Raw genomic sequence first — 144179 nt, forward strand, 5'->3', positions numbered from 1 at the left:
TTCTGACTTATAGTATTGCAAAAAAATGAATTTGGGATAAACAAATGAATTTGGGATAACTTTTAAACTGTTTGACCAATTGCTTTGAAATTTAAAACATAATTTAAGCACAAGAAGTCTTAGCATTTCGTGTAATAGGAAGGTTCTAACTTAATTTTTACATAAGTTATGAACATTTATAAAATTTCAAAATGTATGACTTATTTTGCAATTTTCTAAGCAACAAATAAGGATAGACATATTCAGCGAACGCCATATTGAAGTTTTTTATATGATTTATGAGTTTCTTATTCTTAAATTTGTTTAGAATGCTTCAATTTTTAGTAATAGATAGAGTTGCACAAGTTTGACTTGAATGTTTGAACTTGACTTGAGTTTGACTTAATTTCAAGTCAAACTCAAGTCAATCCTTCCGACAAATAATTCAAGTCAAGTCAAACTGGTCAATCGTACAGGTTTGAAAATTCAAACTGTTTGTCAAACTAGTTTGAAAAAGTTTGAAAAATAATTTATTTCGTAGAGATATACTTTTTTGTTGAGATAGACATGTTAGTTGCCAATTAAGATAAGACATTTAATAATACAATGAGTTCCATATAAAAGTAACTTGATATAGGAAGCGATTATAGTCAAAACAGATAAAAATTATATTATATAACTTTCTTAAAAATGATTGCTGTATGCTTAGAACTGCTTGCAAGTTTCGTTTTATCGATATCACTGTTTTATATTTTTATTTGAGTGTTATTACTAGATTAAAACAAAGAATTCGTTGAATGGTTTTTTATCATAACAAGTGTAATTTAGTCTACTTTAACAAAAATTTATAAAGGAATAACAAAATATAATATTTTTAATAGAGTAGGTTTAATGCAGTTTTTGCGACTTTTCAATTTCGTTTTAAAGAATTAGTTCACTATTTGTCATTTTATAACGCTGTTCTTTATTTCTACATATTATGCACTTTGCAATTTTCATTGTTTTGAAATCACCTGCCGCAACATCAAATAAATCAGTATATTTATTTTTCTTAATTATTAATACTGCTTCGACTACAGATTGTTTCTCTTAATTTTTGCAATGGGAATACCTTCAAAATTAGACTCAATTTGTTCTGGTACTTATTCTGAGCCGAAAAATATCCAGGTTCAAATATTATCTCACAAAGCACACACTTCAAAACGAACGTAATAAACAAGCCAAACATAGACTCTAAATATGAACTACAAACTAATTTGCGGAGTAGGCGGATATCTACGTGGGAGATAGGGAAATTCCCCCCCCCCCCCTCAAGAAGGTCCAAAATTTTTTTGACAAATTTCAATAAACATAGAAATGTATTAGCTGATATAATATTTAAACCACAGACAGACAAATAAAACCCAATAAACCCGCTATTTAGGATAATTAAGAAAACTTAATGCATCTACATTAATTAATTTAAAATTTAAACCCAAACATAACATTATTTGTAGCCTGTATACGAAAAGAATGTGAAATCAATAACCCTATGGTCAGTTTTGAATTTTAAAAATACTTTTGTATTGTCGTGTTTTCCAGGGAATTGCAGGTTGGTACCAGATGTTGTTTTGATGAGATAAATGCCTCTGTTAATAAAAGAAAGTCATAAAAACTTTAAATGATTATTTTGAATTGTCCATTGATCAAGCAAATAGTATTTTTTTGCAACTATTAATGTCATAGGACTAACATGCCCCCTGTCAAAATATTCAATGTGTTTTAAATGTATTTATTTTTTTCGAATCCTGAGAAAACTAATAAATATTTTTGAAAAATTTAACAGCAGCATGAAAGATTACATCATTTCTGAGGGCCGAAAATCCCTGAAAACTTCTATAATGTAAAGTTACAGAGTGAAAATAAAAGGGAAAATTTAGGGTGATTTTTAATTGAAATATTTCATTCAAAAGAAACTTAGATATTATTTATTCTAAGGGACTTTCGGCCCTCGGTAATAACGTAATCTTTCATTCTGCGTTTAAAATTTTCAAAAATACAGGATTGGAAAAAAATGCATATCTACATTTAAAACACACTGAAAATTTTGACAGGCGACATTTTGCACCATTCCCCTTAACGAGAACTCGTAGTAACAAAGTGCTTTATTCCTGTTCGAAAGTCAAACTATCTGTGTAGATTAATTTCTTCATATTACAAGTTGTAAGACTCCCGTTTAGTAATTCCTAAGTTCTTTATACATATCTTGAATGTACTAATCTGGTTACTGGTAAGTTTTTTTTAAGTGAAACTGTTTATTAAATATAATATATTAGATTATAAACCTGGTACATTCCAGGTCAAATCACTCAGAAAAAATATTTTGGATCTCAGATTTGTCTGAAACTTAGTGTATAGCTTCTGCTTAATTCTTCTTTTTTTCTCTCTCAAAATACCATTTTAAGTGATTTTACAGTGATTTGGTATTTATTTAAACAAATATGCATTTTTTATCGTAAAATATCAATAGAAAAATAATGTTTTAATAGTAGGGACTCAAAAATTCATTATAACAAGTTATTTTAATTAAAAACAAGTTTTTGATCAAAATTTTGACGGCACAAAAAAATTATAATAGAAGAAATTATAGGAAATCATATTTTCAACAATTTCAGGCCTTACTCTTTTTGTCGAAAAGTTAAAAATGGCGGAGATATTGAACAAAAACGGTTCTCGTTTAAAATCAAGATGGCGGCTAACGTAACAGCGGAATTCATTCGCGATTTTAAATTTACACTACTATCGACCCCCTAAAGATTAGAAAAATAGAATCTTGCTTGGGTAGCTCGGCATGCAAGATCACATGCTAACCCGACTAGACTATATATAATTTTGACTCTGATTTTATTGCATGTAACTTTTCTTGTATTGTAAAACTATAGGTTTGTTCCAACACGACCGAGAACCGTCAGGAAACGGTAACGATCCTGCGCAGTAAAGAAAATCCGTTCCAACAAAAATATGATCGTCATCGGATCGTCCTTCCCACTGTTCCAACAAGAATTGTGATCTTTCGGTGACGGTTTCGTGATGATCATTTCAGTAATCGGGCAAATGCATAATGTGCTGGTTGGACTGACTTGAGCACTAGGATTTAATTCTTTAAATTTTTTGAGCCTTTGATCGACTAAAAGCACACAAGCTGTCACCAACAAAAATGACAAATATATGATTACCGTCATGGGACGATAACTGGGCGATACAATTACGAACATGCGCACAACAAACGGTACAAGCAGTTTCGTGACGGTTTTTGGGCCGTCCAAAAGTTCATGTTGGAACAAACCTTATATAAATTCTTCGAACCATTTAAAGTCCTGTGTTTTGGCTATGTGTCAGCAAATTTGCAGCCTTTTCAGCCAAACCGAAGAACTTATATTTTGGGAATGGAGGAACATGTAAAAAGCAGTATTTTAACGTTTTCTACACTAAAATTTGATCAAAAACTTGTTTTAAATAAAATAACTTGTTATAATGCCTAATATTCACATTTTTGATTACGATAAAAAATGCAAATTTGTTTAAATAAACACCAAATCACTGAAAAATCGCTTAAAATGATAGTTTGAGAAAAAAAGAAGAAGAAGAAAACGGTTCGACCATCAATGTCTTATTTTTACCTCCCAATGCAAATTTCTAGATCCGCCATTGGCGGAGTAGCAGAGAGAATTGGAAATAAACACGTTGCCCAATATGATATTCAAACTTCAAACTGTTTGAAGAAGTTTGATTTCAAGTCAAACCTAAAGATATCGAAATCAAGTCAAGTCAAACTTTTTTACAAAAAAAGTTTGGTTTTCAAGTCAAGTCAAGTTTGCTGAATAAAATCAAACTAGTTTGACTTGATGCATCTCTAGTAATAGACGAAAAAAGCGAAAATTTACCGTTTTTTGATTTTCATTTATTTATAACTATGTAAATCATCAAAATCGGCTGCAGGAAACATATAGGTTATTAATATAGATGTCCATACTACTCAAAAAATTCGGTTTTGGCCTTGAGGGGGATGTGTCACGAGAAAAATCTTATTTCTCTGGACTATAAGGTGGGAAACTGTGTAATGTAATGTTAATTCATTTCCACCTCTACTGGTTTCATCTCTCTTTACTTCGCAATGTATTATGTTTTTCATCCTTTGCGTTATTCTACCGGTTATTAGCGCTCTCGTCACTGTATTACTAAAGAAAACAGTTTCAGAACCTTTATAAAAGTAGTATCGCAGTTTTCTCATATGATCAACTATACAAAGTGAAAAAACATGTTTGAAATTTTCCGCATCTTTGTTAAACCAATCTTCTTAACTGTAAATAAATCTGATGGAAAATGAAGATATTCTTTTAATAAAGTTTATTTATTCTAATTGTCGGTATCAATCAACTTGGTATCTGAATTAAAAATTCTCCAAGTATACGTCTCTGTTTATTTGCCGGATAGAGAGCTCGGTTTTTTTCACGTTTGTGATTGAGAATTTTAACGGGACCATAATTCAGAATGCTCCTGTAAATATTTGGAACGCTTGAAAGTAATCGCCGCTAACATAAATATTTTTATTTTATTTATTTCCCATCCATTAACAGTTAAGTAGAGATGAATTTGTGAGATACATAAAAACCCGAGGATCCTAACAGCACTGCGTTAAAAATACACCTCATTTTCGACAGGATTGTTTCTGCAACAGTTTGTGACAGTTTGCAGCGGAAGTAGTAATGTTGGCATACGCTTTGGTTACATTATATTTTTTGAAAAAATTGAACAAATCAACCTCTACAGTGTTGAAAGTTGAAACCAACCTGAAACCAGTCAATAATATTTGTTGGGGATATTGGGATATATACTTAGTTCTTGTCGATGCCTTTTAGACCAGTAAACTAGTAAAAATATTTGTTGATGTTGAAAGGTACTCATATTTTTTTGCAGCATTGCTTGAAAATAACTCATATAACAATAAAATATAAAGGAAAAGATTCCTCTCATTGGCTGTATACCATAATAAAAACTTACTAATGAAGTAAAAACCTCACATGTAGGTAGGTGGTATATAATTTATTAAAAAATTTTTTCTAAAAATGATCCAAGATGGATAAAATCACAAACGTTTTCGGACCAATCAGTCCATCATCAGGTGGTAGAAACTTCAGATCCAAAGTAGTTGGAACTAGCTACATATTTAGGTCAAAAGACCTTAATGTAATAATAATTATGCCATTTAGGCTACAAAAATGTCGACAATAAGTCGATGTCACAAGAAATTAAATTGCAACGGTATTACAAAGTGGTCTTCATCTTGGCCTTGTCAGTTTACAAAGTGTCAGTTTGAGGCCAAGATGAAGACCACTTTGTAATACCGTTGCAATTTAATTTCTTGTGACATCGACTTATTGTCGACATTTTTGTAGCCTAAATGGCATAATTATTATTACATTAAGGTATTTTGACCTAAATATGTAGCTAGTTCCAACTACTTTGGATCTGAAGTTTCTACCACCTGATGATGGACTAATTGGTCCGAAAACGTTTGTGATTTTATCCATCTTGGATCATTTTTAGAAAAAATTTTTTAATAAATTATATACCACCTACCTACATGTGAGGTTTTTACTTCATTAGTAAGTTCATATAACAATATTTGAGTTATCCTCCCACTCAAAAAGGTCCGGAACATTGTTTAAATAATCAAAATGTCAAAAAATGAACGACAAAGTCGATTTTTTTCTTCGTTTTATGATTGTAACTTTAAAAATATTCATTTCCGAGAAAAGTTGCACTTACATAAAAGTTGGGTAATTCAATTTCCTACAATATAGGGTTGGTTAAAAATTTTAAAAATTGTCACCCTTGTTGCAAAATAGCAATACTTGCGAAAAAAAAACATAAAAAATAAGTATTTGCATTTTACGTCTTTCAACCATTTATGCTATACTTCGGACCTTCATATTTTACCCAGAAAGACTTTCTGATATAGTAAAACAATACTGTAAATTTCATTAAGGGGGTATTAGTACGCTATGGTCAAAATAGGTGGCCAATTTTTAAACTAACGTTTAACAGTTCTTTGAATAGATGGCAGCACGTACATATATTTTATTATTAAATTTAGTGCTCTGAACGATACCGCATTGATGCCATGTATTGCAACTTAGGCTCGGCACATCTCGATCTTAATCGTACTTTGTATTTACAGACGACAGTTGTTAATCCTTTCTTTACCTGTCTAGGGTAAATTCTCATTAATAGATACTAAACGTTCATTCATTTGGATATAGTTTATTATTTAATATTGTATTATACGGCAATTCGTAATTCTTTACCTGCTCAAAAGGATTTATTTCAAACTAAAGAAATTTGCAATTATTTGAAATACAAGTAAGTGCCTATCTAAATGACCAAAAAAGATGTTGTTCTGAAGCTATTTTCTTGTGGCATTTTTACAATTTTAACTATTTAGAATGGGAAATAAGCCACAATATTATTAAAAAATGATTTTTATTAACGTTTCGACGCCCAAATCGGGTGCCGTTGTCAAAATACAAAATACTATTAATATAAACAAAAATGTTGTTGCTTAGTAAAAAAATTCTTCTAATAATTTATTTAATTTGACTCATTTATATCGGCAATTCAGATACATCAAATCAACCCCAACTCAAGAATATCCGTCACAAAAAATCATAGCATGTGATCTGTCTTTAAAAAGACAACCACATGCAACGGTGACATTAAAATTCTCGCGTTAGAGATCTCATAGTAAATCACGAGGGAAAACCAGGAAAAACCTCGTGATACTATCCCGACATCGTAAGTATTTGGTCTTACATTTAATTTACTCTCAAAATTAATACCAAATTCTGACTTTACTATAATTTTGTTTAAATTATAAATAATATCAATAATACATGGGTATATAAGTAATACTAAAATATAAAATATGTACTAACTCGACTATTGACTTACTAATTGTGGTATTTTCTTTCTATTGACTTCCTCTTTCAGTATGGGTATCCACATCCTACTGCATTCCACCGAGGAATTTGCGACACAATTGGTTTCGTTTAGCATAATTAGAGCCGCTTCTTTGATTTTTCTCTTTTTACTGTCTGTTTCTTTCAGGACTATACTTGAATCTCTCCACTGAACTCTATGTTCATTATCCCATGCGTGTTGACATATTTGAGATCTATCAAATTCTCTATTTTTAATATAAGATTGATGTTCACTTATTCTAACGTTTAATGGTCTTGATGTTTCACCTATATAAAACTGTTCGCATTCACAAGGTATTTTATAAATACAATTCTTTGTCCTTTCTTGTTCATTGTTAGGTTTAGTTTTAGATAGAATAGATCTCAATGTGTTGGTTGTTTTGAATGTTGTTGAAATGTTGAATTTATTTCCTATTGTTTTAAGTTTCTCGGATAGTCCTTTTATGTATGGTATTGATATTTTCCTCGTAATAAAAATACGTTAATAAAAATCATTTTTTAATAATATTGTGGCTTATTTCCCATTCTAAATAGTTAAAATTTAAGACCAAAAAAGAATTATGCTAATTCTCAGAATGAAGATCGAGTATAAAATTAGTATTTTTAATAAATGTAAAATACGTAAGTCAATTGAAAAACAGAGTCACTACAATAACTTTTTTCATATTGAATGTTTTTTCAACAGGGAAAGTTTTTTCCTCGGAAAATTTCACATTTTCATTTCATTTCTCATTTCAACATGCGAGGCAGAATAATAATTAGCCTAATGAACCACTTACTTAAAACATTTTTAAAAGTAATATACTGCAGAATACCTATATAAAAAATGCGAAGAACAAGTATCACGGACAAAGATTTGATTCCGCAATGCCTTGCCCTTAGGCACCCGAGAGGCTCTATTGACTGTCTAAGTGCTATATATTTGTTTTATCGACTACAAAAAGGCATTTGATAGAGTACAACATGATAAGCTGCACATACTCATAAATTATCTTGGAGGAAACTGGATTAGATGATAGATCTAAACAACATTAGATATGCCGACGACGCAGTAGTTTTTGCAGATAGCCTAGATGATTTGCAAAGAATAATGTCGCGCATATAAGACATAAGTAGTGAACATGGAATTTCAATACGAAAAAAAAAAGAAAGTAATGGTAGTCATTAAGAGCGAAATATATTACATACACGGCTTTTGGTTAACCAACAACCAATTGACAGAGTGGACAGCTACACATACCTTGGTACATACATAAACAGTCAATGAGACCACTCTAGTGAAATAAAACAACGCATAGGAAAAGCGAGATCAGCGTTCATAATGATGAAGTCTCGTTTCAGAAGTCACATTTACCACTTGTTAACAAAATTTCTATTATCAGATCCTATGTATTTTCTAGATTATTATACTGAGTAGAAGCCTGGACTCTTTCCGAAACTTCTTTAAGAAAACTCAAGGCATTCAAGATGTGGTATTACAGTCGCATTTGCAGTGAGAAGAAGAATATCTCATTTTAAATTCTTCTTCTTCTTATTCATGTGCCTCGTCCGTTGCGGACATTGGCACGTTAGTCCAAACCATTGGCGTAAGTTTTGAAGCCTTGAGTGTCTTCTTCTTCTGGGTCCACGTTTGCTCTCTATTTTACTCTGTATTGTCAGTGGCAGTATACGATATTTATCATGTCTCATAATATGATCGAGGTATTCAGGTTTCCGTTTCTATTGTGAAACAGATTTCTCATTTTTGTTTTCTCCTCAGCGCAATACCTCTACGTTGGTAGTGTGAGTCGTCCAGGACATTTTGAGGATAAGTCGGTACACCCACATTTCGAATACCTCTAGCCTTTTCGATAATGTTTCCGTTATTGTCCAGGTCTCTGCTCCATACAACAAGACTGGAAATACATAGCATTTTAGCAGCCGTATTTTTAGTGGGACAGATATGTCGCAATGATTGAATATATTTCTCATGTTAAATGTAGCTCTGGCCTTTTCAATTCTACATCGTATTTCGGTTGTTTGATCCCATTTCTAGTTGACGACTGTTCCAAGGTATACATATACTTCTACGTGTTGAATTGGTTTTTTATTTTCAATTGTCTGGCAGGTTTTTGAGTTTTGCTCACCAGTGTCCATTTTTGTTTTATTTATGTTGATGGTTAAAATCTCTTTTTTCACTCGCTCTTTGTAGGTACCCGGGTATGAGAGGCCTGTCGATACTGCTAGCAACCACAACTGTATCGTCTGCATATCGGTTTATCTAATTATTACTCCAGTAAATTTCAATATTTTTTTTCACTTACGGAAATATTTGACATAAATTAATCAATTATTATACAATATTGTTTTGTCTACAATTTTTTTATTAGGATAATGCCTCAACAAATACTAATGGCCATTGGCATGTGTAATGTGTGTAAAAATGTCGACGTCATCGTCTTTACAAAGAGACGCTAATTGAATCCGAACAATTCATTATTTGCGGCCCTATAAAAATTAAATTTGCCAGAAAGTGAATAAAACTGAAATTGTTTTTAGATCCGCCCCACATAACATACTAGAGCTTACTTATGTTATTTATGTATTATGTCAAAACTAGTATAATCCCCCAGTAAACACTTTGAGTCATTTTGAACCTCGTTTAACTTTCAACCATTCGTATGTCACGGTTTCAAGCATAAAAAATGTATATTTGTATTGTTAAGACACTGTGACGTTATACAATCATGATTGAAAGTGAAAGTCAAACAAGGTCCAAAATGCGTACTGGGAGGGGGTGGGGCCACTTTTTTAAACAAAACCGCGTGATTCATCGTATTTCCGTGGTTACAAAACTCGTTTTCAATTGTTTGTAGATTTTCTTAAAATCCGGCAAACGCGCATCTGTCTCCATTTAATACATCACTGCTGCCATCTACTAAATGACACGTGAACTCATCTTCTCATCTATTAAGTGACAGCGGAACTAATTTATCACTAGAAAAATGCCAACTTATTGCTGTAATTTCAACAAAATCCCCAGATTGCAGCTTTTAACTAAAATTTTTACTTTTAGGTACAGTTAATTTAAAAATTGTGGCAGTATGGACAATGAAATTTTGTTTAAAATAAAGCTTTTTGCATAGTTAATCGTTTCTGGTAGTTATTTTCCACCCAAGTTCAAAAATTATTATGCAAAACGAATTTTTATAGCAAGTTACTAAGTAAGTTATGACATGGACTCCTTTATGTACAGTTATAAAAAATATACTGCTTTCTTTGGAAATTTTAACTAGATACTATTAAAATAGAAAGTCTACAGTTCACGTACATACCCCTAAGTTGAAGATTGGTTTTGAAATAGTGACGGTAACTGTACCTAAAAACTATATAAATTTTAACATTGTGTCATACCACCTTAAGATCGGTTTATTAGATTTTGCAAAATAAATTTTGAAATCCAGGTTTCGCAAAAAAAAATTCATTTTTTCAAAATGTTGCACGACTGAAAATAAAGGAGATAGAAAGTTGAAATTTTTTTACATATAGACGAATACTGTACCTTTCATTTGCAATTTGTAAAATTAAAATCGGTTAACTGCCACCGCGTTAGGAATTTTTTTAAATAAACATTTATTCCTACGTGCAGGACAGCGGATACAAATGCTCTGATTGGGCATTCCAATGACCTTTGATAATGATTGATAAATTTTAATTTTTAGTACATTTCGATATAAATAAATAAATTTGTTTATTGCTAAATACAAACACATACTCTGTCCTTTGAAATAATACTTTTTTTAGCAAAAACTTTGTTTGTTCATATATTTTAACTTAGAGAATAAAAGTTTATTATTTTTAAAGATATGCAATTGTTTAAACAATATTTCACAAACAATAATCAAATTAGTTTGATTTTTGTGGAATTAAAATATTAAAATAGAACAAAATATAGAGAAGGCCGTCCGCACATGAGTCGATCGAAAACAGGTCTCGAGGTTCGCGCGTCTTGCTCGTCTTGTACGAACCCTGCGGCACAAGCGATTGCTCTCCGCACACTAGTCGATTCAGTTTGCTCACATCTTTTTTATTTATTTACCCAAACGACTATTTAGATCTGTAAAAAGTACGGTATTGTTACATTTTTAGTATCATTTGTACACAATGAGCATTATACAATTGAGGGTTCTATTTCCCCAACGAATTTTATAATAAACACCTAGAAACAAAAGTTCAATGTTTTCAGAATTTTATATTACAAACAATATATTTCCACAAAGTTAGTAGGTAGTACTACAATCAATGAACATAACATGCACCGATCTTTAAATAAAAGTAAAATTTCATTCAGCGCAAAAAAACAACAAAAAACGAAGGAAACAAATAAAATAAACTACCTATTATGACTAAAAACGTGCGTCTCACTCGAACTTTCTCGTGCAGTACGAATCGCAAGAGACGAGAGTCGTACAAGACGAGGATATTTTGCAATCGTAAACGCCTCGTGTACGGAGCCCAATGCCACAACGAAGGAACTTGAGTGGCAGGGAGAAATCTACGCGATTTGAATCGAGCCGAGTGCTTCGAGCGTCGCTCCATGTGCGGACGGGCTTAGAAAATAATATATTAGATAATAGTCCTGTCGCCAGGGGGGGTATAACGGCCTCCTTAATTCAGATGGACTTACCTAAGTTTTTTTTTTATATATTTTGACCCGTAGAATACGAATTTTTTGGGTAACAGTTGATCCGGATGTCGATAAGATTGTTATAGACAAAGAACTTGAGGAATTACATAACAGCGATTTCTCGCAAAACAAAACATATTTTTGTATTTTTTGGTCATTTTAAGCAAAAAATATTTCTACAAGTTTTTTCGTAGAGTGCATAGTTTTCGAGATAACCGCGGTTGAACTTTCAAAAAATCGAAAAATTGTAATTTTTGAACCCTAATAACTTTTGATTAAAAAATAAAGTAGCAATTCTGCTTAGAGCATTTGAAAGTTTAAGTCAAATTATATCGGTTTTGATTATTTGCATTGCTAAAAATTAATTTTTTTATTGTTAAACTAATCTATAAACACATAGTGTTTCCCGTGCCTAATACATACGTTTTAACGCATGCTACGTAGAAATTGCCTCGCTTGCACTTGTAGCTACTCTACCTACTCGTTCGATTTTAAATGAGAAATCATAGAAAACATCACTCACATACTAGGTGTTTATAGCTTTTTTTAACAATAAAATAATAAATTTTTAGCAATGCAGATAATCAAAACCGATATAATTTGACTTAAACTTTCAAATGCGGTAAGCAGAATTGCTACTTTATTCTTTAATCAAAAGTTATTAGGGTTCAAAAATGACAATTTTTCGATTTTTTGAAAGTTCAACCGCGGTTATCTCGAAAACTATGCATTCTACGAAAAAACTTGTAGGAATATTTTTTGCTTAAAATGACCCAAAAAATACAAAAATATGTTTTGTTTTGCGAGAAATCGCTGTTATGTAATTCCTCAAGTTCTTTGTCTATAACAATCTTATCGACATCCGGATCAACTGTTACCCAAAAAATTCGTATTCTGCGGGTCAAAATATATAAAAAAAAACTTGGGTAAGTCCATCTGAATTAAGGAGGCCGTTGTACCCCCCCTGGCGACAGGACTATTAAGATTGGAAGAAATTTTGGTGGAAATCAACTTGTGTGAATCGAACACCGCTGTCCTGCGCGTAGCACCAAAAATTAATGTTTATTTAAAAAAATTCCTGACGCCGTGGTAGTTAACCGATTTTAATTTTGCAAATTGCAGATGAAAGTTATATTATTCTTCTATATGTGAAAAATATTTCAGCTTGCTATCTGCTTTATTTTCAGTCCTGCAATATTTTGAAAAAATGAATCTCTTTTGCGAAAGCTGGATTGCAAAATTTATTTTGGAAAATCTATCAAATCGATCTTAATGAAATTTACAGTATTGTTTAACTATATCATAAAGTTTTTCTGTCTAAAATATGAAGGTCCTAAGTGGAGCATAAATGGTTGAAAAACGTAAAATGCGAATACTTGTTTTTTATATTTTTTTCGCCATTATTGCTATTTTGCTACAAGGGTGACAATTTTTAAAATTTTTAACCAATCCTATGTTGTAGGAAATTTGGAAATTTAATTACGCAACTTTTATGTTAGTGCAATTTTTCTCGGAAGTGAATATTTTTAAAGTTATAATCAAAAAACGAAGAAAAAATCGATTTTTTCCTTCATATTTTGACATTTTGATTATTTAAACAATGTTCCGGACGTTTGTAAGTGGGAGGATAACTTAATTATTATTATTTGAGTTAATTCCAAGCAATTTCTACAAAAAAGTATGAGTCACCTCTCAACGTCTATCTCAAAACAGATGCGCCTTTGACTATCTTGCATCTAGATAGAATGTTCAATAACTCAGTGTTTGCCACTACTACCTACTTGTCATGTCAAATTATAACTCCGCGGTTTTTCGACTTCCAGTCGCCACTTTGTCCGGTTGTTCCATAGATCCTCTTCTATGTTCCTTTCTCTTAGCTCTTTGTCTATTCTTTTGTTTCAACTTTTTTCGGTCTACCTCGTTTTCTCTTTCCTTCTGGTTGCCATTTTGGTATTTCCTTTGGTATTCGTTGTTCATTTATCCTTTGCATATGTCCAAATCAGATAAGGTGTTCTATCGACTATCAAACCAACCGACTAACCGTTGACCTTTTGTGTAGTCAACTTTCTTGTGATGAAGTCAGGAGTAGCAAGGAGTACGGGTCTTAATTTTAGAAACAGAGGAGGTGAAACAAATGCTGTAACTTCTTCCAGAGCGAGTCGAAACGGATCTTCACAGCTCAATTTCTAACAGGAAATGGATAAAACAGCAAGAGTAGGACTAGATATAGATCTCGGTTTTTTGAAGTTATACTTGTTTAGGCGCGATTGAGAGTAAAATTTCATAGTACTGCGCGCATGCGCACACAGATAGTATGGCGTTTAGTTGCTGAATCTTTCAAGTTATGTATAAATATATCAGTGCAAGAAAAGGTGTGAAAAGAATATATTAGTGTTTTTAGTAAATATATTTATTATAATTTTTGTGTCTTTGGATTTGTCTTCCTCAGGAGTAAGATGAGTATTATTAAAACATTTTATTGTATATTTATTATACTTCACCTTGTCTGTTTGTTACCATGCATTGTCATTAGCTACGTCCGAACCGATACAGACACAGTCCTCGTAGCGTATTTGGTATAGCATTCGGCTGGAGATCGAGAGGTCTTGAGTTCGAATCCGGAGCAATCCTATACTTTTTTTTATTTTTTTGAAAGCGGTAAGCACAAAATTAGTTTGGCGTTTAAAAAAAATTAAAACAAACTGTTTAAAGTATATTTATTTTTAAGAAATCATATAATAGAAGTATAACTTCTTACGTGCGTACAAAGTACACACACATTCTTTTTTTTTTTCACTTGTGTGCTTGAGCATTTTAACGGGTCCATAATTCAGAATAGTCCTGTAAATATTTGGAACGCTTGAAAGTAATCGCCGCTAACATAAATATTTTTATTTTATTTATTTCCCATCCATTAACAGTTAAGTAGAGATGAATTTGTGAGATACATAAAAACCCGAGGATGGTAATAGGCGAGAGGCAGCAACCCCTAAAATTACTTTATACCGACCACGAAAATCAACTTCAAGGTGAATGACCAATTTTGGTGATTCCTTATGTTTTCGAGGTCGCTGAATCTGAATATGAAGTTTAGTTTTATCTAGAGTTGGTGGAACATGTTCAAAAATCAAATTTTATGCAAAAATGCGAAAAATCAAATTTGATGATTTTTCAATTTTACCTCGCTGTATTTTTGGTCGCTGTAAATATTTCCTTTTGAAAATTTGACTGAATCATCCTTGAGGTATTTACATAACAACGATCTTTTTCCAATAGAATTAGACATATTAAAAGAAGAGTTGTTAATTTTTAAACATTTTGTCATCAGATTCCGTTAGTTTCATGTTTACTTAAAAAAGTTGAGTGACAAACTCTTTAGTTTATAATTTTAACCAACACAGCAATAAAATATGATTCATGTGGAAATTTTCTGGAAAACTTTAAGTCAAAATATGCAATAGGAAAAAAGTTATTTGACTTTATAGACGAGTGGCACACCCCAAGAAATGCTTATTTCTCGAGATACTGTGTCGTGTGATGACCACGGTGTGGTGAATGGCTAATTTTGGTCATACTGTATGTTTTTCGTGGTGCCGAATACGAAAATTAGGTTTATTTTGAATTTTACATGGGGGAACAGTGGCAAAATTGCAATTTTGTCCTAGAAATAAAAAAAATTAAATCATATTTTTCTGCATTTAATTCGCTTCAACTATCCGTTCCATTTTAATATTTTTTTTCTGAAATTTTTATAGTATATATTATTTCTTGCCTTTCTGAAGATAATGGTACCTGTTTCAATCTTTCTGTCTTATTGTAATGAAAGTTATGAATTGTTTAAAGTAAAAGGTGCAGATTCCTGCATTGCAAAGTTTAATCGCAAAAGTTGAGTGACAAAATTTGAAATTTAGGTTTTTAATCAAGTTTAGGTTAAAATGTAGGGTACAAAGAATAAAATGCTATAGGAAAAAAAATGGCGCAACTTTTAATTTGAAGAACAACGTGATTTCGTTTTTTTTTATTTTTAAGGTAAAATTGCGATTTTGACCATGTTCCCCCATCTAAAATTCAAAATAAACCTCAATATCGTTTTCAGCACCATCAAAAACATAAAGTAAGAACAAAATTAGGTATTCACCATCTCGAGAAATAAGCGTTTTTTGCGTGAGTGCCACTCGTCTATAACGTCACATAACTTTTTTCCTATAGCATATTTTGACTTGAAATTTTCAACAAAACTTCTTCATGAATTATATTATATTGCTGTGACGATCAAAATGATAAACTAAAAAGTTTGTCACTCAACTTTTTTAAGTAAACATGAAACTACAAAATCTGACGACAAAATGTTTAAAAATTAACAACTCCTGTTTTAACGTGTTTCAACATTTTGGACAAAGCCCGTTGTTATCTAAATACTTTAGAGAAAATTCCACACCTGTAATTTTGAACCAATCAAAATACGTTATTTTGACAGATCACCATGGGAACGGAGGTATTTTATCGGAAATTTTTTGCTCGTGGGGTACCCAACATCGAATTATAGTGGAAATTTTTTGACGTTTACAATAACAGAATATTTTTGACAGACTGGTTTTTATTTGTTTACATAATTTAGTTTTGATTCATTTTCTATCACTTGTAGTTACTCAAAACTTATGTAAAATTGAAGAATATACTATTTTCTATCTTGAAATGGTATTTCCATGCAACTACAATGAGTAGAAATTACGAATTTGAAAGCCTAAATAATTGCTGACAAAGCTATGGCGCGCTATTAATCTGTTCATGCAGCTTTGGATTTTCAAATGCAAATTTGGTGTGGAATTTTCTTACCGAATACCACGCGAAGTCAAATTAATATCCGGAAATTTTTTTTTGATCATGAATATTTTTAGAAAATTTCCGGAAATAATTTGACCTCTAGTGGTATTACTAGTGATAACACAGTAAAATTTTCAAAAGGAAATATTCATCGCTACCAAAGATATAGCGAGGTAAATATGAAAAATCATCAAAATTGATTTTTCGCATTTTTGTGATAAACTGACTAATTCTAAGCAATTTTTGTTCTATAGCGTTTTTCAACTAAGTTAACACTTTTCGAGTTATTTGTGAGTGAATATGTTCATTTTTCAACAAAACAAAAACACGTTTTTAAACGGTTTTTCGCAAATAACTCAAAAAGTAACTATTTTATGGAAAAAATATTCTTAGCATAAAATTTGATTTTTGAACATGTTCCACCAATACTAGATAAAAATAAACTTCATATTCGAATTCAACGACCTCGAAAGTATAAAGACTGACCAAAATTTGCCATTCAGCTATCATGGTCGCTTTTTCGATTTCTAAGCCTCAAATTAGGGGTGTGCCGCTCGCCCATAACAACACGGCGTTAAAAATACACCTCATTTTCCCAGGATTGTTTCTGCAACAGTTTGTGACAGTTTGCAGTGGAAGTTGTAATAGTTTTATCCGCTTATTGAGGATGAATGTCAAAATTTTATAAGCTGAGCACAAGCGGATTATAACGCGATAATTTTTACACTTACATTCGTCCCTTTTTTTGTAGATTTGTACGGAATCTTTTGTTAAACAAGTTCAGCAAGCTGCGTGGAATAACTCACCTGAACTGATCCATAGATTTAACCCTATAGTCTTTTTATTTTTCTAGTAATAATTGCCCTCAAAATTATGTGGAATTAATTTTGACTTTTCAAGTTGTTCTACTTCTACTCTAATTTCCAAAATAGTGGTTACTTCAAACGCTTTTTATGTTTTAATCTTGTCTAAATGCCAATAGCCCAAATGTTTAATAACCCAAAAGTAGATGCGTAATGAAACATAATGATAAATATACTCTAATAATCTTGGTGTTAGTCGGTTAGTCCATTCTTTAAAAGAATGTAAAACCTCTAAATTTTAAAGAACCTCTTGGATTGACATGGGCATACACATATTATTAGACATAGCTAACATGTCAAAGAAAAAAGTGATATTGTGCCGATGTGTGATTTTGCCCTGGGGGGGGGGGTGAGTTTCACCCCTTCTCTGGGGTGAAAAAATATACGTTCAAAATAAGTCCAGAAATGAAAAAACTGACTAATTCTAAGCAATTTTTGTTCTATAGCGTTTTTCAACTAAGTTAACACTTTTCGAGTTATTTGTGAGTGCATATGTTCATTTTTCAACAAAACAAAAATACGTTTTTAAACGGTTTTTTGTAAATAACTCAAAAATTAAGTATTAGTATGGAAAAAAATATTCTTAGCAAAAATATAGACTTTACAAAAGTGAAAACAATAGTGTATGTATGAGGTCTGTAGACCTAGAAAAAGCAGAGTTGTAGCTAATGAAAAATAGATTTATATTCGTTAAATTCCAAATTGAATATTTCAACGTGAAATAATAAAATAATTAAGCATTTTTTGGGAAAACTCATTACAACTTTTATAAAGTGTTTAAAAAAATCTTTATTTTTGTTTTTTTTTTTAGTTTTTAGCATCCAAAGTAAGCAAGTTACGTTCAAAATAAAGTTAGGCCCTTTTTCTTTTGGTAAAAAAATCGTAAAAATCACCCCTTAATTGGCGATGAATTAAAATGAAATTAATCGTTACCGCTTAACAAGTTGCTTTACTTATGTATTGTTTATATGATATGTAAGTTTCGTCGGTTCAAAGTGCTTAATTTTGAAAGGGCTGTAGTTGAAAGGGCTTGAACGAGTCACTAATCACGAGTGTGTGCAAATTTTGAACAGCCATATCTTAATTAATTTTTATATTACTGAAAAACAAAAAATCAAAAATATTCAGAAAAGCAAAACCTACATTTTTTTATTCTTTGAGATTTTTTTAAACACTTTAAAAAAGATGTAATGAGTTTTCCCCAAAAAGTGCTTCACATTTTGGTTATTTCTTGTTGAAATATTCCATTTGGAATTTGACGAATATGAACCTATTTTCCATTAGCTACAACTTTGCTTCTACTAAGTCTAGAGACCCCATATATAGACCATTGTTCTCACTTTTTTATAAGATATATTTATGCTAAGAAAGTTTTTTTCGATAAAATACTTACTTCTTGAGTTATTTGCGAAAACCCATCTGACAACGTGTTTTTTTTTGTTGAAAAATGAACATTTTCACTCACAAAAAAACTCAAAAAGTATTGCCTTAGTGAAAAAACGGTATAGAACAAAAGTTAGAATTAGTGAGTTTATCCACTTCCGAACTTATTTTGACCGTATATTTTTTCACTCCCGAGAAGGGGTGAAAGTCACCCCCAGGGTACAAGCGCACCTCGGCACAATATCAATTTTTTTCTTTGACATTTTAACTACGTGTATGCCAAATTTCATGTCAGTCCAAGCAGTTCTTTAAAATTTGGAGCAAAACAAAAACCGTGAGTAAATGGACTATGTATATTCTAGTGATTTATGATCTGTGCCAGTGTATAAATGTATGTTGATATTACCCGTTGTTTTTCCCAATACTGCGTGTATAAAAAAAAGGGCCGGTAAGTCGCTTTCATGAACAAAAACCACACGAATTCATCCCCCGCGATCCCAGCACTTTACAAACGAATAAACTGACCAAAAAATACGAAAAAAGAGACGCAACTTTCATATATCATAGCAGCTTTATTATTGTGAGGCTTTGTGGCAGTCGGATAGCTCTAAAACGTAATTTTGATGGGCCTTTATGCTACCAAATGATAGGAAATTGGAAACGATTGTAACATCATAGGAGGCGGAGGCGAATGGAGTATGACGTGGCATAATCGACACACAACTTTTAGAAGGAAGTGAGCTTTTCGGATATGAAGTTGTTAACGATGAGAACTTATATTTATTTAGATTATGTAACGCTGCAGGAAAGCGAGAAGGTCGTTTAGGGTACGAAGTTTAGGGTGAGTACGTGTAAAATAAACATTATGGCGAATTTAGTTTTTCAAATAGGTTAAACCTTTACATATGAAGAGTAGAGATATACAGGGTGTCCCGAAAAGATTAGTCATAAAAATTATACCACAGATTCTGGGGTCAAAAATAGGTTGATTGAGCCTCACTTATTTACCTATATACAATAGTGCACACGAAAAAAGTTACAGCCCTTTGAAGTTACAAAATGAAAATCATTTTTTTATATATCGAAAACTCTTAGAGATTTTTCATTGAAAATGGATATGTGGCATTATTATGCCAGCAGCATCTTAAATAAAAATTAAAGCAAAATTTGTGTACCCCATAACAATTTATGGGGGTTTTCTTCTCTTAAACCCCCCTAAACTTTTGTGTACGTTCCAATTTAATTATTAGTGTGGCACCATTAGTTAAACACACTGTTTTTAAAACATTTTTGCCTCTTAGGACTTTTTCGATAAGCCAGTGTTTATCGAGATATTTTGAATATTTATCGAATCCACCACATATTTGTATATAGACAAGGCGAAAACGGCGGGTTCGTTGGAAAAAATACTCCCATGAGATTTTTTTGCATAATCACATTCACGAGACACCCCAGAATAAGGTTCAAGAAGTCGCCCACGCGAAAAAAGTCCAATTTTTTTTAACAATGTTTTTTCTCAAATTTTAAAAATCAATATTTTCGGCCCGGAGAAATTGTTTTCAGATTTTTCGGACCATGCCGGACAGAAAAGGTCTCTTATAATTTTTCTCTAAAGTTGATCGTGTTCGAGTTATAAGCAATTTACAATTTGAAAAACGCGAAAATGGCCATTTTTAAGACTTAATAACTCAGTTAAAAATGATTATTAGGAAAGTCAGAAAGTGACTAAATCAAACTTAAATCCCCCCTTCATGATCTTAAAGAAATTTGTGTCATTAATTTATTACTAAAACTCGGATTTATAGGCAACAAAAATTTAAGAAAAAGGCGCCTATATAGGCAAAGATTTCTATTAAAAAAGGCAGGAATATTAACATTTAGGCAAAATATAGGCAATAAAGGAATATAACTTATTATTTATTATTTATTGTTCAAAGTGAAATAACGTAATATTAACTTAAGGCAGGTATATTTACACAGTAGTATAAATAATCTAGTAACTAAATAACTGTTAATTAATAATTAAACATTGTAACCACTTAAAATTTTATCATTAATAGAAACAACTAAATGTTTTTCAATATTTTCGGTCTTAAAACTATGTCTTCGATCACTTAAAATTAATTTGTACATTGAAAACGAACGTTCGACATCGACAGATGTAATAGGAGCATATTTCAGAGCGGATAATAAATCTGGCATAATTTGTAATTCCTCGGAAAATGTCCCATTCAAAACTTTAGCAACATTAGATAAAAGCGAAAAACCTTCATTCTTGTCGAAAACATATTTCATTTTTTTTTTTTAAATTAATTGACCGTTACTTCCAGGTGCCGATTTAATTTTCGTCTTTAAATTATCTATTAATTTTACTGACTCACATAAATTTATCTCTTGTTTTTCTAATAAGGTAATTGTGGTAACTATTAATTTATAATTGTCATTGATATAAGCGAGTTCCTGTTTCAATTTGGGATTTTTTAATATCTTTTTTGCTTCTCGAATGGCTTCGGTAATATCATCATCAAATTCTGACATAACTAATTCTATTTCATTGCAGTGTTCAAAGTAAGAAAAAACTGCTTCGAGCCAGTTTCTCCACCTTGTAATTACTGGTTTAGGTGGCAAAGGGACACCGGGAAGTCTTTCTTTATATATTTGCACCCTCAGCGGAGCTTTTACAAAAACTTTTTTCATAAAATTTTTAAAATTATTTACCAACGGAAACAGATTTCTTATTTCTTCAGCAATTCTATTTACCCCGTGGGCTACACAAGTGCAATGAATTAAATTAGGATAAAAAATCTTTAAATTAACAGCAGCTTTTAACATATATGCCGCAGCATCTGAAAGCATTAAAACTATTTTATTCACTGGTATAGGGTTGGGTAAAAAGAGGTTTGTTAAACTACCTTGTATAAATCGACTTATTGTTAAATTGTTTGTTTTTTCCAATTCTTTAACGGCAACTAAATAAGGTTTTCTCGCAAAGTTTTCGTTCAAAATTCCAATCATTAAATTAGCTATATACCTGCCGCATACATATGTCGTTTCATTCACGATAATATACAAAAAATTGCCCTCTAACTCCCGCTTAATTTTTGAAATACATTCCACATAATATTTTTCCACAGTATGTTTTCTCAATGTACTTTCGTCCGGTAAGGATTTATTAAGATATTTTTCGAAAAAGCATTTAAAACTAGGGTTATTAACTTTATATAGAGGAATGTTGGATGCAATCATCATCTGCCATAAGTCAAATTTAAATGCGTCTTCCTCCTTTTTTTTTAACTGCTTAAACAATCCCGCAGAGATATTTGGGCTAACTTAGAGGAATTAAATTTTTCCAAATTACGTTTATGAAGTGGGGTTCCACAATGCTGGTCAATAAAGTACTTTTTTCTACTTGAAATCTGAGAATTTAAAAAAAATAATTAGAATTCTAAAACCGCTTTAGAATTTAGTTATGTCGTGGGACGAGAAAAAAAGAGAGAAAAAATAAAACTTACCGATTTGCCGCATGGTTTAACAAAATGCTCCATCTCCTTCTAGAGAAAGTTCCGAATAAGGTGCGATCCATAGCCTTAATTTAGATGTCATCTTTTCACACAAATGTCTAAAACGTTTTAAAACGTGTTCTTTGCTTTTCGGTATACGCAACAAAACTAAACTAGGATATAGCAATTTGTGACTAAACTCTGATACAGTAACCGACTGTACAACTGATAATAAACTAATAAAGCTTAGGGCTTAGGGCTTTCCAAATAGTTAACCCTCAAGTCTCGATCAGGTACATTTTCCTAGAAATCTGTTATATAAACAAACCATTGATATTTTATTATTGACCCAAAATTTTATTATAGAATGGTTTAGTAATAGAATAATATCATGGGTAGTACCATGAAATTTTAAAAAAGGCACAAATAGGCGGAATTTACGAAAAAAGGCAAAAAGTGCAAAAAACAAATATAATAGGCAAAATAGGCAAAAAAAGGCATTTTGCCTACAATCCGAGCTTTATTTATTACTAAGCTGTTATTTTTAATTATTAATAATGAGTGGTAAGATCGTATTGACGCGGCTGTAAATGTGAGTGCGAGTGAGATACGCCATTGAACTGCCTGAATGGCATCTCTTTCGCACTCATCATGGACGGCCGCCTAATACGTGCATGGCGCTCATTATTTTTACTTAAAAATAACCGCTTAGTAATCAAATAATGACAAAAAATTTTTCGTGATTTTGTAGGGGGGGCTTTCAACTTTGATTTAGTTACTTTCTGACTTTCATAGTAACAACTTTTAACCGAGTTAATAAGCTTGAAAATCGCCATTTTTCGTTTTTTTAAATTTTAAAATGCTTTTACCTCGAAAACGAATAACTTTAGAGAAAAATTATAAGAAACCTTTTTTATCCAGAATGGCCCAAAAAACCTAATAAAAATTTGTTCTGGCCAAAAATATTGATTTTTGCAATTTGATTAAAAAAATTGTTAAAAAAAATTTGGACCACTTTTCGCGTGGGCGACTTCTGGAATCTTATTCTGGAATGTCTCACGAATGTGATTATGCAAAAAAATCTCATGGGAATATTTTCTCTAAAGAACTCGCCGTTTTCGCCTTGTCTAATATGGTTAAGTACGATTATAGAGACCTGTTAATAATCTGACAATGTATTTATAATTTACATTTTTAGGTATATTTTGAAAAAGAAGCCAATTCTCGATAAAAGGTGACTTATCGAAAAAAGACTAGAAGGCAAAAAAGTTTTAAAAACACTGTGTTTAACTAATGGTACCACAATAATAATTTAATTGGAACGTACACAAATATTTGGGGGGTTTAAAGGAACAAAACTCCCATAAAATTTTTATGTAAATATATTAAATAAGAAGCCGCATCTGCATAAAAACTAGCTTATCGAAAAAATACTAAGAGGCAAAAAAAATTTTAAAAACGTTGTGTTTAACTAATGGTACCACAATAATGAATATATTGGAACTTCAAAAGTTTGGGGGGGGGGGGGGTTTAAGGGATCAAAACCCCCATAAAATTATTATGGGGTGGACAAATCTCACTATAATTTTGTTTTAAGATGATCCTGCCATAAGAATGATACATGTCCATTGTCAATAAAGAATCCTTAATAGTTTTCGATATATTGAAAAAAATCGATTTTCATTTTGTAACTTCAAAGGGCTGTAACTTTTTACTGAGCACATTTGTACTAAGGTAAGTTAGGTTCAATCGAACTATTTTTGACTCCAGAATGTGTGGTATAATTTATGACCAATCTTTTCGGAACACCTTGTATAACGAGCCAAGTGACAAAAATACACAAACGAGAAAAATGACTTTTTATCAGGAAACGGCGGCGGACGCTATCTGTTGAATTTATTTAAAGCTGTTTCCAATGCAACTATCACTTGGCCCATAATACATGTTAACGGCATTGTTGCATAGACCATTATAATGAAAAAAACAGAAATATTGATTTTTTGTCACTTGGCCCGTTATATATATCCACCCTTCATATATTTTTATAAAAACCTTATAAATAGGGACTTCCCAATGTTGACAGTTGGTAACGGCCATATTGTTGAAGGTACATGTGTCAAATTGCCTGTCATGTAGGTATGTTTTACTATTAGTAAATCAATAACATATCGAGGATAGATCATTTATTTTTTAAAATAATGTACATATAAAATAGGAGTTTGGTGTTAATATTGAGAGTAAACTAAATGTAAGACCAAATCGAGGGGTTCGAGCGAAAACCCGATAAATACCAAAATGATGAAATCCGGTATTTTTATTTCTGCTGTAGTAAATATGTCTCCTAACACTGGTAAATGTTATTATTTAATATTTACATTTTTAAGCACAATAACTACTAAAAACCAAACCTGGTAAAAACCGTTAACTCTTATTTTTAAATAACACCAAACCGATATATACCTTTACTGATAAAAATACTTTGTTGTAAACATATTATATGAAAATCCAGTAGAATCATTTATTTTCTTATTCCTATGTAAAGTAACTAATTTTATTAGAAATACTTTCTAAGTTAAAAACTGATAATTAATTTTATCGAAGATGAAGATTACAAAATTGCTCATTTTGACAAAATATATCACGCGAAGATCCAATATAAAATTTTAGACTATGATAGTTTATTAAATTTCAGCACACTTTTTTCCTGCGAAAACCCAATAAAAGATGGCGTAAATTGGAAATTGAATATTCTGAAAACAAAAAACGGCGGTAAGAATGGGGCCCATATTTATAATTAAAAACAAACTCAGAGCTTCCAAGGTACCACAGCAAATCAATTGTAGTAAATTTAAATTTAAGTGTAGGTACTGAAAAGTTGTCTAAAGACTATTGAAACAAACTCTGTAGAAATTACTGGACTGTGTGGTAATTATACTGTAGTAGTAGTCTAGTCTAGAAAAAAATTTATTTTGTACAATATAATTGTCAAACTAATTAGGACTAGACTTGTCCCTAAAACTTCCCAAAGAAAGGAACCAACATTTCGTAAGAAATGTTTCTTTCCACTAGCTTACCATGAATGAATTCCACTGTGTCAAAAGTTTTTTACAAAATCGCTGTGTATATTCTAAGATGATATAATGAATGCTGTAGCTAACAGTGATTCTACTGGATGATATTCTAAAGAAGACAATCGTGGAAAACGGTAACCAGTTAATAAACCAGAATTAAAAAAAAACTCCTACTCTACGCCCTAAAAGGCAAAAACAAATTTCATCCCAAAAAGCAACCATAGACTTACCAACTCCGGGCAATTTACCAAAGTTATATAAAAGTACCTTTCCAATAAGTGAAGCAAAGAAAACGGATTTGATAAAGATGTGCCAAGAAAATATTTTTCCAGAAGAGAATTTAATGATGGGAGAAGAAGCGGAAGAAGACATTTTACCTTTAAATTTTCTAAAAAGAATGTGGATTAATTTCTTTTGTTGGAATAATATACAGTTAACTTTTATTTTATTATTAAAAAATTAAAAACAAAAACCAATAAAATCAAATATTATACTCATTCAGCGAGGTAAAACACGATAAATATCACGTTTTATTTTTTTTTTGTAAATACTTTTTTATAAATTAAAGTTAAAATAAATTATTCTAACTCAATATTGAATTCTCTACCATTTGGCTATATACAACTTCCTATGACGAATTTAAATCTTCTTCAAACTTCCTAAAATCTTTAATCGCGATTATCTCAAAACAATGGTTTTGTTAGTTATCGGGTTTTCGCTCGAACCCCTCAAAATACTACCCCTGTGGGAATAGTATCATAAGGTTTTTTTCTGTTTTTTTTTTCATCATGACTTACCATGAGATCATTAACGGGAGAACTTAACTGCCATCATTACATCTTTTCAAAGACAAATCACACGCTATATTTTTCCTGACGGGTATTCTTCAAGTTGATTTCATGTAATCGAATGAACCTTAATAGTAGACCAAGGTGCGGGAGCACGCCAAATACTATAGGCTGTAATACATACAACTCTTGACATTTCCCATTAATTTTGAGGAAGCAAAAAAATAGCGCCATCTAGCGGTATGAGTAGGATAACCAGAGCAATCTAACCTTACATTTATAAAACTGCTTTATTATTGTTTTTGTATAAGTGTTTGAACTATTTTTATTTTAATTTAATTTAGCAAAATTAGCTCGTTATTCAAAAATTTATAAAATTAAATTTGAATGTTTACGTCAAATTTTAGCTTTCAAAACGTAGTTTAACTCAGGCCGACAGTGGCGCTAGTGGCAACGTGCTTCCAGATTTCTGTGGGAGTTGTATCTATTACAGTCAATAGTATTTGAGCACGCCAAATAGAATTCTATTTTGCTGACGTCACAAAATAGAATTTCATAATGGGAGAATCGACGACGGTTGCTACGCAACGTGACGTCACTAAAATAGAATTCTATTTGGCGTGCTCCCACAGCTGGGCATTTAGTAGCTACTATGGTTTATTTTTTAACCAAGAAGAGTAAACTAAAAAGACAGACTCACACCCAAGAAAGTCGCTAGAAATATCACCAAATACATCTTCTTTTTTGGTTGATCATGTCGGCCGTCAACGGTAATCCATTAATATTTTTATATTAATACGTTGCTAAAGAGCTCTAAAAACTACTGCTTTTTATATAAAAGCAGACTAGAAATCTAAAAATTAAAGGAATAACACAGAAAACCGCTGGAAACCTCCCTAGGGAGGAAAAGTACAACTTTGCTCCCTACAATCAGGTCCGGAAAAGTATACTTTCGGTAGAGGTAGGTGGAAATAGCTATTTGTATAACAAGGGAGGAAAGTGCTACTTTTCTTCCCGAGAATGAAGTTTACTGCCCGACTCTTAGTGGAGGGCAGTAATCATTCAAGGGAAGAAAAGGCACTTTACTCCCATGTTATACATATGGTTTTTCCACCTTCCTCAAATAACAAGTAATTTTTTCATTTTTAAATAATTTATTTATGTAACTAACTGACAAAATTTATTAGAGCCCTAAAACTAACAAGTAGGTACAGTATAACTGTCAACTGTCAAATATAAGTCAAATTATTAATGTAAACATTGTTAAATCAAAATAACAATTTACTGTTTTTACCATTCTGCAAAATACAGGGTGCTCTATAAATAAACGTTAAAATGTATAGATATTTACGTAATAGATAATAGAATATTGTAAAGGGCGTCAATAAGTTATTTCATCAATGACATACCATGACCTCACTTTTACTATTCCTCCCTAGGGGAAAAGTACGACTTTGCTCCCTACAATCAGCAGTGGCGACGCGTGAGTTTTTCTAAAGTGTTACCAAAACCAGATGTAAAAAAATCTTATTTAAAAAAAATATTTTGAACCGTCCAAATATAAGTTTTTGTTTTCAATCGTGTGGGATAAAATTAAACAAATCACTATTCCCAAATTATAATGTATGTAATTATGTATATGTAACAGGTATTCTCCTTTTCATGAACATTTTTCAGTGCGTCACAAATTATAGAAAAAAAGGTAAGTCCGTGATAATACACATTTATGACATTTATTCTAACGTGACATTTTAGTTAAATCTGACAGTTGTCAAATTTTATTTTCAATTTGGAATAAAACCAAATCAATTGTGTCTATTGCATTTATAAAATGGTATTTTCTTTCATTTGTATAGTCTTATAAATTGTACAGATTATATTGATAATATTATTATTTTATTTAATAAATAATTCTTTTTTGATTATGGCGCCATCTATCGACAACTAGAATAATCACCGAACTAGAATAATTACCAAAGTATTCAAAGACGTGCCTTTTTTTCTGTCACATACAATTTAATGCGTTAGAGAGAAATCGAAAAACTGTGACGCACTGAAAGATGATCATGAGAAAAAGAATATAACATATGCAATAGCATCTCTTAAAGATCACAAAGCACCAGGAAATGATGGTATAAATGGAGAATTGATAAAAAAAGGAGGAAAAGTTTTACATCAAAAATTGTATGACATTATTCTCAGAGTATGGCAACAGCAGAAAATGCCTAGAGAATGGAATGGAAGCGTTATAATAATACATAAGAAGGGAAATAAAGAGCAATTCCGAAACTACAGAGGCATATCGCTTATTAGTACAGCGTATAAGATTCTATCAATTATCTTACTAAAGAGACTCACTCCGTATTCGGAAGATATTCTAGGCGACTACCAATGCGGCTTTCGAAGTGGAAGGTCAACAATAGATCAAATATTAACAGAAAAAATTAATAGATGGAGTGAATACATAAGAGAATTGTTTGAGGACAACAGAAATAACATTGACAAGGTAAATGGTGAAACGGGACCTGAAATCCTAAAATGTGAAATAGAAATGGCACTTAGAAATTCCAAAACTGGAAAGGCAAATGGACCGGATGAGGTTCCTACTGAATTACTAAAGCTCTTGAATGATGAATCAATAGGTATAATATTGCACTTATTTAACACAGTATACAATACTGGTATTATACCTCAAGAGTGGCTGCTGTCTACATTCGTTACACTGCCAAAGAAATCCAATGCAAAAGAATGTTCAGAACATCGAACAATATCTTTAATGAGCCATCTACTAAAGATATTTCTAAAAATCATCCACAACCGAGTTTATCAAAAGTTGGAGTCAGATATTAGTAATACACAGATGGGGTTCAGAAAAGGACTAGGTACTCGAGAAGCTCTCTTCGGTTTGAATGTTCTTACACAAAGATGCCTAGACGTTAATCAAGAAGTAAATGCATGTTTTATCGATTTTGAAAAAGCGTTTGACAGAGTACGCCACGATAGGCTAAGAGACATTCTTGAAAGAAAAGACATAGATAATAAAGATCTGCGAATAATTCTCAACTTATATTGGAATCAGAAAGCTAACATCAAAATAGAAAACGAGATATCAAAAGCAATAGAAATACGTAGAGGAGTAAGACAGGGATGGATTTTGTCACCACTGCTATTTAATGTATTTAGTGAAAGCATCTGTCAGGAAGCCCTTTTGCAAGCAAATGAAGGAATCGTAATCAATGGAGAGGTTGTAAATAATATTCGATACGCAGACGACACTGTACTAGTTGCAAGAACACTAGAAGAATTACAACGATTACTTACAAACATAAATATTGCTTGCAACAATTATGGCATAAACATTAATATAAAAAAAACCAAGTATATGGTCTTCAGTAAAATCATGACACAACCAGCACATATTAGTATAAACGGCATTCAAATTGAAAAAGTATCAAGTTATAAATACTTGGGAACTTTAATAAACGAAACTGGAGACCAAAACAATGAAATAAAAAGACGTATCGAAATTGCCAGGGCCACCTTCATAAAGATGAGAAAATTCTTCTGCAACAGAGATATAAGCATCCCTCTACGATTAAGAATGCTAAGTGGCTACGTATTTAACACGCTATTATACGGTGTAGAGGCCTGGACTCTCAAACAGAACAACATAAAAAATATTGAAAGTTTCGTGATGTGGTGCTACCGTCGAATGCTGAAGATAAGTTGGGTTGAAAGAATCACAAATCTTGAAGTAATACGAAGGATAGGAAGAGACCCAGAAATTTTATTAACGATAAAACGAAGAAAACTCGAGTATTTGGGTCACCTGATGAGAGGTCATAAATACGCATTACTTCAAAATATAATGCAAGGAAAAATAGAAGGAAAACGGAATCCAGGCCGTAGAAGAATGTCGTGGATGCGGAATTTGAGAGAGTGGTTTGGCTGCACCACTAATGAACTTTTTAGGTCAGCTGTAAACAAAGTCAGGGTAGCCTTGATGATTTCCAATCTCCGATAGGAGTGGCACAAGAAGAAGAAGAAGATCAAATATTTACCATCCGACAAATATTAGAAAAAAACTGGGAATTCAACTGAGATGTACACCAAATCTTCGTAGATTTCCAGCAAGCATATGACTCGATAAAAAGAAGCAGACTATGGCTAGCAATGCTAGAAATGGGAATACCAAGAAAATTAGTGCAGCTCATTCAAATGTGCGTGGCAGACTCATATGCACAGGTAAAGATAGGAAACAGAACATCGATGCCATTTAGTATAACATCAGGGCTTAGACAAGGAGACCCTTTATCACCATTGCTATTCAATTTGGCTTTAGAATACGCAATAAGTAAAATATCGTCTGAACTAACAGGGGGATTCGCAAATCGAGGATCAAAACTATTGTTGGCCTTTGCCGATGATCTAGATGCAGTCGCTCATTCTACAAGAGACGTAAGAGAGGTGTTTTCACAGCTCGAGGAGGAAACAGGTAACCTGGGCCTTCGAATAAATGAAGAGAAGACGAAATATATGCTGGTGACCAAAAATCCAAGACCAAGAGTTAGGCAGAACGTAACTATTAATGACCACAACTTTGAAGTAGTAAAAGAGTTTAAATATCTGGGAGCAGTAATCACAGAGGACAATCACATAGAAAAAGAGGTCTCAGCAAGAATAGCTGCGGGAAATAGAGCATTATACTCCCTATCATCATTATTAAGATCTAAGCTGCTGAAAAGACAATCTAAATTAAGACTGTACATGTCAATTATTCGCCCAGTTGTTACATATGGGAGTGAAACATGGACTCTACATCAGCGAGAAATAAATAAATTGCTGATATTTGAAAGGAAAGTCCTCAGAATGATATTTGGTCCTCAAAGAGATGAATTGACAGGAGAGTGGAGAAGGCGCCGCAATGCTGAATTGGTGACTCTATATGGTACTGAAAACATCGTCAGACATATAAAAGCTAATCGGATAAGATGGGCAGGTCATGTAGTAAGATCAGAGGAAGACAGAGTGCTAAAGACAGTGTTTTTCGAGAGACCAGACGGTAGAAGATCAGTGGGCCGTCCCAGAAAAAGATGGAAGGATGATGTTGAAACCGATCTATCTAGGATTGGGGTACAACAATGGCAAATCGAAGCGCAAGATCGCAGACGATGGAGGGCCATAGTGGATGCGGCGAAGACTCACCCCGAGTTGTAAACCCTGTCAAGAAGAAGAAGAAGAACAGGTATAACAATAAATAATAAACAAACTAAACATATTATTCTACCATAAAATTAACATAAAAAAATGAACAAGTAGGAAAAAGAACAGATTTTGAAAACTATTTTTTATATTTTAATTCCTTCATTTTTTTCTTTAAAATAATATATAAAAAAATCAGGTACTGAACCAACGTTACCAATCTTCAAAATGGTGACACTACTGATATGCACAGCGTGCCCACGAGCCGTCTCTAGACCCGTCGCTCCTTCAAAATTTTCAGAGCTAGTCCCGACCGATAGCGAGGTTTCTCCTGCGTACCGTTTACCAGTGCCAGTATTGGTAAAAGCATAATAATATATGATAACGTGCCATGGATTCACATATCTCGCCAATATTTTCGTGCGTCTAGTTGGCTATTTACTGAATTAGGTACCTACTATTAACAAGTATTTCTGTTGGTAAAAAATATAAATGGAATTATTTCGTAGTAGTCATAAAATATTTATTTGTAAGATTTGTAACTGTTACCTTACCAATGGTAACAGTGGTTACATGGACGCTTCGCCACTGACAATCAGGTCAGGAAAGTATACTTTCGGTAGAAGTAGGTGGAAATAGCTATTTGTATCACAAGGGAGGAAAGTGTAACTTTTCCTCCCGAGAATGAAGTTTACTGCCCGACGCGTAGCGGAGGGCAGTAATCATTCAAGGGAGGAAAAGACACTTTACTCCCATGTTATACATATGGTTTTTCCACCTTCCTCAAATAACAAGTAATTTTTTCATTTTTACTTAATTTATTTATGTAACTAACCAACAAAATTTATTAGAACTAAAACTAACAAGTATGTACAATATAACTGTCAACTGTCAAATATAAGTCAAATTATTATTAATGTAAACAATGTTAAATCAAAATAACAATTTACTGTTTTTTACCATTCTGCAAAATACAGGGTGTTTTATAAATAAACGTTAAAATGTATAGATACTTCGTAATAGAAAATAGATATTGTACAGGGCGTCAATAAGTTATATTTCATGAATGAAATATCATGACGTCACTTTTACTTTTCCTCCCTAGGGAGGAAAAGTACAACTTTGCTCCCTACAATCAGGTCTGGAAAAGTATACTTTCGGTAGAGGTAGGTGGAAAAAATATTTTTTGGGAATATTTTAATATTTCCTATAATCAGTAACATTTCGCATCACCGGCAACACCGCCTTCTTCTTCGTCTTCAGTCTTCATCCCACCTGGCCGATCTTCGTCCACCAGAGCAACTCCGAACTCGCAACTCCAGTTTACCCCGTTGCTTTGCGTTCTACGTCGACTTCCCGACCTCTACTTGCCGCTCCGCTCCGCACGAACATTTCCTATAAACCAGTGCGGGGGTGGAAGCAAGACGGAACATCTATTGACGGAATAGCGGAAGCGTACGGTGCTCTCCGAACTCCCCCGAACCTCTTCGGGCCCTATATTTTACATGCTTTTGTGATTTTCTCGAGCAGTCCGTCAGAGAACGCAAAGTTGGTTGGTTCGGTTTAGCTGCGCCGGGAACGTTAGCCAAAGACTACTGCGATAATTTTTCTGTGTTCTAGTGCCTTATGATTTTTTTGCTTTGGATTATTTAGTTGTGTTTATATTTTTATCGTTTTTATGCTTTATTTTTTGCGGTACGGGATTAAATCATGGGCCTTTTTCGTCGGCTACGATGGGTCGAGTTTTTGTTGGTATTGTGCCACTTTTAATAGAGGTAAGGATGAATGCAAAGGAAATGGGTGAATAAAATTTTTCAAGTGGTTGGGTTAGGGTTAAATGGATCGGGGTAGACCTTTTTTCCCACGTTTTAGCTGGGTTAATTCACTTATTTACCGTATTCAACTCTCTGACGTTTTTAAGTAGTTAAAAGTGATCTGATTTTAAATATTTAGAATTCAAATAGACTCAGACATTAATATTTATTTATTTTCTAACATTTGTGATGAAAATTGTATCTATACATTCTTTTATAATCTAAGTCTTGTAAGTATACAGTCGAACCCGCTTATATTAGAATACCGGTTGTAGGAATATCCCGCTTTAAGGAATAGAAATTTGAGGTCCCGAAACGTTTCTAATAGCAATAATTTCTAATTATCAATGATCGGTTATTAGAATATCCTGGTTATAGGAATACTTTTGTCTTTTGCTTGGCACGAAGTGTATTCCAGTAAGCGGGTTCGACTGTATTCCAAAATTGCTGGAACTATTTCCAGACGAAATTTTAGACGGTTTTACTATTTTTTATTCTGTGAAACATACTACTTAGTATTTAGAAGTCTGTGAAACTTACTAATTTAACTTTGTACTACAGTCGAACCCGCTTATTGGAATAGCCTTCGTGCCGAGCAAAAGTATTCCTTTAACTGGAATATTCTAATAACAGATCATTGGAATCTTGTATCTTAAAAGTATAAAAAAACAATAATATTACTCTAAATATTTACAGTAAAACGAGTAAAAACTAAATATTCAAAATAAAAATTAAAAACACAATATAGAGGGGGTTAAATTATGTTAATTTTTGTTCTACAGAATCGGCAGATCCTTTTATATTAGTACATTCTTTAAAGGTTTTTACTGTAAATTTTAAAGAACCGCTTGAATTTACCTAAAATTTGGTATACGCATAGCTAACATGTCAAAGAAAAAAAGTGATATTGTACAGATGTGTGCTTTTGCCCTGGGGGTGACTTTCACCCCCTCTTGGTGGTGAAAAAATATATGTCCAAAATAAGACCGGAAATGAATAAACTTACTAATTTTAAGTACAGTAGGAAAAATGAAAGAATACCCATGAACGAACATATATAAAACACGCTGTATTTTCCTGTCATCGTGTCACACAAAAAATTGGCCAGCGCAAGTACATGTAATTATTATTATTACAAGTACTTGCACTGGGCAATTTTCTTTGTGACACGGTGACAGGAAAATATAGCGTGTTTTATATGTTCGTTCATGGGTATTCTTTCATTTTTCCGACTGTAACTTTTGTTCTATAGAGGTTTTTCGCCAAGTCAACAGTTTTCGAGTTATTTGCGAGTGAATATGTTCATTTTTTAACAAAATAACCACGTTTTTAGACAGTTTTTCCCAAATAACTCAAAAAATAAGTATTATGTCGAAAAAAATATTCTTAGCAAAAACATAGTCTGTAAAAAAGTAAAAAAAATAATATGCCTATACGCTTGAGGTCTCTGGACCTCGTAGAACCAGAGTTATAGGCAATGAAAAATAGGTTCATATTCGCCGTGAAATATACAAAATATGAAGCACTTTTTGGGAAAAACCCGTTATAACTTTTTTAAAGCGTTTGAATAAGGCTTTATTTCTGTTTTTATAACCAGTTTTTAGCATCAAATGTAAGCAAGTTACGCTCAAAATAAAGTTGGTCCCTTTTGTTTGGCAAAAAAAAAATCAGGAAGATCACCTCCTAATTAACAACTTAAATGAAATTAATCGTTACCGCTTCACAAATTATTTTAATTATGTTATGTTTTATTATATCATCTGTAAGTTTCATCGATTCAAAGTGCTTATTTTTGAAAAAATTAGGTTTTCAAGTAAAATTTTTAATTTTGAAAAAAAAGTTTTTTCAAAATAATTTAAAAATTTTTAGAGATACAAAAATCTCAAAAAACAAAAAAGTCAGCATTGCCTTTCTGAATATCTTGTATTTTGTTGTTTTTCTGTAAGACAAAAATTGATTAGGATTTGGTGTTTCTAAATTTGCATTATCTTGCACTTGTGGTAGCCAGCTTATCTTCTTGACTCGTTTCTTCCCTAGTGTTGACATTATCAAATCGTAATGATTGTATTATACAAAATTCATTCTCGTCTTGCAGCGATGAAGACATCGAAGTCCCACGAATATTAATAAAAGCAGTAAAAGCTTTCTACAAGAATAACAAAGTAGCTATCAAAACGGGCAAGAGAATATGCAGTCCATTAAAGCCGACAAAGGGACTACTACAGTCTACAGGGCTGCTCTCCACATCCCCTACCTTGTTCAAAATATTTCTGGAAAAAAACGTGAAACCAGGGAAAAGAAAGTGCGAAGGAATAGGTATACCAGTAAGAAACACAAGATCGCACAAGACGAAGATGACCTCCGTTTTATGATGAGAAAACTCGAACAGGAATACACAAAGAACGGGATGGAAATAAACCTAATAGAAAACTCGACAACTGAATACCTGATAAAGGAGAATACAGAAATAAAACATCTGGAAATAGACGAAGGCAAACAAATCGATCAAAGGAACAACGGAAGAAGATATAAAAAAATAGACTAGGACAAACAATAGATTGAACCCGGTACTATGGGATAAGAACATCAGCATAAAAACAAAAAGAAGAATATATAACACCAGAAGTATCGTCATTTATGGGTATGAACTTCTCTTCTTGCAGTACCGTCTCCTATCGGAGGTTGGCTACCATCACAGCAATCTTAACTTTGTTGGCTGCAGCTCTGAACAACTGTATTGAACTGCACCCATACCACTCCCTTAAATTTCGCAACCAGGAAATCCTCCTACGTCCCACATTTCTCTTTCCCGAGATTTTTCCTTGGATTATGAGTCTTAGCAGAGAGTACTTTTCTCCTCTCATTATGTGGTTTAGATATTCCAGTTTTTTCGTTTGTATGGTTTTTATTCTTCGCATTCCTTCCTCATCTTCAGCAAAACATCTTGATTTGTTACTCTTTCTGCCCATGGTATTTTCCACATTCTCCTACAGCACCACATCTCGAATGCCTCATTGTTTTTGATGTTTATCTTTTTCAGTGTCCAAGCTTCCATGCTGTACAGGAGAACCAAGAAAACATAGCACCTTAACATTCTCGTTCTTAGTTTATATTTATGTCCCGGCATAGGAACTTTTTCCTTTTGACAAACGATTGTCTCGCTATCTCTATTCGCCTCTTGATTTCTCTTGTCTGGTCATTATATAGTATCAGTGAACCACACCCCTAAATATTTGTAGAACGTAACTCTTTCAACTGGCTGATTATTTATGGTTAAATTCACATTGGTGTATAGCTTCTTTGTTATGGCTCCAGTACACGTTGGGCCAACTAGTTGGCCAATGAGTTGGGCCAAGTAAGAACAGTGAATACATGGTGATTACACGTTGGTGGAGTTAAAAGTCTGCATTAACCTTTCTTAGTGGATAAACAAAAAACAAACTCTGATTATGGATATGGATGTGGAGACTGTAGCAGCTGCCGCAATTAATTTGTACAATGCGTTCAATGCTTATAGAAAAGTGTACCAAACAAGAGTGATTAAAAAACAATGACGCAAACGACGGTGCTTTTACACCGAAAAAGTATTCATATTAAAGCACAACCTTAAAATTAATACTTATAAACAGTATCAGTATTGTGAGAAGAGAAAACAAATATTTTAAACTCAACGACAACAACGTGTTCAGTGTTCATAACCAAACAGCTGTTTGGCAGATCGCGCAAGTCCCAAAAATCCTTTGATTTGTGCACCAAATACCGACAAGATTCGGTTTGTAGACCAACGCTGACCGCCAATCGCAAACTCATGCCAAGTGGTCCTGTACACGTTGGCCCAACGTGTACTAGCCCCATTACAATCACGAATTTAGTCTTTTTGATGTTCAGTTTTAGACCATACTTATTGGTATGAGTGTTTATGTTTTCCATCAAATACTGCAAATTTGCTAGGTTATCTGTTACTATTAGCGTGTCATCAGCGTATCGTATATTGTTAATTAACTCTCCGTTAATGTTCATACCAATGTTTTGCTCTAGGAGCGCTTCCTGACATATTGTTTCGCTATATATGTTGAATAGTAGTGAAGAAAGCACACAACCCTGACGCACACCTCGACGAATCTCAATTTCTTCGGTTAACTCATTATCAACCTTGATTTTTGCTGTTTGTCCTCAGTACAACCTGGATATGATGTTAATGTCGCGACTGTCGATGTTTTTGCTTCGTTGGTGTCTGACTTTATCGAAGGCCTTCTCAAAATCTATGAAAGCTACGTAGTGGTCTTGGTTTACATCCAAACATCTTTGCATTAACACACTCAGACCAAACAAAGCTTCCCGTGTTCCCAGTCAACTACTGAATCCAAACTGTGTGGCGCTTTTTTCCTCTTGTAATTTATTAAATATTCTTTTGTCAATTATTTTTAAAACTACTTTTAGGGTGTGGCTCATCAATGCTATAATTCTGTGGTCTGAACACTCTCTGGCGTTATTCGTCTTCGGGATTGTGACAAAAGTAGAGGAGAGCCATTTCTTTGGTATGATGCCTGTTCTATAAATTGTGTTCACCACTGTGTTCTATAATTGGTGTGAAAGAGGTTCACCATTATTTCAAGTGTGTCGTCGTCTATTCTATGAGTTTCAACAATTCTACAGGAATTTCATCTGGTCCTGCAGCTTTACTCCCTTTATAGTGTTCCTTATAGCATATTATATCTCGCATTTTAGGATTTCAGGCCCTGTTGTGTCGTCTGTAGGTTCTGCCACTGCTATTTCTGGTCTTTCGTCTGCAAAAAGTTCTTCAATGTAGTCTGTCCATCTTGCCAGTTTTTCATTTAAATCTGTAATTATTTTACGTTTTTTTGTCTTTTACGATGGATGCTTTCACTTTTTTACCTGTTATTTCCTTGATATCTTTATGCATGTTAAAGCTATCGTACTTTCTTTCATATTCTTCTATTTCCTTGCAGTTTTCCAGATCCCACTTCTCTTTGGCTTCTCTAATTTTTCTCTTAATCTCACGGTTCACTTCTTTGTATTTTGTCTTGTTGGTTTTATTTCTACGCTTTTCCTCCATGAGGTACAAAATTTCGTTGTACAAATGGGTATGAACATTAGACAATAAATAAGAAAAACAAAATAAGAACAACAGAGATGGAATGCCTAAGGAGAAGCTTCAGAGTAACAAGAAGAGATAGAATAAATACTAGCATAGAGATTAAGAAAAGAATGGGAATGAACTCAGGTATAATAAACTACATCGAACAGAAGAGATTAAGCTGTTACGGACATGTCTGAAGAGAAGACCAAAATCGTCGGATAAATAAAATAACATAGTAGAACCCGGTAGGAAAAATTAAGAGAGGCAGACCCCGATGATCTTTCAGAGATGAAGTGGACGAAGCAATGGAAAGAAGAAATCTGAAGGGAGGGTACTGGCAAAACAGAAAGAACGGTTGAGTGAAGGTATATAGTGGAAACTGTGGAAATCGATTATATACATTGCAGATGCAAATATTTCCGACTAATCAGTGTAACCTACATAGAGTTGTTAGCCTTTCTGTATATGTATAGTAAAATGCGATTCAAGATAATATAAAAAATCCCATAAAACAAAACAACTATTACGTAATTTGTGAAAAACAAGTAAGCAAATCAACATTGCGCAATCTTGAACAAGAAAAGTGTACAAATCGATTAAAATTAAAACATTACGAAAGCAACTGTTTCCGGGAAACATTTTTCAATCCATTTATGTAGCAATATACAAACAATAAGTATTTTTTGTTTTATTACTGAATAGTCAGGTAAATATAAGTTACTATTTGAAAAATGGATCTGAATCGTATAATATGGATGTCTATAATAATTATTCTCATAATATATGATTTTTTGCGTAGGTATATCGTCGTATCAAAGCAACAGTAGAATATGTAAAATAATGTAGTTTCGATAAAAACGCAATTGAAAATTTTACGAAACTTCAGTACTTAATAACTTTTTTATATTTGAATGGATTTACATGGAATTTTGTTTGAGTACCTAACTTTACAGACGTCACATAACAAGTTATATTAATTCACAAAAAAGTGAAAAATAATTGGGAAAAAGTTAGGTACTTGTCCTACTGTTGCCCCAAAAAAAATAATCTGGTTTTTAACGATATCCGTAAATTTTTGTTATATAAATTTATATTTCACTGAAGTTTTGTTTAAAGTACCTTCCAATACAAAAAACAAAACAATTTTGTTGTTCAAACATTTTATTACATAAATTATAACATGAACATACTTTTTTTCCAAAAATTTAAGAATTTGACAATAAAGATAATAAACAAAATAAAATGAAAAAATAATTATGAAAATTGCAATTAACTTGTTTATTCTAATTACATTTGTATAACTTACTCATCCTATGATACAACCAAAATTCGTCTGGCTGGAATACCTGCGTTGTCGAGACAGTTTCAAGTTCCCTTCTCAAAAACAGGAAACTCTGCTCGTGTAGGACAGATAACGATAAGGGTTAAAAATTCCCAAGTTATAAATAGTTAATTAGACTTGTACCTACAAGAGAGGGGTTCCTTATTTTAGGAATGAGTGAGTTACGATAAAACGTGATGAATATATTATTGCGTTTTCTGGAAAAACGTCCTATTAACGATTATAGTTTTTATGTATTAAAACGCTTTCTCATCTAATCGATGTGTTGTAAATATCTGTCTATGGTTTGTTTTTAAACCAGGAGGAGTAATTCAAATTTACCGCGCTGTAATGCTTGTTTGTAATTGGTCCAACCACAGGCAAGTTTACTCCACTGTTATAAAACTTTTACACTAATGACATTTATCAAATTTTGACACTTTTGACATTTCAGAGGTTAATTAAGTTATATTTATTTTTTGTGTTTTCTGCGTTATTCCTTTAATTTTTAGTCTGCTTTTATATAAAAAGCAGTTGTTTTTAGAACTCTTTAGCGACGCGACGTATTAATATAATATAATATTTATGGATTACTGTTGAGGGCCGACATGATCAACCAAAAAAGAAGTTGTATTTGGTGATTTTTCTAGTGACTTTCTTGGGTGTGAATCGGTCTTTTTAGTTTACTCCTCTTGGTTAAAAAATAAACCATAGCTATCTAAAAAGGCATGTTGGATATCATAGTATAATATTTTTACGATTATTTCATTCATAGAGATTCTGACCAATAGAAAGCTACAGAAATAAAAATTATAGCGATTATTTTTTAATGATTTTAACTTCCAATCGTATAGTAAGATATTTGATCACGTGTTTAATTCTGTCCAATCAGATTAAAATTATACTGAGAATTATCTACTGTAGAAAATTACCGATAGAATTTTTTTAAGTAGATTGTTTCTGTTTAATGGCAACCAGTTTCCTAGTTTTGACAACTGTCACATTTAAGAAAATATCCATAATATACGTATTAAAAAATAATGTTACGAATGTCACACGACAGTAAGAATAAATAAGAAAATAATGCTTCATTTTTTCTCAAATTTATTGTCATTGGGCAACAGCCACTCGAGCCCTGCGGGCTCTCGTGTCTATTGCCAGACAACAAATTTTCGAAAAACTGTCGCATTATTTTCAATTTATTCTCACTCTTAATGTTGTTCTGAAGCTATTTTCTTGTGGCATTTTTATAATCAATTACTTTTAATGGGAAATAAGCCACAATTTTACCAAAAAAATTATTTTATTAACGTTTCGATTTGGGCTTCGAAACGTTAATAAAATCATTTTTTTGGTAAAATTGTGGCTTATTTCCCATTATAAGTAATTGATTATTCTCAATCTCTTGTGATATTATACCCAATATAATTGATAATTTCCCGTCGTCAAGTATTACGTCAGATGCCCTTCGTTGCTACGAAAAAATGAACATTCAGTAACATTAATGACAATTATTCATGTTTTACAACTTATCAAAGGAACAGGTTTAGCAAATATTCAGGCGAAGATATCAATAAAATATTAGTTAAAATGACTTAAAAAAAAACAGTTTTATTCATGAAATAATCTTATCAAAATACACTCGAACTCTTAAAAATTATCGATTTGTTTTGCCCTCGTGACACTTTGACATAATTTCACTCCCCTTCGGGTCGTGAAATTAGAACTGTCAAAGCGTCACTCGGGATACAAATCGATAATTTTAGAGCTCTCGTGTAATTACTACTGATAATTATTAAATAAGCAACACCATTTTAATTCTTCTTCTTTCTTTATATAAGCGTGTATCTAGGTACCTATATACAGGGTGTAACAAAAATGCAGGTCATAAATTAAATCACATATTCTGTGACCAAAAATAGATCGATTTAACCTAACTTACCTTAGTACAAATGTGCACATAAAAAAAGTTACAGCCCTATAAAGTTATAAAATGAAAATCGATTTTTTCCGTGTATCAAAAACTCTTAGAGATTTTTTATTGAAAATGGACATGTGACATTACTATGGTAGGAACATCTTTAAAAAAAATTAACAGTGAAATGTGTACACCCCATAAAAAATTTATGGGGTTTTGTTCCCTTAAACCTCCCCAACCTTTTGTGTACGTTCCAATTGACTTATTATTGTGGTACCATTAGTTAAACACAATGTTTTTAAAACTATTTTGCCTCTTAGTACCTTTTCGATAAGCCAGTGTTTATCGAGTTATTTTGAATATTTATCGAATCCACCACATATTTATATGGTTAAGTATGATTATAGAGACCTGGGCCCAGAGCACGCCAAATAGAATTCTATTTTGCTGACGTCACAAAATAGAATTTCATAATGAGAGAATGCTAGGCAACGTGACGTCACTAAAATAGAATTCTATTTGGCGTGCTCCCTCACCTGTTAATAATCTGAAAATGTATTTATAATTTACATTTTTAGGTATATTTTGAAAAAGGTGGCATACCTAGGTGAAATACATCTTGATAAAAGGTGACTTATCAAAAAAAGACTAAAGGCTGTATGACACTATACATTTTCTTGTATCATTTCTAATATCGTTTCTGATATGTCAAAAAAATGCATAAGTGTCATACACAGATACAAGAAACGATATCAGAAACGATACAAGAATTTGAGTCAGACACAGATTCTTGTACAAGAACTGCGCCAATTTCTGCGCAAAGAGCAAAAACGTAAAACCTGCTGGTAAAACATCTAAAATGTCATAATTACTTACTCATAATGGCGGCTGAAATGAAAATGGGATCATGTATTGATGAATTTATTTGTGTTTTTGTAGGTATTATTTATAAATCTTTTATTGATACTTAATATACCGTTTGGTATGGACTACTGTTCTACTAATAATCATATATTTAGCTCCTAGTAAAGTTCAAACTATAAATTTAGGTTTCATGGTGCATAATTTTTTAATAGACGAAAATACAATAGTTCCAATTTGGACCAAACTGAAGATAATTCTAATGCAAATATTTTAGCACAAATATCAAAACAAAATAAAAACACAAATAATCAACCTCAAACAGTCAACGTAAAATTCTGGTTAACATTAAAATGTTAATTAAAAGTTTATAAATTTTATAAAATCTTTAAAATCAGCTGTAGCTGTAGATGCAGTACTACCATAACGTGACACAGGGTGACAGTGACAAACAAAATTTCGACCAATCACGTGCCGAATTTCATACAATTTTCGATACAAGAACTTGCATAGTGTCATACAGGGCACAAATGTACGTACAAGAAATGATACAAGAAAATGTATACAAGAAACGATATCAGAAACGATATTAGAAATGATACAAGAAAATGCATAGTGTCATACAGCCTTAAGAGAATAAGAATAAGAATAATAGTTTAATTGGAACGTACACAAACATTTGGGGGGTTTAAAGGAACAAAACTCCCATAAAATTTTTATGTAAATAGAGTAAAAAAGAAGCCGCATCTCGATAAAAACTGGCTTATCTAGAATATACTAAGCGGCAAAAAGTTTTTAAAACGTTGTGTTAAAACTAGTGGTACCACAATAATGAATTAATTGGAAACGTACACAAAAGTTTGGGGGGGGGGGGTTTAAGGAATCAAAACCTCCATAAAATTTTTATGGGGTGGACAAATCTCACTATAATTTTGTTATAAGATGATCCTGCCATAAGAATGACACATGTCCATTTTCAATAAAAAATCTTCAATAGTTTTCAATATATTAAAAAAAGAATGTGTGTGTACTTTGTACGCACGTAAGAAGTTATACTTCTACTACATATTATGTGATTTTTAAGACAATACCAAAAATTTTAAAAAATAAAAGAATAAAACGCACACAAACACATTGAAAAATGCCACAAAGAAAAAATGATTTCTGAACGATAATTGTTGGCAAAAATTTTAAATACGCATTTTCTGAAAAAATAATTATATAACAAATATACTTACAATCATAAAATGCATAAAAAAATAAAAAAATAAAAACTTGCATCGGGAATCGAACCCGTGAATTTCGGGGCGCTTTGATTCGTAATCGAAGCCTAGACTCACTCGTCCAATTCCACATTATTTGTCATGTGGAAAAATAGAGTAACTGAACGTTTTACTGTTTGACAGTTGTTTTGAATATAATTAAATTATGTAGTTTAAATTTTGTAGAAGAAAATATTAAAATATAACAAAACAGTAAGAAAACAATATATTAGATGAAGATTGGTACAACTTTTGTTGGTAATCAAATTAAGTATGTAAATCAAAGCATTACATACCTACTAGATAAATAAATCTACGCCAAAAAATCATAATTTAAAAATAAAAATCGGACCTAATTTGGGATTTCTCTCTAAAATCCCCATTCTTGAGAAGATAAATGTACAGTAGAGCGTCGATTATCCGAACGTCGATCAACCGAACGACCGCTTATTCGAACTATCGACTCACACGTCCCGCACTCGAATACCGAGCAAGCGTTAGTAATTGACGCTTAAAATATCTTCAATTTTCTTCAATATTGTATCCAAAAATAATTATGTTGTTGCAAAGACTGCACTTTTTTGTTTAGTTGCTAGTTGTCATTATCAAGATATAAATAAATATGTAGGTATATAAATATGTTTTAACATATAAAAATTCACCCTCATATCGCCGGTAAAGAAGTATAACTTAAAAAAAAAATCGATTTTCATTTTGTAATTTCAAAGGGCTGTAACTTTTTTTATGAGCACATTTGTACTAAGGTATAGTATTTTTACTACAAAAACGTTATTACGTAGGTCAAAATTTTTGACGTAAGAGAACTGTCAAAACATTAGAATGTGACTTTTCATTATTGCTATGTTTATTATAAATATGGCAATAATGAAAAGTCACATTCTAATGTTTTGACAGTTCTCTTACGTCAAAAATTTTGACCTACGTAATAACGTTTTTGTAGTAAAAATACTATAAGTACTATTGTACTTGTACTATTTTTGACTCCAGAACGTGTTGTATAATTTATGACCAATCTCTTCGGGACACCCTGTATAGTATAATTTCTGGTGTTTGTGGTTCCAACGTCATTTGTTGTTCCTTTATTAATTCCTTCATCTCCGCTCTTTGACTAAAACGCCATATTTCATTTTGTAAACCATAAAAATCATGCACCAGTTCTTATCACGCTCCACCAAACATATTTTTTATGCATTTAAATGAAATAATTATAATTAAAATTTGATTATCGCCCCCGCCCCCGACTCTTTATTTATTACTAAATTTTTATTACTTTTATTTTATTTAGTTTTAACTTATTTGGTCACATATTTTATTCACAATGATTTGTTATTATGTTTCTTCAGAAGTAGGTCTATGTCCCTTTGATCTCAGCACTGGGAATGATCCTTCAAGGACCCATACCTTAAACGTCGTATTACTGGAGACTCCGTGCCGCTATGTGTTATTGACGAGGGTCGAATTTTTGATGATAAATAAACCAAATTACATGTGAAATTCCCGTTTAGGTTAGTTTAAAACCCCTTTCAGTGAATTTTTTGTTAGTATTTTATTGCCAAACATTATTTACATTTTTCATAAGTTCGTGACTTTTTGAATTTCCCGCCTCTTAATTGATTCACTCCGCTGTAAATTTGAACAAGCTGAATCGTTTGGTTTTTAATTTGTGTTTGGAAGTCGCTGATAGCAGACTACCGCGCGTTTTAAGAAGAAAATGGAAAAAAGTGAATGTCCTGTGCTCATTAAGCATTCATTATTTTTTGCGGAAAAAACCATCACTCATTCCCTAATCTAATAACACCAAACATTCCATGTATGTTCCTAGAATGTATACACAGGATATTGAAAACATCCCTCCAATGTCCTCAAAAGCACAAGAATGTCCCAGGAAAGTCCTCTGTCAGCATTTTAAACATTCCTTGAATGTCTTGTTGGAACATTCCATGAATGTCTACGAATGTTCTTTGGACATTCACAGTATATTTTTTATACATTCCCTGGATATAGTCGTTGATGTGACATAATACCTCCGATTTGTTTTTCATGAGTTTTGTAAGAGAGATGAAAAAATTTTTTTTACAGTCACCTCCTATTTTCATATGATTTTTTGACATGTTTTGTAGTAAATTCAACTATCTATTTACTACAAAACATGTCAAAATTTACATGTGAAAACAGGAGATGACCCTAAAAATGGTTTTTCGTCTCCTACAAAATTCATGAAAAAGCAGATAGGAGGTATTGTCACATCACCGACGATGTACCAGAAGTATATGTGGCCATACCAAATAATACATCCTTGATAAATATAAACATTTTTATTGCACAGAATCTTGTTATATATTTTTTTCCATAATCATCACTACGATGATGATTCATTGTATTGAATTGTACATTACAATGACAATTTGGTCATAACTGACCAATGAGCAATTTTAATTTAACCTAAATTACTACTTTTCCTTAAAATGAAGAGCTTACCCCATAGCGTCTCTTATCTAATCTAACAAGATCTTGCACTGTTCTAACATACACAGGCACATAAGCACTATGCTCTGCTTTTCACTATCACCTATCACTCAAACTAGTTCCAAAGGCTTTGTCCTCTTCAATCTTATAGCTTGCCCAGTAGTATCGAGGAGCTGGATTTCCTCAATATTCTTGTAGGTACTTAAGTTGTTGCTCGTGACTTCCAACTTTAAAAACAAATCCAGATGTAAAATATTTATGTGCCTGAAAGCTTTTGTATGCTTTCATCGGCTGCTTAGAGTAGTAACTGTGAGACTCCACCAGATATGCATAAATATCTATAATAGCAATTTGGTGGAATGCACTTTACTGTAAAATCCAATTCTGACTGAATTGTATATGGATCTAAATCCCCAATTATTTTCAGCTTCAATAAATATCTAAAACAATAAAAGAAATAATGTTGTTCTGAAGCTATTTCCTTGTGGCATTTTTATCATTTTTTTGGTAAAATTGTGGCTTATTTCCCATTTAAAATAGTTGATTATTAAAAGAAATAATCTTATTGATTGCAAAATTCATCAATATTGATAAATATCAGGGAACAATGAACAGTAAATAAAAATTGTTTCCCCTACCTTTCTCCAACATCTGGAGTTTCCAATAATAATTTCCTTAAATAATCACTTTGCACTGTGGAAGTTTATAAAGTTCACAAAATACAGCAAGCGAAATCCAAATGAATCCAAAATAGACAAAATACGACGATAAACAATGAAAAATAGATATTACAAACATAACCTCTCTAACTTTTTGTATGCCAACCAGAAGTCACGTGGTTTGGATTGCCTAAATACATAGATACACGCGCGGCAAATTTGAAAATGAACGCAAATTGAATAGTAAATGGCCTCTCTTAAAATATTAGGCTATTGATTATATTCAAAATAAGATAGCTAAAAGGAACTACAACGTTAACGGGGTTTTATTATTTCATATGGTCAATGAAGATCTATATATGAAAAAACCGCGGAGTGCTACCATTTAAAGGGGTGCGTTTTTGAGAAATGGGTGAATTAGTCCCTGGGCACAGGTTACATTAGGGAGAGTTCTATGCACTTTTGGTACAAACATATCTACATAAAAATTGTTCCTGGTTAAATTCTCTATCTAAATATCGCTTTTTAAAGTCAATGATACTTTTTTTTTACAAAAATATATTCAAAAGAAAAAGCACAAAGAAACCCAAAAGAAAGAAATTTTGTTTTTTGTCCCATAACTTTTGTCCACGAGGATATAGGTATAGACATTGCTTTACAGAAAAAAAACCTACATATTTCTTCTCTAAAATGTTGTTTAGTAGAGGTAATTAGGATTTATAGTTTTCGAAATATGATTTTTCAAAGTTCGCCACTCACAGGAATTTCGGGCAATTTTTCTTGTTATTTCGCAAATATTGTTCTGTAACTTTTTTCTACGTAACTTTAGGTATATGCAATGGTACACGTAATAGGAATAGAAATCAATTACCTTTAAAATGGTCTACTGTATAACGTTGTACGACTTTTTTTAAAGAGATTATGGTTTTTCAAGATTTTATACTTTTAACGATTTTTTATAATATAGGTAATATAAAAATAAAATAATATTATTATATATTATATAATATTATATTATATATAGTATATTAAATAATATATTATATTATATATTATATAATACCTAATATAAATAAAATATTATTTTTTACATTTTTTACGATTATTTTTGAAATTTCTCATTATAACTTTTTTTTTCTTGTACATGAATATACTATATATTGCTCAATAAAGAGGGCTTACTTTATGTTCTTTAAAATGGTGTATCATCTATATTTAAATACATAATGGAAACCGAGTGATTCTTTGATATTTTTTTACCTGTATTATTTAAAATTATTTCTTTTACAAAAATTACATAAACATTAGTCTTAGAAAAATCACTTTAGTTAAAATTATTTAAACGTTTACATTTAAAAAATTTTCAAAATCAAAGTCCATCTCTTCGTTAGCATTAGCTTCAATATCTTCCTCTGACACCTCAGTTATCTTAGAATTCCCACAATTAGTACCCATGCACATGCACCCTTTGCAGAATATTGAACAACTAATTCCTATCTTCCTACAACCGCAGTTTTTTTGACAGTAAATATTGGAATTAATCCATATTTTGATTTGCCCGGCCGAGTCAAGTGGATCCAAAGTAGTACCTATAAAAAATAAGATTTAATCATAACACACAATCACATAAAAAAGTTATAATGAGGAATTTTAAAAAATAATCCTAAAATCAAAAATCGTTGCAAGTACTTATTACATTTTGAAAAAGCATATCTTATTCAAAACTAATCCTAGAATTTTTTGTAATACACCATTTTAAAGTAAACAGAATAAGCTTTCTTTTTTATTATATACCTAAATGTAGAAAAACAAGTTATAATGGGCAATTTAAAAAATAATCGTAAAAGTATAAAAACTCGTTAAAAGTATAAAGTCTTGAAAAAGATAACCTCTTTAAAAGAAGTCATACAACGTTATACAGTAGAACATTTTAAAGGTAATTGATTTCTATTTCTCTTACATGTACGTTAGGCATATGCCTAAAGTTACGTAGAAAAAAGTTACAGAACAATATTTGCGAAATAGCAAGGAAAATTGCCCAAAATTGCTGTGAGTGGCGAACTTTGAAAAATCATATTTCGAAAACTGTAAATCCTAATGACCTCTACCAAACATGAGTTTAAAGAGAAAATATGTAAGTTTTTTTTTCTGTGAAGCAATGTCTATACCTATATCCCCGTGGACAAAAGTTATGGGACAAAAAACAAAATTTCTTTCTCTTGGGTTTCTTTGTGCTTTTTCTTTTGAATATATTTTTGTAAAAAAAAGTATCTTTGACTTTAAAAAGTTATATTTAGATAGGAAATTTAACCAGGAACAATTTTTATGTAGACGTGTTTGTACCAAAAGTGCATAGAACTCACCCTAATGTAACCTGTGCCCAGGGACTAATTCACCCATTTCTCAAAAATACACCCCTTTAAATGGTAGCACTCCGCGGTTTTTTCATATATAGAGATTCATTGACCATGTGAAATAATAAAACCCCGTTAACGTTGTATGTCCTTTCTATGGTACATAATCAATAGCCTATATAGGGCATTGGTAGTATGTTCATAGAATGTCTTGTGGTAACATTCCACCAATAATTTAATCAGTTGTTCACCGAATGTTCCTTGAATGTCCAGGACATTAAAACATTAATAGAACTTTGATAGTACATTCCTGGAGTGTTTTGTGTTGCTAGGGTTGTAGAAGCCATAGGCATCTCACATGGCTCAGTGGTTTCAATTTTGTATGATTACTTGGGTATGAGGAAGCTTTCCGCAAGATGGGTGTCGCGTTTGCTCACAATGGACCAAAACGCAACCGTGTGACTTTTCCACAGGAATGTTTGGCGTTCTTCAGCCGCAATATAGACGAGTTTTTGCGCTGTTTTGTAACCGTGCACCAAACGTGGATCCACTACCACTACAACACACCAGAGATAAACAACAGTCAAAACACTGGGCTTCTCTCTGTGAATAGGCGCGAATGAAGGCAAAGGTGGGTTTATCAGAAAATAAAGTCATCGCCATGACTTTTTTGGGATGCACGCAGTATAATCCACATTGACTACCTTTCAATGACGAATAGTATACCAACTTATTGGATCGATTCAATGAGAAATTGAACAAAAAACGACCGCGTTTGGTCAAGAAAAAAGTTTTACACTGTACAATACACACGTCATGTGTAGCCCTCATCCGCCCAATTCTCCAGATTTAGCCACGAATGACTATTATTTCTTAGTCCCAAAAAGTCACGGACTTATTGACCCGCTCTCGTAGCTACAAACGTTTTACAGTGTACATAAATAGGAAATTAATGGACTAAAGAACAAATAGTTATTTAAGCGAAGACCGTAAAACCATCAACGATATGTTCGCTTCGGCTACTGTGTATATTATTAATATTCTAATGAATTGTACATAATTACTAATTAGCTACCTATTTTACATAGCTAATACTAGATAATACGCTCCTATTAATAAATCCTTCTAATAACACAATTCACCACAAAATAAAAAACTGTTATTTCACCTCTTGTCTAATAAATTTTAGTAAATGGAGACTTAATAGTAGAGACGATAGTAGATAGTAGCTAGTAGTACAGTAAAATTGGCAATAACAACGTGGATTTTATTTTTAAGTACTTATTTTTGGTTTTATTGTAGAAAACAGTTACCATAACCTGAGTGTACGAATTGATTGACTCCATCGTATACGAAAAACTATTAGATAACAAGAAAAGTTTCACAAAATTTTATAACCGTAGAAGAGTGACAAAAAAGAGTGAGCAAATTTAAATGTCTGGGAACGTGGCTTTTTGAAGACTGTGCATTGGACAGGGAAGTAAAAGATCGCATTGAGCAAGCTCGACAAGCTTTTGTAAATTCAGGAAGGTACTGACCTGTTCAGAGTTCGATCTTCCAACTGTTTTAAGGTTTACTAAGTGCTACGTATGGTCAGTGCTGCTGTAGGGCGTAGAGGGCTGGACTCTCAAAAGGAAGGATATAAACAGATTATAAGCCTTCTAAATGTGGCTTTATCGCCGTATCCTAAAGATACCATGGACGGCGAAATGTCACAAATGTAGATGTCCTCAACAAGAGAATCAATCAAGAACGCCAACTTTTATATCTGAAAACCAACGAAAAATACCAGTTTCTTCAACTTATAATCGAGGGTAAAATGAAAGGCAAGAGAGGAATAGGACGCAAGAAAATGTCCTGGCTGCTAAACATAAGGCAATGGACAGGGATTAACGACATACAATCTCTGGTACACATTGCAATAAACAGAAAGTTAATGGAAAATGTGGTCGCTAACATCCATTAGTGGATTTGCATCGGAAGAAGAAGAAGAAGAGTGACAGAGAAAATATCATTCTCGTTGCCTTTATCCTTAGGCAAGAGATGTAAATAGGGAAGCCGGGGCCGGCTTTCTGTTTTGTCTTCTTCTTTTTCTTCTTCTTAGCCTCTTATCGTCTAGTTTTTGGACATAAGCATCTCTTAACTCCTTCCATCGATCTTCATCTTGAGCAACATACAACTTCCAATTTGTTCCGGCGATTTTTTTGATATCATTTACCCATCTCATCTATGATCTTACTCTTGATCATCTATCTCTGTAGGGTCTCCAATGTTGTATTGTGGCTTTCAAACCTTTATGGTGGCTCCTGGCTTCTTTGCCACCTTAGATAATTAGGGGTTGGTTACCCCCGACCATAAGGGTTGATGTAGTAAATAACTCTCACAGTTAATACATTTATTTATACGTGGAGTATTTAACGGTAAGTAGCTGGTGGTATATTATTTGATTAATGTGATGTTACTCGCTGGAATCTCAGCTACTAATTCATTTATCTGTTCCCCGTGAAGGTATAATTAAAGGTCGATTGTTTTGTTTTATGTTTTGGTAAGCAAAAGTGAGAGTGATTCAAAATGCTGACTGCTAACAAACATACATTGATTATTATTGCAACTTGACCTTGTATCAAATACTAGCATGTATCGATGTGGTAATCTAGGTTAATCGTATTTATTAAAAACAAACATATTTGTTTTTACCACGGGCATTTAATTATTAAAGAGTTTGTCTTAAGAAGATGTTTACTGAGATGCTGTGTATCCCAACACACCTTTTTCTTCTTCAAAGTAAGTCATCAATCGAAGTAGCAAAGAAAACGACAATAAATATCGTTCCCATACCACCAGATTGACAACAGGTGGAATATTTTCTTTGGTTACAACCTCCCGAGATTTTCAAAAATTATAAATCATACAGGATGCCGAGAAAATTAAGATGAGAGAATTATGAATCTTGTTGGAACTTTTACCACGCTGAGCAGATGGGTTGTGAATTATTTAAAAATCTCTCATCTTAATTTCCTCGGCATTCTATATGATTTATAATTTTTGAAAATGGTTGTAACCAAAGAAAGTATTCCACCTGTTGTCAATCTGGTGGTATGGGAACGATATTTATTGTCGTTTTCTGTGCTACTTCGATTGATAACTTATTTTGTTTTTCGGTAGATGGCTCTAGTACATCCGTGACATTTCGTTCTTTGCAATTCGGAGGGCCGAAAGTATGATGCCTGGAGAAATCGGAGAAGAGGATTAGGGACTACTGGTGAGGAGGAAAAAACCTCCGAAACCGGTATAGATTCTTCCCGCACTCTCCGATTTAACCAGAGTATTATGCAGCTGCATAATACTGCAGAGTTATGAAACCTGTCGCAGGTGGATTAGCTCCACACTGCATGGCCGACAGGCACAGGCTTCACTATTTGGGGAAACCATGAGGGTCACTGCTACAAGGGGAACAGCGCAGGGGGGAGTAATATCCCCGCTGCTATGGAACCTAGTGGTAGACGAACTTCTGGTAGAACTGAATAACTTGGGATTCTACACCCAGGGTTATGCAGATGATATCTGTATTTTAATCCGGGGGAAGATTCCACACGTAGTTTCGGAGCTAACGCTCCGGGCTATAAAAGTGCTAAAGTCTGCTACTTAAGTATTGAGGTATTGAGGCTCAAGTATTGAACCGTTCTTAAGTATCCAACTGAGTTTTCCTAATTCTGCCGATGCTAGTCTTGCTATTCTAGTGTTTTGTCTTAAGTTTTAAATCTTTTTTCTCAATAGCTTGTCTCCACTGTTCCCGTTTTTTAAATCATTAGTATATATTAAGCACCGGGAAATGTTACCCCGTAGTATCCCTGTTATGTGATCCAACACTAATGCAAATAAATAAGAAATTAATCTGATCTTCATGAGTGACCTCCATGTCAGGTTATAGGTTGCATCTAATTGAGGAGCAACTTAGACTAAGGATAAACTTGGACTCCCTTCGGGATAAACTGAAACCTTCAACGGGATAAAAATGGTCTCTGTACAAGGGGGAGCCAGGATTCCCCATAGGGTAAATTTGGATCCTATTTAGATAAGAAAACAGAAGTCAAATAGGCGAAGAAAATAGGGGTCTCGAAAACACATTAGGCAGCACACATTGATTACGTCTGCACAACGGAAAATAAAATAGAATTGGGAAGGAGTGCCTTTTTATACACCAAAAAGTTTGTCTGGGCAGAATACTGTTTCCAAATTTGACTGAAAATATTAGAATTCTTGAGTGGTCATATCGGTATTCTGAATTATTTAGAATATTTCATCTGGTCATTTAACCTGGGCATCTGCTTTACTTTCTTTTTTTTTTTAGTGGAGGGATCATCTTTTAACGAGTACAACTTGATGTGTTATTCATCTTAAGTCAGCTAAGTTGGTGGTTTAGTTTTGTGTATGTACAATATTTTTGACGTAAGAAGAAATCTAATAACATTTGCCTCTTTTTTTGTTATTGTTAGTACAATGTAAATAGCTTACCGATAAGCGAAAAGATAAACATTACATTTCACTTCTTTTTCTCTAGGTGCGGTCTCCGCTTCGAAGGTTGACAATCATCAGAGCGATTTTTACTTTTGAGACCGCAGCTCGAAATAATTCGTTGTTACTACATCCAAACAATTCCTTAAGGTTCTTCAGCCATGAGTTACGTCTCCTTCGTATGGATCTTTTTCCCTGAATTTTTCCTTGCATAATGATCTCAAAAAAAATCAAGTGGTGGATGCTAAAACATGAGAAAGAAGGTCTATTCAGGGAAAGAATAGTAGAGAAAATATGTTGGAGCATGAAAGGAAGCCCTACTACAATTTGGAGAAAAATGGCCAGTAGTATTAGAGACACTGCTATTGAAATACTGGGGAAAACGCCAGGAAAAAAGTTTGAGGATAAAGAGACTTGGTGGTGGTCAAACGAAGTTCAAGGAAAAATAAAAGAGAAGGGAAAATTATATAAAAAGTGGCAAGAAACCAGATCCAACACAGATCTTCAAAACTATATGGTCGCGAAAAAGTAAGCGAAAGTAGCAGTAGCAAAAGCTAAAGCAGAAGCGTATTCAAACCTATACGATCAACTTGATACCAGGGAAGGCGAAATGAAGATATATAAAATAGCCAAACAGAGAGCAAAGAAAGCAAAAGATTTTAATCAGATTAAATGTATCCGAGATGAAAATCATAAAATACTAGTTCACGAAAAGGATGTCAAAAAGAGATGCAGAAAGTACTTTGACAGCTTATTAAATGAAGAATTTGACAGACAGCCTGTAGAGTCAATGGAGACAGTAGCAGCAATGGTCACCAAAATATCAAACGAGGAAGTGGCTCAAGCGCTTAAAAAAATAAAGAAAGGAAAAGCGGTAGGACCAGATGATATCCCTGGGGAAGTATGGAGAGCATTGGGAGAGACAGGAACAAGGTGGCTAGCAGGTTTATTTAATAGAATTATGGAAGTTGGACAAATGCCAGACGAATGGAGAAGCAGTATACTAGTACCTGTCTACAAAAACAAGGAAGATATACAGCAGTGTACAAACTACAGGGCTATAAAACTGCTTAGCCACACCATGAAAATATGGGAGAGAGTAACTGATAGACGGATACGTGAAGAGACCAACATATCCGAGAATCAATTTGGCTTTATGCAGGGCAGATCAACAATAGACGCAATTTTCATTATAAGGCAGTTGATGGAAAAATACAGGAGTAAAGAGACAAACGCTCATATGGTATTCATTGATCTTGAGAAAGCATATCATAGAGTTCCTCGAGAGCTTGTGTGGTGGGCACTCAATAAGAAAGGAGTCCCTGGTGCATATGTAAAGATTGTGAGGGATATGTATGAGGGAGTAACGACTAGTGTTAGGACAAGTGTGGGAGAGACTGATAAATTTCATGTGAAAGTAGGATTGCACCAAGGCTCGGTGCTTAGTCCATATTTATTCTCATTAGTTTTGGACCAGATAACAGCGAAACTACAGGGTAACATTCCATGGTGCTTAATGTATGCTGATGATGTAGTGTTAGTAGGAAATAGTGAAAGAGACTTGGAACAAAAACTGGAACAGTGGACACAAGCTCTGGAGGAAAAAGGTTTAAAACTTACTAGGACAAAGACATAGTATTTGGAATGTTCATTTAAAGCTGGAGTTACTACAAATAAAATGGTATCTTTGGATGATGAACTGATTGTAAAAAGCAATAGTTTTAAGTACCTGGGATCGGTATTACAGAGTAATGGAGAAATAGATGGAGATGCATGCAGTAGAATTAGGGCTGGATGGATGAAGTGGAAGGAAGCAAGTGGTGTAGTGTGTTGTGTGACAGAAATGTTCCAATGAAACTGAAAGGAAAATTCTATAAAACAGCCATAAGACCGGCTATGATGTACGAAACTGAATGTTGGGCAGTGAAAAGGAAAGAGGAACAACGAATTCATGTGGCGAAGATAAGAATGCTTAGATGGATAAGTGGAGTGACAAGAAAGGATAAAATTAAAAATGAGTATATTAGGGAAAGTCTAGGTGTGGCATCAATTGATGCCAAAATGAGAGAGCATAGGTTGAGATGGTTTGGTCATGTTCAACGTCAAGACGTTAATCATCCAATACGAAGAGTAGCTGAAGTGCAGATTCCTGGAAGGAGTAGGAGAGGAAGACCAAAGAAGACCTGGGGGGGGGGGGACGATTAGGCAGGACATGTTGGTAAAGGGGATTAATATTGATATGACCCAATGATAGATTTGTGTGGAGAAATGCAATTAGGGAAGCCGACTCCGCATAGGGATAAGGCAAAGATAATGATGATGAATGATCTGAAGTATTAGCTGTTTATCTCCTCTCATCACATGTCCCAAATATCTCAGTTGTCTTCTCTTAAGTAATTCTTAGAAGTATTTCCCTTTCCTTATGCATACATACTTCTCATTACCTCTACGTTGGTTATTCTATCTACCCATGAGATCTTCAGTATTCTTCGGTATATCCACATCTAGAATACCTCCAGTCTTCTCACGTCAATTTTCTTTAGTGTTCCATCCCATAGTATAATACCGATAGCACATAGCACCTCAACAGTCGTATTTTTAACTCAAAGTTTAAGTCCCGACAGCAGAGGAGCCTCTTCATTCTTGTTAATGTGCTTCTGGCCTGTTCGATTCTGATTCGTATTTCTGGAGAGCTGTCATTGCTTTCATTAATGGTTGTACCAAGTATTTGAATTCTCTTACTCTTTCAGTAGGATGATTCTGTACATATATCTCACGAATGTCCTGAGTTGTCATTGTTATTATCATATATTTCGTCTTGCTTATGTTGAGCGATAGTCGATAGTCCATATTCCTCACTCACCGCGGTCACTTTATTAAGCAGTATATGTAGGTCTTCATGAGATTCGGCCAAAAGAACTGTATCATCAGCCTATCTCAGGTTATTTATGATCATGCCCAGGCGCGGATACAGGGGGGGGGTCAACGGGTCCCTGGACCCCCCTGTTGTATTTAGTCTATAAGTATTTTTTTATTATTTATTAATTTTTTCTGTTAACTCTAAACTTTAAGCCATCACTACAACACTAAATTACACGACAACCATAAAATCTAACAAAACACCCTTCTCTGAAAAATAATCTGCAGGCGCATTTGTTTGGGTACCGGTGGAACCATAAACAACGGAAATATTTTTCTCAATTCAAAGAATAACAAAAATGATATTTTAAAATGAAAATACATTACACTGGGTATAAATCTTATCTCATGAAAAGTCACGTTTCAAATTTGCGATACAATAAAGATATAAAAATTTGTATTTTACTAGATAATTCATGCGTACCTTCGCATTGATGATAGAAAGGTTAATCTTTATGGTAAAGAACAACCAGTGATATTAATAGTCGTGAATTGTCTATCAATCCTTTTGATACCGTAGGTATCTGGGATTATAGTGTATTTTATCCTTAGGGTAAGTGTGAGTCGTATGGCTAAATCTGGAACATATAACGTATATTGCAACAGGTCTTCGACTAAATTTCGGGAGACTGCTCCTATTTTTTCGGTAGAAGTCATCAAATTTCGGGAGATTTCATTTTTTTGCTTCTTTTGCTATCACATTGCAAAAAAAAATGATACTTTAGGTACGAATATTCAAAAATAAACTACATTCATCATCATATAATGATTAATAATCACCATTCATCATAAAAATCATTCAAAGTTCAAAATCGGTATACCTTAAAAAATGTATTTTCTTGGCTTTCTAGGTATTATAGAGCAATTTTCTTCATTTTTTTTAATCCAAAGTAACTCGAGTAGAGCCGTCTAACTAACGCAATACTAAATATCAAGAAATTAATTAATTTATAATAAAATAAAACTACATATGTTTCCTGTTGTAGACTTTTTAAAAAAACTTACAATACCACACGTGTACCTATTAACCGTTCAAAATACAAATTTTCTTATTTGAAAGCTGTATAATTGTTTAAACAAGTTATCTCCAATTGTTTATGTATTTCAAATTAGAAACTATTAAGATCTAGTATATTTATTTGAAACATTTTTCTCTAAAATCTACAAGGAATGTTTTACAGGCAAAAATATGATTTTTTACACTTTATAGGTAATCGTTTAAAAACAAAACAATTTTGGATATTGAAGCAATTGAGAACGAGAAAAATTTTTAATGTTCTTTAGTTATGTTGAAATACTGTAAGTTAAAAAGGTGCAAAATAAATTTCTCCTGTTTTTAGATTTTAATATAAATACTATTTTTAGTTTGGAATTATCTTCTATATCAAAATAAGCCACAATCCTAAGGATAATCCTAATAAAAGGACAAAGGAATGGTCATAAAATTGATATCAGTAAATCAGTATCTGCTGGTTCGCACATTGTGTCACAAGCTATAGCTATAGTAAAAGAATTCTTGAAAATTGACTAAACTCTGTTGCCAAATCTATCCGCTAAAAAAAAATTTCTAATAATTTTGATTTTCGTTACAAAAAAAAATTAATTTAATTTGATTAATTTGAAAATTAAGAATTTTGATTTTTCAATAGAAAAAAGGGGAATTAGGTAGATCGATAGATTTGACAGGTATTCGGTAGATCTACTGAAAAATCGGTAGCTGTGGCATCACTTGAGGTAAGTCTGCCCCCCCCCCCTATTATGAATTTCTAGATCCGCGCCTAATCATGCCATTAATTCTAATACCTTCTAATATATTAAATAATATTGGTGAAAGTATACGCCCTTGTCGAACACCTCTTTGTATTTCTATTTCTTCTGATTTATGTCTTTTATTCTTCTATGATACATTTCACTACATCGAAAAAATTCACGATGAGATGCCCGATTCACCGCGCTATAAAAAACCGACCACTATATTATAGTGATGAACACAACAAAATTTAAAGCCTTTCATCAATGTTAAAACACAGATTTGAATAAATTATCCACCTAGCCATGTTTTGGAGCGATAACACGTGACGTTGGTGGTAATTGATGTTTAATAGGGGTGGTTATTACGCGAATTCGCTCAAAATTTACTACGGTGGAACGGTGGTACAGTTATGGTGGTAGAATTTTATCGGTCACAATGTTCGAGAAGGATGTTCATTAAAATTTACATAACAGTCAGATGAAGTTTTGCAACAAGAAAATAAATGTAGAGTCTGGGAAATTTAACTTGCTGATTGTCCGAGAAGAAAGTTTTAAGGGTCCTAATTAAAAATTTCAACTGGTAGACTGCTGAAATACAGATATTTACAGATTTTTATACAGTGGCATATATCCAGGCCCGCCGAGAGGGGGGTACAGCCGGTACATTTTACCGGGGCCCGGCGATGTAAGAAGCCCGGCTTCGACCAGACCACAGACAAAATTTTTCGTTTTTTTTTGCTCCTCACTTTATGTGTATCATGCGTTTAGTTAATTCTCAGCTATATTTAATATGACCTTTACCTCTATTTTGAAATATAGGGCCTAGTATTGAGGCGACTGAAAATTATTTTGAGCCCGACGCAATATTTCGCTGTGAAATATTTAATATTGTCATAGATTATAATAAACAACTTAACCAGAAGATTCAATGCAGCAATTGAAATAACAGTATAAAGAAAAAAAATTGATATATTGCGCTAGTTTATAAAGAAGACGATAGAGCGATATACAAGGAGAATATTTGTGAATGTCAACTTTATCCAATAGATTTACTTAATAAAATTAAACATCCCAAATTGGAATCATTATTTCCTAACGTCGTTATAACGTCAATAATATTTTGCACATTACCGGTGGAAGTCGCAAAAGTAGAAAAGATCCTTTAGTTTTCTTTGTATCATAAAAAATGCTATGAGATCTAAAATGAAACAGAATCAGTTAACTGGCCTAGCAACTTTGTGTATTGAGAATTATTAGGTAAAATCATGCGATTTTTCGAAAATTATAGACATCTCTGCCAATCAAAAAACCCGAAAAGCTCCGGTATTGAAAATATTTTCACTATAATTAAAAATATAATCAAAATTTAATAAAAGTTATATTTGAAATATTTCTTATTACTTATTTATTATTGATAATTTTATTTCCATAAAAATTAAACAATGTTTTTCATTGTTACTTCACTTCTTACCGGGGCCCGCTCATCCGTCTCGGCGGCTCTGCATATATCAGGTAAATTTAGACTTTGAAAAGCCATTTGACAAGGTTAACAATTCAATAAAAAGCTTGTAGATGTATTAAAAAGCAAAAATATTGACAGTCGTGATATGAAGATTATACCTATATTGCGTGAAATCAAACTGCCAAGGTAACAAGGTAGGAGTTGACAACCAGAACATCCGAGATATCAAAATACAGAGAGGAGTCTGCCAAGGTTGCATGCTGCCCCCTCTACTACTCAATGTTTACAGTCAAGCGGTATTTAATGAAGCGCTCTCAGATTCAATAGGGGGTATATCTATCAATGGAGAAATTTTGAATCAATTATATTTTGTAGACGATATGCACAAACAAATGGATAAGAGAGAAAGCAAAAGTAAAAAATTTAATTGAACATAATATAACAGGGTTAAAATGGAGATTTGCGGGCCACAATGCGAGACAGGAAGATAAAAGATAGAATGCTGAAATACAAAACTGGAGACCGTGGGCAGGCAGAAGAGAAAGAGGAAGACCTCAGATGCGATGGAAGGACGATATTGTAAAAGCTGCAGGAACTAACTGGAAAAGCGCAGCCAAAGACAGACGGAAATGGAAAGATTTGGGGAAGGCCTATGTCCAAAGTTGGATAGAAATGGGCTAAAGAAGAAGAAGACTTGATTATCTTGAAGAATTCTATTACCTCTCTAAATCTGTTGTGTTGCTGGGATCGAAATTTGAAATGACAACGAAACTTGAACCGAAATTTGAAATAACGAACATGGAGCTCAAGATCAGATCAGATGACAGAATGTAAATAGAGTTGCCTATAACAGGAAAGGGCGCCAAACGAGTTTTTAACGGGAAAAGAAGTTAAACAAATACAGAAGGTTGTTACGGTTTTTTTAAAACCTTCACAATTCATTTATATGTGTTGGACTGAAAGATATTTAAATGCTTTAAAACCCCCTGGTTACGTCTATGGTAGTACTATAAAATGGTTGGTTCGTTTGCAGAATGGGTCTGTGGAGTTGTTTATTAATGTCTGAGAACATAGAACTGTGTGTCTTTTTCTGGCTCACGATCTTTGTGTAGGTTCTTGTCGCGTAACTGAGTCAACCATGGTGTACTTCGATGTTCGTTTGGGGATCGAATGACATTGAGGTAAGCCGGATGACATCCGGTCTGGCCATCTTGGTTTTTGGTCTTGACGACAGTGCTCGGTGTGTTTGCTAATTCTTTTTCCATCGGTTAGAAAAATACGGTCCAAGTTTGTGAAAACTTATTGTCTGGAAGAGTTTTGCCAGTGACGGATTTGGGGCCGTATATTTTGTAGTGCCGGTGGAAATTTTGACCTGTTACGAGCATAACCACAACAACCTTCTCTGTTGGCCGCATAAAAACCTCAGGTCAACTTCCTGAGGACACACTTGGGGGACCAGTGGCTGTCCGCTGCCCAATAGTCAGTAACCAGCACCAGTAATCAGCGCCAGTAACCAGCACCAGTAACCAGCACCAGTAACCAGCCCTAGTAACCGACATCTAGTACCAGAGTAAGCAAGGACAGAGAAAGTCAGTACCCTTACAATATCTTTCTTTTTTATATTATACCATATTTTTTATACTCCATAGTGTGTCTGTACCTACCATTTTTGTACAGATCTAGGTCCTCCCTCTACCCTCATTGTACATCTGGATAGCTACAACCAAGTAATTACAGGGTGTATATTGAATTGTACTTAGTTAATTCCACGGGTAGACTTACAGAAGTAGGTATTTGACACTAGAGGGTATAAATTATTCACATTATTTTGGTATAATAATATAAATATAGTATGGTACAGTACATATCTGATTCTTGCTGAACGTGGGTAGATTTCATTCATCAGGTTATATTGTATGTGATAAGTTAGGTTTTTTTTTGAAGTCAGCAATATTTTATATTTAATATTTAGTTTCAATAGTCATTATACATTTTCTTATATTTTGTTGCAATTCCCCTATTTTCTGTTTTTCATTTTATGTTCAATAAATAATTGTTAGTTACAGATTGTTTTAATGCTCAGAAATAACCGGGTCACTTTCTGCTGAACTCATAATAAATCCCTGAGATGAGATAGAGAGATTAACTGAATTTTGTATTATATATCTATTGTGGAATATATTGATATTCAGTTTATTTATTCAGTAACATCTCTCGATCTTTATTTTCTGTAACAAGGTATTAAATATTAAAGAAAATAGAATGAAATAATTATTTAAAAATAAAATAACAAAGATGTGACGTGTATAACACAGAGCATTTGCCTCTTTATTTTTTCATTCTTCAATTAATGTTTCAGACCACCCCAGGCCTCCTAATTCTCGAATTAAAAATGTAGAATTTCTCTAGTTTATGTTGTTTAAATCTATTTTTTATTACTGCACATGTTGCAGCATATTCATACCATACCATTTAGGCAGATAACTGTATTCGTTTGCACGCCGCGGTAGGGCTGATGCCCGCTCTGCATTATTAATTAGATGTTTTAATGCGAATTATCAAAGTAAAAAGTACAATTACGAAACAGGAAGCCACATTATTAGCTTGTTTTTATTCAAACGGTCGCTTTGTGACGAGTTGCAAATGCTTTTGCGGCTATTATTCATGCGGCAATTACTTCTATCGGATTGTGTGCTGGCTGGTATCAGTTTAACAACGAATAGTCCGAATTAGCTATTAAAAATACTTCTAACAATAAAATATTCATGGCATTCGTTCGTTGCAAATTCTTGTTTCGGTTGATGTGGCTACTATGGATTTTCCATCTCATGCGCTTCGAACTGAACGCGACAATTTAGATTTAAAACTAGTTATGCCGCTGCGTTTTTATTTTTTGAAAAGAATTTTTTAATTATAAACACCTGCAGCACTTTAACCAGAAACAATATAATTGAAATAATACAAGAGTTTCATCATGTTATTTCTCTCTCTGTCTCTCCTATGGCGCTACAGCCTAAGTAGGGCCCTGGACTCCCACAGCATCCTTATTCTCCATATCGTCGGCATCATATGAAAAGTGCCTAAGTCAAAATTAACAAATTTTACAGGACACGAACAACACCGATTTAAAGAAATATGCGTAACTCCCTAAAAAGTATCCAAAACTAAACTGTGAAAAATGCTCAAGTCCCACAAGAAAAAGGAATGTGAGTTTTAAGGATAATAATGCTACTTAAATGTATTTAACACAAAAACTATAATAATATGATCAAATTGAACTTACCTTCAATAAGTTTATTTACACTATTTCCTTAACACTTTTCTTGTAGATATAACACAGCAGCAGCAAAAGTACACCTAACCTCAATGACGGACTTTCGCAAGTTTCATGTGATTCACCAACGCCGTGGAGTTGGGTAGAATTATTTTTTGTGGTTCTAGCGACATCTATTGACTTTTTTTAACTTTTTTATCAACAATATACAATTTTTTATTAACAATATCCTCCTTAATATCTTTCTTTCAACGGCGTTAAGGTTTATTGTCTTTTCTGTCATAATTCATATTTCTACGCCATAGGTCGCTAATGGTTGTCTGATGGTTTTATACACTAAGCATCAAAATTAACGCACCACCTTAAAAATGGGACATTTTTGATGTCTCGTATTTCCTAAACCTGTTGTCCGATTTGAGCGATTTTTTTAGTATATTATAGCTTAATTCTTCAAGAATATCGTTGTAATAATATTATTGCTAAAGACATAAGTGTCATTGTATACCGGGTGTAACAATGATAGTGTGTTTTTTCCTCAAAGTTTGGAACACCCTGTGGAATATTATAGCTGTGGAATATTATAGCGTATATAAAATACTGAAATTAAAACTCTACTGTAGCCTTAGGCTTTCTTAACTTTTTGCTTTTGATTTATTCGCTTATGTTGGATAATAAAAAAGTTAGGTACTTTAACAACTAGCAATGTTATTCATCAATACAGGGTGTTTCTAAATAAGTGCGACAAACTTTAAGGGGTAATTCTTTATGAAAAAATAATGACCGTTTCCTTTATAAACATATGTCCGCAAATGCTTTGTTTCCGAGATACGGGATGTTGATTTTTTTCTTACAAACTGACGATTTATTTATTGCTCTAAAACTGGTTGAGATATGCAAATGAGGTTTGGTAGATTTTAAGAGGTAGTTATTGCGCGTTTTTGACATAAAATTAAGAATTTTATATTTACCATTGGCGTGCATACGGGTATAAACATTTTAGATACATCCCGTATGCACGCCAATGGTGAATATAAAATTCTTAATTGTATGTCAAAAAATGCGCAATAACTACCTCTTAAAACCTACTAAATTTCATTTGCATATCTCAACCGGTTTTAGAGCGACAAATAAATCGTCAGTTTGTAAGAAAAAATTCAACATCCCGTATCTCGGAAACGAAGCATTTGTGGACATATGTTTATAAAGCAAACGGTCATTATTTTTGCATGCAAAATTACCCCTTAAGGGCACTAAGTTAGAAACACCCTGTATTGATGAATAACATGGCTAGTTGTTAAAGTACCTAACTTTTTTATTATCCCACATAAGCGAATTAATCAAAAATTAGAATGTTAAAAAAGCCTAAAGCTACAGTTGAGTTTTAATTTCAATATTTTATATACGCTAGAATATTTCACAGGGTGTTTCAAACTTTGAGGAAAAAACACAGTATGATTGTTACACCCGGTATATAATGACACTTATCTGTTTAGCAATAATATTATTAAACCGACATTGTTGAAGGATAAAGCTATAATATACTAAAAAATCACTAAAATCGGACAACAGGTTTAGGAAATACGAGACATCAAAAATGTCCCATTTTTAAGGTGGTGCGTTAATTTTGATGCTTAGTGTATATTTTAACTTTATTAAATCATCCACACATAACCACGATTGACCGGTTTGAGATTCTGAACTCATACATACATGTCCTTGAGATCATTGATCACAAACACAGGATCACTACAGAAATAAATAAAAAGTAGATGTGATCTAGCAAAAGTCACCGTTAGAAAGATATCCAAAATATGGAAGGACTGACATACTGACAAACGGGTGTTAATCTTGGACCCTAAGACAAGCGAAAAGATTGACGCCACTGAAATGTTGTATTGGAGAAGAATGTTATGAATTCCGTGGACCTACCCCAGGACAAATAATTCAATTTTAAATAAGCTAAAGGTGAGCAAACGTCTCTCCAGCAAAGTCCATCTCCAACAATTAAAATACTTTGGACAATTGGACATGTTAGGAGAACAACACAGAAAACATGGAAAGACTTGTCCAAGGGGAGGTAGAAGGCCAAAGATCACGAGGAAAATCCCCAACAATATGCAAAAAACCTATGCGTGAGTTAAAATAAATGACCAGAGACAGATATACCTATTTGGAGACGGACAATACACGACATCACGATCAGCACTAAACTCCTACAGGTTAGGACTGAAGGGAAGAGAACCAACAAGGTTTTTTTGCTCCATCGTGCACAGATGCAGTTTTCGTAATAAAGCAAATTACCAAGAAATCTTTTGAGTATAATAATCCAGTATTTCTGTATCTGACCGATTTAAAGAAAGATTTAATCACATAAGTAGAATAGTGATCACAGTGATCAAAATAGCTAGAGATATATCATTAAACCAAAAGATGGAGTGACAACCTTCCATTGGGGTATGAATCCGTCAATGAACAAGAATATGCTTATAAGTAAGCAGAAGAATAAATCTTACAGAAGTACAGTAGAACCCCGCAAATGCGAACTAATTTTGGGGACAGCCGGTTCGGATTCCGAAAAATTCGGATTATCCGAAAGTTAGCCTGGAAAGCATGGATGAATAGTGCACTTTTTAAGGAATGGTTTGAAAAACAATTTGTTCCATCCGTTTCGATATTCTATAAGGAAGTGGAAAAGCTGTTTTCCTACCACCAAATATGACCACCTTATTGCAATGAAACCCATGGAGCAAGGGATTCTGCAGTTTATAAAACTGTACTATAGAAAAAATTTGGTAAGGACTGTATTAGAAAGCGAGAAAACCCGTCCACTACTGACAGCCTAAAAAAAAATCACCGTAAAAGATCTCATTTATTGGGTGGCTGAGTTCTGGGACAACAGCCCTGAGACTTTAATTAAAAAATCATGGAAGAAGTTGTGGCCAGATTTACAATTTGTAGAAGCTCCATTACAAGATGACTAGAAGTCGTACAACAACTTCCAAGATGTGAAAACAAAGAAGAAAGTGCAAGTGCAATTACAAAATGTATTGAAGCTGACGACAATGGGCACCAGTAGTTTACGGATGAAACCATTGTAGACTTGGTTCAACCTTAAGGCAGCCCTAATGAAGAAGAAGAAAGCGATAAATAAGTTTTTCTGTCAGATCGAGTGTCACACGCAGTTGCCACTAAAGCTCTGGATGTGGCTCTACTCTACGTTACGTGGAGCAGAACTCTGCTGCGTTACCGGTCGATCAGGTCGATGTAATGTTTATGCGTAAATGGTTTAACATACTGCGTTAACTCGCTACACCTCCATACGTCAGACAAAAGTTACCGATTTCTTAAAGAATACGGCTTATTATTCCTACATTGTTAAATTTTCTGGTTTTACTATGTGTAATAAATATGTTTTTAAGTTTTTGTCTTGAATTTTTAAATTTTTTTAACTTTCCGTGGGTTCGAATTTGCGGGGTTCGGATTTGCGGGATTCTACTGTAGTTGAATTACTCGTCTATTAAAACTCTTAATTAATTAACTATTTTTATTCCGTCTACATTATTTTCATATTTTCGTGGTATATTCCGTGGTATTTTTGCTACCCTTTTATATTTTTACTTTTATTGTATTGTGCATGTACTCCAGTTATAAAGATATTGCCGATAGCTCTGTTTGCTTTTTGCGTGTTTACATTAAAGTTGGAAAACATCGATTTTCCATTTCTTCGCTCGGTCGGAAAAATTTACACAACATTTACAGAACAAGTTTCATCTAATTTTCCGGCCGACAAAGTGCGAGTGGAGCGACGTGTCGTTTCCAGTATATGTATATTTATTTTTAACTCGTCTTAAGCCCTAACGAGCCTACTGTGTGATATAGATGTAAACAGGGCTTATGTCTAATTTATAGGGTACAGGGTAATTCTGCGACAAATCCCTAACAAGGCCTAGAGGTAGATTCCGTTCCGACAGTGGCGGGAACGCGGCAAATGGTTGTGACGCGGCCAATGACAAGCGGAGTAATCCTCTAAAAGGAGCGGATTTAAAATAATAAGTACGAAGCGATCGTTTAATAATCGCAGACAAGGGCATACGTATTGCGTATTAGTATTACCATGAAAAAAACATGAATGAAGAATCGTTTTAGACGGAGAGCTAGAGGCGAGAAATCATCGTCATAAGTAATATGGAGTTTGGCATGTGAAATGTGTCTATTGTATATTGATAACTATGACCCCTTTCAGGCTGACACCTCAGTGGATACAGGAAGTAGCAATAAGGGATGAAAGGGGAAAGTTGGTGCAGTCATTAAATGTTTTCACCTTCTATTTTGTTAAACCTCCATCGATTTGCATGAAAATTGGTGAGTAGTTAGAGCATAACTCAAGAAACAAAACTGATATGGTGCCAACGTGCGCTTTTACCCTGGGGGTGGATGCCACCCCTTCTCGGGGGTGAAAACTATTTTATTAAAAATAACCTCATTAATCGACAGAGGGACAAATTTTAAGCAAAATTTGTTACTTCTAATTATTAAAATAAATCAATACTTTTTGAGTTATTAAAGATCAAAGATTTGAATTTTTCGTGACATAAATGCATGATGTAAAGCGGTTTTTCGTGAATAATTCAAAAACTGTAAGTTTTATCAAAATAGTTATGATTACCAAAATTGAAGATAATAAAAAATAAACGAGACTTATTATTCGAAAAACCTTTGAGAATTAATAAAATGTAAGTTATAGGTGATGGAATGTATATTTTTTCGGCTAGTACCCAAATCTAAGTATTCAAGCTCAAATAACGGGAAAACAGTGCATTTTATAAAATATATTTACTGAACACTTGTCAAAGTACTCAAGAATACCTATCAAGTGAGCTCCAGATAAAGTTTATAACATCAAAGCTAAGCAAGTGATGACGGAAATAAGAGAACCTTTTCGAGTTTTTAGAACCTATTTATATATTTATTTTGAAATTTGTTAACAGAATAATTTTTAAAGGAATTTCGGGAATGAAGTTATTATTATAATTTATTATTAAGTTCGTTTTATTAGAATAATTTAAATATAACAAGTTCAAAAGCGAGCATTAGATATTTATTATAACGAAAACTTTGTTTTTTATGTATTTAAATTCCTAATATGAAAAATTGCTATTATGAAAAGTTGTTTAGAAATAAAAATTATGTTTAATGTGCAATTATATCCTACTATTTAAATATTGTGAGCTATAAAAGCACTTTACTGAGCGAATTTCTTGAGCGAAATTCACATTTTTTACACATCGACTACAATCGATACAATTTTATACATATAATCTTATGTTTATGATTGCATCTTGGATTTTAGACCGTGCAGATCTTTTTATGAAGAATAATTTTTGTTCGTAAAATTAATAATAAAAGATTTATAATTAAAAATGATGATTGGTAGGTATCTCTAATTTGAGAAAAAAGTTAAATATTTTCTTTTTATCAGAAGAATGTAGATAATAGTTACATTATTATAATAATTATTAATTATTTAATTATAATAACAACTATTGCATATATTAGAACACAGTTTTTAATTCCAAACAATTTTTCGTAGTAACAATAATTTACAACAGTGTGAAAAAAAGGTACTTTAATCTTGAGCGAAATACCTCCTATAATATAGATAAAATTTGCTATCTGAGGATTGAATCATAGGTTTTAGACGATGCAGAACTTTTTATGAATTATAACTTTAATTCGTAAAATTAAAAATAAAAAAGTGTCCCGTAATATATGTGTCCAACTTAAGTAGACACACTGTATACTATACAATATAATATACATAATACATAAATCATTGGGTAGACAGCACCAAAAATTTGTAACCTGCCATTTAACATTACTTACATTAAAATTAATAAGTAATATTTATTTATTTGATATTTCAATTCTTTTACAGTTTATTTTACTTTTTTTACTTAGTCCTAAGCCTTTCTACCTTTAGGTGTAAGGCTGGTGGAGTTGAGTTTGGCATTGTAGTCTCCATGCTTTCCGATCTTGCGCTAGGTTTCTTGCACTTTCCAATGTCAATCCCTTCTTCTCGACTTCTTTCCTGATTTCATCTACCCACATAACTCTTGGTCTCCCTCTTTTGTTTTTCCCCTGCACTCTCGTTTCGAACACTCGTTTTGTTAGCCTCTCGTTCGACATTCTACACACGTGCCCGAACCATCTAAGTTGTCCTTCTACTATTTTTTCATTGATTGGTTCTAGTTTTAGGTTTTGTCTAATTGTTTCGTTTCGTATTTTGTCTGTCCTTTTTCTGTTTGCTATTTTCCTCAGGAACCTCATTTCCATAGCATTGACTCTGGATTTTTGTCTCCCCGTCAATGTCCATGTCTCGCTGCTATACATGATTGTTGGTCTAACTACTGATTTAACGACTGCCGTTTTTACTTTTTCCGGTATCCCTTTTTTCCCAAAAAATGTTGTTTTCATAGTGTTAAATAAGCTTCCTGTTCGTCCCATTCTCTCGTTTATTTCCATGTCTTGTTTACCATTTGATTCGATTATTACTCCTAGGTATTTAAAATATTCCACTTGCTCTAGTTGTTTCCCGTCTAATTCTATTGCGTGTGTCTTCCTCGTATTTGAAATTATCATTGTTTTTGTTTTCTCTGTATTAATTTTCATATTTATGTTTGATAGTTCTTCTTCTAGGATTTCAAGATTGTTCTGTAAGTCTTCTCTGTTTTCTGCTATCAATACCATGTCGTCTGCAAATAGTAGCTCCGATAGTTGAGTCTGTTTCATTTGCCAGTATCCTAATGTTAGTTTTCTCATTCTTCTCTTGGCTTTCTTTATCGCTTCATCCAGTACCACTGAGAATAGCAGTGGACTCAGCACGCATCCCTGTTTGACGCCTTGACTTGTAGAAAATTCTCTGGATTCCTCGTTATTGGTTCTTACTGTATTTGTATTATTTTTGTACATATCCTTTATTACTTCTATTATGTGTCTGTCGACTCCCCTTTCTGTTAGTGTCTTCCAAACGTCCTTTCTTCGGATTCTGTCAAACGCCTTTTCCAGGTCAATGAAGCACATATGTATCTCTCTATTTTTCTTGATTACCTTCTCACTTACTTGTCTTAATGTGAATATTAGGTCTTGCGTGCTTCTGTCCTTCCTGAATCCACACTGTGTGTCTTCCATAGTTGTTTCTATTTGTGTTTTTATTCTTGTCTCTAGTATTCTTGCTAATACCTTCCCAGGGATACTTGATATGGTGATACCTCGGTAATTATTACAGTTTCTCTTGTCTCCCTTTTTGTGTATTGGTAATATAATGTCTTTCTTCCAGTCCTTTGGTAATTCTGCTCTATTTATGATATCATTCATTAGTTCTTTCATGCTATCCATTCCCTATGTCCCCATGAATTTTATCATTTCCGGGGTGATATGATCCTTGCCTGGTGCTTTGCCCAGTTTTACTCTTTCTATTGCTTTCTCTAATTCCTCTCTTGTTATGGATTCCACTTGTTGTTCTTCATTCCTTTCTTGTATCTCCCCTATGTTGTCCTTGTCTACATGAGTTAGCTCTTTGAAATGTTCTCTCCATCTTTCCATTATTTGTTTTTCTTCTGTTAGTACGTTTCCATTCTTGTCTTTTATATTCGGCATCGTGTGCTCTTTCTTTTGTCTGAGTTGTTTTAATGCGCCGTAGAAGAGTTTTTGGTTTTCCCTATAATTTTTTGTCATTTTTTGTCCAAATATCTCCCATGACCTTTCCTTTCCTGCTTTCACCGCTATTTTAACCTCTTTCCTTTTTTCTTTATATGCTTCGTAATCTTCCGGGTGTTTTGTGCTTAGGTATCTTTTCCATTTGTCTTTTTTGTTCTTTATTTTCTCTCGTATTTCTTCCGTCCACCATTCTGTTCTCCTCATGTTAGTGTTTGCTATTTTTGCTTTCCCGCAAGTTTCCTCAGCTGCTTTGATTATGCTGGTTTTTAGATATTCCCATTTTTTTTCTATATTTGTATTTTTTGCCCTACCTTTCAAAGTATTATCTAAGTTTTCTTGGAATTTCTTCTTATATATTTCCTCTTTTAATTTGTAACTTTTTATTTTTTCATTTACTACCTTTCTTCTCTTTTCTTCTTTTTCCTCTGTTGTTCTCATTCTCATTATTACTAGATGGTGGTCACTGCCAATCTCCGAGCCTCTTTTCACTTTCGTATCCTGTACTCTTTTCCATTTGTTGCTGCTTACCAAAAAGTAATCTATGATTGATTTTTCGTTTCTGCTGTCTTGTACTCTCGTGTATTTGTGTACTTCTTTATGTTTAAATTTTGTATTTGTTATAACTAGTTTATTCTCCATACATATTTCTATTATTCTTTCACCATTTCTGTTTAGCATTTCTTCTCCTTCTTTTCCCATGCACTCCTCTATTCCGCTGTTGTTGTTTCCGACTCTACCGTTTAGATCTCCCATTACAATTATGTTTTCTTCCCCATTATCAATTTGCATTTGGAGCTCCTCGAAAAATTTATCTTTCTCTTCCTTTCTTGCATCTTCATTTACTCCGTAGGCTGTTATTATTGTCCATATTTCTTCGTCCATCAGTTTAATTTTCACCGATAATATTCTCTGGTTAACATATGTTTCTTCTATAACGTGTTGTAGTCTATTCGGTGCAATTATTATCCCGACTCCTTCTTTTGCTCTCTCTTTTGTATCCGCTCCTACCCAAAGTAACCAATATCCTTTGTGTATTTTCTTAAGACCTTTTCCTTTCATCTTCGTTTCTGTTATTCCTAGTATTTCTATTTTTTGTCTTATCATATCTTCTACCAGTTCTTCCTCTTTTCCATTGATGCTTCTCACATTCCATGTTCCCATTTTTATCTCTCCTTTTTTCTGCAATCTAGCTTTCCCCTTTTTCCTATTTTCATCCTTGTTTACCTTTGCATCATCTTTTTCCCTATCGCTTTTCCCATTCATTGCCTTGGTTGTCATTGTTGTGGGTCCGGTCTCATTATTTTCTTTTAGTTTTTTGAAGTCCCTTCCCCGATATTTCTGTGAGTTAGTATAAGTTTCTCTTTATTATGGTCCCATTTCCACTCCTTTCCATTAATCTCCAGTTTCATATATCCTATCTTCGTAGTATTACCTTTGTCTTTTTCTTCTTTTGCCATTTTCCTAATTTTTGCTTGTATTTCCCTTTCCTTTCTTGTTAAATCTGATTCTATATACACCTTTTGTCCCTGTAGATTTTTCAGTTTTCCTTTGTTTTTTAGTACACTCATCTTATCCGTTAGGTTTTCCATTTCTGCTACAAAGATTTGGTCGCCGATCTTCACCGCTCCTCTCAGTCTGACCTCTAATTTCAGATTTCTTCCTATGAAGTGTTCTACTGACTCCTTTACAGGCTTTCCGTCGGTAGCATCTAGTGTTAGGCCTTTTAATACTATATTATTTCTCCGTCTATCTTTTTCCAATTGTTCTATTCTATTGTTTGCCATTTTTAAACCTTCTTCCAATTTTTCGTTTTTTTCTTTCAGCTCCTTAATATATTCCATCGTTTCTTTTTGGTCTTTCCGTATGGTTCTTATTTCTGCCATCATTTCATCATTTTTCCACATAACTTCCCGCATCATTTTTATCATCTCTTCATTTGTGTCGTTGCTTTTATTCGGTGTTCGTCTCGTCAGGTTACTCTTTTCAAAATATAATTTATCTTCTTTATATTTTTTCTTCTTAGATTCTTCGTCGCCACTATCAGATAGTTCTTCATTCTTTCTATAGGTTTCCTTTCGGATTGTTCCTGTTCCGCCACTGGCCATTTTAAATTAAATGTTAACCTCAGCACTAATATAAATATTATTATTATACACTTAGAAGTTTATTTTTATTTCGCACAAGAACGCTTTTTAAGTTTAACGATTATCGATAACGATAGGTCTTTTAAAAAACCGGTGTTTTTATTGTGATAGGTTTCGAATTCGAAATTACCTTATCGCCAATACACCTGCCACACGACCTCTCGCCTCGCTTGCCAAACTCGAACTCCAATAAATAGAATAGAATAAATAGAATAGAATACCTATCAAGTGAGCTCCAGATAAAGTTTATAACATCAAAGCTAAGCAAGTGATGACGGAAATAAGAGAACCTTTTCGAGTTTTTAGAACCTATTTATATATTTATTTTGAAATTTGTTAACAGAATAATTTTTAAAGGAATTTCGGGAATGAAGTTATTATTATAATTTATTATTAAGTTCGTTTTATTAGAATAATTTAAATATAACAAGTTCAAAAGCGAGCATTAGATATTTATTATAACGAAAACTTTGTTTTTTATGTATTTAAATTCCTAATATGAAAAATTGCTATTATGAAAAGTTGTTTAGAAATAAAAATTATGTTTAATGTGCAATTATATCCTACTATTTAAATATTGTGAGCTATAAAAGCACTTTACTGAGCGAATTTCTTGAGCGAAATTCACATTTTTTACACATCGACTACAATCGATACAATTTTATACATATAATCTTATGTTTATGATTGCATCTTGGATTTTAGACCGTGCAGATCTTTTTATGAAGAATAATTTTTGTTCGTAAAATTAATAATAAAAGATTTATAATTAAAAATGATGATTGGTAGGTATCTCTAATTTGAGAAAAAAGTTAAATATTTTCTTTTTATCAGAAGAATGTAGATAATAGTTACATTATTATAATAATTATTAATTATTTAATTATAATAACAACTATTGCATATATTAGAACACAGTTTTTAATTCCAAACAATTTTTCGTAGTAACAATAATTTACAACAGTGTGAAAAAAAGGTACTTTAATCTTGAGCGAAATACCTCCTATAATATAGATAAAATTTGCTATCTGAGGATTGAATCATAGGTTTTAGACGATGCAGAACTTTTTATGAATTATAACTTTAATTCGTAAAATTAAAAATAAAAAAGTGTCCCGTAATATATGTGTCCAACTTAAGTAGACACACTGTATACTATACAATATAATATACATAATACATAAATCATTGGGTAGACAGCACCAAAAATTTGTAACCTGTCATTTAACATTACTTACATTAAAATTAATAAGTAATATTTATTTATTTGATATTTCAATTCTTTTACAGTTTATATGAAGTAATATATTTTTGAAATAATATGTATGTTACTAAAATATTATTTTTATATTATTTCGATATTTAATTGAATTTTTTCTGTCGATATAAACTTAGTGGCGATTCTAGCCAGGGGCAGGGGCAGTGGCCCCCCCCCTACAGTTTTTACAGTACTTTTGTACTATAATTTTCGTTAAAAAGGCACGTTATCTTGTTTATTCACCGGTTGTGTTCCCTTTTCCCCCACTTTTTTGGTCTAGAACCGCCCCTGTATAAACTGAATATGTACAGAAACTGAGGGTGTCTAATAATGGGCACATTTGACATAATATTCAAACACATTTTTGCTATATTTTATATAAATGTCTTAAAACAATTTTAAAAACTTAGCTCCAAAGAACTTAATTAAGCTCCAAATTTTTGGAGCCTAAATTTTGAAAAATGTTTGTAGCATAATGTTTAATGGTATCAACTTTTCCGGGAGCTCATTTGATACATATTTCTAAGTACTTTGACAAGTGTTCAGTAAATATATTTTATAAAATGCACCGTTTTCCCGTTATTTGAGCTTAAATACATAGATGTGGGTACTAGCCGAAAAAAAATATACATTCCATCACCTATAACTCACTTTTTATTAATTCTCAAAGGTTTTTCGAATAAGAAATCTCTTTTATTTTTTATTATCTTCAATTTTGGTAATCATAACTATTTTGATAAAACTTACAGTTTTTGAATTATTTACGAAAAACCGCTTTACATCATGCATTTATTTCACGAAAAATTCAAATCTTTGATCTTTAATAACTCAAAAAGTATTGATTTATTTTAATAATTAGGGGTAATAAATTTTGCTTAAAATTTGTCCCTCTATCGATTAGTGGGGTTATTTTTAATAAAATAATTTTCACCTCTGAGAAGGGGTGGCATCCACCCCCAGGGTAAAAGCGCACGTTGGCACCATATCAGTTTGATTTCTTGAGGTATGCTCTAACTACTCACCAATTTTCATGTAAATCGATGGAGGTTTAACAAAATAGGAGGTGAAAACCTTTAATGACTCCGTTAACTTTCCCCTTTCATCCCTTATTGCTACTCCCTGTATCCACTGAGGTGTCAGCCTGAAAGGGGTCATAATTATCAACATACAATAGACACATTTCACATGCCAAACTCCATATTACTTATGACGATGATTTCTCGCCTCTAGCTCTTAGACTATTTAGTGTTTATGTATGCGCTCAACAGCCCGGTAAGACCTAAAGCATTTTGATAAAGCATACCCAATCATAAGGTTAGGTACCTTATTACAATTATTTTAAACAAATTATTTTAAAATTTATATTATTAAATTATTTTCTTTAACTTATTCGGAAAACTTGGTGGGGATGTGACACACAAACCTGTTTAATATTTTATAAAGCTTTCATCCGATCGATACACAGGTCTACAGAAAAAAAAATTGTTTTTGTGCTGTGAATCTTTAAGCTGGTTTTTACTATATTAGGGGCGATAAATCAAAATATGGATTCCGTTTTTTTTTGTATCAGCTCTAGTTTTATGGATATGACACATTCCAAAATTAGTAATTTTAATATTTGAGATAATGAAGAATATGCTATTCAAAGGAATATACATTGTTAATTAAACTTCTTCGTCAGTATATTTGCTGTTCTCACTGTATTATGCCTTATTTATGCAAGAAAAAACATTATTGTCCAGGCTTTAGTCGAACCAGAGAAACTAATCTTACCATTCCTTCATATTACTAGACCTAATGAAGCAATTCGTTAAGGCACTTATTCTAATGGACCATGCTTCGCCTACATAGGAAGGAAGCTGTCCCAGATAAGTACGGAAAAACTTAAAAAGCTGGAATCTTTGATTGACCACAGGTCGGACTTCTTACAAAGGATCCGGCTTTTATGGGGTCAATGAACGAGGTAGAGAAAAAATCTTGGCTCTCATTTGTGGACATTATGAAAAATTTTCTGGGAAATCACAAAAGTGAAAACTATGCTGAGCTGGTAAACCGTTTGCTGAATAACTTCCAATCACTTGGATGTAATATGAGCATCAAAGGCCACTATCTTCACAGCCATCTGGATTGTTTCCCTGAAAACTTAGGTGACACAAATGAGAAGCAAGGTGAGAGATTTCACCAAGACATGAAAACCATGTGACCAAATGAGAAGCAAGGTGAGAGATTTCACCAAGACATGAAAACCATGGAGGACCGCTACCAAGGAAGATGGAACACCCATATGATGCCAGATGTTTGCTGGAGTTTGAAGGGAGACTGTTTAAAAGTTCATTCCAGGAAATCACGCAAGCGAAGCTTTCGCTACGTCAAGGAAAGTTTTTTTTCTATTTTGTTAGTTTTTTTCTCAAAACTAATTGTATCTGTTTCATTGTACAAAGGGTTTTTTGTAGTTAGATGCCTTAAAACATACTTTTTTTTTATTGTGTGATTTTATTTCAATTTCTTCTTCTTGTAGTGCCTATCCGTTTCGGATGTTGGCGACCATCATGGCAATCTGCACTTTGCACACTGCTGCTCTGAAAAGATTTGTAGTGGTTGTGTTGAACCACGTTCGTAGATTTCTCAGCCAGGAAATCCTTCGCCTTCCTGGTCCTCGCTTTCCCTCTACTTTTCCCTGCAAGACCAGTTGCAGCAGTCCATATCTCTCACTGTTCCTCATGATGTGACCGAGGTATTCGATTTTGGCTGTTTTTATTTTGATTAACAGCTCTTTTTTTTTCATTCTCAGCAAAACACCCTCATTAGTAATGTGGTCGGTATAAGATATCTTCAGGATTCGACGATAAAGCCACATCTCAAAAGCCTCAATTTTCTTGCAGGTGGCGTCTGTGAGAGTCCACGACTCAACTCCGTAGAACAGTATAGGAAATATATAACATCGTAGTAATCTGACTTTTATGGGTATCGACAAATCATGACATTTGAACAACTTTGCCATTTTTTGAAATGCAGATCTTGCTTTCTCTATCCTACATTTGATTTCTATAGAATGGTCCCAATTTTCATTGACGTTCGTACCAAGGTAGGTGTATGTTTTTACTCTTTCTATTTGTTGACCATTCACACTGATTCGTCCAAATTGCTGTTCATTCTTAGAGATCATCATACATTTGGTTTTCTTACTTTCTTTCTTATTTCAATTTAGTATATCCATATCAGCACATTCGTATTCTAATGCATAAATGCTGGAATGACCTACGTTATCTTGACAACTAGAGCTGATCGGGCAAAACTAAAGCCATATTCGGAATCAGCACCCCAAATATACCTAAAATCAGCTCTAAACACTTTGGCACCAAAAATACTGTATAGTATGGTATAACTAGACCCAAACCCAGACATCCAAAGTGAAAGTTATCCTCCAACACCAAATTGTTCTATATGGTCTACATAATGTTCAGTAAAAAGTCACACCATTTTGAGCGCCGGGTTTGGGGGGGAGAGTGGAGAGAAATCAGCAAATTCGTAGTTTTTTACGTTTTTCGTCAGTATTTCTAAAACTATGCAGTTTAGCATGAACAACCTTCTATACAAAAATATTCTACATACAATTTGTAATAAAAAAGACCCCATGCATAGCCCTTCTAAAATGAACGGTTCCAAAGTTACGGAGATAGTACATATATTATAATTGGTCCAAAAAAAGGCCTAACCCAGACATCCAAAGTAAAAGTTTTCCTCCAACACAAAATTGTTCTATATGGTCCACATATTGTTCAGTAAAAAGTTACACCAATTTGAGCGTCCGGTTTGGGGGGAAGATGGGGGAGAAATCGGTAAATTAGTAGTTGTTTTACGTTTTTCGTCAAATTTCTAAAACTATGCTGTAGCGTAAATTATGTTCTATACTCAAATTTTCTACATAAAAACAAAAAGGTTCAATACATAATTGTTATAAAATCAACGGTTCCAGAGTTACGAAGGGTGAAAAGTGGAGGTTTTGGATACTTATTATATTTTTTGGGCAATAATATTATTAATGATGAAAGAAATTTTTTTGTAAATAAAATTTGCTATTTCAGTGGCCGTTGGTATGTTAGTGATAAGCCCTTAAAGAAACGTCATCCTCACCACCCAAAATCATCATCAATTGTCCAAATAATATAAAAAGTATCGAAAACCTCCACTTTTCACCCTCCGTAACTCTGGAACCGTTTGACTTTATAACAATTATGTATATGAACTTTGTTGTTTTAAATTTTATGTATAAAGCATAGCTTTAGAACTATTGACGAAAAACGTAAAAAAACTACTAATTTACCGACTTCTCTCCCATCTCCCCCCCCCCCCAAACCGTACGCTCTAAATGATGTAACTTTTTACTGAACAATATGTGGACCATATAGAACAATTTGGTGTTGGAGGAAAACTTTTACTTTGGATGTCTGGGTTAGGCGTTTTTTGGACCAAATTACACTATACTACCTCCGTAACTTTGGAACCGTTCATTTTAGAAGGATTATGCGTAGGACCTTTTTTATTTCAAATTTAATGTAAAACATTTTTGTATAGAAGATGGTTCATGCTAAACCGAATAGTTTTAGAAATATTGACGAAAATCGTAAAAAACTACGAATTTACCGATTTCTCCCCCCTCTCCCCCCAAACCCAACGCTCAAATAGAACAATTTGGTGTTGGAGGATAACTTTCACTTTGGATGTCTGGGTTATGCCATTATTTGGATCAATTTTATCATACTAGTAGGCCTGTGAATAGATTATGGGTGTATTTTTTATGGTTCGGCCAGTAAATTCATTTTAAAACGGTTAAAAGCAATACAAAATACTGCTTTAAGACTATGTTTGGGAGCGATGTGCTCTACTCCCTGGAACGTGGAAAGCGTTTGTCACCAATCGTCAATGAGGTAATGACAGCTGTGGAAGCGTATTTTGCAACCCTTCCAGATTTCCACTTCAGGGATGGACTTCAAGGAGACTTTACTGAATAATAAAGTGTATTTCAAACCATAAACTTGCTTTTTTCTTATCGAACCGCAAAACTTATTGAACTGCCTAGTATCTATAAAATTTTAACCACTATGAAGGACCTAATGAACAATATTTCTCCATTCAGTTCTGTTTTGTGCTTTTCTTTTCCAGTCCGTCATCTTCGCGTGTTTAGGGTATTCCTCCAATTATGCTAAAAAGAAGTAATTTTATTGGTTGGATCATCAACTATACCAAAATAACACAGATAAATTTTTAATATATATATACACCGGTATTTCAGGCGTCAACGCCCTTCCGGTAGGGATCTATGGGGGAGTATCACCGAGACGCAAGCCCTTATCCCTTGCCGTACTGCTCCCTCATAGGCCGATCAGATGCCCGCATATTCCAGTCTAAGCGCCAGATTCATATTTAGAATTTTATACTGACGCGTTAGCTTTTTTTGTTTTTCCGATGGCCTGGCTGGGCTTGAACTCACATACCTCACGTCGAAGTGAAGTGTGTGTCAGCCGCTAGTCGCATTGAGCTATCCGATCGATTTTTAATAATGTTTTTTTTTTGTTTCAGGTAACAGCTTATAAAATTATAACTTATTTTAGTAAGTATGCATAAAAATCACGTATCTAAGAAATAGAAATTTAAATGAGGCATCGCTATTTATTAATTTGTTATACAATAATCTCAACGTAATGTTTTTGTAAAAGCTTATTATTCTCGTACACTTGTTTAATGCAGTAGCAACATTACATGTTTATAGTTATACAGGGTAGCGAGAAAGTATGGAAACACGGTAATTTCTCGGAAACCGCTTGAACGATTGTTATAAATTTTGGTGGGTAAGGGTATTCTAATACGGCCGATATTATAGTGGTAATTACATTGTTGTCAAATCTCTCGTTTTTTTGGAAATCTAATGAACTTTCTTATTTTAAATGGAACACCCTGTATATTTTTTGCGTTTTGAAGTCCTTAAGAAATACTGATTATTTTTTATGTTATGTTCCCTATACCTAAATGCAATAATTTCGCAGTTATTGCTACATTTATTAAAAAAAAAAAATTAACAAATTATAAAATTTTTTTTTGAACCGGGTAGATATTATTTTAGGTTCTTTGAGTTATTGGGAACAAAAAAGGTCTTTTGTAATTTTCCTCAAAAGTTAATCCTTTCCGAGTTATAAACAATTTAAAACTGAAAAAAATCGAAAAATGACGGTTTTCTGGGTTCAAAAACATAAGTAAAAAATATTTTTGAAACTACGAATTACCCAAATTCAAGTTTAAACCTTATTTTATCAGATGTGGATAAGTCATTTGGTCTTGTTTTATTCTAAAACATTATTTTTTAGTTGTTAATGATGCGCGGTAACCCGTCCTCTCATATGAGCTTTATTAACAATTAAAAAAACAATATTTTAGAATAAAATATGCCAAAAATTCCTATAGGAATCTGATAGAAAAAGGTTTGAGCTTGAATTTAGGTACTTCGTAATTTTAAAAATGATTTTTTTACTTGTGTTTTTAAACCTTGAAAATCGTCATTTTCGATTTTTTTCAGTTTTAAATTGTTTATAACTCGGAAACAATTAACTTTTGAGGAAAATTACAAAAGACCTTTTTTGTTCTCAATGATCCAAAGAAAATAAAATAATGTCTACTTGGGCCGAAAAAATGGATTTTTATAAATTGTTAAATTTTGTTTTGTTTAATAAATGTAGCAATAACTCCGAAATTATAGCATTTAGGTATAGGGAACATAACATGAAAAATAATTAGTATTTCTTAAGGACTTCAAAACGCAAAAAATATACAGGTTGTTCCATTTAAAATAAGAAAGTTCATTAGATTTACAGAAAAACGGAAGATTTGACAACAATGTAATTACCACTATAATATCGGCCGTATTAGGACACCCCTAACCACCAAAATTTATAAAAATCGTTTGGGCGGTTTCCGAGAAATCACCGTATTTCCATACTTTCTGGCTACCCTTTATGTTGAGTTGAGTGTGTCTACTATATGAGTAATGACACTGCCGTAAACTTGATTTACCTACACGGCACAAGATCGAGAGCACTGGGGACAACTGAAGGAGGCCTATGTTTATCAGTGGGCACTGCCGACTATGTGGTGGCGATGATGATGATGTACACGTCTTGACATGTACACGACATAAAGGATGCATTAACACCAGCAGTGGTAGCAAAAATGCAGTATATTGTTTTGGAAGATTCACACATTTGGATCGTTTTAGAAAAGATAAAACGGATATCATGTAGTATCGTTTCATCACTGATGTTAAGTCATGTCGCTATCATTATAAGCCTAAATTAAAACAAGGGCCTTAGTAGTGTTATGAAACTCAGATCGAGAAAGAAATTGACCAATACAATGTTAACATCAGTTTTATAGATCCAAAAGAAATTTTGCCCATGAAAAATTGGTAAAAAATAAACTCAGATTATAATATTATGATCCTTTGAGTTTGTTGGATATAAAAATGGGTACATAACACTTTGTTCAGAGAAGAAAAAAAATGTTTATCAAAAAGCACGCTCCCACACAGCTAAATAACATTGAAAATATGAATTTGTACTAAAAAGTGCGAATTGTTGCAATATTCAACCTTTTCGCAAGATTTAGTTCCCTTTGACTTTTGAATATTCTCAGATCTTAAAAAATGCTGACACGGGAAACAAATTTCATTAAAACGAACGACATTTCAACAATCTTCTGTATTATTAGGTCAAGGATCAAGGATGGATTCTAAAAATTAGACGATTATTAAATATATTTTTAAAGTTTAGTTCGATTATATTGAATGTCAAACTATAAATCGTGTTCTTATAAAAAGAGGAAATAATAATAGATCCCGCATAAGAAAAAAAAGTTGATTAATAGCAAGCTGAAAATTTGTTAATAGCTTAACGGTGTCTAGTCGGACAAACTTTGATATATGGGAACAGTGAAACAGGGGAAGTTTTAATGGTGGAACAGGTTAAAAATTTGGAACGTCAGACTACGAAAACGTCATGGCTCCTCTACATAATCGGCGATTACAGACGATCAAGCGCGAGAACAATTGTGCAGAAGGCATACTCCATACTCGGCTATAGTTGCCCATGATCGTCTATGATCGCCCATGACTGTAGACGATCCGTGATTTTGCGGTTTTTTGGAGACGCTTCAAAGGGAATCGTCGAGTAATAAATAATAAGTTAATGAGTAATAAGTAATGATTGCGTTGACATGCCCACGCGATCGCCCATCATTCATTTCCCGTCGGAAACTATTGTGCTTAGGTTAAAAAAGGTGTGATTTTTTATACTAAAAAGTTGATGCAAGCTTAACTATCCCCCGTACCGAAAAATCTTAATGCGATTGCAAGTCGTATTTTAACTGGTATGGACTTTCTGAAAGTAGTGTCTTGTTTTGCTACTAATGGGGATATTTTTCGTACCAAATACCTAATTGAAATCGCTCGGTGACATACGTATAAAGTTTTCGAATTCTCCAGAAGGTTTAACCAATAATTCAACAAGCAGAATTTTTTTGGAAAAAAAGTATATCTATCTAAGTGCACAGCGATGAGTGAAAATTATGTTTATCGAATTGCTGAGTTTAATGTATCTGTTATAGTCAAAACCCGAATTTCAGGCACTCCTAGGTTTGACTAGGCAATCCTCAGGTCTGACTGATGGTCTTAGTCAAAGCCCGAAATAAATTAGAGTTTCGGCCTTTGACTAGTCAAACCTAGGAGAGACTAAGTTGGTCAGGCAAAGGTCGAAATTTAATTTTATGAAATCGGGGTTTGACTAGTCAAACCCCGATCAGCTATTAAAATGTCGTAATTTGTTAGATTAGGTTTAATAAAACGTAATTTTTTAATTTTAATGTTTATTATTTTTATATTGTCGTAATTAAAATAAAAAAAAATTAGTGTTTATTCTCACATGTTGATGCATTATTATAGCATTTAGAGTTGCACAATAGGTACGTTAGACGTTTTACACTTACATAATTTTGAAGAGCATTTCTTATTGCAGTAGCATTTTATAAAGCCATCTCCTCCAAATTTAGAACCTTTTGTACAATTTTTTATAGAGACAGCTTAACATCTGGAACATCTTCGAAATTAAGAAAATTCTCTTTGCATTCTCTTATTTGATTTCTTGAAAAACGTAATTTGGTTTGACTAAGTATATGAATTTTATTTTAGCACAAACATATGGAATGGGAATGTCATTGTCAACTGTGAAAGAAGATATTGCAATCGGAGAAAAAACTGAGGATCACCATAATACTAAGGAAGCCCCTGGACCATCGTCACTAGGAGAGGAAGAAAATTGTCAAACAATTCAGATTACTTCTTCAGAAGTGGTTGTATTTGCCAAAAAGAGAGCCCTGACGCAAATACGTGCATAATTTGTAATTAGGTGGTACATGTTGTGTGCGCTGACAGCACACTTGGTGTATACTGTATACTATGAAGGTTTTGACAGAAAAGGTACATGCATGCGTTGTGCACAGGCAGAAAAGATTAAAATAAATAAAGGAAAGGCGATTGAAGGTTTTCATACCCAGGATTATGAATCAATTAAGTGAAAAAAAATTTCCTTCAATTTCGATCGGAAAATAATACCTCTCCCCAGCTTTGATAGGGTCAAAGGAGATGCTGGAAATATTTTGGATATCATACAAGATAAAACAATTGACGTTTTATATACAGTTGGTACGAAATTAGGAACAATAAACACTTTTTCAAGAAATCAAATATACAAAGAGAATTTTCTTAATTTCGAAGATGTTCCAGACATTAAGTTGTCTCAAACAGAAATTAGTACACTAAATTCTAAATTTGCAGGACAAGGCTTTATAAATGGCAATAAAAAATGCTCTTCAAAAATTATGTAAGTGTACCTAAAAGGTCTAACCTATTGTGCAACTCTAAATGCCATAATGCCTCAACATGTGAGAATAAACACTATTTTTTATTTTAATTGCGACAATATAATGGTAGGGGAGCCCAAGCGGGGATTTTTGCAGTTACTCGAGCGCGTCAGATTATAATATGGGAGAAACCTGGTACCCTGCAGATGTACCTATACGATATATTGGCTCTTAACACAAGGGAGTTCGTTAAGGGGGGCCCGAATAAAAAAATCTATCCTTAAAAAAACTCGAAATTGTCAGATTAAGATAAGGTAAGTTAAGTACATGCAAAAGAGTGTATATTTCAAAAATCTTACGATTTGAGCCGGGCGTAAGGAAATGGGTAAGTCCCAAAGTTTTACAAGAAAAAAGCGATTATTTCGCGAAATGAATGACAGATCGAAAAACTAAAAATTACGTGCTTAATATTTTTTAAAAATCTATCGAATGAAACCAAACACAACTGCCCACGGAGAGGAGTGGGGGGTAAATTTAATATTTTAAATACGAATCCCGCGATATTTCGCGCAATGAACATCAGATCGAAAAAATGTAAAATACACTTATTCAATATTTTTGAAAAATCTATCGAATGACACTAAACACGATCCAGGCTCCACGAGTATGAAGGCATACTCCATACTCGGCTATAGTTGCCCATGATCGTCTATGATCGCCCATGACTGTAGACGATCCGTGATTTTGCGGTTTTTTGGAGACGCTTCAAAGGGAATCGTCGAGTAATAAATAATAAGTTAATGAGTAATAAGTAATGATTGCGTTGACATGCCCACGCGATCGCCCATCATTCATTTCCCGTCGGAAACTATTGTGCTTAGGTTAAAAAAGGTGTGATTTTTTATACTAAAAAGTTGATGCAAGCTTAACTATCCCCCGTACCGAAAAATCTTAATGCGATTGCAAGTCGTATTTTAACTGGTATGGACTTTCTGAAAGTAGTGTCTTGTTTTGCTACTAATGGGGATATTTTTCGTACCAAATACCTAATTGAAATCGCTCGGTGACATACGTATAAAGTTTTCGAATTCTCCAGAATTAAGCAGAATTTTTTTGGAAAAAAAGTATATCTATCTAAGTGCACAGCGATGAGTGAAAATTATGTTTATCGAATTGCTGAGTTTAATGTATCTGTTATAGTCAAAGCCCGAATTTCAGGCACTCCTAGGTTTGACTAGGCAATCCTCAGGTCTGACTGATGGTCTTAGTCAAAGCCCGAAATAAATTAGAGTTTCGGCCTTTGACTAGTCAAACCTAGGAGAGACTAAGTTGGTCAGGCAAAGGTCGAAATTTAATTTTATGGAATCGGGGTTTGACTAGTCGAACCCCGATCAGCTATTAAAATGTCGTACTTTGTTAGATTAGGTTTAATAAAACGTTATTTTTTAATTTTAATGTTTATGGTAGGGGAGCAAAGTATGCTAAATGTGCAGTCACTCGAGCGTTATGGGGACTTATTGGGTTGTGAAGAGTAGGTCCTAAAACCAAAAAAAGTTAAGTAAAGTTTTCCATTTTAATGGGCGCTTGCCATTTTATAATTTAATTTTCCATTTCCAACAATCGTTTTTTCCGATTATAACGCCATCTATCCATAATTCGAAAAAATGTTTTCGAATAAAAGTTACTTATTTTTACGTAAGGAATCCAAATCTGCAATAAAAATGGGGACTCCTATTTAAGATTTTAAAGTAACCCCCCACCCCACCTCCGTGGGGATCGTGTTTAGTGTCATTCGATAGATTTTTCAAAAATATTGAATAAGTGTATTTTACATTTTTTCGATCTGATGTTCATTGCGCGAAATATCGCGGGATTCGTATTTAAAATATTAAATTTACCCCCCACTCCTCTCCGTGGGCAGTTGTGTTTGGTTTCATTCGATAGATTTTTAAAAAATATTAAGCACGTAATTTTTAGTTTTTTGATCTGTCATTCATTTCGCGAAATAATCGCTTTTTTCTTGTAAAACTTTGGGACTTACCCATTTCCTTACGCCCGGCTCAAATCGTAAGATTTTTTAAATATACACTCTTTTGCATGTACTTAACTTACCTTATCTTAATCTGACAATTTCGAGTTTTTTTAAGGATAGATTTTTTTATTCGGGCCCCCCTTAACGAACTCCCCTGTGTTAAGAGCCAATATATCGTATAGGTACATCTGCAGGGTACCAGGTTTCTCCCATATTATAATCTGACGCGCTCGAGTAACTGCAAAAATCCCCGCTTGGGCTCCCCTACAAAAAATAGTGTTTATTCTCACATGTTGAGGCATTATGGCATTTAGAGTTGCACAATAGGTTAGACCTTTTAGGTACACTTACATAATTTTGAAGAGCATTTTTTATTGCCATTTATAAAGCCTTGTCCTGCAAATTTAGAATTTAGTGTACTAATTTCTGTTTGAGACAACTTAATGTCTGGAACATCTTCGAAATTAAGAAAATTCTCTTTGTATATTTGATTTCTTGAAAAAGTGTTTATTGTTCCTAATTTCGTACCAACTGTATATAAAACGTCAATTGTTTTATCTTGTATGATATCCAAAATATTTCGAGCATCTCCTTTGACCCTATCAAAGCTGGGGAGAGGTATTATTACAGTTTTTCCGATCGAAATTGAAGGAAATTTTTTTTCACTTAATTGATTCATAATCCTGGGTATGAAAACCTTCAATCGCCTTTTCTTTATTTATTTTAATCTTTTCTGCCTGTGCACAACGCATGCATGTACCTTTTCTGTCAAAACCTTCATAGTATACAGTATACACCAAGTGTGCTGTCAGCGCACACAACATGTACCACCTAATTACAAATTATGCACGTATTTGCGTCAGGGCTCTCTTTTTGGCAAATACAACCACTTCTGAAGAAGTAATCTGAATTGTTTGACAATTTTCTTCCTCTCCTAGTGACGACGGTCCAGGGGCTTCCTTAGTATTATGGTGATCCTCAGTTTTTTCTCCGATTGCAATATCTTCTTTCACAGTTGACAATGACATTCCCATTCCATATGTTTGTGCTAAAATAAAATTCATATACTTAGTCAAACCAAATTACGTTTTTCAAGAAATCAAATAAGAGAATGCAAAGAGAATTTTCTTAATTTCGAAGATGTTCCAGATGTTAAGCTGTCTCTATAAAAAATTGTACAAAAGGTTCTAAATTTGGAGGAGAAGGCTTTATAAAATGCTACTGCAATAAGAAATGCTCTTCAAAATTATGTAAGTGTAAAACGTCTAACGTACCTATTGTGCAACTCTAAATGCTATAATAATGCATCAACATGTGAGAATAAACACTAATTTTTTTTATTTTAATTACGACAATATAAAAATAATAAACATTAAAATTAAAAAATTACGTTTTATTAAACCTAATCTAACAAATTACGACATTTTAATAGCTGATCGGGGTTTGACTAGTCAAACCCCGATTTCATAAAATTAAATTTCGACCTTTGCCTGACCAACTTAGTCTCTCCTAGGTTTGACTAGTCAAAGGCCGAAACTCTAATTTATTTCGGGCTTTGACTAAGACCGTCAGTCAGACCTGAGGATTGCCTAGTCAAACCTAAGAGTGCCTGAAATTCGGGCTTTGACTATAACATATCTAAACTCATTTGATTTTATCTCGAACAAGCCTGTCTTAAAGGTAGTTGTCAAAGATCACTCTTCTTTTCCTCCATTTTTTTACAACTTTTCGTTGGGCCATATTGACATAATGGTTGTATACCGCTATTAAATAAATTGTTGCAGTAGCAACACACTTCACGTTCATCTTAATGGTTGTCGTTCAACATACTACGGACGATTATGTGGACACATGCACGATGATTGTGCCGATCATAGACAATCACATGATCGGCCATCATCGCGAGCAGGCATCATATGTATTTTGTCGGACAGAACTTCCAATAATTGATTTGTTGCCCTTTCATTAAACTCTCATGCAAAAATCAGACTGCTGTTTATCACCAACTGGGCATTTTAATGAGTGGAACACGAAGAACATGTCAAATGACAGGAATCATGTTGGTTAGTAATAGCAGTCTGATATTTGCATGAGAGTTTAATGAAAGGGTAATAAATCAATTGGAAGTTAGTCCGACAAAATGCATGGGACGTTTTCGTAGTCTGACGTTCCAAATTTTTAACCTGTTCCACAATTAAAACATCCCCTGTTCCAGTGTTCCCATACATCAAAGTTTGTCCGACTAGACACCGTTAAGCTATTCACAAATTTTCGGCTTGCTATTAATCAACTTTTTTTGGTACGCGGGATCCAGACCTAAAATTGACGTTTTTAAATCAAATACCTATGTACTGATTTTTTTTTTCAGTACTATTCGGATCAATTTTCATCTGACCGTCGCAAAACAGTTCTTTTATTACTTTATTTTATCAAGAGACGTCTCTCGTACGTTCCGTTTTACTGAACCTGGTGTGACATTCACCTGTCTTTCGTCTTTTATTGAAAATTCTATATTCTATTTGTAGTATCGCTCGATAAGGTTGAGAAACATATTCGTTCGATCATAAACGTAAATTCAATCTGGGAGCCTTCGGAAAGTAGATTGATTTCGCGTTTAAAATACTTTGATATTATTATGATTTAAACCAACGGCTGTATCCTACACCTGCTTTATTTATATCGGGAACATTGGCGTACTAAGAGGGTGAACACAGAGATCTTGGTTCTATAAAAATTTAAGTTTTTCATTTCACAAAGTCACTTTCTGAAATTGTTTTCTTTATCTAATCGTAGATTACTGTATTTGTTTTCCAATCTTCTTTGTAGATTGTAAACTGTTGTATTTCACAGCAGCAAATAAAAATTGAAGCCTGTGCATTTGCTGATGACATTGCATAAGTTGCAAGAACTGAAAAGGCTCTCGCAGATAACATCAGAATCTGGGCTGAAGAACTAAAAAACTACAACTTAATAATAAATATGGAGAAAACTAAAGTAATGACAATAGCCAACAAAGAACCAACTGTAAATATTGAAATCGAAGGGCAAAAAATCGAGCAAGTAGACCTCTTTAAGTATTTGGGAATAATGTTAAACAACAAAGGTACACAAGACGATGAAATCGGAAACAGAATAAAAATGGCAACGAGAAACCAAAATGACAGTATATAAAACCGTATATATGCCAATTCAATATATGGGGCAGAAAACTGGGTACTTAACAACAGCCGAAGAAAAAGATTACAAGCTACTGAAATGAGATACTTAAGAAAAGTGGTGGGAGCAAGAAGATTAGACAAAAGAAGAAACGAAGATATAAGACATGAATTACAGGTTAAATCGCTTAACGAAAAAGTTAAAAAAAAAAGAAGTTAATATGACTCATGATAGGACACATGATAAGAATGAGTGGTGACAGACAAGTGAAAATGACATGGGAAGATAAAGCAGTGGGTAAAAGCACGAGGGGCAGACCAAGGAAAAGCTGGAACACTAGTGTAAACGAAATACTTAAGAAAAGAGGAACATCGTGGCAAGAAGCAAAAGTTTTAGCAGCAGATAGGAAGAAGTGGCGTAAATTAGCAGAGAGTATTATATAAAGGAGAAATCCTCGACACCTAATGGTAAAAGAGGCAATCGATTATGTATGTATGTATGTATGTATTTCACAGTGGTTGACTGGCATCATGGACCTTCCCATACTATGAAGTGTGTGCCCTAGAGTCTGCCTTACTGCCTAGCGAGCAATGCCCAGTGATTAGGGATTCATGCCTGGTCGCACCAACAAATCTTGAGCTCCAGCTTAGCCAGCTCAGCTTATAGATAGGGCCGCTTTAAGCCTCACTTGCGTTGCACCATAATTTTCGATTCTTATCTATGCAGTACACGTGGCAACCATTGTGGCAAGCTGAAAATTGATCTTAAACTCAATGGTGCAACGTGTGTGTTTATTAAGCTGAGCTTAAGGCACGTCTTAAGCTTAAGATTTGCTTAGGCAACACACGTTAAATTTCTGTTCACAGACTTCTTTATGGTATTTTTTTTTTATTTTTGTGAAACTATTTTAAACTTCGTTTAAAAGTCAAAAATACTTAGGTCAAACCGGCAAACGAGTGTATGTTCCCAAAAAAATTGATAGTATGTAAAAAATGTTTTATTATCAGCTAATTACTTTCAACACATAACGTGCCATCATCAGAGCTTCCTAAAAGGACATTTAAGATAAGATTTTTTATAAAAATGAAAGACTGAAAAACTTACGTCCTCTTATAAAACCTTCATAGAAGAGCAATTGCTAAACGACACAATAATAAACATAGATCCTGGGCAAAAGCCACAGATATCGGGTATAACAACCCCTTAAATTGAATAAATTACATCTAAATTCTTTTTTATTTTAAAAAGACAACATGGCTGAGTCAAACCATTTTGAGCCCACGTGAACGGCTGAGAAAGACTGTCATTCATAAAAATGATAAAGAAGGAACCACTATCCTATGCGACTTCTATATTCGTAAATAATAAATAAAAATTAATTGAATTTTAAGTTCAGATATTAAATTTTAAAGTTAAATTTTCAAAAAATTACTATTATTAATTGAAATGAAATGTTAACGTGTAAAAAAGTTGTCAAAGTTCTATTAAAAACAAAACTGTTTTAGTTTGACCTGTGGAAGAAGTTAGATGAAATCAAACCTAGGAGAAATATTAATTGATAAGTTCAGAGTTCGAAAGCTGTTATTTTATAAAATTAAAAATGTTATTGATTAATTTAGACAAATCTCAAATATTTTACTTGTTTACAAATATGTAATCAATGAAATACAATTCAAAAATACCTAAAAAGTAATGTTCAAAAAAACTTTCATAAATTGTTGGGCATACTGTATACTAAACCAAAATTATTAAAGAAATTTCTTAAAGATAGGATCAAATTTACAATTTAATTGAATCTGGGTGTTAACACAGTTTTGAGGGTTTCTTTTCATTTCTCTGCTTATTTCTAGATCTTCAAGTAGATTCATTTTGGTATAGTTATTATTAGGTATGCTATGTAGGATCCTACTATCTCTTTGGGGTCTAAAGCTATGTTTCGATGCATGCAAATGATGACCAAAGCTAGATTTATCGATCTTTGACAGATGTTCTTTGATACTTGTATCCAAAGTTCGCATCTTCTACCCACGTAGGTCACAGGGCAGTCACCACATGATAATTTATAAATGCCCCTCTTTGAAGTTTTTTTAATTTTGTCTTCAGTATGAGAAAAAATAGACTTGATGTTATCTTTACATTTAAATGAAAGTTTTAAGTTAGGAATGTTATTTAAGATTTTAGCTATATTGTCTAAAGGATAACCTATGTATGATATAGATCTATACATAACTGCTGAATTGGAATTGTCAGGGGCCGCATTATAAGCTAGAGATCTGTTCCTTTTATTCCTTAATTTGTTGAGTATGTTAACAACCAAAGTATGGGAGTAACCGTTACTATATGCAAATTGTTTAATAATATCTAATTCAGAAGTAAACTTTGTGTCTGATAATGGTAAGCTAAGTAAACGATGGATATAGCAATAAAAAGAAGCCATTTTTATAACCATTTTTATAAAAAATCTTATCTTAAATGTCCTTTTAGGAAGCTCTGATGATGGCACGTTATGTGTTGAAAGTACTTAGCTGATAATAAAACATTTTTTACACACTATCAATTTTTTTGAGAGCATACACTCGTTTGCCGGTTTGACCTACTTAGAAGTGTGTACAAGTCTTACAGTCTTTTCCAATTTAAAAAATACTTAAGCCAATTTATTTTCCTTCCCAAATAATAGATTCTTTATTTTATGTTCTTCCTTTCACCTCAACTTGTTTGTTTTGCCAAACATGAAGTTCTTTCTTCTTCGTCCTTCCTTACTCGTACTTACTCCATGGCATTACAACGCTGCGTGTGTTTTAGCCGTCTTGACAACATGCCTCCATTCTTTTCTGTCTTGTACAATACTGTATACGTCATCTTCTTCCAGTTGGGATTTCTTTCCATATTAATCAGTCTTACTATTCTTTCGCCAGAATGTCTTGTTAGGTCACCTACCCACTGGAGTCTTCTGAACTGTACTTTCTTTTAATAATGTTGGTGGCTGCATTTCTTCCAGCTCTTTGTTAGTTCTGTATATTAATCCTGTTGCCACATCGAACACCGGCCCAAATATGTTCCTTAACATTTTTCTTTTTCTCAAACACATACTCACTCTTAGTTTGCCATTATTACTAATTGTCCACGTATTTTCCTTCTTTTTGAACAAATTTTCTGTTCTTTCTTGTTACCCGACCTTGATCCCTGAAACTCATTTAAAAAATTATTTTTATTTGTTGTACTTCCGATATTCCTCTATTATCATCATTATCATCGTCATCATCATCATCATCATCAACATCATTAGCATCATCATCATCAGCATCATGCAACCTCTTCTGTCCACTGCTGGCGATAGGCCTCTCCCATTTTTCGCCACTCTCCAAGGTTCTGTGTGTCTTACGTACGTAGATTTTTCAGCCAGGAAATCCTTCGCCTTCCTGGTTCGCGCTTTCCTTCTACTTTTCCCTGCAAGATTAGTTGCAGCAGTCCATATCTTTCACTGTTTCTCATGATGTGACCGAGGTATTCAATTTTGGCTGTTTTTATTTTGATTAACAGCTCTTTTTCCTTTTGCATTCTCAACAAAACACCCTCATTAGTAATGTGGTCGGTATTAGATATCTTCAGGATTCGACGATAAAGCCCCATTTCAAAAGCCTCAATTTTCTTGCAGGTGGCGTCTGTGAGAGTCCACGACTCAACTCCGTACATCAGTATAGGAAAGATATAACATCGAAGTAATCTGATTTTTATGGGTATCGACCAATCATGACATTTGAATAATTTTGCCATTTTTTGAAATGCAGTTCTTGCTTTCTCTATCCTACATTTGATTTCTATGGAATGGTCCCAATTTTCATTGACGTTCGTACCAAGGTAGGTGTAGGTTTTTACTCTTTCTATTTGTTGACCATGCACACTGATTCGTCCAAATTGCTGTTCATTCTTAAAGATCATCATAGATTTTGTTTTACTAGTGTTTATTGAAAGTCCGTATCTCTGACTGACTTCTGCGATTCTGTTCATTAATTCCTGGAGGGCTTCAGAACTGTTAGCGAATAGCACCGTGTCGTCTGCGTATCTTATGTTATTGATACATTCCCCGTTAATTCGAATTCCGGCTTCAACATCATCCACTACTTCTTGAAAGATTTCCTCAGAGTAGATGTTAAACAGCAGTGGGGATAGTATACATCCCTGACGGACCCCACGTTTGATTTTGATATCGGATTCTCCTGCCTCTGTCCGGATAGATGATGTTTGATTCCAGTAGAGATTGCTGATAATCCTTAAATCACAGGTATTTATTCCAATATTGGTTAATATCTCCATCAGCTTGTCGTGCTTTACTGTATCGAACGCTTTATGGTAATCAATGAAACATGCATAAATATCGCAATTTACGTCTCTACATCGTTGAAATAGCACTTGTACACTAAATAGAGCCTCTCTTGTACCGCATTTCGAAAACCAAACTGTGTTCGGCTGATTTTTTCTTCGCATATCCTTTGATGTATAATTTTGAGAAATAATTTTTATATATGGCTCATTAAGCTGAAGGTTCGGAAATAATTGCAGTGATTTCCGAACTGCCAAGTGATTTATGTGCTGAATCCCCAAAATTGTAAAGAATTTTCTTTTTGAAACTCACTAAAAGGTTATTATTTGTATTTTGTTACTGCATGTCTGATGTGAATAATTAAAAAAAAATAAAAAATATATACCTAAAACCCTATCAAATAGGAATTGTTTCACATTTCTAGTCGTATTATGTACTTATAAATTGTTTACTTACTCCTAGATTTTTCTAAGAATTTTGAGAATTACTTATGCAATGCCATGATTTTTCAAATAACGTCTTTATTATTCGATACGTTATATGCCCAAAAAAATCACTAAACTATGTAAAATATTTATGTTCAGTTTTAAATCTAGACACGATTAATTTCTGTATCTATATTTAAATAACAAGAATGTTTTGTAATGTCGATTGGATATGATGGAATGGCAAGTATTAATAAACTATTTTTAACTAAAATCAGGAATGCAGTTCAAAAATACTCGTAATATTTTTGAGACATACTTTTTAATTAAAATATTGAAAATGTTAAGATTGTCGAGGAAACCCATAAAGTTTATAAATATATCCAATTCCAATAAGTTACACAATAACCACAAAACAACAAGAAATTTTTAAGAGCTTGATCTGCACTAAAAATTAAATTTTTGTTTAAATTAAAAATTGTCATTTTGTTTATAGTCAAAAGTTCGGACGTTCTTGTTTTTTTGCGAAAATGTCCGTGGTATATTGTGTCAAAATTAGAAATTAGAATACTGAGACAGAACTGAGATATCGTGAGTTAAATATAAAATTTCATTAAAATCATAAATACGAAATTTTTTTATCAAAAAGTTATGTTATGTTATCAAAGTTATGTTAATGGTCAGCTTTTTGGGGGTTCGAAAGTCACCTCTTATTCATTTATCATCTGAATTATCTATTTAAATTTTTTATCATTGTAACTTTACTTAAATTTACCTTTAAACAGTGGTTATGAGAATTATTAATTTCTTCCTTGAATCACATGATAAATACAATTTTTTCTGGCAACCAGCAGTAGCATTTTCAAGCGATTCAAGAGAGAAAGGTTAGGGATAACCTTTTATCACGACAATATATCTACAGTTTACCTTTGAAAACAACATATTTTGTACTCTGTACGTTTAAATGAAAGCAGACGAGTACATTTCTTTTCAATTGGAGCTCCATCATTGTTGTACACGTGTTTTCAGGTATTCACCTCTCATCAGGAACACTTCTAGTAGCTCGAACTGAACTGAAATGCAATCTATATGGCCATTATAATAACATAACAGGCGTACGTATGCTAATAGCGACCTCTACATGCAGCAACAAGAAGTCAGGAGACTACTTCTCTTGGTTCAGCATATACAAGCTTTTTACAAGTAAACTTTAAGGTGTGTCTCCACCAAAGCGACGTATTTCAACTTTTGTGCTTTACAATGTTGAAGTAGGTTTCACATTTTGTAACACAGTGTCACAGTATAAAGAAGGACAGTAGAACCACTCTCCGAAAAATTGGAAGTAAAATCTTTAGTCTCGCATGGCGACCGCGCAATGTTCCCAGTCGCTTTTGTCCCACTCTCGCTAGTCGTATAGAAACGTACGGGTTTTAACAGGAAAAACCCGCATCCACCACTGATGAATTACCAATTGCGTACTGCCGGTATTACGTCTTAAGATCAAAGTGCCGACATGGAAGAGGTTTTACTGTCCCTCTTTATACTGTGACAGTGTCTTGACCCAAGCAACTTTGTTGTTCTGCAAGTAAACTAAGACTCATTAATATTCAGCTCAGCGCGCTGATATTCTTCAAGGTGTGAAATTCTATCAATAAGGGGTCTACCTGTTTCATGGAATGAACCCATGTGTATTTAAGTAAACATTTCCATCAATAGTACCACGCTGAGCTGAATATTAATGACTCTTTTAGTTTGCTTGCAGAACTTTATATTTCTTCCTCTCTGTAGAACTGGGCATGCAAATTTCTTATCTTTCGTTTTGCCTCTTCTATACCAATTTTCACAGTTTATACTACTACAAATCTTAGACCAAGTAGCGTGTTTAGTTTCACTGCATTTACAATGTTCGTTAATTGCATTTCAAAGACATGTATGTTGTTTATAATTATTTGTCTATTATATTATTGCAGGCTTCTACCTACAGTCCATTTAAATACCATTTTAATAATCAAATTCAGAAAATAAAACAAACAGTTCGAACCTGTTAACAACTAGCGACTACGACTAATAATTACAAGCCCAATAAAGGGCTACAATTACAAAACAGAACGTTTTCGCTCTAAAGAGAGCAGCATCAGTGTTCTTTCCCATTTACATGGGTTAAACCCCTTCAATGTAAGACTTTTTGTCGACATTTTTAAAAACCTTAAAATCCTAGGTTAAAACCCTTAAAATGTCGACTAAAAGTCTTACATTGAAGGGGTTTAACCAATGTATTTTTGATGGCTTAGCATATAGAGCTTGGAAAGAACACTGATGCTGCTTTCTTTAAAGCGAAAACGTTCTGTTTTGTAATTGTAGCCCTTTATTGGGGTTTTTAAAATAAAATATACCTTTCATGCAGAAGATTTCTCTTCAATTTTTGTAATTAATGGTATACAGCCAGCTACAGGAAATTTTTCCTTGTGGAAATTACAAGCCGTTCACACTGATATTATCATTTGTCGCTGTTGCACAATGTTGCAAGATTTCCTTTTATCTTTACCGCCGAAAATGGAAACATACAACATACTCCCAACTGCGACATAAACATAGTGCAACACAGTGTAACATACTAATACAATAACAGGCAACTTTTATGTTGTTTTGTCGTTGCAGTAAGTTGCGGTATGTTGCTTTGTTGGAGACAAATCTTTATAGTAGGGGAGGAAAGTATGCTCTTAATTTGCAGTTACTCGAGCGTTATAGTGACCTATTGGGTTGTGAAGAGTAGATCCTAAAACCAAAAAAAAAATAAGTAAATTTTTCCATAAAGCGGGGGACTTTCCATTTTTTAATTTAATTTTCCATTTCCAACAATCGTTTTTTTCGATTATAGCGCCATCTATCCATAATTGGAAAAAATGTCTCGAATAAAAGTTGCTTATTTTTACGTAAAGAATCCAAAGCTCCATAAAAATTGAGGGCTCCTATTTAAGATCTTAAAGTAATTTTAAGCAACTTCAAGTAACTTTAAGTAGAATAAGTGTATTTTGCAGTTTTTCGATCTGATGTTCATTTCTCGAAAGGTTCGTGCTTAAAATTTTAAATTTACCCCCACCCCTCTCCGTGGGGGGGTCGTGTTTGGTATCATTCGATAGATTTTTGAGAAATATTGAACACGTATTTTTTAGTTTTTCGATCTGACGTTCATTTCGCGAAATATTCGCTCTTTTTTGTGAAACTTTGTGACTCACCCATTTCCTTACGTCCCGCTCAAATCGTCAGATTTTTGAAATATGCACTCTCTTGCATGTACTTAGCTTACCTTATATTAATCTAAAAATTTCGAGTTTTTCTAAGGATAGATTTTTTTCGGCCCCCCTTAACGAACTTCCCTGTATTAAGAGCCAATATATGGTAGAGGTACATTTACAGGGTACAAGCAAAGAATACAGCACCCAACAGAGTACAGAGTACAAGGTTTCTCCCCATGTGATAATCTGACGCGTTCAAGTAACTGCAAAAATCCCCGCTTGGGCTCCCCTACCATTAGATGTATTGTACGAATAAAAGGTTATTCCTAAAATCTTCCATTATCTTCCAGTAAGGTTGGAATTGCAGTTCACTAATTTGCCATCGAAGAGAAGTCTCTTGACTTCTTGTTGCTATAGATACAGAACTTATAGTAAATGCGAACATACAACAAACTGAATATATGTAAGGTACATTCCATGTCAAATCACTCAGGCAAAAAATTTTGGACCTCCGATTTGTCTGAAAATTGGTATATAGCTTCTGCGGGACGTAAAAATAAGATATTTAAGGTCAAAAAATCTTCTTTTTTCTCAAAATGTGATTTTATGCGATTTTACAGTGATTTGGTGTTTATTTAAACAAATTTGCATTTTCTGTCGTAAAGTATCAATGAAAAACATAATATTTTAATAGAAAGGACTCAAAAATGTCATTATATGGCATTATAACAAGTTATTTTGAATCAAAACAAGTTTTTGATCAAATTTTATAGTGTAAAAAACGTTAAAATACCGTTTTTTACATTTTCCTCCATTCCCAAAATACATCATCATCGATTTGGCTGAAAATTTGCCCACAGATATCCAAAAGATAGAACTTTAAGTGGTTAGAAGGATTTGAATTATATTACAATACCAAAAAAGTTACATGCAGTAATATCAGACTCAAAAGTATATATTAGTCCAGTCGGGATAGCATTTGACCTTGAATGCCGAGCTGCCCAAAATTTTATTTTTCTGATCTTTAAGGGAGTCAATAGTAGCTTAAATTTAAAATCACGAATGAATTCCTCCGTTACGTTAGCCGCCATCTTGATTTTAAAGGAGAACCTGTTTGGCTCAATATCTCCGCCATTTTTAACTTTTCGACAAAAATGGTAGGAACTGAAATTGTTCCAAATAAATCGTATTTACAATTATTACAATTTCTTTTTAACAATTTTTGTCGTGAGGTCGATATTTTCGAGTTAATTTTACTTACAGTAGACGCCTATATTTTTGACTATAATATTGCATGTAACTTTTTTGTTATTGTAATATAATTCAAATCCTTCTCACCACTTAAAGTCCTATGTTTTGCCTATCTGTGGGCAAATTTTCAGCCAAATCGATTATGACGTATTTTGGGAATGGAGAAAAATGTAAAAAACGGTATTTTAACGTTTTCTACACTATAAAATTTGATCAAAAGCTTGTTTTGAATCAAAGTAACTTGTTATAATGCCATATAATGACATTTTTGAGTCCTTTCTATTAAAATATTATGTTTTTCATTGATACTTTACGATAGAAAATGCAAATTTGTATAAATAAACACCAAATCACTGTAAAATCGCATAAAATTACATTTTGAGAAAAAAAGAAGAAGAAGATTTTTTGACCTTAAATATCTTATTTGTACGTCCCGCAGAAGCTATATACCAATTTTCAGACAAATCGGAGGTCCAAAATTTTTTTTGCTCCAAAATTGAGTGATTTGAAATGGAATGACCCGTAATCAGAACCGATGATGTAATCTAAAATACAAATGAAAGCTGTAGAGGAAAGGCACCAAATTTGAGACAGGCGCCTAATTTGAGACACCGTCGTATATTTGTGTACAATGGGTTGACATCTAGTGAAAATATTGAAAACTGATCATTCTGTGAAGTTAGTAGTAGATCTGCTTTTAGTTGGCGCTTAGAAGTGACCATTGTTGTTTTGTCGACGTTAATTTGATTTACACCATACACAAAGTTTTTCAGAATTTATAAAAACTTACAATACATCAAGGTAAGATGATTACATTTACTCCAGTAATTTTTTTTTGGTAGTTTAATATTAGTTAATGCATTTTATGCAAATTAAACGGTAATTGTGTGGCATACATAACCAATAAAAATCCGTTTTATTTTTTGACGAAAAAATCCTAATTTGAGACACCTGTAGGTTCCAAATTTGAGAGTGTCTCAAATTAGGACCCCGTGTAAAATTTTTATTTTTATGTATTTTTTGTTTGTAGATGACGCCAAAAAAAATGAAATGCAAATGATATGATACGTGCTGTAAATACAGTAAGAAATAGAGAGATGGGCTATTTGAAGGCCTCAAAAGTTTTTGGAGTACCAAAAGGTACCTTAGAACGATATGTGAAATCAGACAAGACTCCAGAAGAACTCGTCGGGATATCAATTGGCCGCCGACCTATTCTTCCTTTGGAATTAGAAAATGAGTTGGTTGAGTATGCCCTAACTATGGAGCAACGTTAATTCGGGCTAAGAGCGCGTGATATAAAACGACTGGCATTTCAACTTGCAATACGAAACTCAATACCACATCCATTTAGCGGAGTCAAAAAATCAGCCGGAAAGAAATGGTTGAGACTCTTTCTGAAAAGGCATCCGACGCTTTCAATGCGTACTCCTCAGGGAATGTCATCTGCTCGAGTAAAATCGTTTACTCATGAAAATGTATCAAAGTTCTTTGACCTGTATGAACCAGAATATCTTAAGCTTACTAACCCTGCACAACGTATATTCAATGTAGACGAAACAGGTATTACAATTGTTCACCACAAACATAGCAAAGTCATTTCTTTGAGATGGAAGAAGCAGGTTTCGTCACTTACTTCAGCAGGAAGGGGCAAGCTGATTACTGTTATTTCATGTATGAATGCTGCAGGAGTTTTCGTACCACCATTATTAATCTTCCCTAGAAAAAATATGAAAACAGAGTTGATGCTAGGAGCTCCCACTGGAGCAGTCGCAGAATGCCATGTGTCAGGTTGGGTACAGGCCGATATTTTCACTAGATGGCTACAACACTTCATAAAATTCACTAAACCTTCAGCTGCAGACCCTGTTCTTCTCGTCCTTGATGGCCACTATTCTCATACGAGAAACGTTGCTCTAATAGATTTGGCCAAACAGAATCATGTGACGATTATTTGCCTCCCACCACATTCTACACATAAAATGCAACCGTTGGATGTTGCTTTTATGGCACCGCTGAAAACTTACTACGCACAAGAAATAGAAAACTGGCTTAGAGAAAATCAGTTGAGTGTTGTGTCGCCTTATGCCATTGCCAGTATTTTTTGTAAAGCGTATAACAAAGCTGCGACGATGGAAATATCTTGCAATGGTTTCCGAAAAACTGGACTGGTTCCTATTTGTCGCCATATTTTTAGGGACTTTGAATTTGGAATTCAAGAGCACTTGGAAACACAAAACGAAAGGGACGAACAAATAATAGAACCAAACCATGAACAACCAAATCATCCAATGCGAGAACATAGAACTCCTAGTCCACCACTACCTCATCAACAACTTGTGTCTCCGAAAGACATCTGTCCCATCCCTATATACAAGAGAGACACCACTAAAAAGCCACATGCCAGATCAGGAAAGGCTTCAGTAATTACTCTAACACCCTACAAAGAAGAATTAGAGCAAATTTTGCAGAAGAAAAAAGCAAAAAAACTAGTACCCCAGCTAAACTTGGATTGTGTATTAGCTCCAGAAAAAAACAGTTCAACAAAAAGTGTTAGATCAGAAAAAACAGCAACGTCCGAAGAAGAAATAGCAGTACACAAAGACGCAGGTCAACCTTCTACATCAAAAGGCAAAACATCAAGAAGGAAACGGAAAGTTTCTTCGAGTTCAAGTTCAGATAGCAGCGAAGACTTTCCATTAGCTGTTTCATCATCTGACGAAAGTGGAGAGAACGACGCGGAATGTCTATTTTGCACCGGAAAATTTTCCGACGATAAATATGGAGAACGATGGGCAAAGTGTTACCAATGTGACAGGTGGGCACATGAAGACTGTGGAGAAATAAAGTCCAGCACATTTATTTGTCTTTTCTGCGAAGTAAAGGGCTTTTTTGAATAGTATCTCAAATTGGGATACCTGTCTCAAATTTGGATACCTGGCTATCTCAAATTAAGCGACCTTTTATTTTTAATATTAAATGTCGCAAAAAAATTAAATGTATTTTTTTTGCAAAAATGTATGTCTTATTCGCTTTATTTATTTTTTGTTGTGTTGTAGAAACACTAAATTTAAGTTTTCGAAATAAATGTTTTAAAAATTTTGAATATTCTGTTTTATATTTGTTTTTCAAAAAAAGTGTCTCAAATTTGGTGCCTTTCCTCTAAGCATATTTTTCTTATGTAATTCTGGTTGTATTTGGACCAATCACAGTCAACCTACTTCAAATTATTCTTTATGGTTTTTAAATGAAGTATAGGTCATAGTTTAAAAATAAAATAACGAACACATTAAGATTGTGGACCATCCCATAAAGTTTATTAAGACATTAAATTCAAATTAACTCATGCAGCAATTTATTTGGGAGATACCCAAATAAATTGCCTGCCATTGACCCACCCATTGTGATATTAATATTTTAATTAGTACCTGTAACGAAGGCGGTCCTTTACCTGACTAATACATTTTCAAGTACTGCCTACAAATCTTTCGATTCGTTAATATTAATCAGTAGTGCCGGACCGTGTGATTCATATCCACCTAATGGTGATATGAATAATTTGAATGTTTTTGTTGGATCCTATCCTAATCTTCAGGAAATGAAAGATAATACAGTGAAACTTGGATAATTCGAATCTCAGGGGACCGTTAAAAAATTCAAATTAAAAATAAATCTACAAAAACAAGGATTACCTACAAAAACATATGCAAATAATGATAAATATCAGTAGTTGATCAGCAAAAAACAGTAGTTGATCATTTTTATCGCTGTAGATGTTTTTGTTCCTATTCTTGCCCGAGTTTTGTCAACCTAAAAAAATGGGTCAACAAAATTCGGCCAAAAATACCAATTAAAACATTTGCAAGAGCTATAAAAAAGACATACTTAACTTTTTTCCAAAGAGATCCGAAATTTTTAGCTGTTTTTTTAGAATTTAGCTTCTCAGTAATGATAAAAGATTCTAAGATATTCAGAAAAGATTGTAGAAAAGTTCGAATTATCCAAAATATAATTCGAATTATTCACGACTTTTTACCATTACTTATATAGAAAATGCTAGGGACCAGAATAAAAATTCGAATTAAAGAAAATTTCGAATTATGGAAGTTCGAATTAAGCAGGTTCCACTGTACTAGATAATATTACAGCTTTACACATTTACGTATACTCTCGTTTTTGCAAAGATTACTGTTTTTATAAAAATTGTCTAATTTCACTAATGTTTATATTGTCTAATGTCTAATCAATCGCCAAAAAAATATTCCAGTTTCACTCAATCTTGTACATCGGATGTATGTAGGTGTCAATTTTCTACCAAATGAATATAGCCGAACTCTTACAAACTTTTTCGAGTGTATCATTTCACTGGATTCAATTATCTGTTAGACAATGGATTAATAGAATCCCCTAAAGTTGTATATATTATGTAACAACCCTACAGGGTGAACGATCTTCTTTGCTTGTGAACTAATCCAAATTTAGATCGACGGTTATACAGGGTGTCCAGAAACTACTGACAAACGCAGACAGGAGATTCTTCAAATAATTTTAAGACAATTTAGCTCAATTCACCTAGTCCGAAAAATTCACCTAGCTCTAGTTCCTAAGGGAGCTAGAGCTCTTTGAAAATGGCGTCTTGTATAAGTTTTTTTTTAAATACCCCCAGAACGCTTCTATTTAGAAAAACGAAAATTGGTACAGTAAAACCTTGATAGAACGGACCTCTATTTAACGGACTTCGGATATAACGGACAAAAAATCCGGTCAAATGTAAAAAAATTAAAAACTTCCTGTTAATATTATACATACTTAACCCTGCCCATACCAAGATACATTGCATAACAACGGGGTCCCCGTGAATCCCAAATACTATATTTTACAAAGAAATTCAATAAACTTTTTATTATAGTATAATGAGGACACATTTCTAAATAGTCTGATTTATTAAACCTATTTTTATATAACGGACTTTCGGCTTTAACGGAACCCCATCCCCCCAATTAGTCCGTTATATCGAGGTTTTACTGTACGCGTATTTATCTTCCAGAGCATTGCGAATTTCTAGTACCGATCATAGGCGTCCGTTTTAAGTAGGGGAACGGTTATTTTATCACATAACTCTTTTGTCTTTACCTTTTAAGCACTTTTGACACTGGATTATTAAATTGTGAGGTATTTTAGTACTAAAAGGTACTCTTGCTTTAAGTCAGTATTACACACGGTGTTCTAGAAAAATCGATTTGAAAATTTTTCGTTTTTTGAATTTGAAAAAAAAAATGAAAAATTTTTTCAGAAAAAAGGTGTATCTTACTAACTTAAAGCAAGAGTAACTTTTAGTACTAGAATACCTCATAACTCAATAATCTAGAGTCAAAAATGCTTAAATATAAAGACAAAAATGTTATGCGATAAAATAACTGATGACCTACCCAAATCGGACGCATATGACCTTTACTAAAAATTCGCAATAAATGAAATCGATTCATCTTTGAAATATAAATAAACGTACCAGTTTTCGAATTTCTAGTTTTGTTTTTTAATTTTTTTTTTGGAAATTCAAAAAAAGAAAAATTTTTAAATCGATTTTTCTAGAAACGGTGTCGTAGTATCGACTTAACACAAGAGAACCTTTTAGTTGTAGAATACCTCACAATTTAATAATCCAGAGTCAAAAATGCTTAAAAATTAAAGATAAAAAAAGTTATGCGATAAAATAACTGTTGCCCTACCCAAACGGACGCCTATGACCGGTACCAGATATTCGCAATGCATGAAATCGATTTATCTCTGGAAGATAAATATGTGTACCAATTTTGGTTTTTCTCGATAGAAGCATTCTGGAGTTAATTAAGAAAAATTAATTACAAGACGCCATCTTCAAAGAGCTCTAGCTCCCTTAGGAAGTATTTTCGGACTAGGTAAATTGGGTTAAATTTTTTTAAAATTACCTGAGGAATTTCCTGTCTTCGTTTGTCGGTAGAGTTTCTGGACACCCTGTATAGGTTAGGTATAGTCCAAGGGTGTCCGAGGGTGTAGGATCTATTACTACTGCTCCAGTACCAGAAAAGAAGAGAATGCCATCCTTTCACGGAACATTTTATTAGGTATCTAACGTTATAAATATTTATCACTGTGTGACATTATCACTTCAGTCACAGTTGGCACTTTTAGGTTATGTAGTATCTCTTTGTAGCTTACAAACCATGGCACATCAGTTATTGCTCTTAACACCTTGCTTTGAAATCGGTCCATGATTGATAGGTTGAATTTTAAAGCAGTGCCACACACCTGCACTGCATTCCGTACGTCCAAATTGGCTTGATTATGCCATTGCACGCTAGTAGTTTATTTCGCAACGACAACTGGGACTTGCTTCCGAACCAATAATATTTTCTGTATGTGATATCAAGATGTTTTCTTTTTTCCATATATGAGTTTTCCAGGTGAGTCTCTTGTCCATATGTAAGCCTAAGTACATTACAGTATTTACAGTTGGAAGTTTTATCTTCATTTCTTAGTCCATTTCTGGACTTCTTTAACTTTTATTGGATTTGTTCCGCTGCAACGACGGGATCTGAATATACCGCCATTATTACGGTGTCATTCCTTTATGTACTTTATTGTGTGTAGGCAAATCGGACGTAAATAGTAGGTAAAGGATCGGCCCAAAAAGGCTACCTTGAGGAACGTCTGCCTTTATGAGATATAGACCGGTTAATTCGTCTTCATATTTTACCTGGAAATATCTTTCTTTTGGGTATGAGGATAGTATGTCATACATGTTCTGGAGTAGATCTTTTTGAAGTTATACTTCTTTAGGCACGAGGGTGAATTTTTATTTTGCCGGGCGCATGCGCACACCGACAGTATGGTTTTAGTCGCTCAAACGTTATACGGGATCTGATTGGGTGTTAAAATCATCTGTCAATATTTGTTCAAATGGATATTATGCATAAACTATAAACAAATGTTGTGTACCTATATTAGTTTTTATTGTTGTGAGGACAGAGACAAAAAGCAAGTTAATAATTATTGTAGTGACTTTTTAAATAGTTTTTAAAAGCAACAGGTACGTACCTTATTGTAAATGTTTCAGTATTGTAATAAAAAATTACAAATTAAATACTTATTTGAAAAATGTACCTACCTAGCTAACCTAGCTACTTACCTACCTAGGTAATGCTTTGATTTACCAACAAAAATCTCCATCTAATATATTGCTTTTTTAGTCTATATTTTGTTGTATTTTAGTTCCACAAGAATCAAACTTATTTAAATAAACTAAGAGAATAATCAACTGTCAAAAAACTTTAAAACGTTTAGATGCTATATCTTCCAACTTCATTCACGTGTCTCGGTAGTTAAATTCTGCGTGTGATGAGTTCAAAATAATCTAACAACCTGATAGACGCAAGTTCAATTTCCAATGCAAATTTTTATTTTTTTTTTACATTTTATGATTGTAAGTATATTTATTTTATTATTTATTTTATTATATTTTTTTTTCAGAAAATACGTATTTAGTTAAAATTTTCTCAACAATTGTTCAGAAATCATTTCTTTGTTTCATGTTTCAATGTGTTTGCGTGTGTTTTATTCTTTTATTTTTTTAATTTTTGGTAGGTATTGTGTTAATAAAATTTTTTGGAAAGTAGTAAGTATTAAAATTAGTTTAATATTTAAATAAAATATAAATAAACTGTTTAAAGTATATTAATTTCGTTGAAATCATATAGTAGAAGTATAACTTCTTACGTGCGTACAAAGTACACACACATTCTTTTTTTTTAGTTTATACGGTAGTCCCTGTAGCCACACCTTGTTAAAAGCTTTACTCACATCGATGAATGTAATAGGGATGTTCACTAATTTTTAAATATAGTTTAATTCAATAGATTACAAGGTATATAAAAACGTAACAATCATAAAACTGTTTAAAAATGTATATTTTTTAAGATAAATGAGTTCATAATGTTGATTTTCTTGGAGGCTAGAAAAACGGTACCCTGCAGCGAGGCTACGGTCTGTGACGTCAGCAGTCGTAACGTCTTTGATCGACGACTAGTTTTGTATACTTATTTACTCAGTGTATTTGAATGTGCGCAGTTTTTTACGTATTTAATTATTAAAAATAAAGCCAAATAAGTGGTGTTTTGTTCCTGGATGTGTAAATACATAAAAAAACAGTTCTGACAAGATTTTTATTACCGTTCCAGCCAATTTAAAACAGAAAAAGAAATGGTTTGTTGCAGCTCGAACTTAAAATAACTAACTCAAAGAACTAACTTAATAAAATAAACATTATAGAAGTTTTCCAGAGACTTTCGGCCCTTGGTAATAATGTAATTGTTCTTTCTGCATTTACATTTTTCAAAAGTACTTATTAGTTTTCTCAGGATTCGAAAAAAATGAATGAATTTAAATAGCATTGGACCAAGATTTTGCACCTACCCCCTTAAAGAGTAAATGAAAAAGTTTCGGGACCTCAAATTTGTATTCCTTAAACTGGGATATTCCTAAAAACGGGATTCTAATAATACATACAGTAAAAGTAAACCTTGAAATAACTACATGTGGATGTAGGTATGACTTTATATTATATTAAAATCATTAACACAATTCCACAAGCCGAAAGTGTTAAATACCTTGGTATGCACCTGGACAAAACTTTGACATGGAGAACACATATATGGAAAAAGCGCCAACAGTTAAATTTAAAATTTCGTAAACATTATTGGATACTGGGCAGAACATCGAAGTTGTCTATACGTAACAAACTATTAGTATACAATACAATACTCAAACCGGTCTGGACCTATGGGATCCAGCTATGGGGTACAGCAGCAAAATCCAACATATCCATAATGGAAAGATTGCAATCCAAAGTGTTACGATCTATAACAGACGCCCCATGGTTCGTGTCAAACAAAGACATTTATTGTGATCTAGAAGTACCTACGATCAGTGAAGGGATAGTTCAGTGCAGTGTTCGGTACATAAAACGACTAGAAAGCCATCCAAATGCCCTGGCAATAAACTTGCTTGATAATAGTCAACAAACTCACAGACTAAAACGTAAAAATCCACTGGACCTTATTTATAAATAAGTTTTATACCTCACCGTAATTGTGTTTATATTTTAGATATATGTATTGTTTGTAAATGTAAAATGTATGTTTGTATGTAGCATATTATCGGAATGTCATGTTTGTTCCATACTAGAGGCCCAGTCATTAGACTGACCTCTCTAACGTCAATTCTTTTTTTATTTCAAACCCCAAAGACGCTTATTGTTAGAATTTGTATAACTAACAGATTGCTGAATAAACGTTTCAAAAAAATAAAAAAAAAATCATTAATAATGTAGTGAAAAGATTGGTTGAAATGAAAATGTATAATACCCAAGTTCAAAAATATTTTTTACCTTGGAACAGTTGTCAACTCGAAATACGAAACAACCGAAATAAGATCTAGAGTTGAAAAGGACATAGCAACATTTAACAACATGCATGAGAAATATTTTCACCCATTGCGACATAATATCTCTCCCACTAAAAATGCGGCTGCTAAAATGTTATTATTTCCGGTCTTGCTATATGGCGCAGAGGCCTGGACAATAATGGAAACATTAATGAAAAAGCTAGAGGCATACGAGATGTGGGTGTACCCACGTATCCTCAAAATATCCTGGGCGACCCACACCAACGTACAGGTATTGCGTCGAATGGGAAAACAAAAAGAAATCTCGTTTACAATTAAGAAACGAAATCTTAAATATTTCGGTCATATCATGAGGCATGATGAATATCGTATACTCCAACTGATAACGCAAGGTAAAATAGAGAGCAAACGCGGACCCGGAAGAAAAGACACTCATGACTTAAAAACTTACGCCAATGATTTGGACAAAAATCGATCGAGTTATTCAGAAACGCATCAAATGAAATTAAAATTGCCATGATGATAGCCAACGTCCACAACAGACAAGGCACATGAAGAAGAAAAAAATATTTTTAATACACCTAACCAAGGTAAAGTAATAACCAGCCAATGTATGTATACAATATGCATGCGTACAATGCATGCATACAACTTTCTCTATTTTTTTTTGTGGAGTATTAAGCATTTATTTTTTTAGCTTAAAGAAGACATGGAAAATTATATGGAATATACACTCAGTAAAGCTGTGGTAGATTTATTTTTTTACAAGATGCCAATAAATCATACACCATTGTTACATCTATACTACAGTCGGTAGTTTATACGAATCGGCTTTCTGAAAACCTTCTTCCATTTTATTTGTTTATGTTTGTAAAACCCAAAATATGTGCTTACTTACAAACAGTCTATCCACTTTAAACTAAACAAATTCACTATAAAACTCCACTTAAACCCTGATAAAACAAGAAGAGAACAAAATAAAATGACCTGAAACGTCAAACAGGTAAACAGTAACACTATGAGAATGGCGCGCGCTTGGGGTATGCAACTAGTGACGTCAGGCCAATAGAGAAGCGTTCTTGAAATTTAAAATAATGCTAGATTTCTAATAAAGATTTTTTATAGAAAGGCTTTTTCAATTTTGTTGAAATTTTGGACAATTATTCCTAGTCCTTAATCCTTATTTTATCCTTTTATTAGGACAATTATATCCTTAATCGTTTTACATGTTTGAAATGACTTTTTAATTTTTTGTGAACATCCCTATTGAGCAATCTTGCTTAGTTTCAAAGGATTTTGGAAATATTTTACAAGTCGATGGAACTGTTCAATTGTTGAGTGTTTAGCTCTAAGGTTCGATGCACATTTGCGTCTTTTCAGTCCACGTGCACGCTGCGTGTGATCGCTGGGGGTTTGGAAGTTACATGAGTTGTAATCAGGTACTGCAGCTGACTGCAGACTCGAGTCTGTTTCTGCTACGCCGCCACGTGCACGCGGCTTGAAAACAAGTCATGTGGTTTGGCAGTCTGTACTGGGCAATCAGTGAGTACACGTTTATCGCGCGATCGATTTCAACGTAGATACAGAGCTGTTTATCTCTGGCGTATATTGACCCCGAGAAACCTCTTAAATGTGTATTAACGGGAAACTTGGCTTTAAAACAAACAGCTTGCTCGCAGTGTGCTCGCAACATGAAAACAGGCTATCCAGCCTAAATCCAAATTGGTGGGTCGGTAGAAGTTGTTTTTCTGCAATAATTCAGTTTAATTCGCATTTAAACCTGGTTAGAGATTTATTCAACAATATGACGTGTGGTTTATTATCCAAAGATAAAAATATAGTTTAAAGTTTTAATTCGCTCGCGTAAACAAAATTTTCATTAAAACTCTCTCATAACTCTCACTTATAACAAATATCATTTCATATAACAAAGTTAGTCAAAATCTATTTATTTAGTGTGCCTGTTTCACTTGCTTCATGCGCGTTTTAATATTCATACGGAGAACACAAGTTGGCCTGGCATCGTGTACCGTATACCGAGAGTGCCCTAATTTGCAATTCATGGAAAACTCCTGGATTTTACTCTTATCCAGGCTACGAACTCTGGATGCTTCTGATTTTCTAACGTTGCTCGTTTCTGGATGCATTTTTTATGGTTTTAAAGAAGATAAGTTTAGATTGGCGCCGGATTTGTTGTTAGCGAAAGAAATGTGCCAAATAAGAGAAACTCAAGGGAAACTTGTTAATGTAGGCGCGCTGGGGAAAAATTAGGATTTGGGATCAATGAAAAGCCGGATACAGAAAAGGAATAACGTCCATCTCTTTTGAGATGGACGTTGAGAGGTGACTCATATTTTTTTGCAGAAATTGCTTGAAATCAACTCATATAATAATAATTGAGTTATCCTCCCAGCCAAAAAAGTCCGGAACATTGTTTAAATAATGAAAATGTCAAAAAATGAAGGAAAAATTCGATTTTTTTCTTCGTTTTTTGATTATAACTTTAAAAGTATTCACTTCTGAGAAAAGTTGCACTGACATGAAAGTTGCGTAATTAAATTTCCTACATATAGGATTAGTTAGAAATTTTAAAAATGGTCACCCTTGTTTCAAAATAGCAATAATTGCGAAAAAACCATTTATGCTACAGTTAGGACCTTGGTATTCCACCCAGAAAAACTTTATGATATACAATACGGTAAATTTCATTAAGATCGGTTTAATATATTTTGCAAAATAAATTTTGCAATCCAGCAAAAAAGAGTTATAAACGAGTTATTAATATGTTTATTTACCACAAGTAAAGACATACTCTTATAAAAAAATGTACATTTTGACAAACATCAGAACAAAACTACAAAGTTTAGTAATTTCTCTCCAAAAATAAAAAAAAATTACTTATTCGCAGTTTCAGCAATTTTATACTTTTTAAAGAAATGTCTGTTTTAGGTTCAATTATTGTTGAAAGTACCACAAGTAAAGACATACTCTTATAAAAAAATGTACATTTTGACAAACATCAGAACAAAACTACAAAGTTTAGTAATTTCTCTCCAAAAATAAAAAAAAATTACTTATTCGCAGTTTCAGCAATTTTATACTTTTTAAAGAAATGTCTGTTTTAGGTTCAATTATTGTTGAAAGTACCACAAGTAAAGACATACTCTTATAAAAAAATGTACATTTTGACAAACATCAGAACAAAACTACAAAGTTTAGTAATTTCTCTCCAAAAATAAAAAAAAATTACTTATTCGCAGTTTCAGCAATTTTATACTTTTTAAAGAAATGTCTGTTTTAGGTTCAATTATTGTTGAAAGTACCTAGATGATTTTTTTGTTTGGTCTACACGTCAAATCTTACTTAAAACACCGAAATAATGATTTTAGTTATAAAAAAATGCATACTACAAGGTTTTGTATTGAGAACAGAGCCGGCCCATGGGTAATATTTCACCCGTGCGAATTACTATTGTGGCGCCCCCCCCCCCCCGGCGTGGGGCAACTGGTTTTGAAAAGTTCAACTTTTTAGGAAAATCATAGTAGTAAAAGTCATTTATAGTAAAAGGAAAGTAGTATACAACATGTTTTATTTAAACTTAAGTTAGCAAGTTATACAATTAGATTTTATTTAAAAAAGTCATCCAAAAGTTACAAAAGTATGGCAAAGAGCCATGATACATATTGTGTTTTTATGTTATAGGCTAAGTTGAACAAAGTTAACTTTCCGAGATTTTCTGTGGGCAAACTCATTTACAATTGCATTAACATCAATATTCTCGAGCACTGCAAACTCAATTGACATCAAAGCTAGTCCCACCAATCTGTCTTGCGACATTGAAGACCTCAGATAATTTTCTATTATTTTCAACTTGGAGAAACTTTTTTCTCCACTCGCGACAGACACTGAGAGAGTAAGAAGGATTCGCAGTGCTACACACAGATTAGGAAAGTTCTCCACAAATTCGTTGTCTGCTAAGTAGCTCAACATGTCAACTGGGCCTTTGATTTTGCATTTGTCTTCTTTTTCGACATTCTGAATCATGCTGTTGTTAAGTTTCAATTCAGAATATAGTTGAACACCATCAATGTCACTGTGCTGGCTATCAGTGAGAGCAGTGTGTAGGTCCTTGCAGCATTTTAATAAGGTTTTGTCATCACTTGTGGTGTTTGAATGTAGAAACCCAAACAGTTGGTGGTAGTTTTAAAGCTACTCAAATCTGTCGCCTAGAGAAGAGATACACTGATCCAAGACCGCGTAGAAGAATTTAGTTTTGAACACGATCTCAGGATCAAGAACTGTTTCATCACTTGATTCATAAGAAAACACTTTCTTCTTTTTTCTCGGCCGCAGTTCACTTTCTTTAGGGAATGCTGGGTCAACTTCAATCATTTCGGCCACTTCCCTGCAATCGACTAATATTCTGTTGAATCCTGCATCACTCCTTGTTTCTTGAAAAAATTGCTTCGTTGAAGAAATCAAAGCAAGAGAGTTTGCTATGTTCATGTCAACCTCTTGAAGTTTCTTGTCTGAATTGTCAACAACAACTGACGATGTACTTGCACTAGCACAATCAATGACATTTGTTGTACTCGTAAAACTGGAACTTGGTTTATTAACAAAAAAAAATTTTTCCACAAAACAGTCCGCTTCTTATTTTCTATAACTTGCTCTTTTTTTCTTTTCCTATAAAAGGCACCCGAAGGCTTTTTCTTGTCGGCCATTGTTTACAGTCATTCCAATCCAAACGAGGCACAAGGCTAAAATGAAAACTCACGTACCTGGCGGCAGTTCTGTCTAGCGGCTGACCCACTACTTTGTCCGTTGTATAGTGTAATTTGGGTTGCCTATATGAACTTGAATCGGCGAAATGAGCATATAAATAATACCAGCAGTATTCCACCACACATACAATTATGTCTTTTTGTCTATAATAAAATTAAAACTTACTAAGAAGGCTTTCTGAAATATTAATAATTCATCATAAATGAATGAATAATTGACTTAAAAAATTGACATCATTTAAATAATTTATCGCTTTTTAATTTTTTTGCGAGGGGAAAATTCGCCCCACACCCTTGGCGCCCTGTGCGGGCGCACGGCTCGCACGGCCCTCGGGCCGGTTCTGATTGAGAATAAAGAAAAACATAACTTTTTACATTGTTCTTTCAAGAGCACTACGTCATTGTTTTGTTCTTAATAATTTACCAAACTAATCTGTGGAACTTCCTTCCTAAAACTTTTACAATAGGTATACTAAAAGTTTCTTTAATGAAGAACTGCTTTTATCTTCAAGGCAGATTATTTCTCTCTTTGACAATTGTAATCTATTTTAAGGTTATTACTGTATCGACCGCTTCATCATTAATTTAATACGAGCTTTATTGGACTACAGAGTGAAGTATTTCAGTCGTGTTGGGAGAATTAACTATAAAACAAAAACAAAAACTGAACTGTAGTAATTACGGGAGAAGCGGAAATCTGCTTGAAATTTATTTCTAGTACCTACCACTTGCAAAATTAATACAAATTTTATTATCATCATTGCAATTGGACTTTGTAAGTCGTAGGTTTTCACTCAACGTGACCTGAAGTAGAACCGTCGATATTTGAATTGTTTGTTTTAAGAGGAAACAGTACCGATCAACAGGTAGCGAAAACGCGTTCCAAGATTGCGGCTGTAATTTTGAATATTTTTTCGAGATATTTGGCACACGTATTCGTAATATAATAAAGAATGGCGGTACAGAGCCCAATTTGAAAAATATATTAATATGTGAAAATTACTCTGTAATTAAATACAATATTAAAAAAACGAGCCTGTACCGCCATTAAGAAGAACAAAAAAATACACTTTCTTCAAATAAACTTTTTTATCCGATGCCTAGATTTTGTGTCATTTTGGAACTACTAAAATTTTTTATTTCATTAGTAGTTCCAAAATGACAAAAAAATCTAGGCATCGGATAAAAAAGTTTATTTGAAGAAAGTGTATTTTTTTGTTCTTCTTAATGGCAGTGCAGGCTCGTTTTTTTAATATTGTATGTAATTACAGAGTAATTTTCACATATTAATATATTTTTCAAATTGGGCTCTGTACCGCCATTCTTTATTATATTACGAATACGTGTGCCAAATATCTCGAAAAGATATTCAAAATTACGGCCGCAATCTTGGAACGCGTTTTGGCTACCTGTTGATCCCTACTGTATCATCTTAAGTTTGCGTCGATTGATATACGTTTTCACTAATTTTGAGCCACTTCTGTCAAACTTCTTCTTCTTCTTAAAGTCCGTCTCCTATCGGAGGTTGGAAATCATCACAGCTATTCTTATTTTACTGGCGGCCGCCCTAAATAGGTCGATGGAACTGCAGCCGAACCATTCCCTCAGATTTCTTAACCAAGATAATCTGCGCCCACCGATACTTCTCTTACCCATGATTTTACCCTGGATGATCAGTCTCAGCAGCGAGTATTTGTCACCTCTCATAACATGGCCAAAGTATTCAAGCTTTCTTCTTTTAACAGTAAGTACAACTTCACATACTTTTCCGATCCGACGTAAAATTTCGGTATTCGTCACGTGGTCCACCCAAGATACACGTAGCATTCTACGGTAACACCACATCTCAAAAGCTTCAATGTTTTTAATGCTGCCCATCTTCATGGTCCATGACTCTCAACTCCATATAATAAAGTGGAGAAGATATAACACCGCAGCATACGCACCCTCAGATCAAGATTTATGTCACGACTACAGAGAAATATTTTCATCTTGTTAAATGCTGATCTAGCTATTTCTATTCTTGCTCGTATTTCTTTTGTTTGATCGCCTGTATGATCCAGGCAAGCTCCAAGGTATTTATAGGAGGATACCCTTTCTATAACGGTGTTATTGACAACCAAATCATTCCTGGCGTGTGGATCTTTTGTTATTACCATCCATTTAGTTTTTCTGAGGTTTAATGTAAGTCCGTAGCTGTTGCAGTAGCGGTTAATGTTCCATCAGTCGTTGCAGATCTGCAAGATTGTCTGCTAATATCACTGTGTCGTCAGCGTAGCTCACATTATTGATTGTATTTCCGTTGATCATTACACCACAACTAACCTCCGACAGAGCTTCTTTAAATATGACTTCGCTATAAAAATTAAACAAAAGAGGAGACAGAATACACCCCTGTCTTACTCCTCTACATATTTTGATCTCCTCAGTCATTTCATCATCGACCTTGACTTGTGTTGTTTGATTCCAATACAAATTAGTTATTATTCTAATATCTTTTTCATCAATGTTCTTTTCGATTAGAAGTTGTCTCAGTCGGTCGTGTCGGATTCTATCGAAGGCCTTCTCAAAGTCTATAAAGCAGGCGTATACATCCTGATTGATATCCAAACACCGCTGAAATAGTACGCCCACACCAAAGAGCGCTTCCCTCGTACCAAGGCCGTTCCTGAAGCCCATTTGTGTTTCACTTATATCTTCTTCAAGTTTGCGGAAAATTCTATTATGAAAGATTTTTAGAAAAACTTTAAGCATATGACTCATCAAGGCAATCGTTCTGTAATCCGAGCACTCTTTTTTTTATTTGATTTTTTAGGTATTAAAATGAATGTGGACCTTAACCAGTCTTGTGGTATTATTCCAGTATCATATATTATGTTGTTAAATAACTCGAGTATCATGTTCATCACTTCTTCATCAATAAGTTTTAATACTTCAACCGGTATTTCATCAGGCCCTGGTGTTTTACCATCCTTGGTGTTTTTTAAAGCATATTCCAGTTCTTGTTTAATATATAAGTAGTGGGGTTCCTACGGTCTCCTCCGCATCCCACATTTCGCCCGCCATCGTTTTCTATCCACCCATTCGTTTTCGTCAATAGCTCTATCTGCCATAGACTGTTCTATGCCTTTCTTCCATGTTTCTGTAGGCCTTCCTCTTCTTCTTCTTCTATTTATGGGTGTGTAATTTAATGCTCTTTTTGGCCATCTTTCCTCTGACATCCTCATAACATGGCCATACCATAGCAATTTCTTTGTTTTTATATGGTCAACCGTGGAATATAAACTATTTGTCCGTCGTCTTATTTCCTCATTTGGTACATGTTCTAATCTAGATACTCTGCATGCTCTACGTAAGTAATCCATTTCCGCTACTTCTATATTTTTCCTTTGTGTTCAGCTTCACCTTGTTAGACCATAGTAGACCATTTAAAATACGAGTTGCTTTCCTTCCTTACTGTATCCTATGCTGTATGTCTCTTTTTGTAGTTCCTTCTTCTGATATTATGCTTCCTAAATATCTATATTCCTTACATTTCCTTATATTTCTTAACTCTAAATATTCCGTTTTCTCCATGTTCATACATAGGCCCCATTTTTCATATTCGATCTGTAACTTTCTTAGCATATAATCCATATCATGTTCATCGTTGGCAAGAATTACTTGGTCATCAGCAAAAAACAAAGTTGTTAAGCAGTTTTCTTCAATCATTATTCCCATCCCAGCAACTGTTTTCCTCCATTGCTCCAGAGCTTTCTGGATGTATATTTTAAACAGTGTTGGCGATAAGCAGCAGCCTTGCCTTAAACCTTTTGTAACAGGGAATGGTTTCGACATAGATTTTCCCTGCTTAATACAGCTTTTCGGATTTTGATACATATTTTGAATTGCTCGCACATATGCTTCGCTTATGCCTATCGTGGTCAAAATGTCAAAGAGTTTCTTTAAAGATACCGTGTCGTAGGCTTTTTCCAGATCAATAAATGTTAGGTGAGTAGACAGATTCCTTGCTCTTCTTTTCTCTATTATTTGTTGCATCACGAATATGTTATCTGCGCACGATCTACCGGCGCGAAAACCACTCTGTTCTTCCATGTCCTGAATTTCTAATTCCACCCTTTTCTTTAATACTCGGCCATACAACCTCCCCATTGCACTGGTTATACTTATACTTCTGTAGTTTTTGCACAACGTTTTGTCTCCTTTTTTGTAAATCGAGCTAATGTATGCACAATTCCAGTCTTCTGGTATTTTTTCTCCCTGCAACATGCATTTGTTGAAGAGTTCCGTCATTATTTCGTGCAGTATGTCCATATTTTATCAGTTCGATGGGGATATTTCCAGGTCCTGATGCTTTCCCATTTTTTGATTCTAATAAGGCTTCTTTTATTTCTTCTGTAGTTATTCTTCTAACTTGTTCATTTACATTCGTCTGCATCTCCATTTGATTTACCTCAAATTCGGGTCTAGTTTCCCTCAGTAGTATCTTATAGTAATCTTCCCATTCTTTGGTACTTATTAAATTTAAATTACTCTGCCCTTTATTTTCTTTTCTGATATTTTTTATCGTTTTCCATGCTTCAGCTACTTTGGATCCGCCTATGTATCTTTCCGCCTCTTCGCACTTTCTTTCCCATGTGTCATTTTTACTCCTTATTACTTCTCTTGTTCTTGTTTAAGTTTCCTTAAACCCTTCATTTCTTCTCGTTTCACTGTTATTAATTATCTTTCGTCGTCAAAAAGTTCTTTTACGTATTCTTTCCATCTTGTGAGTTTTTATTTGAAATCTATTATAATCTTGCCTTCTGAATTATTCACCATTCCACTATTAGGCTTCTTCTTTGTACCAGGTATTTCTCTGATCTTCTTATGCATGCCGAAACTATCGTACCTATCACAGCAATTTTTCTTTTTCCTCTTTAATCATTCTCTTTATGGTTCGATTTATTGCATCATATTGTTGTTTGTTTTTGTTCTTATAGGCACGTCTCTCATCCATTAAATTAAGAATTTCTTCTGTCATCCATGCCTTTCTTTTAAATCTCTCAGTTCGTTTAGGAGTCAACGTCTCTTTAGTGACTGTTGTTAGTGCTGATCTGTTTCCAATTATTTTCAACTTCTTCGGAGTTCACGCTATTAATTTCTTTCAAGTTTTTATTAATTTTTTCTCTTATGTCTTCTCTTGTTCTTGTATCCTTAGTCTATTGAAATCTATCCGACTCGCTTTTTTCTTTTTTTAGTTTCTTCAATTTTATGTTTAACACAGATACAACCGGATTGTGGTCAGAGTAGATGTCCGCACCTGGGTAGGTCTTTGTTGATAGTATAGAATTTCTAAATCTGTGGTCAACCAGAATGTAATCTATTTGATTTCTAATCATCGTCCCGTTGCCATCAGCAGGGGATTTCCATGTGTAAAGTCTACGCTTCGGGAATTTAAACATTGTGTTTGTAATTACAAATTTTTCATTTTGACAAAATTGAACCATTCTGTCACCACGTTCATTACGGTCTCCTAACCCATAGTCTCCAACACAATCTTCCACTCTACCCTGACCCACCTTGGCGTTGAAATCACCCATTATTATTATGGGTTCCTTTTTCTGTATACTTTTGAAGACCGCTTGTAATTGTGTATAAAAGTCCTCAATTACATTGTCATCCTTATCTGCTGGTTCTTCGGTTGTGCTTTTAATTGTATCAGCATTACTCTATCTGAATAAGGAACAAAATTTATCATCGAATAATTTATGCGACTGTCCAGAACAATACCGTCAAACTTCTGGTCATTACTTTTTAACCGGAAATGAAATCAAAACCGGATCTAAATATTTGAGTTCGACTTTTCCAATATACGTCGATGATCTATTACATGTACTTATAATGTAGCACTTCCGGTTACAACTTTTTAACAGTAAGTAGCCTATAAACCGCAAGTACATTTTTGTTCTTTTCTTGCTAGATAATATTATGTCTAATATCGTTGAAATATATATCACTTGTACTATTTCGGCGACTGTAAAACAGTACTTCCGGTTGCAACTCTGGAACCGGATGTCCGAGATCAAAGGGCCTAGCCGGGTAAGATGATGAAAAGTGCCCCCAACCAGTGGTGTCATCGTATGGGAACGCGTGGGAACGCCGTTCCCGCACTGGTTAAGAAAAGAAAAAAAAATAATAGAGGATTTAGGTTTTGTAAACAAAAATTAGCAGTGCGTTCCGGCACTGCGTTCCCGCACTGCTAATTTTGCCATGACACCACTGCCCCCAACTCGATTCGAATTCCATATAGATCACCGTTTAGCATATATAGTGAAACTAACTTTCTGAAATTTTTAGCCCCCTAGGTGGTCATGTGACCCATCTAGAGCCTAATTAGGCTTTTTATGTTTTTATTTTTTATCTCAGCCGCATCGAGAACTAGCGAAAAACTTTAAATAAAAACTTTGTAAGATTTAAAAAGTTCTGTGCGAAATTTTTTTTTAATTTTTGGCGGGAAATTTAAATTTTAGAACGAATTTAAAATTTTAAATGAGTATAAAAAAATAACTAAGACATTCGTTTTCACGAAAAAAATATATAACGTGTATTTTTGCATAATATTTCACCCTGAATTTTTTCAAATTTTTAAAATTGGTGAAAAGCACCTTCAAAAATAAAAAAAACCGCATTTTTTCGGTTTTTTTTTCGATTTTTGATATAATTTTATACATATTTTTCAAAAAAAGTAACACCGTCACTGGAGCAGGTAAAAAATATAAAAAGAATTGGGGTTTGCTTAATAAAAATTTTTTGTTACACCATCCATTTTCAATATACAGGGCGTTGAAGAAAACAAAATTTTACACATTTTTTACGATTTTGCCGAAACTACTGGCAACATTGTAATAAAAATTAGCGAGTTTTAAGAGGTAGTTATTGTGCATGTTTTGACATACAATTAAGGATTTGATATTCATCATTGGCGCACTTAGGGGTAATGGTCTGAACTTTTCAAAGAAAAAAAGATAGTACGCCACTGACATATTTCAAATTAACAATCATTTTTAAATTCCTCATTCAATTTGCGATAAAAAAAAACTATCTTATCATTTTTTCATACGAGGCGCCGTTTTGCTGCAAAAAATAAAATATCTTAACGCTTCCAAAGTATTCGAATTAGTTTTTATAATGGACGTATGAGTTTACGTATGTAGATGTAGAAACTACTAATAGAAGTTCGAATACTTTGTAAGGGTTAAGATGTTTTATTTTTTGAATAAAAATGGCGTGTCGTATGAAAAAATAGGAAGATAGATTTTTTGTCACAAATTAAACGAGGAATTCAAAAAGGATTGTTAATTGGAAATATGTCAGTGGCGTACTATCTTTTTTCTTTAAAAAGTTCAGACTATTACCCGTATACGCGCCAATGATAAATATAAAATTCTTAATTGTATGTCAAAAAATGCACAACTACCTCTTAAAACTCGTCAAATTTTATTACAATGTTGCCAGTAGTTTCGGCAAAATCGTAAATAATGTGTAAAATTTTGTTTTCTTCAACGCCCTGTATATTGAAAATGGATGGGATTACAAAAAATTTTTATTAAGCAAACCCCAATTATTTTTCAGTTTTTTACCTATTCTAGTGACGGTATTACCTTTTTTGAAAAATATATATAAAATTGTATCAAAAAACGAAAAAAAAACCGAAAAAAATGCGGTTTTTTATTTTTGAAGGTGCGTTTCACCAATTTTAAAAATTTGAAAAAATTCAGGGTGAAATATTTTAAATTTCCCGCCAAAAATTAAAAAAAAAAATTTCGCACAGAACTTTTTAAATCTTACAAATTTTTTTTATTTAAAGTTTTTCGCTAGTTCTCGATGCGGCTGAGATAAAAAATAAAAGCATAAAAAGCCTAATTAGGCTCTAGGTGGGTCACATGACCACCTAGGGGGCTAAAAATTTCAGAAAGTTAGTTTCACTATATATGCTAAACGGTGACCTATATGGAATTCGAATCGAGTTGGGGGCACTTTTCATCACCTTACCCGGCTAGGCCCTTTCTCACCTTTATTACCATCTTAGGTTATAAGCTCTCATTCAAGACGTTATTTGTCATTCTATCTATTTTAATAACATACGAATTATATTCGCGGACATACAGACGGACAGACAGGCAGCCATGAAACCGGAAGTATAAAATATATTTGTTTTAGTCTTGCTAAGGCGCTTCGAAATATATCAATTGTACTATTTCGGCGGCTTTAAAACCGGCAGACCGAGATAAAATTTTTCACCTTGCTTTAGTAGCATCCATGGATTATAAGCTGTCATTCGACACCTCATTTGTCATTTTATCTGGTCTAATGACGGGGTAGTCTGTTTACGGACGGACAGTCAGGTTTTCACATTTTTGTAAAATGTGCGAAAACGTAATGTTATTGTTTAAGCAACTGTGTCTTTTGGGTAAAAATTAATGATTTTCGACACCATAAAACGTACTCAGAAGCTCCTAAACAGAAGAACGTGTGCCGCAATCTATTGCTATACATATACATCAAAGGAAATATGGAATGTAAGTGTCTTTTCAAAAATCTTTTATCGCTCCATCATCATCATCAATCAGTCAATCGCGTCCACTGCTGGACATATACCTTCCTCAGTTTTTTTCCAGTGTTCTATACACTGGGCTGCTTGTAACCAGTTTCCCTCTAGAGATTTTGCTTAGTTACGTCATAATCTACTTATCCCCAAATTTTGGTGCATCATCTCGATCACAAACGTCACAAAAACCCATCTTAAGTTTTATATTCACCCCTGCCCTCACCCCATTGTCCCCCACTCAGCGTTCCCCCCTAGAGATTTTGCTTAGTTACGTCATGATCTACTTATTCCCAAATTTTGGTGCGCTATCTCGATCATGAGCGTCACAAAAAAAATAATAAAAACCGCAACTTTGGCCCCTTATAACTACCCTCGTCCTCCACTCTGGTTTACGCCCGTTGGGGAAAGTCATGTTCACAAATAATTCAATATATCCCCGAATAGTTTTTCCATATTACTTATCACGAGCAAAATCCGCTCCCAGCTCTTGGACTATAATATCGAGCAACTATTGTCATTATCAACACTTGGTATTTCAGGTGCATTTTCAAAATTATAAATAATTATAGGGACGTAGGGGGGGGGGGGGTTAAAAAATCTTCAAAAATAGCGTTACGTAATACTTGAACGCTCCCATATTGACTGCCCTTACCTTCTCAATCAAATCAGATTTAACGTTCCTTATGTAGGTTTGCGCCATATTATCATCAAAATAACTAAATTTACTTAAACGGTGGGTGATTGGTGTTTGCTAAAAAATATACTCCTAAAAAATATACATATATATGAATAAGTAGATTTTCCTGTGGAGATAATGATTCACATCTGCTTTCTTCACCTGCTGCTAACAATTCCTTCCCTTTTTCGTGGTTAGTCTTGAACCCCAATGTGTGTTCTTGACATAGTAGTCACCACCTGCTATACATTTATTACCTAACCCCTAACCTATTCAAAAAATCAATTTATTAATTCTTTTCGATACAATGTTGTGGGGGAGAGTATATTGAACTTATACTTATACACCTATAATTGTAACTTTCATATGTTTTGTCTTTGTTCTCATAATATAGGCAATTTTCACTAAAAATTATAGCGGTTTTCTGTTTGGTTTCTGTAATAATACTTATACGTATCTTTTCTATGTCAAAGATTACTTGTAGCTTTTGAAGAATCAATTCCAGGTTGAATTAGCTGGCTTTTGGTTGAAGTTTTAGTTGAACGAACTGTGACTGTATGATTGATCGTGTATATTTACCTTGTATATTTTCTACAGAACTTATTAATAGCTACTTAAACGGTGATAATATACCTGAAAGCTGTATTTATGCCCTTCTTCTTAACGAGTCGCCTACTTCCGAAGGTTAGCATCCAAATGGCAATTGTAACCAATGGCGGTTCTAGCCCGGGGCAGCTGCCCCCCAGTTTTTACAGGACTTACTATAATTTTCGTTAAAAAGGCACGTTATCTTGTTTATTCACCGGCTGTGTTCCCTTGCCCCCCCCCCCAGTTTTTTTGGTTTTTTGGTCTAGAACCGCCACTGATTGTAGCTTTGGAAAATGTTGTACGAAAGATTTCTGCGGATGTTATCCTTGCTAATAATGTTAATGGATGTTAGGAAAAAATAACAGAGTGAAAAAATATTTTTGACATTTTTAAAAATACCATCTTTTTGTTCACAATAAGTTCACAATAATACTATCAAAGATACGTAGAATTTGCTATAAGTATAAAAAAAAGAAAAAGTTGGGCTTTTTTAGAAAATTCTGGTAGGTATATATCAAATTTTATGTATCTTCGATAGTTTTCTGCTTATTGAACCATCTTGAATACCATCTTGAACAAAAGATGGTATTTTTGAAAATGTCAAAAATATTTTTTCTCAGCCATAATTTTTTTAAATTATTCGTTTTATATTGTTCAAACTTTTGGACCCCATTACTAATCCTTAAATAAAGTGACTTTGAAATGGACAACATTTAATTACAATTATCGGAGAAATAGCGAAGGTAGTAAGGTTATATTTGTTCTCGCGAAAAAAAAAATAGAAATCAACCTTATTTTCATCATAGCTCTCTTAGTTTATATGATACAAGTTTCATTTTAAGGCTTTTTTAAAGTGCTTTAAAAAGTATATTACACATTTTTTAGTAAAATTGACCATTCTCCTATTATTCTATGTTGAATTTTTAAAACTTTTCGTTAAATTCGAAATTTTCACCTGCAATGAGTTACAACTCGGTTTAGTTAGGCACAGCAAAAACATCTCTTTGATCTTTTATATTATAAGATTCATTTTATCCATTTGAGGCCCCTAGAACAAAGGCGGTGTAACTGACAATTTTTTGGAAATTAAATTAAATACAAAAATGGACTCCCAAACACATAGAAAATATGGTGGCTTCAAACTTTTTAAAACTTAACAATAACATGATCAAAAATGAGATGTCATTGAAAACATAGTAACTCGTATGTACCTAGATTTTTAAATTTGTCTAGAACTTTGAACAAAGTTTTCTCAAAACTTTGCATTTAGGGTTGCACAAGGGGTTGTGTTCTAAGAGCCTCATGTACAATTTTTTTGATAAAAGGTAAAGTTCTTGAGTTATTTGTGAAAAATCGGTTGAAAACATAAGAAAGTTTGAGATTTTAAATTTTTTAGTCTACAAGTATTCATTTTTCGAAGAACCTTTATACATGTTTTGTTTAGAATATATTGTTCTATTGATTCTTAAGGCTACTTTCAATATAAAGGATATTGCAATCCCTCAGTTGAAGTGGATTATATCCCCAAGGTAAAAGCACACTTCGGCATAGGGTAGATTTTTCTTGTTTCCCACTTACTGTTAAAATTTAAGAAAATTGATGCGTGTTGATGAAATTCGAAGTTAGAAACCTTTATACTGCACTAAATTCTTTGCAGATGGTATCGCATATTTAACCTGTATTTCTTGGATCCTTCCATTTTCCAAGTAGACGTCTGCGTCTGTTGGAATTCAGGTCTGTCATTCTCGAAGGATTTTCCGGTAAATTCCTCCTGTAAAGGCGAGATTGTAAATAACAATAAATAGATGAAAAAAAGTTTGAAATTGAAATTCGCATTGCTTTATAACAATGCACAGTGCACACGGTATGTTTTCTATCAACATGCACCAAATATGTGTGTTGGTTCATACTCATCACAAAAATCTAAAAATAAACCGTACACCAGATCCGATTTAATTTCTGAAAACATTCGAACTATGAATTATAAGTTTATTTGCGATCGGTTTTATTTAAAGACTTGGTTACTGCTTTACGACCAGTGGCGGCTGTCCAAAACGATTTAAAACTATAACAAAGCGAAATTTGATTTGTTCCCAATCTATTTATTGGTGTCGTATCGAATTTGTAATTTTCTTCAGAAATAACATCACATTCGTTATAACATAAAATATTTTAATTATATCTTCACATTTGATTTACGATAGTTTTGACGGCTACATGAATTTACAGATTCGTAGTTAAATGTAGAAAAGCAATTAATGCTAGTAGCATATTTGCTTTTTTAACAAATTGCTTTTAGATTTATGTCTGATTGATAGAATTCACTTTTTTCTCAAACAATATTTACATATTCCATCGACCGAATTGAATCCTGAACGTAATGAAACCTTGTTTAGGCTTTCACCTTTTCAAGGTAGCTTGCTTTTTTTATTACGGGAGCCTAAAATTGGGACCAGCAGGTTTTATTTGCTATGGTGGAGTAACAAAACTGCCTGAGGATCTTGAAGGTGGTATAGCTAAAAGCTAAGAGTGTGAAGCGTTTTACATGTCTGCTCAGATGGGGACAGGGATAGGACTAACTACAAGATTACTGGGGATCGAAATGGGCTAAAGTAGGAGCAGGCACATAAAGCTTCTTTGCGAGACGGCAGCGCAGGTTTTGTTGGTGGCGGGTCGTGGAATCGTTAGGGTGGATGGGAGGGTTTAAAGATGACTAACTACCATAACCAAATAAGCAAAGGATACTTACACAGACTGGAGGATTTTTCTACTATTTAAAAATGGACGCCGTTCGAAATAAATTCTCCGGTTCATTACTGGGTACTTACTGGACATATTCTGTACTTACGGGTACCAATTTGGGGGGAGATTCTTCTGTTGGGTTTAATCGGGCTACTTTATCATCAATATTGGCTTCTATGCCAAATTCCTTTTTTTCTACTCTAAAACTTATACAGTTGCATTAGAAATCTGGTTAATAACTTTCCAAAGGGTTATACAAAATAAAATAGGTACATACATTTTCAAAAACATTTATTTCAAACCTCAAACTCTATTTTTTAAAACAAAAATTTTTAAACAGGAAATTAACTACTTTACTACAGGATAAAAGATGAACAACTACAAATTTTTTTACATGACTTCAGTTCAGAAAAATCTTCAACTTTACATTATTTTTTTATCAATACAACAAAATTTAACTTTGGTTAGCAGTGTATTTCAAAATAAGATTTGACCTACCAATTTCATTTGTCATTCTGCTGTCAAATGTCACTGCCAAAAATTACCACTGTGAAAACATATCCACTTGGAATTTAATCACTTTTAATTTACAACCAAAATAGTACTGTACCTTTATTAAAACGACTTGTCACACATCAACAAAGCAAACACTTTCATGTGTCAATCTACAGGTGGTGTCAATCACTGGGTGGGGCACAGGGCTTCTTATAGATGAAAACAGGCTCAAGACAATGGAGACAGGACGAAATTGGGAAACAATCATCTCATTGGGACATCAATAGGGGACTCCAAAACGGGAACAGGAATAGAACATCACCACACAAGGCCGGCAATCAATTACACAATTCATTTGTGCTTATTTGCATTTTCACTTCAAAAACCCAAAATTAGGGAGTGAAACTTTCTACGAATACTCTTCAATGGTCACGGAACAAACTACAAACTGTTCACTTTGTTTCACATGGCGGTAATATCTTTTTGATGCCGGCAAGGTGGTGGCTTCTCTATGAGCTCCACCGCTGGGTCGATGGAACACCAGCAAAGTTTCGTGTGGAACTCATTCTTTTCGGCGGGGTACCTAACCTTCGAGAATTCTTCTGCGTACTTGCCGCGTAATTGCAAGCTAAATTCGCCCTTAACGATGCAACTCTGCAAGTTTGGGACGAGTCCAATAATTTTTTCAAGGGGAAATAAGTACTTTCCCAACATTGCGTAACAAATTGAAACTTCCAAACAGGGACGGATTTAAAATATTTAAGATAGGATATTGAATTAATGTTGGAGTTTTTTCAAACGCCACAAGTGAGGTGTTTGTTTTAGTGGATGTAGAGGAGCCAACCAAACCGTAAGAAGGAAGCGCCTTAGATGTTATCAACTATACATTGTGTCGGCTCTCAATCAGCATTTTTGGCCTGCAGATTATTTGGCTTGTATTATCTGCGATATCTTACGGGAGTTTCTTCTAGGACGTCGCAGTACTTATCAGGAAGTTACCGGCCAAGTGTAGAAGATTGGCTGGAGGGAATGGAACTTTTTCCTTGGGACGCCTGGTGAGTATGTGACCTAGACGGTGGCAAGGAGTTTTCAGGGCCTCTTTAGCTCTGATGTTGGAGCGGTCTATAATGGGTTAGATGTATCTTTCGCTGAGAGATCATCGACCAAAGAGCTTCGTTTACTGAAAACAGAATATTGTCTGGGATGTCCTCGCTTATAGAACCTGGGACATTTTCATCTTCGGTAATGGTCGTCTCTTCATGGTGCAATTCGTTAATAATTTTTCCTCATTTTCCCTTTCAATGCTCTCTATATCTTAGTGTTTTTACTTCTATTGTATTTATTATGTCTATATTATTAACCTCAGATCTCGTTCTCATTTCTTCATTAGTGACTCTTGTCACCCTTAGATCTAGTGTCGGAATAAAAGGTTATTCCTAACATGATTCACCATCCAACAGAAGACTCCTGACTTCTTGTTACATTTTTACATTGCAATATTTAGCAAAACACCAAAATTTGTTAATAAAATAAATAAATAAAAAATATTTCTTGTTAAACACGGCACAGGTCGCTTAAATTTCAGCTTAAATAAATTTTTGAGGTATTGTTTACATTTATTGTTGCTTAACCCGTATGAAATATGCAATAGTCCAATCAACAGCCATTTTCTCGTGGAATTTTGAGAACCAAGTCAATTTCCTTGAAAATTTGGATTTAGGTAGTAATTATAACCTTTGTCAAAATCTACCCTATGACGAACTGCGCTTTTGCCCTGGGGGTGAAAACAACCCCATCTAGGGAATGAAATTTTTTTAATCAAAATAGCTATGGAAATTGATAGAGTGACCAATTCTTAGTATATTTTGTTCTACAAAATTTTTGTGCAAAATTGACACTTTCCAAGTTATTTGCGATTGAAATTATGCATTTTACATTGAAAACACTCACGTTTTATAACCGTTTTTCATGAATAACTTAAAAAAATTTCATTTTATAGAAAAATCATACAAAACAAAATTATAGCTAATAAAAGAACAAGAGATTCGCGTTGAAAGACCTATGTAAACCCAATAACAACTGAGTTATTGCTCTTTAAAGGATGGTTATTTTCGAAGAACATCGAAATGGAGAACCTTTAATCTCAAATAAATCGAATATGGTGCAATTTTTTGGGAAAACTTACGAGACATCTTTTAAAGTTCATTAAAATACCTTTCAAATAAGCTCCGACAAAAGTTTTTTGCATAAAAACTGACTGACTTATGACGAAAATAAAGTCGCTTCTTTTTGAAATGTAAAAATTAAACCCTCGTCGTTACAATCCTTATAAAAATCAATAGCTTCCCACTTGAAAGTAACTTTATTTAGGTATAATTTATACGATCCATGTGATTTAACCGGTTTGAATTGCTTAGTTTAGAAAAATAGTTGATTAAATAGAATATGACATTTTTAAAATTAAAAAAAGTGCATTTTTCATTAATAAATTTAAAAGTATTCATAATATGAAAAAATGTTTAAATGTTAGGGTATAGAAAGTTTAATGCTCACAATCTTATTGAAGGTTTTTATTTACACCGCTTTCGGCGTTTACAGTTTATACACCATCATTAGGCCCTTGAGAAACTGAATAAGATATCAGTACAAGAAAAATATATTGTACAATGTGATGTTCGATTGTAACATTGGGCCCAAGTGTCTTCCTTGATTTCAAACTCGCATGAAAATCCAAATATGAGGCTTTGTTGCCTAGGTCTTCAGATTTCACTCTCACAAATCAAAAAAGTGGGTGAGAGAAGTCAAAAGTAGCTTATTTTAGTGCAATGCAATAAAAAACACAAAAAATAAATATATGACAAAAACAAAGTTGATTATTAACTGCACAGATGAAAATGTAAATTAACTACATTTGTAGTGCCAATTGTATGCGATTAAAGGACAAATCCTTTGAATCAGATCTAAGAAAAATTATTAAAATTATTCAGTCAAACCATTTTACATAAATTGTTGCCAATTGTCTTTTATATAAAATGATTTCACTGAATAATTTTTCTTAGATCTGATCCAAAGGATTTGCCCTTTAATCACTCACAATTGGCACTACAAATGTAGTTAATTTACGTAGTGATATGTTAGTCTCTTTTCGTCTGTGCAGTTAATAATCAACTTTGTTCTTGTCATATATTTTTTGTGTTTTTATTGCATTGCACTAAAATAAGCTACTTTTGACTTCTCTCACCCACACTTTTGATTTGTGAGAGTGAAATCTGAACACCTAGACAACAAAGCCACATATTTGGATTTTCATGCGAGTTTGAAATCAAGGAAGACACTTGGGCCCAATGTTACTATCGAACATCACATTTTTACTGATATCTTGTTCAGTTTCTCAAGGGCCTGATGATGGTGTATAAACTGTAAACGCCGAAACCGGTCGCCCGAAAACTGTGTAAATAAAAACCTTCAATAAGATTGTGAGCATTAGACTTTCTATACCCTAACATTTACACAATGTGCTCATATCAGCAACTTGTTAATCATGTTTCAAATATTAATTGTAGAATTTCTTTTACTGAAAATTTTTATTTTTTTTTATTTTGTATCATGAATATTTTTAGGTTTATTTAAGAAAAATGCACTTTTTTTAAATTATAATAATGTCGTTTTCGATTTAATCAACTATTTTTTCTAAACTAAGCAATTCAAACCGGTTAAATCACATGGATCGTATCAATTATACCTAAATAAAGTTACTTTCAAGTGGGAAGCTATTCATTTCTATTAGGATTGTAACGACGAGGGTTTAATTTTTACATTTCAAAAAGAAAAAAATAAAGACCGACTTTATTTTCGTTATAAGTCAGTCAGTTCTTATGCAAAAAACTTTTGTCAAAGCTTATTTGAAAGATTTTTAATGAACTTTAAAACATATCTCTTAAGTTTTCCCAAAAAATTGCACCACATTCGAGTTATTTGAGATTAAAAGTTCTCCATTTCGATGTTCTTCGAAAATAACCATCCTTTAAAGAGAAATAACTCAGTCGTTATTGGGTTTACATAGGTCCTTCCCACGCGAATCTATTTGTTTTTTATTAGCTACAATTTTGTTTGAATAATTTCTTCTATAAAATTAAATTTTTTAAAGTTATTCATAAAAAACGGTTATAAAACGAGAGTTTTTTCAATGAAAAATGCATAGCCTCCATCGCAAATAACTTGGAAAGTGAAAATTTTGCAAGAAAATGTTATAGAACAAAATTTATTCAGAATTGGTCACTCTATCGATTTCCATAGTTATTTTGATTAAAAAATTGTCATAGATGGGGTTGTTTTCACTCCCAGGGCAAAAGCGCAGTGCGGCATAGGGTAGATTTTGAAGAAGAGTGTCAACAGAGCTTAAACCCAAAGGCTATAGCGGGATAAGATGGTCAAAATTGCACCAGGCTCGATTCAGGTTTGGGATTATCCATTCGAAAAGATATAATTGAAAACCCACCCAGCCAAATTTTCAAGTCCCTAGGTGCTTCTGGGGTTCCGCTATGGAAAAAAACGTGTTTTTTTAAAAATAATTTTTTTCAGACGCTGTATTGGTGCAAAAAATCTGAAAAAATTCAAGAAGGCGTATCTTAACAATACAAAGCTGCTTGATTTTTTTCAGATTTTTAGCGTTAAAATTGAGCCCAGGAAAAATATTTGAAATTTTCAGAAATTTTTTAGGTTATGTTGGAAATTTTTCGCCAACTTTAAAATAATGTTTTTTTGTTAAAATTTTTCCGTTCTTTCGAATGGCATAGGCACCAATATCATTTTCGACGTGGAAAATACTTAGAAATCGAAAAAAACTTTTTTTTTGGCATTTCTATGAAGTTTTCGACTCATAACCTCAACAACATATTAAAACCTCAACCTCAACTATTAAAACTTATTTTTTTCCTACAGCCTGCACAAAAATCCAAAAATCTCTTCTTTCAGCGTTTTTACTAAATAGCCACAATAAAAATATATAAATAAAAATATAACTAAAAAGCCTCAAAAATCAGTAAAAAAAAATAATTTTTTTAACGTTTAAAAAATTAAAATTTTGTTGTTATCGATAGAATGTAATACAATTAATACTTAAATAAATGATTTGTTTGTACGACTATTTGAATTTCCGTCCCACTAAGGGTACCCTGCTTATAAAAAAATAAAACAATCAATAAATTAATATTTTTAACGTTTAAAAAATAAAATTATTTTAGTGTTCGATAGAAAATGTTTCCCCTTTATAAAAATGCTCGTTGCGGTTGTGATCTTCAAAGCGTGCTTAGGTTAAAAAAAGGACGCCACTTTGGTGTCGACCCGTTTCGGGATTTTTCGTTAAAGTCGCCAGTTTACGAAATAACGAATTTATTCCTTTCATTTCACCATGCTGTATATTAATTTGAATTTGAATTTTGTAATTTCTTGATTGCGTAGTAACTTTTTAATAATTAATTTATTAATCCCTTTAAACACTCTGCGCCCTTTAGGTTGCACTATTTAATCATTAAGTAATTCAAATAATTTAATAATTTTGTTAAATAATAATTCCTCATTAACGTTTAATAAAAAGATTTAAAAAAAAAGTAGTTAGTGGCTTTGACGGCAGGTACTTGAGGACTGACTTTTTCCTAAGTTTTTCCCAAAAAACGTGGCTAGAAGCGCTTCTTTGCGTACGACACCAAAATGGCGTATTTTTTTTAAAATAAGCACGCTTTGAAAATCACAGCCGCAATAAGCATTTTTATAAAAGGGGTAGGTACATTTTCTATCAAACAGTACAAAATTTTTATTTTAATTTTTTAAACGTTAAAAAATAATTATTCTTTTACTGATTTTTGAGGCTATTTAGTAAAAACGCCGAAAACGGGGTTTTTGGATTTTTGTGCAGGCTGTAGGAAAAAATTAAGTTTTAGTAGCTGATTTTAATTGTAAAGGTAAGAATACATATAAAAATGTAAATGATCATTAATTTAGCTGTATGTTGTTGAGGTTATAAGTCGAAAAATTAAACGTTAAAAAAGTTAATTTATTGATTTTTTATAAGCCTATGGCAGGGTACCCTTAGTGGGACGATATTATTATATATGAAATTCAAATAATCGTGCAAAATAAATCGTTTATTTAAGTATTAATTGTATTACATTCTATCGATAACAACAAAATGTTAATTTTTTAAACGTTAAAAAAAATTAATTTTTGACTGATTTTTGAGGCTATTTAGTAAAAACGCCGAAAACGGGGTTTTTGGATTTTTGTGCAGGCTGTAGGGAAAAATAAGTTTTAATAGCTGATTTTGATTGTAAAGGTAAGAATACATATAAAAATGTAAATGATCATTAATTTAGCTGAATGTTGTTGAGGTTATGAGCCAAAAACTTCAGAAAAATGCTAAAAAAACAGTTTTTTCGATTTTAAGTATTTTCCACGTCGAAAATGATATTGATGCCTATGCCATTTGAAAGAACGAAAAACATTTAACAAAAAAACATTATTTTAAAGTTGGCGAAAAATTTCCAACATAACCTAAAAAATTTCTGAAAATTTCAAAAATTTTTCCTGGGCTCAATTTTAACGCTAGAAATCTGAAAAAAGTCAAGCAGCTTTGTATTGTTATGATACGCCTTCATGAATTTCTTCAGATTTTTTGTATTAATACAGCGCCTGAAAAAAATTATTTTCAAAAAACACGTTTTTTTCCATAGCGGACCCCCAGAAGCACCTAGGGACTTGAAAATTTGGCTGAGTGAGTTTTCAATTATATTTTTTCGAATGGCTAATCCCAAAACTGAATCGAGCCTGGTGCAATTTTGACCACCTTATCCCGCTATAGTCTTTTCATTAAAATCGGTTTTGATTCTCAAAATTCGACGGTTTTACAGCTTTTTACCACCGATGAGTGGTCTAATATAGCAGTCAGAAAATATTTGCGAAAAATATGCTTGAGAATAATCAGATCCCATCGTTTTATATTTAGATATTATACACTACAAATTTCGTGTAGAAGTTACAGCAAGCGCTTCTTGACACTTATAATAATTACTAACATCATGTTTTTTCTATTCCAGGCCTACCAACTATGACGCCAAATTTAAAATTAGACCCAAAGGTAAGTTTTTAATAAGAAATTTTGGACACCTCGTTAATTAATATATTCACTAGATATAGAAGTAGTGTATTGATTAATAAATACCCTTATTTATATAGTTATTTAGATATTTTTAGTAATTTCTTCTGATTCAATATTCAATAACCATATTCTACTAAAGATCTCTATAAAAGTTCTGGAGTGCTTCACAAAATTCGTGTTTCGTTTAGGTTTAGACTTAGGTGACTTAGTGACCTAGTCGGTTTCACCTTTTTTGGACGATTTGATATTGAAAACCACTGGTTTGGATTTCGACTTTGAGAAGATGTATAGCTGGTGAGGATTATGTGAAATTGAGATGAAACTGTCAATCTAATGAAACTACAAAAATTCCTGCATTTTGAGGACTATTTCAGAAATGGAAATCAAAACATCGAAATAAACTTCTTTAAAGTAAAATTGCGAAATTCATTCGAAAGTATAATAATAGATATTTTCATTCCGTTTCACTGTTTTTTTATTCTACTAGTAGTGGTTTCAACTATTTTATTAAGTTCTGTTTTTACTTTTTTTTTTGTTGTTATTTTCGTTCAATAAATTTATATCTACCTTGTGCCCCACTTTCTTATGAATTATTGTCTATGTTATTGCTGATGTGATAGAATTTCGAAACCTTTTGTTTATATTGATAAAATCAATACTCTAGTGTTGCCCAAATGCAAGACCAAGACGAGACTTAGACAGTCTTGGTCTTGCGCCAATACACCTGGTCTTGGTCTTGGTATTGCGCTCTCAGTCTTGGTCTTGGTCTTGCAAGTCTCGCAGTTACCCTTTAGCCTATTGCTACATAGTAAGCGTTAGTAGGCCCTAGCGCGTTAGCGTTACCCTAGGCCTTCAAGGCTTGTTGAGCTTAATAAATAATAAGCGGTACTTTATTTCTTAGAACAATAACGTACAGGACACAGATTTTAAAATTATGGCATCTATTCGCAGTATTATAGTCGGCGTATGAGAGAAAAAGTATTCGAAATCATGAAATAACAAATTTTATATTATTTGTTATTTTATTATTTCGAAACCGTTCTCCCTTTACACCGACTATAATACTGCGCATAGACGCCATCCCCCACCGGAAACTTTAGAATCTGTACACTGTTACAGAGTAGCTACATTTTAATCTTGAATTAACATAGCCGTAGTAATGACCAACAAAATTAATAAACGTCTAAACTGACATTCGGTAAGGTGTGAACCCACGATTTTAGCAAAGCGATCCGTGCCTATGCTCTAACTGAGCTATCCATGACCCACGGGGGGTCAGTCTGTTTCTTAATAAACGTTTGCATTTAATAAGCTTACATGTGATAAAACATGTTAAAATACAAAAAACCAAATTAATGACATAAAGACTGTATTTCAAAGAACATTATCAGTCTAGAAAGGGATTGATCGACCCTCACCTTATATGAAATGGAATAAAAGAGTAAAGAGTTACCTATACAATTTGCCATTTATTTAAATAAAAAATAAAATACAATACAAATCAAATTACCGAACAGTACGCAATTGCTTTGACGTTACTGTTACTTTATCTTTATATTAATTTTTTTGGCCAAGAATTAATACGAAGTAATACAATTCTTTATACTCGTTACTATCCTATACCATAAGTAGGATATTGTTACTTTCCCTAATCCAATACCCTACCGTTCCAATACCAGACTTCATCTTTAAGTTTAAAATGCGAAAGTGTCAATGAAATATAAACTGTTAATTTTGTGTTTGTAGTCTGCTGCGCGATTAAAAAGAATTATGAGTTTAAATTTCTTTCAAAGATAATACACCGAAAAAAGGTAACATAATCTGTTTCGCGATTAACAACGCGACATGTGTCGGTGTCATAAACACCGAAAGAATTGTATATCAAAGAAAGAGACTTATTGTTCATTATGTTAAAATATAATAGAAATAGACTGTTGTTTGATAGTTACTTTTGGTTTGTTTCACAAATATGGCACCCTCAGCACAAACGATGTTTAGTCTAATAATTTAGACCGATAAAATTTGTGGTATTATATTTTTTATCAGCTAAGCTAAGATGACATAAATTTTTAAAATGTTTCGATACAATTTCAGAGCGAAGGAATCGTCTGCTGGGAAATAATGTTCAAAATGTTTTATTTTTACATTCTACTTATGACCTCTGAGTACGTATCAAATGTGTCAAGTGTTCTTTTATTGTATATTTTGATTCGCTGTGTATGCTTATGGTATTGTTCGTAATGCGCATAAGTCCAATTTTACAAATTTTTGTTACATATTTTTTTGCGTCTGATAGAGTCTCTGCATCTAAGCATATACCCGAACTACTATACTCCCTAAAACGACACTCGGTCCTAACTGCAAGACGCAAGAGTCTCGCAGGGTTAGTCTTGTTCTTGCTCAAATCTTGCAGGGTCAGGGGTCAGTCTTGGTCTTGCTAAAATTAAGCGGTCTTGGTCTTGCGGAAATGCAAGAACAAGACCAAGACTGCAAGGCCAAGACCGATTTTGGGCAACACTACAATACTCTTTCTTATGATTTCCCCTGGGGTATCATCGGGTGCTTTCCATGTATAAAGCCTTCTTGAATGCAATTGAAAATATAAATTGGATTGCCCTTCTCCTCTTTCGTTTCTTGTGCCAAGATCATAAATGTGACATGTGACAACTAATTCTCAACTGTACCTTGTTCTAATTTGGTGTTAAAAACGCATTTTAACTTAACGTTTTCCCTTAACTGACAGAATTTTAATTGAAATTGATTTTTATATTTTTGGCACAATTTCTAAATGTTTGAGAATTTGGTTCAATTTCGTATTATTTTAAACTATTATGAAAAAAAAATTTGTAAATTAGAAAGGTCTTCCAAACCAATTGTTTCTACAAGAAAAAGTAATTTGGCATCCCTGAATATTATGTATTTGCTTGCTGTTCAACGTAGCCCTAGAAGACGTCTTCAAAACGACAAATTGGTCAACCTATGGCATTAACGTTAATGGCAATAAGCTAAACCACCTCTGATTCGCTGACGACATTGTGCTTGTAGCGAGCTCATTCGAGTAACTGCAAATTATGATGGAGGAACTCGCAGGCAGCTCCCAATACGTCGCGCGTCGGCCTAAAATTGAATATGAGAAAAACAAAAATAATTACAAGCACAGATGACCTCAGACCTATAACTATAAGTGACAGTGAGATAGAAAATTTCCAGGAATCCTGGAGAAGTTCAGGAAAAAACCTGACAAAGAGAACCAAAGTGCGGAAATTACTAGGACAGCAAGACTGGCATGGGCAGAATTTGGAAAGCTTAGTTAGATACTTAAAAACCGCAAAATACCCCAATACTTGAGAAGCAAAGTGTTCAACCAGTGCATCCTTCCTATGGTGAAATATGGATGTTAAACCTGGACCATAACCAAGGCAAATATGAATAAACTAACCACCACAGAAAGAGCAATGTTAGGTATACGACTATCAGAGAAAAAAACGACTGGGTAAGATCAAAAACAAAAGTCGAGGACATAACAACAAAAATTGCCAAACTTAAATGGAGCTTCGCAGGCTAGACACACACTTGTCACACACTAGACTTTGTCACACTGCTAGACAAAAGACCAACGTTGGAATGCAACAATACAACACTGGAGAGCTTACTAAAGTAAACGACCGAGAGAAAGACCACAAATGAGATGGGTTGATGATATTAAAAAAATAGGCGGAACAAATTGGAAATATGTTGCCCATGATAGAGACCGAGGGAAGGAGTTGTGAGAGGCCTATGTCCAAACGTGGACGATAGAAGGCTAAGAAGAAGATGAAGGATATTATTTGCTTATCCAGGAAAACTATTTTTTCGTTTTTAAAAAGATTTATTCGATCGCATGCCAATACCTCGTGTTTTATATCTAAATCCAAATATTTACACCTATATTTAACCTTAAACTCCTATTACATAGGTTCAAAAATTCATATTTTTATTTAATTCAAGGAAACCCAACAATTTTCGTTTAACCGTATCCGTCAGCCAACATTTGGATCTCATTGCGTTATTTTATTCTAATAACCTAACAAGATTTAGTTACCCAGTGACTTGTCGCATTTTTCATCCCCCTGGAGTGCTACAGACACCATCCGAAGAAAGAGACAGATGTACAAGACGTTCCCGAGTGACTAGCGATCACGCTCGAGTTGCCAAATCCACGTAACAAGTTCCTGTCTGTCTCCTGTGTCCTGCTATTCCTCTCCTAGGCCAATCAGGAGTGCTCGAGTCAGCTAAAATGTAGAAAATGTTCCATAATTCGGTAAAAAAAGTTTCTCTATAAAATAGTGAAGAAACTAAATTGAAAATAATTGTTTTTTTCCTTCTTTGTTTCTAGCTTCTATTTTATTGCGACTTTCCTACTAAAATAACATTTTATGGATACCCTCAGGAGGTCTGACACTTACAGTGGTGATTCAAACAGTTATTTGTTACTAAAGTAGAAAAGTTTCTGGTTGCGTCATAATATGCTCTACTTCGTTTTATTCGTTCTTTTTTTGAGACTTATCCATTCAGTTTTTGAGAAACTTATTTTTTGAAAGCGATTTTCGAGAAGGAAGTCACATATTTTTAAAAGTGAACGCAGTTTATGTTTCCTTTCTATTCAGAGGATATTCACCATCCCTAGTCAGCTGTTTCTGTCTCTTAGATGTCGTCAGTAGGGCTATGTGAACACCTGAACCAAGACGAAAATAAACTGCGTATTTAAGTGGAATTTCAAAAATAATTAAAAATCAACTTTTAAGACGCTCTAGCGACATCTCTTCGAGAAAAGAAAGAGGGTCCCTGAAACCTATTTTACAGACAACAGTAAATATAATAGAGCAAAATCACATGGCCCCTAGACATTACTTATTTTCTTACCAAGTAAAATGTATACAGAATGAGTCTGTAAATTGGAATAAATTCAATATCTCAAATACTACTCGTTTTTTTTTAAATGCTCAGACCCGTCGATTAGTATTTCAAATTGTCCTTTTGGACATACAATAATAATGTATACAGGGTAAAGAGATATGACATCATCGTTGATGTTCTTAAATGGCAACACTGTCATTTTGACAGCTATTTTGATAGAGTGTGTAAAGTTATACATAACTGCAAAATATCAAATTTTTATTTTCTACCTTTTATTTACAAGATAATAAACAATAACAAAGTTATGTTTGTAATTTGGAATAAATTCAATAATTCAAATACTAATTGTTTTTTTGAAAAATGCTCAGACCCGTCGATTAGTATATAATAATAATGTATACAGGGTGTCCCAATTTAGAGATATGACATCATCGTTGATTTTCTTAAATGGCAACACTGTCATTTTGATAGCTATTTTGATAGGGTGTGTAAAGTTATACATAACTGCAAAATTTCAAATTTTTATTGCCTACCATTTACAAGATAATAAAAAATAACAAAGTTATGAAAAACAAGTAATCAAATAATAATAATTGAATTTAATTATTTCTATTAAGCAAATGTCTGTACTGTCAGATAGTCAATGGGCAACATTATGAGTTATGAGCATTTGCTTAATTGAAATAATTAAATTCAATTATTATTTGATTACGTACGTGTTTTTCATAACTTTGTTATTTTTTATTATCTTGTAAATGGTAGGGAATAAAATTTTGAAATTTTGCAGTTATGTATAACTTTACACACCCTATCAAAATAGCTATCAAAATGACAGTGTTGCCATTTAAGAAAATCAACGATGACGTCATATCTCTAAATTGGGACACCCTGTATACATTATTATTGTATGTCAAAAATGACAATTTGAAATACTAATTGACGGGTCTGAGCATTTTTCAAAAAAACGATTAGTATTTGAGATCTTGAATTTATTCCAAATTACAGACTCACTCTGTAGAATAACGTAGTATGTATTAATATATACTTTGATTATATGCATACTTGCTAGCTTGGGCCGAGGACCAATTCATATGTACCAGGTGCTAAAAGTAGTTAAACATAGTTCTTGCTTTTCTTAAAGTTCAGTGCTTATTCTTAAGGCGGATCTACATCAATAAAAAATTGTGTGTGTGTGTGTGTGTGTGTTGTATTGTAAAATACAGAAAAATATTTGCGGCACAAATTTAAATCTGGTCAAGTATTTTTACGACGTAAATATTTATTTTGTGTGTTGTACCGCCGAATCCATTTAGCGACAAGTGGATAATCAAGTCCACACTAACATCGCTGTGCAGCGAAAATTTCTTTGAAGGCGACTGAAAAACCGACAGCACGACGGATAGCGTGTGTTATTCGTCACGATAATATTTTTGCATAAATCCTTGCGACGCACAGCCCACGCCAACAAAAATTTCAACGCACACGAGCAAATTTGTGTCAAATACAACGCACAGCATAAATTTTTATTGATGTGGATCCGGCTTTACGTATGTTTTAGAAAATATTGTTAAATATTAATAAATAATACTGCCACTCATTTCTTTGACGGTAACTTTTACCAGACGCAAAGCTTGACGATGTTCTTGGATGGCTTACTTAATTGACAAAGGCGCAGAAAAGTTTTATAATGTTTTTTGAAATATCTTAAATGTTTTTAACTAGCAGATTGTTCTTCTTTCAGGACTTCATCTGCCAGGTATTTTCCCTTGCATTGTTAGTTTAAATACATCATAATTTATGTGGTCATTTCGAATTATGTGGCCTAGATATTAGAGCTTGCATTTTTGGAGTGTTTAATGTAATCTTCTTAATAGTTCTTCATTGGACAGATGGTTCTAAAAAAAAGTGTTTTGTGGACTGAGTGAAAATAATCACGTTTTGAGCTTTCTCATCTTTTAGTAGATTGGTTGCGATCATCATTTCTGCCTCTGTAATAGTATGCATTATAAAAACAAATCTTCTTTAAGTACCATCTCCGCGACGGAGGTCGGCAATCATCATAGTTATTCGTATTTTAGAGACAGCTGCTCTGAAAAGTTTATTTTATGTACATCCGTACCATTCTCTCAGGTTCCGCAGCCATGATATTCTGTGTCTCCCTTTTCTTCTTTTTTCTTGAATCTCTCCCTGTATGATCAATTGGACCAAGTTGTATCTCTCTCTACGTGTAATGTGTCCAAGGTATTCTAATTTTCTTGTTTTGATGGTATTTCAGATTTCCATTTCTTTATTCATCTTTCTCAGAACCTCTTTGTTTGTGACGTGTTTTGTCCACGATATTTTCAGAATTCTTCTGTACACCCATAACTCGAATGATTCCAGTATTTTTATTGATACCGTATTCAACTGTGTTTGGACTAACATCAATCGAGTTATTCAGGAACGCCGCAAACAAAATTAAAATTGCTGTGATGATAGCCAACGTCCGCTACGGACAAGGCACATGAAGAAGAAGAAGAAGACCGTAGTCAAGGTCTAAGCTTCCACTCCGCAAAACAAAGTCGAGAAAACATAGCACCTAGCCAACCTAACTCTTAGCTCCAACTTCACATCGCTTGTGCAGAGCTCTTTCCTCATTTTTTAAAATTTGCTCTAGCCTTTTCTATTCTGATTTTGGTCTCTTGGAAGTAATCACCTGTGGAGTTGATCATTGTTAGATGATATGCATATTGGTCGACTCGTTCGACATTGGATCCGTTTATGAAGAGATTCTCATTATTTCTTTGATTTTTCGATTATCTCATAAACTTTGTCTTGACATTCATTGTTAGACCGCATTCTTGTCCAAACTCCGCTATTCTGGTCGTCAGCCCCTGAAGATCCCCAATATTTTCGGCTGAGATAACAGTGTCATCCGCATATTTAATGTTGTTAATGGGAACTCCATTTACCTTTATTCCAGCACTCAACGAAAAAGGTACGTAATATCAATAAAAATGTTAATTCAGACAACAAACGCAATACTTAAAATTTGTCCAATTCTTGGTTTTATTGGGACAACAAAACGATGTTCATCAATTCATTATTTTCGTTCGTTGAACCAATGTTTTACGTTTATTGAATGGATGAACATTCATTATGTATACCATAATATCACTTTATTGGTATTACGAACTCTGTTCACTGAGTCAACGAACACTATTTATTGAAACAACAACGTCGTTAATTTACCGACGAAGACTATTCGTTGTGTCAATAACAGTGTTATTTCTCCTAACGTATTTCGTTTATTTCTACAACTATTTCCGTTTATTGTTACAATTAATTCCGTTCATTCCCACAATAAATATGGTTTTTCTTACAATCAATTCTATTCATTCTTACAATCAGTTTCGTTCATTCCTACTATGAACGTATTTTTCCGCAAATCGCCAGGAAATTTTGACATTCCTGTCAAAATTTCTTGAAGAAAAAGTCAGGACTTCCTTACTGTAAGGAAATGTCATTTCCTTACTGTAAGGAAATGATATTTCCGTACAGTTGTTAGTGTTCTACATAAATGATAGAAAACACATTGCTTATAAGGAATTAATTTATATTTTGAAAACATCAAGTCATTGCTGAATACATTTTTAAGATCAATTTGTTATATTTACAGTAATTTGACAGTTAGTACAATTATTGAACATTGGAGGAACACTCTTAGAACTATGAGAAACATTTTGGACAACATGCAGGGTGGAAGGGTCATTTTGTTGAATATTTTGTACTGTGAAAATTTTATTTGCCACCTCAACCTTATTGTTAAGCGATTCTTCGATATATCCTTCAGCAACGTTTGATGACTTCCATCCGCCATGCCTCTTTAAACTAGTTATGTCGGCACCAGAGTCAACCAATATTGTTGCAGAAGACCGACGAAAGCAGTGACCAGTATATTCTGTCGGATTTACCAAGTTCAAATAAGTAGCAACTATTTTGGGCATTTTTCTAAATTGATGAATTCCTACCACTTGTCTACAACCCTTTCCGCTTTGATATTTAAAGAAAAATCGATCACTGTTCATATTTTCTGGTCTTAACGAAACATACTTTCGATAAACATTCAAGTAGATCTGATTAATTACAAATGATCTTGGCTTGTTGGTTTTCGAATCAGGTATGCTGATTAAAAGCTTAGATTCTAAGTCTTCTATATCGTGTACAGTCATTCGGACTAACTCATCCATTCTACAGGCCCCAGAAATACCAAATATTACAGCCACCTAAAAAATAAATAAAGCTATAATCTGAATAGAAATTAAAACCTTGTAAATTACCTTAATCATTAAATTTTCTTTATCTGGAGCTTCCTGGATAAATTTTTCAATTTCTTCCTTCGTTAAAATCTTAGATTTCTTTGCCCTATAACCTTGAGCTTGCCGTTTCAATAAAGAACGAAGTTTTGAGTATGTAGATATATCTACATTGTGTTTAAGTGCAAGGGTTGACTTCAACATTGAATAATTGGCCCATAATGTTGAAGATTTCATCTTTAAACAAAGGTCTAGGAAGTATGCCATTACAACATTTTCTGAGAAAGAACTCGTATTTTTACTCATGCGATAATCCATAAAACGTCTGTATGCTGTATGCATTTTCGTACTTTTCTCTTGATTTCTTTGGCAATAATTCTAATGAAGCAGTATTCACTGCCTCAACCAGCTCTGGAGGAGTCCCAGGAATGGAAATTTCATCATCACTTATCATTTTACTTTCGAGAACACCAGCAATTAAATTTATAAGCGTCAAGTTTGACAATTCAACCTCAATACGTTTCCATAGTAACCCAAGTAATTTTATTAGGAATTTCTCAATATCTGTCGAATTTTAAACGATTTGCGGAAAAATAGTATGTTTACCTCGTAGGAAAAGCCACATTCCTGGACTCTGTGTTGCTAAGTCTCGGCTTGCGCCTCGACTTAGCAATCTTCACAGTCGTCCAGGAATGTTAAGCTTTTCCTACCCGGTAAACAATGTACTATTATATTAATAATTACTGAATGTAATAGCCCAATGTATGATATTAATTGATTAATAATAATTTTTTAAATCCCCCTTTTTTGTCCTTAACCTAAAGGACTTTACACTGTGTGATTTTTCATATGATTTCACTTATACAGTGTACTGGAATAAGTGTTACACTCCCCCTGCCCCCTTATTAACTTATTTATTTTTAGCACATTAGCAAAACGCTCGGACAGGTCGATTTTTAAAATAATCAAAGTATATTATAACATCAATTTTTCGAACTTTACACGATCCCTTTTCAGGTGACAGGCGCGGCGTAACTTTGATTTTTTAATGGGAAAGTACGTCACGTGACAGCTTATTTAAAAGCGTTTGAAATAGTGATTAAAAAAATGTATAACACTTTAATCCTTTTTGAGAGCGCAGGTGCAAAATTTCGATCGAATTCTTTTAAACGCATTCATTTTTTTTGGAATTCTGAGAAAACTAATAAGTATTTTTGAAAAATTTAAACGCAGAATAAAATATTACATTATTACCGAGGGCAGAAAGTCCCTTAGAATAAACAAAAAGTTTCTGTTAAATGGTATGCCTATTTGAAATTAAAAATCATACTAAATTTTCTCCTTTTCACCCCTGTGACTAATTAAAATAATCATTATAGAGGTTCTCAGGAATACCTAGACCCTCGATAATACTGTAATATTTTATTTTGCATTTAAATTTTCAAAAATAATAATTAGTTTTCTCAGGATTCGAAAAAAAAAATGAATACATTTAAAAAGAATTCGACCGAAATTTCACGATAATAGACACACAAAAACTTCCTTCTACTGCGGACTACACTTTAAAACGAAATGCAATTATTATTCGGCACTACGGTAACATAGAGAAGCTAGGGGTATCACGATGAGGAAAAGCCGTTAACTTTCAAATGGTCAAGCAAAACATTTATTGTCTCAACAACTACGATTATTGTCACAATGAACGCATTGATTGTGGGTATTAAATGCAGTAGTAGATTGATTAATGCATTCGTTGTCACAACAATCAATTTACATCTATTCAATAATCATATATTACTCTATATTAACAACATTTGTACATTGTTTTAATGAAATCTGTACGTTGTCACGATAAACCAAGGTAATTGCTTGTCATCTACGAAATCAAGAACGTGAGTTGCTGCCAGAATTAACACTGTTTATTAAATATACGAAACTAAGTTATTGGCTGAATAAATTGAGTGTTATTGATTAATGTAATGTAGTTATTCTCACAATTATTATTCAGTCATTGTGACAATAACCAAATACATTCGTCAATGTCTAAAAGTTCGTTGAAACAACAAATTAAATTGTTGTGACA

The sequence above is a fragment of the Diabrotica virgifera genome, chromosome 4 (assembly GCF_917563875.1).
Source record: "Diabrotica virgifera virgifera chromosome 4, PGI_DIABVI_V3a".
Classification (NCBI taxonomy): domain Eukaryota; kingdom Metazoa; phylum Arthropoda; class Insecta; order Coleoptera; family Chrysomelidae; genus Diabrotica; species Diabrotica virgifera.